Source organism: Anomaloglossus baeobatrachus, chromosome 1 (genome assembly GCF_048569485.1).
Source record: "Anomaloglossus baeobatrachus isolate aAnoBae1 chromosome 1, aAnoBae1.hap1, whole genome shotgun sequence".
NCBI lineage: Eukaryota > Metazoa > Chordata > Amphibia > Anura > Aromobatidae > Anomaloglossus > Anomaloglossus baeobatrachus.
In genome coordinates, this window is record NC_134353.1 from 960,001,704 (window position 1) to 960,145,882 (window position 144,179).

Sequence of the window (144,179 nt, forward strand, 5' to 3'; positions counted from 1 at the left end):
CCAGACAGCCAGAACAGCAGCGAGAGCATTTCAGGCATACTTTTGCCGACCTCACGGTTACCCTGAAAGGGTACTGACTGATCAGGGTCCTGCATTCGAGGCAGAAGTGTTCCAAGAGTTCTGTAACATGTACGGTTGTAAGAAAATCAGAACCACACCGTACCACCCCCAAACCAATGGATTGTGCGAGAAGATGAACCATGTGGTTATTGACATGCTCAAGACTCTACCTTTGGAAGAAAGAAACCAATGGCCAGAAAAGTTACCAGATCTGGTAGACTTATACAATCATATCCCGGTAAATTCGACCAACTGCAGCCCTGCTTACCTGATGCGAGCCAGACCTGGCAAGTTACCTGTAGACTTTGAGATGGGGACTGTGTCACCTGAGGCGGTTCAGGAAATAGAGGATTGGGATACAGAGCGGCAGCAACGGTACCGTAAGGTCCAGGAATGTGTAGAGAGGAGCCTGTCTCAAGCAAGAACGAGACAAGAGCAGCATTACAATCAAACATCCCCAGCAACTCCCTTAGCACCTGGAGAGCAAGTCCTCAAGAAGAAGCGGAGGACGCATAAATTGGATGATCAGTGGGAAAACGAGCCCTACACCATTATCCCCTCCAAGGTATAGAACATAGAAAGTAAAATACCTAACAGAATGTAAATAGTTATGTGAAATGTCTGTAATGTTGTGTATAAAATGCTTTTTTGTCTTAGGCGATTAAGTAAATGGACAATTGGGCCACTGGACTATGGGTGGTCAACACCTAAATTGTTCATAGTTAGCACACGTGTGCTCAACACCACTGAAGAAATACCCGTCCGGCGTGCATAGAGTGGGGTCATCAATGCTCTGACGCACGCCCAGAGCCTACGTTGGGGGTTTGATCGCGGCGGGTCCCCCATGGAGCAGTGTAATGGACACCCGGCAGGGAGCCACACTGGACTCTTATAGTAGTGTTTAAGTTTGTAACGTTTAAGTAATGCGCCTCCCATAATGGGATGAAATGTTGTAACATGTTATGTTTTGTTTCTACAGTCCGGGAGTACTGAATTTAACTAAGGGGGAGTGTGGCGCCGCAGGACCTGGTCGCCACAACAGCATTGCCCTCCCAAAGGGTTAATGCTGAGCCTGGAGGTAATTGGGAGGTCCATTGGCCAGCAAGTTTAACATCCAACGCAGTTCTCCCTCCGGCCAGCAGGGGGAGCTCTGAACCTGGGATTCCAGGGAGTATCCCCTTAAGTCTGATCTGGGGGAGGAAGTAGTGGTCAGTCTGTAGAGAGCAGTAGAAGTGAACAGACGCAGAGTGAGCTGTCCTGTGAATCTGGGGCCTAGAGCTAGAGTAGCTTGGCCCAGAGAAGCAGGAGTAGCTGAGAGGCAGCGGAGAGACTCGGACATCGGAGTCTGTGGCCACCAGGGCTTAAACATACTCCCTGGTAGCCGAATCCGAAGGGCAGGAGAGCTGCAAGCACCTGGCCCAAGAACATCCCAAAAGTACAGCTGTGGCATCAAGGCCCGGTGTGGACTCCAGCAGAGAAGCACCAGAGAGAGGGCCTGCGCAGCCTGCTACAGAGGGAAAGGGACGGACCATCAGTCCCAGCAGCAAAGAGGGCCATTGCTGGATTCAGAGAAGCAGGGTCCTATCATAACAAAGAAAAGTACAGGAGTAGTCCTCATACTCAGCTGGCCAGAAAGATCACCCCAAGTACTTCCAGGCCGACCGGATCCCCATCACCACCTGTAACGGTCTCCCAGGACTGGACTGTTTCCAAAGTAAAGAGAAAAAGGTAAAGAGACTGTTGTTTGTGCTTGGTTCTTTCATTGCCTGTCCGCCCTGCACCGTGTTAGCCACACAACCTCATAGACTTCCACGAGCACTAACCGTGTCCCCGGGGCTCCGCTCCACCTGTGGGGAGCAGTACCACCATTGCTGCTATAACATCACCCCGGAGGCCTCACACAGCAGCGGCGGCTTAATAGCCGCAGACCACAGGTGGCGTCACGAACACAAACTTTATTCACCAAGCCACATATTTTACTGACACCCACCAGGGTCACGGAGCCGGGCCCAGCCACCACTGACTACCTCCGGACTAGTCCGGCCCGGCACAGGGTGTCCCATAGCCCTGGGGTGGGCGAGTCACCCCCGTCGCAGGTGCGATATCATGTGATTGCTGCCGTAGCGAACATTATCGCTACGGCAGCTTCACATGCACTCACCCACCCTGCGACGTCGCACTGGCCAGCGAACCGCCTCCTTCCTAAGGGGGCGGGTCGTGCGGCGTCACTGCGATGTCACACGGCAGGCTACCAATAGGAGCGGAGGGGCGGAGATGAGCGGGACGTAAATAGCAAAATCGGATTGCACTCACACCAGTGTTAATCTATGTGACCATGCCATCCTGACCGTTGTTTCTCCACATGAATCACACTCAGGCCAGAGTCACACTTGTGAGAGACTCGTGCGAGTCTTGCATCACATCACCCGACATGGCCTGCAGCTCTCCGGACAGGAGCATCTCAGCTGCATAGAAATACATGCAGCTGACACGCTCCTGTCAGGAGAGTGAGTGGCCACGCCGGGTGATGCGATGTGAGACTCGTGCGAGTCTCTCGCAAGTGTGACTCTGGCCTAAGGCCCTGTGTGCACTGGAAAATGGAATTTTCTCAAGAAAATTCCGCAGGCTTTGAAAGATTACCGCACCCGCGGTAAAAAAACGCGGCAAACCGCACCCAAATACCGCATGCGGTTTGCCGCGGTTTTACCGCGGTTTTGTCGCATGCGGGTTGGTACATGTGCTTTATTGCATTCAATGCAATAAAGCACATTGAAAAAAAAAGTCATTTCATTCTGAGATAGATAGAGAAATAGACAGAAGAATAGATAGAAGAATAGATAGATAGACAGACAGAGGGATAGATAGAAGGATAGATAGATAGAGTCCCTGTGAGCACTCTCTGCATTTCCCACGGTCGGCAGTGAGTTCACATTACCGGACGTGGGAAATGCCCTGTAGTTACCACTGCTGTCTCGCTGCGAGGCTGTATTCAGCAGTGTCTGTGTCAGTCGCGGCTGGATGAAAGCATCGGAGGACTTGGATTACGCCGGAGCTGTGGATTACGTCGGAGCTTTGTTTCGGGAGGGGTTAATAAAAGGGTGAACAAGGCTTATTTGTGTTTTATTTAAAATAAAGGATTTTTCATGGTGTGTTTTTTCACTTTACTTACGGGTTGATCATGTCAGCTGTCTCAAAGACGCTGCCATGATCAAGCCTGGAGTTAATGGCGGTGATCCGCCGCCATTAACTCCTTACATTACCTTGATTGCCACTGCATCACGGCAACAAGAAGAGCCGGGGACACGCCGGTGCTGCCGCATAATACATGCGACAGTCCCGGGGCAGCTGCGGCTGATATTCTCGGCTGCGGGAGGTGGGAGGGAGGCGGGGGACATTAACCCTGCCCCTCGCCCTCCCCAGCCTGAGAATACCGGGCCGCCGCTGTGTGCTTACCTCGGCTGGATGGTAAATATACAGCGGAGCCCACGTGTTTTTTTTTTCTATATTTCCGTTTGCTTTCTATGTGTGTTCTATGTGTCTGTGATGTCTGTGTGTGTCTGTGTGAGTGTGATGTGTGTGTGTTTACTCTCTGCTCCGCTTCCTCTTCCTGTCATAATGACATCACTTCCCTGCAAACCGCAGACAGCGATGTACATTACCGCAGGTAAACCGCGAAATACCGCAGGGAATAACGCAGGAAAACGCAGTGAACCGCACAGAATTTGCTGCCTGCGTTATTCCCTGCGGGATTTAACGATTACATTGCAGTCAATGGAGTGAAATCCCGCAGCGACGTGCGGAAAAGAATTGACATGCAATTGTTTTTGCTGCGGGAATCCTGCAGCAAAACATGCAGCTGTCAAATTCCGCCCAGTGCGCACAGCATTTTTTTTTCCCCATAGGTTTTGCTGGTGATTCACTGCAGAGATGTTATGAACATTTTCTGCAGCAAAACCGCAGGATATCCGCGGCAAAATCCGGTAAGTGCGCACAGGGCCTTATAGTGAAATCGAAGCATTCTGCGATTGTCAGTGAGACTCAGCTCTCGCACCCCCATGCAACCCTATGGGAACGAGAAAAATATCACAATACGGATGGCATACGCATGTCACACGAATCCTTGGTATGAAAAATCTACAGACTCACATACCACTTGCACAGCACTCACATGTCATACGAATGCTAGGTGAGAAACAAACCGCACACCATACGCATGACACCCCACATTCTGGGCGAGTATCGCAGAGATTATTTAATCGCAGATGGAGACCAGCCCTTCCACTCAGGACGTGTGGAGATATGAGGCTGCTGGTCCTGTATGAGGCGGGCTGGTCCTGTATGAGGCGTGCTGGGTCTGTATGAGGCGTGCTGGGTCTGTATGAGGCGTGCTGGGTCTGTATGAGGCGGGCTGGTCCTGTATGAGGCGGGCTGGTCCTGTATGAGGCGGGCTGGGTCTGTATGAGGCGTCCTGGTCCTGTATGAGGCGTGCTGGGTCTGTATGAGGCGTGCTGGGTCTGTATGAGGCGTGCTGGGTCTGTATGAGGCGTGCTGGTCCTGTATGAGGCGGGCTGGGTCTGTATGAGGCGTGCTGGGTCTGTGTGAGGCGTGCTGGGTCTGTGTGAGGCGTGCTGGGTCTGTGTGAGGCGTGCTGGGTCTGTATGAGGCGTGCTGGGTCTGTATGAGGCGGGCTGGTCCTGTATGAGGCGTCCTGGTCCTGTATGAGGCGTGCTGGGTCTGTATGAGGCGTGCTGGGTCTGTGTGAGGCGTGCTGGGTCTGTATGAGGCGTGATGGGTCTGTATGAGGCGTGCTGGGTCTGTATGAGGCGTGCTGGGTCTGTATGAGGCGGGCTGGTCCTGTATGAGGCGGGCTGGGTCTGTATGAGGCGGGCTGGGTCTGTATGAGGCGGGCTGGGTCTGTATGAGGCGGGCTGGGTCTGTATGAGGCGGGCTGGGTCTGTATGAGGCGGGCTGGGTCTGTATGAGGCGGGCTGGGTCTGTATGAGGCGGGCTGGGTCTGTATGAGGCGGGCTGGGTCTGTATGAGGCGGGCTGGGTCTGTATGAGGCGGGCTGGGTCTGTATGAGGCGGGCTGGGTCTGTATGAGGCGGGCTGGTTCTGTATGAGGCGGGCTGGGTCTGTATGAGGCGGGCTGGGTCTGTATGAGGCGGGCTGGGTCTGTATGAGGCGTGCTGGGTCTGTATGAGGCGTGCTGGTCCTGTATGAGGCGTGCTGGGTCTGTATGAGGCGGGCTGGGTCTGTATGAGGCGGGCTGGGTCTGTATGAGGCGGGCTGGGTCTGTATGAGGCGGGCTGGGTCTGTATGAGGCTATTGGTCCTGTATGAGGCGTGCTGGGTCTGTATGAGGCGTGCTGGGTCTGTATGAGGCGTGCTGGGTCTGTATGAGGCGTGCTGGGTCTGTATGAGGCGTGCTGGGTCTGTATGAGGCTGCTGGCTCTCTATGAGGCGTGCTGGGTCTGTATGAGGCGTGCTGGTCCTGTATGAGGCGGGCTGGGTCTGTATGAGGCGGGCTGGTCCTGTATGAGGCGGGCTGGTCCTGTATGAGGCGTGCTGGTCCTGTATGAGGCGTGCTGGTCCTGGTTGAGGCGTACTGGTCCTGGTTGAGGCGTGCTGGTCCTGGTTGAGGCGTGCTGGTCCTGGTTGAGGCGGGCTAGGTCTGTATGAGGCGTGCTGGTCCTGTATGAGGCGTGCTCGGTCTGTATGAGGCGTGCTGGTTCTGTATGAGGCAGGCTGGGTCTGTATGAGGCGTGCTGGGCCTGTATGAGGCGTGCTGGGCCTGTATGAGGCGGGCTGGGTCTGTATGAGGCGTGCTGGGTCTGTATGAGGCTGCTGGTCCTGGTGCTGGTCCTGGTTGAGGCGGGCTGGGTCTGTATGAGGCGTGCTGGGTCTGTATGAGGCGGGCTAGGTCTGTATGAGGCTGCTGGTCCTGGTGCTGGTCCTGGTTGAGGCGGGCTGGGTCTGTATGAGGCGGGCTGGGTCTGTATGAGGCGGGCTGGTCCTGTATGAGGCTGCTGGTCCTGGTGCTGGTCCTGGTTGAGGCGTGCTGGGTCTGTATGAGGCGGGCTGGGTCTGTATGAGGCGGGCTGGGTCTGTATGAGGCGGGCTGGGTCTGTATGAGGCGTGCTGGGTCTGTATGAAGTGGGCTGGGTCTGTATGAGGCGGGCTGGTTCTGTATGAGGCGTGCTGGGTCTGTATGAGGCGGGCTGGGTCTGTATGAGGCATGCTGGGTCTGTATGAGGCGTGCTGGTCCTGTATGAGGTGTGCTGGGTCTGTATGAGGCGTGCTGGGTCTGTATGAGGCGTGCTGGGTCTGTATGAGGCGTGCTGGGTCTGTATGAGGCGGGCTGGGTCTGTATGAGGCGGGCTGGGTCTGTATGAGACGGGCTGGGTCTGTATGAGGCGGGCTGGGTCTGTATGAGGCTATTGGTCCTGTATGAGGCGTGCTGGGTCTGTATGAGGCGTGCTGGTCCTGTATGAGGCGGGCTGGGTCTGTATGAGGCGGGCTGGTCCTGTATGAGGCGTGCTGGTCCTGTATGAGGCGTGCTGGTCCTGGTTGAGGCGTGCTGGTCCTGGTTGAGGCGTGCTGGTCCTGGTTGAGGCGTGCTGGTCCTGGTTGAGGCGTGCTGGTCCTGGTTGAGGCGGGCTAGGTCTGTATGAGGCGTGCTGGTCCTGTATGAGGCGTGCTCGGTCTGTATGAGGCGTGCTGGTTCTGTATGAGGCGTGCTCGGTCTGTATGAGGCGTGCTGGTTCTGTATGAGGCAGGCTGGGTCTGTATGAGGCGTGCTGGGCCTGTATGAGGCGTGCTGGTCCTGTATGAGGCGGGCTGGGTCTGTGTGAGGCGTGCTGGGTCTGTATGAGGCTGCTGGTCCTGGTGCTGGTCCTGGTTGAGGCGGGCTGGGTCTGTATGAGGCGTGCTCGGTCTGTATGAGGCGTGCTGGTTCTGTATGAGGCAGGCTGGGTCTGTATGAGGCGTGCTGGGCCTGTATGAGGCGTGCTGGGCCTGTATGAGGCGTGCTGGGCCTGTATGAGGCGGGCTGGGTCTGTATGAGGCGTGCTGGGTCTGTATGAGGCGTGCTGGGTCTGTATGAGGCTGCTGGTCCTGGTGCTGGTCCTGGTTGAGGCGGGCTGGGTCTGTATGAGGCGTGCTGGGTCTGTATGAGGCGGGCTAGGTCTGTATGAGGCTGCTGGTCCTGGTGCTGGTCCTGGTTGAGGCGGGCTGGGTCTGTATGAGGCGGGCTGGGTCTGTATGAGGCGGGCTGGGTCTGTATGAGGCGGGCTGGTCCTGTATGAGGCTGCTGGTCCTGGTGCTGGTCCTGGTTGAGGCGTGCTGGGTCTGTATGAGGCGTGCTGGGTCTGTATGAGGCTGCTGGTCCTGGTGCTGGTCCTGGTTGAGGCGGGCTGGGTCTGTATGAGGCTGCTGGTGCTGGTTCTGGTGCTGGTCCTGTATGAGGCTGCTGGTCCTGGTGCTGGTCCTGGTTGAGGCGGGCTGGGTCTGTATGAGGCTGCTGGTCCTGGTGCTGGTCCTGTATGAGGCGGGCTGGGTCTGTATGAGGCTGCTGGTCCTGTATGAGGCTGCTGGTCCTGTATGAGGCTGCTGGTCCTGTATGAGGCGGGCTGGTTCTGGTGCTGGTCCTGTATGAGGCTGCTGCTCCTGGTTGTCAGCTCTCTGTGCTTCAGGGGGAGGCGCTGGATGTAGACACAGACCCTCGGCTGCAGCCCCCCCCTTCTCCTGTATGGCTGAGCTGAGTGGCTCTGCTTTATGTCTCTTCAGCCTCCCCTGTGTAACAAGCGCTGTGTCCCTGCCTCGTGGAGCTCGCGTGTGAGGGACGCTCCTCCTTATCCGGCTGCTGTTCCCACTCCTCACACTGGCTGTGGCTTGTACAGAGTCACCGTCCCCGCTGTCACCGTCCTCCTGCCTTGTGTGGAGCCGTCACTGCCTCTGCGTGGGTGAGTAGTCAGGCTTCTTCCCTGAGCGTCCACTGTTGGCTGGTGAGACTTACCCCTGGTACCTCCGGATCTCGGGAAAGCTGGGTCCCTGCAGCACGACCCTGGTCCCGACCTTATCCCGCTTTCCGGTGATTCACCGACCTTAGTGACCTGGATAGCAGAGTATAGGGCAATCTGCTGTGGGGAGCTCGTCTACAACGCGGCCATCATCAAACTCCACCACCCAGAAGTCGAAGCCCCTTTTTTTTTTTTTGGCCAAAAACTAAAAAAAAAAATATGACGTGGGCTCCGCCATATTTTTGTATGTTAGCCCACTTTTTGTCTCCTGCCAGGTACAACTAGGCAGCTGGGGATTGGAATCGACAGCGCAGGGTGGGCCAAACTTTCTGCCCCCCTCACTGCGAATTGCAGTCCGCAGCCGCCCCAGAAAGTGTCACTTTCATAGAAGTGCCATCTTCTGGCGCTGTATCCAACTCTTCATCGGGCCTGGCACCGGGTGGCCTGCTGGGTATTAAACAGTTAATACCAGCTTTGTTTACTAACTGATATAAAGCCCGAGATTCTTAATGTCAGGCCACGTTTGACCCAACCATTAAGAATCTCCAATAAAGGGTTAAAAAAAAAGACTACACAGAGAAAAAATACTTTATTTGAAATAAATCCACAGACACACTTAGGGCCTCCATGTTTATTACTCCCTCTCACCCCTCCACGATCCTGGTCTTCTGTCTGAGAGAGAGATTTCTGTACTGACCATGCCAGGCTGCTTTCTGGGCATGCTCAATACAGACAACAGGATCCTGTCTATCAGGATCCGGCGACTTCCGGTACAGCACGATCCGGCGCTCATTCAAATACACTGCAATATCACGGATCCATTGACATGCGGTATTATGACAGAGGACAAAAACACTAAGGGGGGGAAGTTGCATTTTTGACAAAAGATAAAATACCGCAAATCAATGGATCCAGTGTGTGACGCACGCAACCGCATGTGACCGGATGTTGCCGCAATTCCATTGGAAATGCATTAAAATGACAACGCAATTGTAAAGGATCCGGTTTTGCGGCAAAAAATCCTTTCATGCCGCAGCTAAAATAACGCTGATGTGAAACCAGCCTTAGGCGGCTTTCACACTACTTTTTTTTTAACATCCGTCATGAACGTTTTTTAACGCAAAAACGGATCCAGTGCAAATGCGTTTTCATTTCAATGCATTTGCAATGGACTCGCGTCAACATACGTTCACCTGCGTTTGCGTGCGTTTTAGTGAGGATCCAGCGACTTGCAGTTTTTTAACATTTTTCAAAAATGCTACTTGTAGCGATTTTGAGCTGCGTCCCAATGCTGCAAATTGCTGGATCCGATTCCTAACTATACTGCATGCAAACACAGGTGAACGCTGGCATGCTGATAGACAGGATCCTGCTTGCTCTACTGAGCATGCACAGAAACCAGCCTCGCGTGATCACTCCCTCTCTCCACCTCCCTCTCTCCCTCCCCCCTCTCTCTCCACCTCCCTCTCTCCCTCCTCTCTCCCTCCCCCCTCTCTCCCCCTCTCTCTCCACCTCCCTCCCTCCCCCTCCCTCTCTCTCCACTCTCCCCCGCCTGAGAGCGGAGGATGCTCGTAACCAAGGTAAACATCGGGTAACCGCGGTCTTAGTTACCTGATATTTATCTTGGTTACGTGTGCAGGGAGCCGGCTCCTAGCAGCTGCAGACGCTCGTAACCAATGTAAATATCGGGTATCCAAGCAAGTTACCCAATGTTTACCTTGGTTATGAGCCTCCACAGCTGTCAGAAGCCGGCTCCCAGTCTTTCACGTTCAGTTCCCCTCACTCCCGATCACATGACTGCAATGCCCGCCCATAAACTTAAAGTGACAGGATCCTGCAAAATAAAACATGTGTTTGCATACATTTTTTTGATGTAAAAGCAGGATCCGCTTTTGCAGCAAAAAAACATTCATGTCGCATTGTAAAAAAACATAGTGTGAAAGCAGCATTAGCAGTGTAGAGCAGCGCGGTCTGTAGAGATGTAATTTTTATGGCTTGAAAAAGGGCCTTTGTCAGCCGAAACGTTTTTGGGTTTTTTTTGCACTTTTTCCTTCTGTATGCTGCAACAAATATGGATTTATAAACGGAGTGGGGCTTCTCTCTGCCTTGTAATTGTTTTGATTCTTTACAAAATTGCAGCTGGTGGAGAGCTGCACCAACCAGCACAAGTGTGGAGCGGTGCATGGGATACTGTTGATTCAAGCCACTCTGTAGAGATGGTTATTTCTGTTGGGGTTGCGCTCTTTCTCGCCATGGCTGGAGCGCAGCCTGCGTCCCCGCCTCCCGCCATGGCTGGAGCGCAGCCTGCGTCCCCGCTTCCCGCCGTGGCTGGAGCGCAGCCTGCGTCCCCGCCTCCCGCCGTGGCTGGAGCACAGCCTGCGTCCCCGGCTCCCGCCGTGGCTGGAGCGCAGCCTGCGTCCCCGACTCCCGCCGTGGCTGGAGCGCAGCCTGCGCTGTGAACAGGAAGAAGGCGCCGGGCCGCTCGGGTGCTGCGTCCATCACTGACGGGTCCCGGAGTGTGTGTGACCTGTGAGGGCAGCATGGCCATCACTGAGGGGTCCCGGAGAGTGTGTTACCAGCGGAGGGCCATCACTGAGGGCTGGAGCGCAGCCTGCGTCCCCGGCTCCCGCCCTTGCTGGAGCACAGCCAGCGTCCCCGGCTCCCGCCGTGGCTGGAGCGCAGCCTGCGCTGTGAACAGGAAGAAGGCGCCGGGTCGCTCGGGTGCTGCGTCCATCACTGACGGGTCCCGGAGTGTGTGTGACCTGTGAGGGGAGCGCGGCCATCACTGAGGGGTTCCGGAGTGTGTGTGACCTGTGAGGGGTGCGCAGCCATCACTGAGGGGTTCCGGAGTGTGTGTGACCTGTGAGGGGTGAGCGGCCATCACTGAGGGGTTCCAGAATGTGTGTGACCTGTGAGGGGAGCGCGGCCATCACTGAGGGGTTCCAGAGTGTGTGTGACCTGTGGGGGGTGCGCGGCCATCACTGAGGGGTTTCGGAGTGTGTGTGACCTGTGGGGGGTGCGCGGCCATCACTCAGGGGTTTCAGAGTGTGTGTGACCTGTGAGGGGTGCGCGGCCATCACTGAGGGGTTTCGGAGTGTGTGTGACCTGTGGGGAGTGCGCGGCCATCACTGAGAGGTTCCGGAGTGTGTGTGACCTGTGAGGGCAGCATGGCCATCACTGAGGGGTCCCGGAGAGTGTGTTACCAGCGGAGGGCCATCACTGAGGGCTGGAGCGCAGCCTGCGTCCCCGGCTCCCGCTCTGGCTGGAGCGCAGCCTGCGTCCCCGGCTCCCGCCGTGGCTGGAGCGCAGCCTGCGTCCCCGGCTCCCGCCGTGGCTGGAGCGCAGCCTGCGTCCCCGGCTCCCGCCGTGGCTGGAACGCAGCCTGCGTCCCCGGCTCCCGCCGTGGCTGGAACGCAGCCTGCGTCCCCGGCTCCCGCCGTGGCTGGAACGCAGCCTGCGTCCCCGGCTCCCGCCGTGGCTGGAGCGCAGCCTGCGTCCCCGGCTCCCGCCGTGGCTGGAGCGCAGCCTGCGTCCCCGGCTCCCGCCGTGGCTGGAGCGCAGCCTGCGTCCCCGGCTCCCGCCGTGGCTGGAGCGCAGCCTGCGTCCCCGGCTCCCGCCGTGGCTGGAGCGCAGCCTGCGTCCCCGACTCCCGCCTTGGCTGGAGCGCAGTCGGTGTCCCCGGCTCTCGCCGTCCTTCCTTCTGCTGTTATTCCTGTTATGTTGTTTGTCCTTGGATTAAGCCGGTGTGAGTCTTCTGCCTCGTCTGCTCTATTGTAGCCCGGTGGTTTCTCACTGGCTTTGAACAGGAAGGGGGCGCCGGGCCGCTCGGGTGCTGCGTCCATCACTGACGGGTCCCGGAGTGTGTGTGACCTGTGAGGGGTGAGCGGCCATCACTGAGGGGTTCCGGAGTGTGTGGGACCTGTGAGGGGTGAGCGGCCATCACTGAGGGGTTCCGGAGTGTGTGTGACCTGTGGGGGGAGCGCGGCCATCACTGAGGGGTTCCGGAGTGTGTGTGATCTGTGGGGGGAGCGCGGCCATCACTGAGGGGTTCCAGAATGTGTGTGACCTGTGAGGGGAGCGCGGCCATCACTGAGGGTTTCCAGAGTGTGTGTGACCTGTGGGGGGTGCGCGGCCATCACTCAGGGGTTTCAGAGTGTGTGTGACCTGTGAGGGGTGCGCGGCCATCACTGAGGGGTTTCGGAGTGTGTGTGACCTTTGGGGGGTGCGCGGCCATCACTCAGGGGTTTCAGAGTGTGTGTGACCTGTGAGGGGTGCGCGGCCATCACTGAGGGGTTTCGGAGTGTGTGTGACCTGTGAGGGGTGTGCGGCCTTCACTGAGGGGTTCCGGAGTGTGTGTGACCTGTGAGGGGTGTGCGGCTCTCACTTCATACTTTGTCACTTTGAAGCTGCTGTGCAGGAATTGTGACACATCGGGGATTTCTTAACAAAACATTTACTCGCAGTCACCAGTTTCATGGCTTTCGGCATTTTCTCCTCCTCGCTAGGATACTCTCTCCACCATAAGCTCCCACAATGGGTGCAGCAATAGACCCTGCACTACACATGGGGGAGAGAGAGAGCGACAGACCCGACACTACACATTGGGGGGAGAGAGAGCGACAGACCCCGCACTACACATGGGGGAGAGAGCGACAGACCCCGCACTACACATGGGGGAGAGAGAGCGACAGACCCCGCACTACACATGGGGGAGAGAGAGCGACAGACCCCGCACTACACATGGGGGAGAGAGCGACAGACCCCGCACTACACATGGGGGAGAGAGAGCGACAGACCCCGCACTACACATGGTGGAGAGAGAGCGACAGACCCCGCACTACACATGGGGGGAGAGCGACAGACCCCGCACTACTCATGAGGGGGAGAAAGAGCGACAGACCCCGCACTACACATGGGGGGGAGAAAGAGCGACAGACCCCGCACTACACGTGGGGGGGAGAGAGCAACAGACCCTGCTCTACACGTGGGGGGAGGAGAGCGACAGACCCCGCTCTACACGTAGGGGGGAGCGACAGACCCCGCACTATACATGAGGGAGAGAGAGCGACAGATCCCGCACTACACATGAGGGAGAGAGAGCAACAGACCCCGCACTACACATGGTGGAGAGAGAGATCGACAGACCCTGCACTACACATGGGGGAGAGAGGGCGACAGACCTCGCACTACACATGAGGGAGAGAGAGCGACAGACCCCTCACTACACATGAGGGAGAGAGCGACAGACCCCGCACTACACATGGGGAGAGAGAGCGACAGACCCTGCACTACACATGGGGGAGAGAGAGCGACAGACCCCGCACTACACATGGGGGAGAGAGAGCGACAGACCCTGGACTACACATGGGGGAGAGAGAGCGACAGACCCCGCACTACACATGGGGGAGAGAGAGCGACAGACCCTGGACTACACATGGGGGAGAGAGAGCGACAGACCCCGCACTACACATGAGGGGGAGAGAGCAACAGACCCCGCACTACACATGGAGGAGAGAGAGCGACAGACCCTGCACTACACATGAGGGGAAGAGCGACAGACCCCGCACTACACGTGGGGGGGGGGAGAGAGACAGACCCCGCACTACACGTGGGGGGAGAGAGCGACAGACCCCGCACTACACGTGGGGGGGGAGAGAGCGACAGACCCCGCTCTACACGTAGGGGGGAGCGACAGACCCCGCACTACACATGAGGGAGAGAGAGCGACAGATCCCGCACTACACATGAGGGAGAGAGAGCGACAGACCCCGCACTACACATGTGCCATGTTGCCCTGCGTTTGAGTTTCACAGAGGTGGGAGTCACCAGGATTATCTGGAACGGGCCTTCGTATCTGGGCTCCAGACAATTCTTCCTGACGTGTTTCTTAACCACAACCCACTCTCCTGGTTTCAATGTGTGGGTGGCTAGATCTGTCTCAGGATCTGGAAGAGAAGAAACAACTGCTGCATGTGTTTTTGATAACTCTCGACTTAGTTCAATAACAAACTGCACAACTGAGTCATGGTGGTCAGACAAATTTTGAGGGAAATAACATCCTAATCTGGGGACGGAACCAAAACGTATTTCAAAGGGGGTCAGGCCATGTTTTGCAACAGGGGTCTTTCTGACAAGGTACAGGACTATAGGGAGAAGTTCTGTCCAGGGCAGTGCACTGTCTTGTGAGGCATTGAGCGGTTTAGTCTTCAGAGTTGAGTTCATCCTTTCCACTTTCCCACTGCTCTGAGGATAAGGAGTATGCAGTCCTAGACTTGCTCCAAGCATATTCCACAGTTCTTGGTAAATGTTAGCTGTGAAGGCTGGTCTTTGATCGCTTTCGATGACTTCTGGTATTCCGAACCTGCACACGGTTTCTGTGATGAGTTTTTTTTAGCTGTGACCCTAGCAGTCATGTTGACTACCGGGTAGGCCTTGGGCCAACTGGTAAAGATATCAACAACTACCAAAACATACTCGTACTTCCCCACTTTAGGTAGCTGGATGTGGTCCACTTGTATCCTTTGGAATGGATAAAGAGGTTTCGCCAGATGTTTTTGTGGTGTCTTCTCTGTTCGTCAGGATTACATGTTATATCATACAATATACACCCAATACAGAAAGAAAGGACACCAAAATACATAAATTAAATAAATTGAATATATGCACACTACTGCAGAGAGTTGCACAGGATGTATTCACAGCATAAGCCCGTATAAGATAAAAATTTGAAGAATGCATTTGGAGATGATGGATGTATACGCAGTAATTAGCAACAAGATGAAAAACTGCTGAATGGTCCAAACCGAATGAGTAGCCACGAGTGAAACAAAAAAAATTAATGAAATACAAATATATTAAAAATATAATTACAATTAAAATACAAAAGGTGCATAAACAAAGTGAAGCATGGAAGGTCAACACAAAAGAGAGAACCAGATCACAAAAAACAGATCACAAAAAAAGGTCAAAACTAAGGGGCACTTTGCACACAACGACATCGCAAGCCGATGCTTGCGATGCCGAGCGCGATAGTCCACGCCCCCGTCGCAGGTGCGATATCATGCGATTGCTGCCGTAGCGAACATTATCGCTACGGCAGCTTCACATGCACTCACCCACCCTGCGACGTCGCACTGGCCAGCGAACCGCCTCCTTCCTAAGGGGGCGGGTCGTGCGGCGTCACTGCGATGTCACACGGCAGGCTACCAATAGGAGCGGAGGGGCGGAGATGAGCGGGACGTAAACAGCAAAATCGGATTGCACTCACACCAGTGTTAATCTGTGTGACCATGCCATCCTGACTGTTGTTTCTCCACATGAATCACACTCAGGCCAGAGTCACACTTGTGAGAGACTCGTGCAAGTCTTGCATCACATCACCCGACATGGCCTGCAGCCCTCCGGACAGGAGCATCTCAGCTGCATAGAAATACATGCAGCTGACCCGCTCCGGTCAGGAGAGTGAGTGGCCACGCCGGGTGATGCGATGTGAGACTCGTGCGAGTCTCTCGCAAGTGTGACTCCAGCCTAAGGCCCTGTGCGCACTGGAAAATGGAATTTTCTCAAGAAAATTCCGCAGCTTTGAAAGATTACCGCACCCGCAGTAAAAAAACGCGGCAAACTGCACCCAAATACCGCATGCGGTTTGCCGCGGTTTTACCTCGGTTTTGTCGCATGCGGGTTGGTACATGTGCTTTATTGCATTCAATGCAATAAAGCACATTGAAAAAAAAAGTCATTTAATTCTGAGATAGATAGAGAAATAGACAGAAGAATAGATAGAAGAATAGATAGACAGACAGAGGGATAGATAGAAGGATAGATAGAAGAATAGATAGATAGACAGACAGAGGGATAGATAGAAGGATAGATAGATAGATAGATAGATAGAGGGATAGATAGAAGGATAGATAGATAGATAGAGTCCCTGTGAGCACACTCTGCATTTCTCACGGTCGGCAGTGAGTTCACATTACCGGACGTGGGAAATGCCCTGTGGTTACCACTGCTGTCTCGCTGCGAGGCTGTATTCAGCAGTGTCTGTGTCAGTCGCAGCTGGATGAAAGCATCGGAGGACGTGGATTACGCCGGAGCTGTGGATTACGTCGGAGCTTTGTTTCGGGAGGGGTTAATAAAAGGGTGAACGAGGCTTATTTGTGTTTTATTTAAAATAAAGGATTTTTCATGGTGTGTTTTTTCACTTTACTTACGGGTTGATCATGTCAGCTGTCTCATAGACGCTGCCATGATCAAGCCTGGAGTTAATGGCGGTGATCTGCCGCCATTAACTCCTTACATTACCTTGATTGCCACTGCATCACGGCAACAGAAGAGCCGGGGACACTCCGGTACTGCCGCATAATGCATGCGACAGTCCCGGGGCAGCTGCGGCTGATATTCTCGGCTGCGGGAGGTGGGAGGGAGGCGGGGGACATTAACCCTGCCCCTTGCCCTCCCCAGCCTGAGAATACCGGGCCACCGCTGTGTGCTTACCTCGGCTGGACGGTAAATATACAGCGGAGCCCACGTGTTTTTTTTCTATATTTCCGTTTGCTTTCTATGTGTGTTCTATGTGTCTGTGTGTGTCTGTGTGAGTGTGATGTGTGTGTGTTTACTCTCTGCTCCGCTTCCTCTTCCTGTCATAATGACATCACTTCCCTGCAAACCGCAGACAGCGATGTACATTACCGCAGGTAAACCGCGAAATACCGCAGGGAATAACGCAGGAAAACGCAGTGAACCGCACAGAATTTGCTGCCTGCGTTATTCCCTGCGGGATTTCACGATTACATTGCAGTCAATGGAGTGGAATCCCGCAGCGACGTGCGGAAAAGAATTGACATGCAATTGTTTTTGCTGCGGGAATCCTGCAGCAAAACATGCAGCTGTCAAATTCCGCCTAGTGCGCACAGCATTTTTTTTTCCCCATAGGTTTTGCTGGTGATTCACTGCAGAGATGTTGTGAACATTTTCTGCAGCAAAACCGCAGGAAATCCGCGGCAAAATCCGGTAAGTGCGCACAGGGCGTTATAGTGAAATCGAAGCATTCTGCGATTGTCAGTGAGACTCAGCTCTCGCACCCCCATGCAACCCTATGGGAACGAGAAAAATATCACAATACGGATGGCATACGCATGTCACACGAATCCTTGGTATGAAATATCTACAGACTCACATACCACTTGCACGGCACTTGCATGACACTCGCATGTCATACGAATGCTAGGTGAGAAACAAACCGCACACCATACGCATGACACCCCACATTCTGGGTGAGTATCGCAGAGATTATTTAATCGCAGATGGAGACCAGCCCTTACACTCAGGACGTGTGGAGATATGAGGCTGCTGGTCCTGTATGAGGCGGGCTGGGTCTGTATGAGGCGTGCTGGGTCTGTATGAGGCGTGCTGGGTCTGTATGAGGCGTGCTGGGTCTGTATGAGGCGGGCTGGTCCTGTATGAGGCGGGCTGGTCCTGTATGAGGCGGGCTGGGTCTGTATGAGGCGGGCTGGTCCTGTATGAGGCTGCTGGGTCTGTATGAGGCGTGCAGGGTCTGTATGAGGCGGGCTGGGTCTGTATGAGGCGGGCTGGTCCTGTATGAGGCGTGCTGGGTCTGTATGAGGCGTGCTGGGTCTGTATGAGGCGTGCTGGGTCTGTATGAGGCGTGCTGGTCCTGGTTGAGGCGTGCTGGGTCTGTATGAGGCGTGCTGGGTCTGTATGAGGCGTGCTGGTCCTGTATGAGGCGTGCTGGGTCTGTATGAGGCGTGCTGGTTCTGTATGAGGCATGCTGCTTCTGTATGAGGCGTGCTGGTTCTGTATGAGGCGTGCTGGTCCTGTATGAGGCGGGCTGGGTCTGTATGAGGCGTGCTGGTCCTGTATGAGGCGTGCTGGTCCTGTATGAGGCAGGCTGGGTCTGTATGAGGCGTGCTGGTCCTGTATGAGGCTGCTGGTCCTGTATGAGGCGTGCTGGGTCTGTATGAGGCGTGCTGGGTCTGTATGAGGGGTGCTGGTTCTGTATGAGGCTGCTGGTCCTGTATGAGGCGTGCTGGGTCTGTATGAGGCGGGCTGGGTCTGTATGAGGCGGGCTGGGTCTGTATGAGGCGGGCTGGTCCTGTATGAGGCGGGCTGGTCCTGTATGAGGCGGCCTGGTCCTGTATGAGGCGGCCTGGTCCTGTATGAGGCGTGCTGGTCCTGTATGAGGCGTGCTGGTTCTGTATGAGGCTGCTGGTCCTGTATGAGGCGTGCTGGTCCTGTATGAGGCGTGCTGGTCCTGTATGAGGCGTGCTGGGTCTGTATGAGGCGTGCTGGTCCTGTATGAGGCGTGCTGGGCTTGTATGAGGCGGGCTGGGTCTGTATGAGGCGTGCTGGTCCTGTATGAAGCGTGCTGGTCCTGTATGAGGCGTGCTGGTCCTGGTTGAGGCGTGCTGGGTCTGTATGAGGCGTGCTGGTCCTGTATGAGGCGTGCTGGGTCTGTATGAGGCGTGCTGGGACTGTATGAGGCGTGCTGGTCCTGTATGAGGCGTGCTGGTCCTGGTTGAGGCGGGCTAGGTCTGTATGAGGCGTGCTGGTCCTGGTTGAGGCGTGCTGGGTCTGTATGAGGTGGGCTGGTCCTGTATGAGGCGTGCTGGGTCTGTATGAGGCGTGCTGGGCCTGATGAGGCGTGCTGAGTGTGTATGAGGCGGGCTGGTCCTGTATGAGGCTGCTGGTCCTGGTGCTGGTCCTGGTTGAGGCGGGCTAGGTCTGTATGAGGCGTGCTGGTCCTGGTTGAGGCGGGCTGGGTCTGTATGAGGCGGGCTGGGTCTGTATGAGGCGGGCTGGTCCTGGTTGAGGCGGGCTAGGTCTGTATGAGGCGTGCTGGTCCTGGTTGAGGCGGGCTGGGTCTGTATGAGGCGTGCTGGTCCTGTATGAGGCGTGCTGGTCCTGTATGAGGCGTGCTGGTCCTGTATGAGGCGTGCTGGGCCTGTATGAGGCGGGCTGGTCCTGTATGAGGCGTGCTGGTCCTGTATGAGGCGTGCTGGTCCTGTATGAGGCGTGCTGGTCCTGTATGAGGCGTGCTGGTCCTGAATGAGGCGTGCTGGGTCTGTATGAGGCGTGCTGGGCCTGTATGAGGCGTGCTTGTCCTGTATGAGGCGTGCTGGTCCTGGTTGAGGCGGGCTAGGTCTGTATGAGGCGTGCTGGTCCTGGTTGAGGCGGGCTAGGTCTGTATTAGGCGGGCTGGTCCTGTATGAGGCGGGCTGGTCCTGTATGAGGCGTGCTGGGTCTGTATGAGGCGTGCTGGTCCTGTATGAGGCGTGCTGGTCCTGGTTGAGGCGGGCTAGGTCTGTATGAGGCGTGCTGGTCCTGTATGAGGCGGGCTGGGTCTGTATGAGGCGGGCTGGTCCTGTATGAGGCGTGCTGGGTCTGTATGAGGCTGCTGGTCCTGGTGCTGGTCCTGGTTGAGGCGGGCTAGGTCTGTATGAGGTGTGCTGGTCCTGGTTGAGGCGGGCTGGGTCTGTATGAGGCTGCTGGTGCTGGGTCTGGTGCTGGTTCTGTATGAGGCTGCTGGTCCTGGTTGTCAGCTCTCTGTGCTTCAGGGGGAGGCGCTGGATGTAGACACAGACCCTCGGCTGCAGCCCCCCCTTCTCCTGTATGGCTGAGCTGAGTGGCTCTGCTTTATGTTTCTTCAGCCTCCCCTGTGTAACAAGCGCTGTGTCCCTGCCTATGAAGCAAGCTCGCGTGTGAGGGACCCTCCTCCTTATCCGGCTGCTGTTCCCACTCCTCACACTGGCTGTGGCTTTGTACAGAGTCACCGTCCCCGCTGTCACCGTCCTCCTGCCTTGTGTGGAGCCGTCACTGCCTCTGCGTGGGTGAGTAGTCAGGCTTCTTCCCTGAGCGTCCACTGTTGGCTGGTGAGACTTACCCCTGGTACCTCCGGATCTCGGGAAAGTTGGGTCCCTGCAGCACGACCCTTGTCCCGACCTTATCCCGCTTTCCGGTGATTCACCGACCTTAGTGACCTGGATAGCAGACTATAGGGCAATATGCTGTGGGGAGCTCGTCTACAACGCGGCCATCATCAAACGCCACCACCCAGAAGTCGAAGCCCTTTTTTTTTTTGGCCAAAAACTAAAAAAAAAAATATGACGTGGGCTCCGCCATATTTTTGTATGTTAGCCCACTTTTTGTCTCCTGCCAGGTACAACTAGGCAGCTGGGGATTGGAATCGACAGCGCAGGGTGGGCCAAACTTTCTGCCCCCCTCACTGCGAATTGCAGTCCGCAGCCACCCCAGAAAGTGTCACTTTCATAGAAGTGCCATCTTCTGGCGCTGTATCCAACTCTTCATTGGGCCTGGCACCGGGTGGCCTGCTGGGTAATAAACAGTTAATACCAGCTTTGTTTACTAACTGATATAAAGCCCGAGATTCTTAATGTCAGGCCACGTTTGACCCAACCATTAAGAATCTCCAATAAAGGGTTAAAAAAAAAGACTACACAGAGAAAAAATACTTTATTTGAAATAAATCCACAGACACACTTAGGGCCTCCATGTTTATTACTCCCTCTCACCCCTCCACGATCCTGGTCTTCTGTCTGAGAGAGAGATTTCTGTACTGACCATGCCAGGCTGCTTTCTGGGCATGCTCAATACAGACAACAGGATCCTGTGTATCAGGATCCGGCGACTTCCGGTACAGCACGATCCGGCGCTCATTCAAATACACTGCAATATCACGGATCCATTGACATGCGGTATTATGACAGAGGACAAAAACACTAAGGGGGGGAAGTTGCATTTTTGACAAAAGATAAAATACCGCAAATCAATGGATCCAGTGTGTGACGCACGCAACCGCATGTGACCGGATGTTGCCGCAATTCCATTGGAAATGCATTAAAATGACAACGCAATTGTAAAGGATCCGGTTTTGCGGCAAAAAATCCTTTCATGCCGCAGCTAAAATAACGCTGATGTGAAACCAGCCTTAGGCTGCTTTCACACTACGTTTTTTTTAACATCCGTCATGAACGTTTTTTAACGCAAAAACGGATCCAGTGCAAATGCGTTTTCATTTCAATGCATTTGCAATGGACTCGCGTCAACATACGTTCACCTGCGTTTGCGTGCGTTTTAGTGAGGATCCAGCAACTTGCAGTTTTTTAACATTTTTCAAAAATGCTACTTGTAGCGATTTTGAGCTGCGTCCCAATGCTGCAAATTGCTGGATCCGATTCCTAACTATACTGCATGCAAACACAGGTGAACGCTGGCATGCTGATAGACAGGATCCTGCTTGCTCTACTGAGCATGCACAGAAACCAGCCTCGCGTGATCACTCCCTCTCTCCACCTCCCTCTCTCCCTCCCCCCTCTCTCTCCACCTCCCTCTCTCCCTCCTCTCTCCCTCCCCCCTCTCTCCCCCTCTCTCTCCACCTCCCTCCCTCCCCCTCCCTCTCTCTCCACTCTCCCCCGCCTGAGAGCGGAGGATGCTCGTAACCAAGGTAAACATCGGGTAACCGCGGTCTTAGTTACCTGATATTTATCTTGGTTACGCGTGCAGGGAGCCGGCTCCTAGCAGCTGCAGACGCTCGTAACCAATGTAAATATCGGGTATCCAAGCAAGTTACCCGATGTTTACCTTGGTTACGAGCCTCGCAGCTGTCAGAAGCCGGCTCCCAGTCTTTCACGTTCAGTTCCCCTCACTCCCGATCACATGACTCCAATGCCCGCCCATAAACTTAAAGTGACAGGATCCTGCAAAATAAAACATGTGTTTGCATACATTTTTTTGCTGTAAAAGCAGGATCCGCTTTTGCAGCAAAAAAACATTCATGTCGCATGGTAAAAAAACATAGTGTGAAAGCAGCCTTAGCAGTGTAGAGCAGCGCGGTCTGTAGAGATGTAATTTTTATGGCTTGAAAAAGGGCCTTTGTCAGCCGAAACGTTTTTGGGTTTTTTTTGCACTTTTTCCTTCTGTATGCTGGAACAAATACGGATTTATAAACGGAGTGGGGCTTCTCTGTGCCTTGGAATTGTTTTGATTCTTTACAAAATTGCAGCTGGTGGAGAGCTGCACCAACCAGCACAAGTGTGGAGCGGTGCATGGGATACTGTTGATTCAAGCCACTCTGTAGAGATGGTTATTTCTGTTGGGGTTGCGCTCTTTCTCGCCATGGCTGGAGTGCAGCCTGTGTCCCCGTCTCCCGCCCTGGCTGGAGCGCAGCCTGCGTCCCCGGCTCCCGCCGTGGCTGGAGCGCAGCCTGCGTCCTTGGCTCCCGCCGTGGCTGGAGCGCAGCCTGCGTCCCCGGCTCCCGCCGTGGCTGGAGCGCAGCCTGCGTCCCCGGCTCCCGCCGTGGCTGGAGCGCAGCCTGCGCTGTGAACAGGAAGAAGGCGCCGGGCCGCTCGGGTGCTGCGTCCATCACTGACGGGTCCCGGAGTGTGTGTGACCTGTGAGGGGAGCGCGCCCATCACTGAGGGGTTCCGGAGTGTGTGTGACCTGTGGGGGGTGCGCGGCCATCACTGAGGGGTTCCGGAGTGTGTGTGACCTGTGAGGGGTGAGCGGCCATCACTGAGGGGTTTCAGAATGTGTGTGACCTGTGAGGGGAGCGCGGCCATCACTGAGGGGTTCCAGAGTGTGTGTGACCTGTGGGGGGTGCGCGGCCATCACTGAGGGGTTTCGGAGTGTGTGTGACCTGTGGGGGGTGCGCGGCCATCACTCAGGGGTTTCGGAGTGTGTGTGACCTGTGAGGGGTGCGCGGCCATCACTGAGGGGTTTCGGAGTGTGTGTGACCTGTGGGGAGTGCGCGGCCATCACTGAGAGGTTCCGGAGTGTGTGTGACCTGTGAGGGCAGCATGGCCATCACTGAGGGGTCCCGGAGAGTGTGTTACCAGCGGAGGGCCATCACTGAGGGCTGGAGCGCAGCCTGCGTCCCCGGCTCCCGCTCTGGCTGGAGCGCAGCCTGCGTCCCCGGCTCCCGCCGTGGCAGGAGCGCAGCCTGCGTCCCCGGCTCCCGCCGTGGCTGGAGCGCAGCCTGCGTCCCCGACTCCCGCCGTGGCTGGAGCGCAGCCTGCGTCCCCGGCTCCCGCCGTGGCTGGAGTGCAGCCTGCGTCCCCGGCTCCCGCCGTGGCCGGAGCGCAGCCTGCGTCCCCGGCTCCCGCCGTGGCTGGAGCGCAGCCTGCGTCCCCGGCTCCCGCCGTGGCTGGAGCGCAGCCTGCGTCCCCGACTCCCGCCATGGCTGGAGCGCAGCCGGTGTCCCCGGCTCTCGCCGTCCTTCCTTCTGCTGTTATTCCTGTTATGTTGTTTGTCCTTGGATTAAGCCGGTGTGAGTCTTCTGCCTCGTCTGCTCTATTGTAGCCCGGTGGTTTCTCACTGGCTTTGAACAGGAAGGGGGCGCCGGGCCGCTCGGGTGCTGCGTCCATCACTGACGGGTCCCAGAGTGTGTGTGACCTGTGAGGGGAGCGCGGCCATCACTGATGGGTTCCGGAGTGTGTGTGACCTGTGGGGGGTGCGCGGCCATCACTGAGGGGTTCCGGAGTGTGTGTGTGACCTGTGAGGGGTGAGCGGCCATCACTGAGGGGTTCCAGAGTGTGTGTGATCTGTGGGGGTGCGCGGCCATCACTGAGGGGTTCCGGAGTGTGTGTGTGACCTGTGAGGGGAGCGCGGCCATCACTGAGGGTTTCCAGAGTGTGTGTGATCTGTGGGGGGTGCGCGGCCATCGCTGAGGGGTTTCGGAGTGTGTGTGACCTGTGGGGGGTGCGCGGCCATCACTCAGGGGTTTCGGAGTGTGTGTGACCTGTGAGGGGTGCGCGGCCATCACTGAGGGGTTCCGGAGTGTGTGTGACCTGTGAGGGGTGTGCGGCCTTCACTGAGGGGTTCCGGAGTGTGTGTGACCTGTGAGGGGTGTGCGGCTCTCACTTCATACTTTGTCACTTTGAAGCTGCTGTGCAGGAATTGTGACACATCGGGGATTTCTTAACAAAACATTTACTCGCAGTCACCAGTTTCATGGCTTTCGGCATTTTCTCCTCCTCGCTAGGATACTCTCTCCACCATAAGCTCCCACAATGGGTGCAGCAATAGACCCTGCACTACACATGGGGGAGAGAGAGAGCGACAGACCCGACACTACACATTGGGGGGAGAGAGAGCGACAGACCCCGCACTACACATGGGGGAGAGAGTTCGACAGACCCCGCACTACACATGGGGGAGAGAGAGCGACAGACCCCGCACTACACATGGGGGAGAGAGAGCGACAGACCCCGCACTACACATGGGGGAGAGAGCGACAGACCCCGCACTACACATGGGGGAGAGAGAGCGACAGACCCCGCACTACACATGGGGGAGAGAGAGCGACAGACCCCGCACTACACATGGTGGAGAGAGAGAGTGACCGACCCCGCACTACACATGAGGGAGAGAGAGCGACAGACCCCACACTACACATGGAGGAGAGAGAGCGACAGACCCCGCACTACACATGGGGGGAGAGCGACAGACCCCGCACTACACATGAGGGGGAGAAAGAGCGACAGACCCCGCACTACACATGGGGGGGAGAAAGAGCGATAGACCCCGCACTACACGTGGGGGGGGAGAGAGCAACAGACCCTGCTCTACACGTGGGGGGGAGAGAGCGACAGACCCTGCTCTACACGTGGGGGGGGAGAGAGCGACAGACCCCGCTCTACACGTAGGGGGGAGCGACAGACCCCGCACTATACATGAGGGAGAGAGAGCGACAGATCCCGCACTACACATGAGGGAGAGAGAGCGACAGACCCCGCACTACACATGGTGGAGAGAGATATCGACAGACCCTGCACTACACATGGGGGAGAGAGAGCGACAGACCTCGCACTAGACATGAGGGAGAGAGAGCGACAGACCCCGCACTGCACATGAGGGAGAGAGCGACAGACCCCGCACTACACATGAGGGAGAGAGAGCGACAGACCCCGCACTACACATGAGGGAGAGAGAGCGACAGACCCCGCACTACACATGGGGGAGAGAGAGCGACAGACCCTGCACTACACATGGGGGAGAGAGAGCGACAGACCCTGCACTACACATGGGGGAGAGAGAGCGACAGACCCTGGACTACACATGGGGGAGAGAGAGCGACAGACCGCGCACTACACATGGGGGAGAGAGAGCGACAGAGCCCACACTACACATGGGGGAGAGAGCGACACACCCCGCACTACACATGGGGGAGAGAGAGCGACAGACCCCGCACTACACATGGGGGAGAGAGAGCAACAGACCCCGCACTACACATGGGGGAGAGAGAGCGACAGACCCCGCACTACACATGAGGGGGAGAAAGAGCGACAGACCCCGCACTACACATGAAGGGGAGAAAGAGCGACAGACCCCGCACTACACATGGGGGGGAGAGCGACAGACCCCGCACAACACTTGAAGGGGAGAGAGAGCGACAGACCCCGCACTACACATGAGGGGGAGAGAGCAACAGACCCCGCACTACACATGGAGGAGAGAGAGCGACAGACCCCGCACTACACATGAGGGGAAGAGCGACAGACCCCGCACTACACGTGGGGGGGGGGGAGAGAGACAGACCCCGCACTACACGTGGGGGGGAGAGAGCGACAGACCCTGCACTACACGTGGGGGGGGGGAGAGAGCGACAGACCCCGCTCTACACGTAGGGGGGAGCGACAGACCCCGCACTACACATGAGGGAGAGAGAGCGACAGATCCCGCACTACACATGAGGGAGAGAGAGCGACAGACCCCGCACTACACATGGTGGAGAGAGAGATCGACAGACCCTGCACTACACATGGGGGAGAGAGAGCCACAGACCCCGCACTACACATGAGGGAGAGAGAGCCACAGACCCCGCACTACACATGAGGGAGAGAGCGACAGACCCCGCACTACACATGGGGGAGAGAGAGCGACAGACCCCGCACTACACATGGTGGAGAGAGAGATCGACAGACCCTGCACTACACATGGGGGAGAGAGAGCGACAGACCCCGCACTACACATGAGGGAGAGAGAGCCACAGACCCCGCACTACACATGAGGGAGAGAGCGACAGACCCCGCACTACACATGGGGGAGAGAGAGCGACAGATCCCGCACTACACATGGGGGAGAGAGAGCAACAGACCCTGCACTACACATGGGGGAGAGAGATCGACAGAGCCCGCACTACACATGGGGGGGGAGAGAGAACGACAGAGCCCGCACTACACATGGGGGGGAGAGAGAGCGACAGAGCCCGCACTACACATGAGGGAGAGAGAGCAACAGATCCCGCACTACACATGGTGGAGAGAGAGAGCGACAGACCCCGCACTACACATGGTGGAGAGAAAGATCGACAGACCCCGCAGTACACATGGGGGGGGAGAGAGAGCGACAGACCCCGCACCACACATGAGGGAGAGAGACAGCGACAGACCCCGCACTACACATGTAGCGCCCTGGACAAGCCAGGTCGTCACAGGTACTACAACAACACACCCCACACCCCGGCTAGGCACACCGAAGTCAGACAAAAACCCTTGTTGCCTCCCTCCAGGGGCTGATGTCCACACCAGGGGGTGGAGCCAGGTGGTTGGCCCCACCCACCGAGGAGTTCACAGTCCTGGAGGCGGGAAAAAGAAAGTCAGATCAGTTTTGAGGGTGAAAGAGTGAAGTAGTAGAGGAGCAGACTGACCGTGTCCGGGTACGTGGCCCGGGCACATACAGCAAGGTTGGCAGACGGTGGTGACCGTCTGCAGGAGAGGCCGATTGGAGTGAACCGTAAGGACCGGGGATGGGCGGTGGCCCGCCGGTACCAGACCGGGGAACGAAGAGAAGCCAGCACCGTTCGGCAGGGCCTACGGACCCCGACCAGGCTTGGAGTCGCCGTAAAACCGGTCAAATCCGTTAGCGAAGGGAACCTCCTGGGTTTCCCAGCAGTCAAGACCCGATAGAAGGCAACAGCTCACACCGTGAAGGGAAATACAGTCACCGCCAAGGCTACAGTTCCCAGGGCCAGAGCCTGCGGGCAAAAGGGGCTCCCTCAGCATCCATCTAAGCTGGGGAGCGGGTTACCGGTGGGAAGCCATCAGTACCAAAAACATACTAAAGGTGCAGGGAAAGACAGTTACCATGAACCTACCGGGAGCAGAAACCACCGCAGCCGTCAGTGGGACCCGTCCATCCAGCCGTGTGTTTTACCAAGGACTTTGCATTCGTCATTGGCTGAGTGAGTACCACTGCGCCGTGCGGCACCGCGCTGCCCCTGCGACCCTGCACCTCGCCAGGTCCCGTAACCCACCTGCCACATCCCTCCCTCCCTGGGCCCCGGGACAGCCAACCCCCTACCCACGGAGGGGAAAACAACAACTACGCTGCTCCCTGTCATCGCTCCCTGGATCCCTGTCCAGAGCAGCGGTGGTGTCACAACCTCACCACAACCGTGGGTGGCGTCACGGACAATAAATCCCCAAAACCATTCCCCTTTTCACTCACGGGCGAGGAGCGCCGCTCGAGTCCCCGGGATCCGGCCCACCGCTCGAGCCACCGAGCAGCAAGCGAAGCAGCAGCAATGCCGGACCCGAGCGTGGTGAGCGCAGCGTCCTCCTCCCCGCCCGCGACAACTTGGTGTCACTAACAGGATCTTACCGCTCTGCCGTCTGGTAGAGGTGCTCCTTGTGACCGCCGGAGGTGTCCGGCCGAAAATTTTGCAAAGCCGCCATTTTGGGCGCGAAAAGTCCCCGCTCGAGCGTCTCCTCGAGCAGTGGAGGCGCGAAAGCCGAAACCTCGCCCCTGTAGAGGAGGAGCCGGAAAAAGACTAAGGGGGACGGATGGCGCCTGGCCGCATGTAGCTCGTGGCTATAAAAGCAGGGACGCCGGGACTCTGCAGCGATCTTCTGGTTCCTGGAAAATACCGCTACCAACATGTCTGCCCTGTCCAACTACGCAGAGGTTACGGAACCGGTGCCTGGAACAGCGGAATGGCTCCGGGCCCGAACGGCGGGGATCTGCCGGTGCTACCGGAGTCAGATATGTCTCCTGATGAAGCAGTGGGCCGAGGAGGTGGAGAAGGTAGCTGCGGTCGCCCGGGTGTACGGAATGGAGGCCATGATGGAGGAGCTGGTGAGTGACCCACGCCCCTGTGTCCCCGAGGGACCGGCCACTGCGTCTGAGGGACCCGGTCTACCTCTGGCCCCCATGCCGCCTCCGTCTTCCCTGCCCGTGCGTCCCGCTGCTGCTGGTCCATCTGGCACACACCCCCTCATAGCGGTAGCCGAAAGAGTGGCGAGCCCGGAGACTGCGGCAGCTGGCGGCAACCCGCCTGGCGCAGGGACGGATGATAGTGACTCCGGGCCTGACACAGAGCCGGTTTCGGAGGAGGACGAAGGAGTCGTCTCCCTGTATGGCATGGAGGCCACTTACATCCCCCGGAGCGGAAACAACGGATACCGGGCAGCCCTTCCTCGTCGCGCCTGCTATGCGCTGGAGGGGCTGGTGCCCGTGATCTTCCACCCAGGGCCGGGGGAGGAGGACGAGAATGAGCAGTGATGGCAGCGGAGCCCCGCTGCAAGTTGTCCCCGTTGGGACCACCAGTTTAAAAGTTTGAATGATAAGCAAAGAATGAATCAACCGAAGAAGTTACCTGATTGGCACCGTGATTGAACCGGCCGTTGCCGGCAACTAGTCCCCGTAGGGACTTTCTGCAACCGTTTGCATAGGAACTGCTACGGACAAGCCCGAGAACTTGCAGGGCAACCACAAACTTGTGGCATGTAAATAAAAATGTCTGGCTTATACCGTTACCGCCTCCGGAGAGGCAGATTTGGAGGAAGGGTGTTGTGAATGTTAGTTATGTTTTGGCTGCTGGGAGGCTCCCTCTGGTGGCCAGGAATGGTTTGGACTTGGACCAGGTGTGTTGTGCAGTGGGTGTTTCCTTTGCTAACTCTCTGCTTATTTAATCCTGGTCTGATTGCAGGCTGTTGCCGGATGTCAGTTGTTCTTTGTATCTCCAGCCTGCTTTATCCTGCTCTACACCACATCCTCCCCAGAAAAGTGCTTGCTCTTTATTTATTGTCTGGTTCTTTTGCTTATCTGGGTTTGTCATTTGCTGTGGTTGGTTTCAGGTTATTTGCTTGTAGGGATTTTCACCCTCAGTGGATTGTTGGGGAACTCCCTGCAGTCCTGTGTGGAGTATAGCTCCTTTGGGTCCATGTGTTTGTGGCTTGTTGACTTTGTTATGATTCTTGTTTTCTGTTCATTGGTATGACAAGGGCACCTGGTATAGGACGGAGTTCAGATCTAGTGATCTGAGGGCCTTTTTGTACTATCAGGAAGTTGGTATTTTACAGGGTTTTTCTCTGGCCACCATCAGTCCCTTTCCTGTCCTTTCCTATTTTAGTCAGCGGGGGCCTCACATTTTGCTAATCCTGTCATCTACCTGTGTATTGTGTTTTTCCTATATCACCGCAGTCTTTCAATGTGGGGGGCTAGCTATTCTTGTCTAGTTTCTGAGGCAGAGAGTTATTCATCTTTCTTTCCTTTAGGATAGTTAGTTCTCCGGCTGGGTTCGCGGTGCACAGGATGTTAGTTCACTCCTCGGCTACTTCTAGTTGTGATGGTTAGTAAGGGGATGGCGGCCAGATTAGTTGAAAATGCTCTTGTCACCTTTTGCCAATGATTTGTGGTGGTCTTCCATGGTTCCGGATCATAACAATACATCCGGCCCACAAATTTAAAGGGTACTCTTAAGAAGGAAAAAAAAAAAAATCTGCTGAGAAAATTTTTTTTTTTTGGTGTTTTTCCTCTTCTTCTTTGGGTTCTGTGGAAGATTTCTTTTTTCTAGCATGGATGAATTAGATGAGCGTGTTGCTCATCTTGATGCTAAGGTTCGTCGTATAGAGTCTTATCTTGCACAGACTCCCCTTGCAGAGCCTAAGATTCCTGTTCCTGAATTTTTTTTGGGAGATAGGTCGAGATTTTTGAGCTTCAAAAATAATTGTAAATTATTTTTTGACCTGCGCCCTAAGTCCTCAGGGAATCCCGTACAGCAGGTTAAGATTGTCATCTCCTTGCTGCGTGGTGACCCTCAGGACTGGGCCTTCTCTTTAGCGTCTGATGATCCGATTCTCAGTGATGTGGACTCCTTTTTTCAGGCCTTGGGTTTATTATATGACGAACCCAATATTGTGGACCAAGCAGAAAAGGTCTTGTTGTCCTTAACTCAGGGTTTGGATTCTGCAGAAACGTTTTGTCAGAAATTTCGAAAGTGGGCGGTCCTTACCAAATGGAATGATGATGCGCTTGCGGCTCTTTTTCGGAAGGGTATTGCCGATGCTGTGAAGGATGTAATGGTAGGATTTCCCGTCCCTTCTGGTCTTGATGCCACTATGACCTTGGCCATTCAGATTGATAGGCGTTTACGTGAGCGCAGGAAGATACCTGCTGGTTTTGTGCCTGTGGAACAGCCTTTGGAGCCTATGGAGTGTGATAGGGTCCTTTCTAATGCTAGTCGGCAGGGGTTCAGAGGGAAGAATAGACTGTGCTTCTATTGTGGAGACTCTTCTCATAAGATCTCTGTCTGCCCTAAACGTGAAAGGAGATTGGCTACTTCTGTTACTGTGGGTTCTGTGCAACCAAAGTTTCTTTTGTCTGTCACATTGATTTGCTCATTGTCTTCCTTTTCTGCATTTGCCTTTGTGGACTCAGGGGCAGCGCTCAATTTGATGGATTTTGGGTTTGCTAGGGATTGTGGTTTCCCCATGGTTCCTTTGCAAACTCCTATTCATTTAAGGGGCATTGATGCTACCCCTTTGGCAGAACATAAACCCCAATTTTGGACCCAGGTGCCTATGAGAGTTGCACCAGCGCATCAGGAAACTTGTACATTTTTAGTATTGCATAATCTACAAGATACCTTGGTACTGGGATTTCCGTGGTTGCAGACCCATAATCCGGTTCTTGACTGGAGATCCTTGTCGGTAGCTAGTTGGGGTTGTCAAGGTGTGGATCAGGACCTTTCCGTGTCATCCACGTCTGCTCAGGCAGTTGATGTTTCGGCTTTCTTGTCTGATTTCTGGGATGTATTTAATGACCAGGAATCTGATTCTCTGCCCCCACACCGGGACTGTGACAGTGCCATTGAGTTGGTGCCCGGTTGTAAATTTCCCAAGGGGCGGATTTTCAACTTGTCTGTGCCCGAACATGATGCCATGCGGTCATACATCAGGGAATCCTTGGAGAAGGGGCACATTCGGCCCTCATCTTCTCCTTTGGGTGCCGGCTTCTTCTTTGTTGCTAAGAAAGATGGTTCGTTGAGGCCTTGCATTGATTACCGTCGTCTTAATAAAATTACGGTCAAATATCAGTACCCTTTGCCTCTGATGTCTGATCGGTTCTCTAGAGTGAAGAGAGCCAAATGGTTTACGAAACTGGATCTCAAGGGTGCGTATAATCTCATCCGTATTAAGGAGGGTGATGAATGGAAGACGGCTTTTAATACTCCTGAGGGGCATTTTGAGTACCTAGTGATGCCTTTTGGGCTCACTAATGCACCCTCCGTCTTCCAGGCCTTCATGAATGATATTTTTCGGGACCTTATTGGTAAATTTTTGATTGTGTATTTGGATGACATCTTGATTTTTTCTGATGATTGGGACTGTCATGTTGGGCAAGTATGGGATGTTTTTCAGATACTTAAGGATAATGCACTGTACGTTAAGGGGTCAAAGTGCCTCTTTGGGGTGCAAAGGATTTCCTTTTTGGGCTTCATCCTGTCTCCCTCCGCTATCGAAATGGACCCGGTTAAGGTTCAGGCTATTTACGACTGGGTGCAACCGACTTCTCTAAAATCCCTGCAGCGGTTTTTGGGGTTTGCTAATTTTTACCGTAAATTTCTAGCCAATTTTTCTGCCATTGTCAAACCTCTGACAGATTTGACACAGAAGGGAGCTGATGCTGAGCATTGGAACCCTGAGGCAATTGTGGCCTTCCAGGAGCTTAAAAGGCGATTCACTTCTGCCCCAGTTTTGCAGCAACCTGATGTGTCTCACCCATTTCAAGTTGAGATCGATGCCTCAGAGATCGGAGCAGGTGCTGTTCTGTCTCAACGAGACGCTACTTCGGGTAAACGTAAGCCCTGTGCCTTTTTCTCTCGAAGTTTGCTCCTTCTGAACGGAATTATGATGTGGGGAACCGGGAATTATTGGCTATGAAGTGGGCATTTGAAGAGTGGAGGCATTGGATGGAGGGGGCTAGGCATCAAGTTGTGGTGCTTACGGACCACAAGAATCTCATCTATCTGGAATCGGCCAAGAGGTTGAATCCTCGGCAGGCCAGGTGGGCTTTGTTTTTTACCCGGTTTAATTTTGTGGCCTCTTTTTTGCCGGGCACCAAGAATGTTAAGGCCGATGCCCTTTCCAGGAGTTTCTGCGCGGACTCTTTGGAGGTTGTCGAACCGTCTACTATCCTGAATGATGGTGTAGTTTTCTCGGCTATTTCGCCTGATCTGCGGTTGGCACTGGCGGAATTTCAGGGGGATAAACCTGAGAGATGTCCTACAGGGAAACTGTTTGTCCCAGACCAATGGAGAGACCGAGTTGTCTCTGAGGTTCATTGCTCTGTTTTGGCGGGTCATCCTGGCATTTTTGGTACTCGGGATCTTGTGAGACGCTCTTTTTGGTGGCCTTCCCTGTCCCGAGATGTCCGTCGTTTTGTGCAGTCGTGTGGAGTTTGTTCTAGGTCCAAGCCCTGTTGTTCACGTTCTAGTGGGCTATTATTGCCTTTGCCTGTACCGAAGAAACCTTGGACGCACATCTCTATGGATTTTATTTCAGAGCTTCCCGTCTCTCAGAAAATGACTGTGATTTGGGTGATCTGTGACAGATTCTCCAAGATGGTCCACTTGGTTCCCCTATCTAAGTTGCCGTCTTCATCAGAGTTGGTGCCTTTGTTTTTCCAACATGTTGTTCGTTTGCATGGTATTCCCGAAAACATTGTTTCTGACAGAGGGGTGCAGTTTGTATCCAGGTTTTGGAGGATTTTTTGCACCAAATTGGGTGTTTAGCTGTCTTTCTCCTCGGCGTTTCATCCTCAGACCAACGGTCAGACTGACAGGGCTAACCAGACCCTGGAGACCTATTTACGGTGTTTTGTTTCTGCGGATCAGGATGACTGGGTTTCGTTTTTGCCTTTGGCTGAATTTGCCCTTAACAATAGAGCTAGCTCTACCACGTTAGTGTCCCCCTTTTTCTGCAATTTTGGGTATCACCCTAGATTCCTCTCAGGGCAGCTTGAGGCATCTGACTGTCTGGGGGTGGATTCGGTGGTCAACAGAATGCAGCAGATATGGGGGCAGGTAGTGGATAAATTGTTTCAGTCCCAAGAAACTGCCCAAAAGTTTGCCAACCGGCGTCGGACTGTTGGACCCCGGTTTAAAGTAGGGGACATGGTGTGGTTGTCCTCTAAAAATATTCCTATGAGAGCTCCATCTCCTAAATTTAAGCCCAGATTTATTGGACCTTATAAGATTTCGGAGATTATTATCCCTGTATCTTTCCGTTTGACTCTGCCTGCGTCATTTAAGATTCATAATGTCTTCCATAAGTCCTTGTTGAAGAAACATGTGGAGCCAGCAGTTCCTGCAGCAGCGCCTCCTGACCCTGTTTTGGTACAAGGGAATCTGGAGTATGAGGTTGAAAAAATTCTGGATTCCCGTCGCAGTAGGCGTCAGCTTCAGTACCTTGTGAAATGGAAGGGTTATGGGCAGGAGGATAACTCTTGGGTTGTGGCTTCTGACATTCATGCGGACAGGTTGGTTCGCGCCTTCCATCATGCTCATCCCGAGCGACCCGGTGGCGTGGGTGAGGGTTCGGTGACTCCTCCTCAAGGGGGGGGCACTGTTGTGAATGTTAGTTATGTTTTGGCTGCTGGGAGGCTCCCTCTGGTGGCCAGGAATAGTTTGGACTTGGACCAGGTGTGTTGTGCAGTGGGTGTTTCCTTTGCTAACTCTCTGCTTATTTAATCCTGGTCTGATTGCAGGCTGTTGCCGGATGTCAGTTGTTCTTTGTATCTCCAGCCTGCTTTATCCTGCTCTACACCACATCCTCCCCAGAAAAGTGCTTGCTCTTTATTTATTGTCTGGTTCTTCTGTTTATCTGGGTTTGTCATTTGCTGTGGTTGGTTTCAGGTTATTTGCTTGTAGGGATTTTTCCCCTCAGTGGATTGTTAGGGAACTCCCTGCAGTCCTGTGTGGAGTATAGCTCCTTTGGGTTCATGTGTTTGTGGCTTGTTGACTTTGTTATGATTCTTGTTTTCTGTTCATTGGTATGACAAGGGCACCTGGTATAGGACGGAGTTCAGATCTAGTGATCTGAGGGCCTTTTTGTACTATCAGGAAGTTGGTATTTTGCAGGGTTTTTCTCTGGCCACCATCAGTCCCTTTCCTGTCCTTTCCTATTTTAGTCAGCGGGGGCCTCACATTTTGCTATTCCTGTCATCTACCTGTGTGTTGTGTTTTTCCTATATCACCGCAGTCTTTGAATGTGGGGGGCTTGCTATTCTTGTCTAGTTTCTGAGGCAGAGAGTTATTCATCTTTCCTACCTTTAGGATAGTTAGTTCTCCGGCTGGGTTCGCGGTGCACAGGATGTTAGTTCACCCCTCGGCTACTTCTAGTTGTGATGGTTAGTAAGGGGATGGCGGCCAGATTAATTGCCAATGCTCTTGTCACCTTTTGCCAATGATTTGTGGTGGTCTTCCATGGTTCCGGATCATAAAAGATGGGCCTGGAGGAAAGGGATGGCCCAGGCCCGCCACTACCGTAACCGGTGGCGATCCTCCGGGGGTTCAGGGGTCCCCATGGACGCGGGTCCCCTGAAAGAGACCGTACCCACTCGGGCAACTTGGTTTAGGACTGGGGTCAAGGGGTGTTGCCCACTTCTTAGGGGCAGCATCAGGGCCAGGTTGTTTGGGTGGGAGAAGAGCGGAAGCCGTAACCGTTTTAATAAAAATAGACAACCGTTAAGTAACGTTTAAGAATGTGCCTCCCGTTGTGGGATGATTGATGAAAAATGCTTGTTGTTACACATGTTTTACTCTTTTACAGTTAAGAAAAATAAAACCGGTGATGGACGGGCAGCCCGCGGACGGTCTGCATTTTACTAAGGGGGAATGTGGCGCCCTGGACAAGCCAGGTCGTCACAGGTACAACAACAACACACCCCACACCCCGGCTAGGCACACTGAAGTCAGACAAAAACCCTTGTTGCCTCCCTCCAGGGGCTGATGTCCACACCAGGGGGTGGAGCCAGGCGTTTGGCCCCACCCGCCGAGGAGTTCACAGTCCTGGAGGCGGGAAAAGGAAAGTCAGATCAGTTTTGAGGGTGAAAGAGTGAAGTAGTAGAGGAGCAGACTGACTATGTCCGGGTACGTGGCCCGGGCACATACAGCAAGGTTGGCAGACGGTGGTGACAGTCTGCAGGAGAGGCCAATTGGAGTGAACCGTAAGGACCAAGGACGGGCGGTGGCCCTCCGGTACCGGACCAGGGAACGAAGAGAAGCCAGCACCGTTCGGCAGGGCCTACGGACCCCGACCAGGCTTGGAGTCGCCGTAAAACCGCTCAAATCCGTTAGCGAAGTGAACCTCCTGGGTTTCCCAGCAGTCAAGCCCCGATAGAAGGCAACAGCTCACACCGTGAAGGGAAATACAGTCACCGCCAAGGCTACAGTTCCCAGGGCCAGAGCCTGCGGGCAAAAGGGGCTCCCTCAGCATCCATCTAAGCTGGGGAGCGGGTTAACGGTGGGAAGCCATCAGTACCAAGAACATACTAAAGATGCAGGGAAAGACAGGTACCATCAACCTACCTACTAGCAGAAACCAGCGCAGCCGTCAGTGGGACCCGTCCATCCAGCCGTGTGTTTTACCAAGGACTTTGCATTCGTCATTGGCTGAGTGAGTACCACTGCGCCCCTGCGACCCTGCACCTAGCCAGGTCCCGTAACCCACCTGCCACATCCCTCCCTCACCGGGCCCACCAACCCCCTACCCACGGAGGGGAAAACAACAACTACGCTGCTCCCTGTCATCGCTCCCGGGATCCCCGTCCAGAGCAGCGGTGGTGTCACAACCTCGTCACAACCGTGGGTGGCGTCACGGACAATAAATCCCCAAAACCATTCCCCTTTTCACTCACGGGCGAGGAGCGCCGCTCGAGTCCCCGGGATCCGGCCCACCACTCGAGCCACCGAGCAGCAAGCGAAGCAGCAGCAGTGCCGGACCCGAGCGTGGTGAGCGCAGCGTCCTCCTCCCCGCCCGCGACACACATGGGGGAGAGAGAGCGACAGACCCCGCACTACACATGGGGGAGAGAGAGCGACAGACCCTGCACTACCCATGGGGGAGAGAGAGCGACAGACACCGCACTACACGTGGGGGGGAGAGAGAGTGACAGACCCCGCACTACACGTGGGGGGGAGAGAGTGACAGACCCCGCCCTACACGTGGGGGGGGGGAAGAGCGACAGACCCTGCACTACACGTGGGGGGGGGAGAGAGCGACAGACCCCGCACTACACGTGGGGGGGGAGGGCGACAGATCTTGCACTACACGTGGGGGAGAGAGAGCAACAGACTCCGCACTACACGTGGGGGAGTTAGCGACAGACTCCGCACTACTCATGAGGGAGAGAGAGCGACAGACACCGCACTACACGTGGGGGGAGAGAGTGCGACAGACACCGCACTACACGTGGGGGGGAGCGACAGACCCCGCACTATACGTGGGGGAGAGAGAGCGACAGATGCCGCACTACACGTGGGGGGGGAGAGAGACAGACCTTGCACTACACGTGGGGGAGAGAGAGCAACAGACCCCGCACTACACGTGGGGGGAGAGAGAGCGACAGACTCTGCACGACACATGGGGGGAAAGAGCGACACCCCTCGCACTACACGTACACGTGGGGGAGAGAGCGACAGACCCCGCACTACACGAGGAGGAGAGAGAGCGACAGACCCCACACTACACATGGGGGAGAGAGAGCGACAGACCCCGCACTACCCATGAGGGAGAGAGAGCGACAGACCCCGCACTACCCATGAGGGAGCGATTGCGACAGACACCGCACTACCCATGAGGGAGAGAGAGCGACAGACCCCGCACTACACATGGGGGAGAGGATGAGCGACAGACCCCGCACTACACATGGAGGAAATCATCTCATCCTCTTCACAATAAAGGATATTCTGTTGTTTTCTTTTCTAAATATTTTCTAATAACTAAAGAAATTAAACCTGAGTCTGGAAATAATCTTCCATCTTACTGCAGATGTGAGAGGTTCTGATGTCATCACATGACATCATTATCTATGGGGATAAAAGAGGATATGACCGGGGAGGTGAGAGGCTCTGATGTCATCACATTACATCATTATCTATGTGAATAACAGAGGATATGACCGGGGAGGTGAGAGGCTCTGATGTCATCACATTACATCATTATCTATGGGAATAACAGAGGATATGACCGGGGAGGTGAGAGGCTCTGATGTCATCACATTACATCATTATCTATGGGGATAACAGAGGATATGACCGGGGAGGTGAGAGGCTCTGATGTCATCACATTACATCATTATCTATGGGAATAACAGAGGATATGACCGGGGAGGTGAGAGGCTCTGATGTCATCACATTACATCATTATCTATGGGGATAACAGAGGATATGACCGGGGAGGTGACAGGCTCTGATGTCACCACATTACATCATTATCTATGTGAATAACAGAGGATATGACCGGGGAGGTGAGAGGTTCTGATGTCATCACATTACATTATTATCTATGGGAATAACAGAGGATATGACCGGGGAGGTGAGAGGCTCTGATGTCATCACATTACATCATTATCTATGGGGATAACAGAGGATATGACCGGGGAGGTGAGAGGTTCTAATGTCATCACATTACATCATTATCTATGGGAATAACAGAGGATATGACCGGGGAGGTGATGGACTCTGGAAATGTCTGTAGTGATATTATTAATGTCTCCACACTCAGGATTACACAGTAGTGAAGACCTCTAGTGATCGCTGTCAGGCCCCTCTGTCTGAAGGACGGGGAGGAACCCTGAGCCCAATCCCGGGGCCTCCACCTCACCCCCGGATACATGAGGACATCAGTGACCAGAAGATCCTAGAACTCATCAACAAGATCATTGAGCTGCTGACTGGAGAGGTGACACTGCTGGGAATGCTGGGACATTATACAGGACGGCACTGGAGGATTCTGGGTGATGATGGTATCATTGTGTTGTCAGGTTCCTATAAGGTGTCAGGACGTCACCGTCTATTTCTCCATGGAGGAGTGGGAGTATCTAGAAGGACACAAGGAGCGGTACAAGGAGGTGATGATGGAGGAGCCCCAGCCCCGCACATCACCAGGTAATAGACAGGACTGAATACACCCGGCCTATAATTATCTGTATGTAATAATGATGTCCGTCCTGTCTGTGTCTCCTGCAGGTCTCTCCAGTACGAGGACGACCCCAGAGAGATGTCCCGCTCCTCCTCCTCCTCCACAGGATCCTCAGGTAGATGGAGATCTCCCCTATGAGGTGTAGACAGACGGCTGTGACCTCCTTGTGTTCAGTCTTGTTTTCTCCTCCAGTATTAGATGTTTTATACTTGTGTAATGAGAGCGGTGGAGACGGCAGGATCACAGCTGACCACAGACCTCACATGTCCGGATCTTATCTCCATTATTCCCGGGGACTTTTACAATATTTTGTTTTGCAGCTTTTGGACCCGGATAAAGATCTGAACAATATTAATTCTCCAGAGAGAAATGTGAGGGGCGATCAGTGGAGTAACGAGGAGATTCCTACAGATCACCGCCCCGGTGAGTACAGACCACCCAATAACGCACACAAGTCACACATTCCTATTTTCCGCTCTTTGTTGTGTCAGTTTCTCCAGCGGTATATTAACCCTTCATGTAAAATACACATGAAATGTGAATGAATGTGTGATCCCGGTGCAGGGGATAACACGGGATGTGCAGTTGTTATAGAGGAGAAATACAGCTGGACATGAATTCTGCCGATGTGAGCGAGGACCAGCTCCAGCTCTTTCCTATTATCCGCTGTCAGGGCTGATGAGGGGTTTCTCCAGTTTAGGGACTAAGAATCTGTCGCGGGCGGGGAGGGGACGCTGCGCTCACCACGCTCGGGTCCGGCTCGGGGCTGCTTTGCTTGCTGCTCGGTGGCTCAAACGGTGGGCCGGATCCGGGGACTCGAGCGGCGCTCCTCGCCCGTGAGTGAAAGGGGAAGGTTTTGGGGGGGTTTGGAGGGTATTGTCCGTGACGCCACCCACGGTTGTGGTGAGGTTGTGACACCACCGCTGCTCTGGACGGAGATCCCGGGAGCGATGACAGGGAGCAGCTTGGATGTTGTTTTCACCCTCCGTGGGTAGGGGTTGGTTGTCCCGGAGCCCGGTGAGGGTGAATGGAAGGTGGATGTCGGGGCTTGGTGAGGTGCAGGGTCGCGGGGGCAGCGCGGTGCCGCACGGCACAGTGGTACTCACTCAGCCAATGACGAATGCAAAGTCTCCGGTAAAACAAACGGCTGCATGGATGGGTCCCACAGACGGCTGCAGTGGCTTTTCTCCCGGTAGGTTGGCGGTGACTGCCTTTCCCTGCACCTGTAGTATGTTTCTGGTTCTGATGGCTTCCCACCGGTAATCCGCTCCCCAGCTTGGATGGATGCTGAGGGAGCCCCTTTTGCCCGCAGGCTCTGGCGCTGGGAACTGTAGCCTTGGCGGTGACTGTATTTCCCTTCACGGTTTGAGCGGTTGCCTTCAATCGGGTCTTTGCTGCTGGGAAACCCCGGAGGTTCCCTTCGCTAACGGATTTGACCGGTTTTACGGCGACTCCAAGCCTGGTCAGGGTCCGTAGGCCCTGCCGAATGGTGCTGGCTTCTCTTCGCTCCCCGGTCCGGTACCGGCAGGCCACCGCCCGTCCCCGGTCCTTACGGTTTGCGTAAATCGGCCTCTCCTGCAGACGGTCACCACCGTCTGCCAACCTTGCTGTATGTGCCCGGGCCACGTACCCGGACACGGTCAGTCTGCTCCACTGCTACTTCACTCTCTCCACTCCAGAACTGATCTCATCTCACTCCTTTCCCGCCTCCAGGACTGTGAACTCCTCGGTGGGCGAGGCCAACCGCCTGGCTCCACCCCTGGTGTGGACATCAGCATCTAGAGGGAGGCAACAAGGATTTTTGTCTGACTTTGATGTGCCTAGCCGGGGTGTGGGGTGTGTTGTTGCAGTACCTGTGACGACCTGGCTTGTCCAGGGCGCCACAAATCCATTTCTCCTATTACACTCATGTCCGTGTGTGACAGATACAGAACATGGAGACATAAATCCAAATAACAGGAGCGGATGGAGATTTCTGCTCTGAGGGTCGGTAATGCTGCTCACCAGGGAGGAGGAAGAGACAGAGATGGCAGAGCGTTATTATCACATAACAAATATCATGGTTACATGAAAGACGAGCGTCACCTCTTATATATAACCCATTGTGTCCTGATAGGATGTCCGGGGTCCGGCAATTTAATCCTGATATTGGGGGGGGGATTCTTGAGCGATGCTTCTATTGACGTAATTTTGTCAGTGAATGTGCAGGAGACGAATTTAGGATAAAAGGATAAAACATTTCTAGATTCTGATTTTCTTCTAGGAGAGAAAATATTCAGATTTATTTCCTTTTTAATCACAAGATGCTGAAATGTAACAAATATAGTGGAACTTTGGATTATGAGCATAATTCATTTCGGGGCTGTGCTCTTAAACAAAGTTACTCTTATATCAATGCGAATTTTCCCATAGAAAATAATTGAAACGCAGACAATTCATTCCACAACCCAAATGTAATTAGTATTTATATTAACTTATTACAGCAATACAAAATACTGTACATTATAAAACAAATTATACTGCTTTTTAGCTTAAATAGAATTATTGGTGAACTCGAGGTGCACTATAGAGAGAAAACATTATGTATAAACATGATAATCTTTATTCTAGTACAATACACACAAAAAAATACACCCCGAATCTATTCTTCCCAAAATAAGGACAGAAGTAAGCCTAGTGGGGGTAGGAATAGTGCCCAAGCAAGTAATTACATTACAAGCTATGTGCTGTACTGGTTAGCAGAAAAGAAGTACAGTTCTGTATCCACAAATGCAAATTAATAGACATGCTATATAGTATGTTCTGTACAATGGTATACTGTATATAGTACTTATATACAGAAAGTTAACTGCAGAGCGGGTCAGAGCGCAGTGAAAGGATGGAACCGGAAGTGTGTGCAGTGAGTATTTGCTCTTATTGCAAATCATTGTTTTTAAATCAAGTTATGCATTTTTAAAAAGCTTTGCTTGTTTTGCAAAACGCTGTCAAACCAAGTTACAATTAGGGTATGTGTGCATGTTGCGTTCTTCCGTGACACACATTCTGCAGCGGTTTTTCACTGCATGTGCATTTTAAAACGCAGCCAAAATGCTGCATTTTGGATGTATTTTGAATGCAGAATGGATGCATTCTGGATGCTTGCACTCCCATAGACAGAGTGGGAAAAGCATCCAAAACGGACAAAAGAAGTGACATGTTGCTTTTTAGAATGCATCGATTTTGTAAAAAGTTTGGCATGCAAAACGCTGCACTTTAAAACGCAACGTGCGCATGGAATTTTCTAAATTCTCATAGACTTTGCTGTGAACACAGAACGCATGTACGCTGCAGTTTAAAACACTGCGTAAGCGCATGAAAAAACACAACGTGCCCACATGGACTTGAGGGGGCTTTACACGCTGCGATATCATTAGCGATCTCGAGCGTGAAAGCACCCGCCCCCCATCGCACATGCGATATCGTGTGATCACTGCCACAGCGAACATTATGGCTACGGCAGCGTCACACGCACTTACCTGGTCGGCAACGTCGCTGTGACTGCTGAACAATCCCTCCCTCAAGGGGGAGGTGTGTTTGGCATCACAGTGACGTCACCGCGCCGTCACTAAGCGGCCAGCCAATCAAAGCGGAGGGGCGGAGATGAGCGGGACGTAACATCCCGCCCACCTCCTTCCTTCCGCATTGCCGGTGTAGGCAGTTAAGGAGATGTTCGTTGCTCCTGTGGTGTCACACATAGCGATGTGTGCTGCCGCAGGAGCGACGAACAACATCAATAATAAACAATTAACGATTTTTGCTTTTAGGACGACCTCTCCATGGTGAACGATTTTCACCACTTTTGAGGTTAGTAAAGGTCGCACGTAAGTATCACACGCTGCGATATCGTTAATGACGCCGGATGTGCGTCACAATCAACGTGACCCTGACAATTCATTAACGATATTGTAGCGTGTAAAGTGACCTTTAATCCAAGATTCCACTGTATCTCCTTGGTTGCTCATGTCTATTGCTGACTCTTCCATCTTATAGAGGATTTATGGAAGGAAAGGGGCTGCAGAGCGGTATTCTGTAAGAATTGATTTCTCTTGCACTGGCTCGTCTTCTCTTTTTGCAGCGCCCGGATCCTCCCGCTCTGCAGCCCCTTTCCTTCCATGATCAACTCCCTGCCTTGGGCAGTCGGCGCAGCAGCTTCTGGAGGATTTTCTTGGGCTGTTCCCAGTGTTGTACCTGCTAGTACAATTTGTGGGGTGAGCGCTGTAGACAATATTTTGGTTGCTGTGCTCGGCCGATTCACACATGGAGCGCCGCTGTCCTCTGTCCTTTTCTTTTTATAGAATATTTAGACACTCAGTTTTATGGCATCATAAAGTATAATTCCTCTTATGTCGCGTTATATAAGGCAGCCATGGACACTGTGCATGTGGTGCCAGGTATGACATTCAGGATATAATTATTACCTAGTTTGCTATGTCATTTCTTTTTGGACATGTTGTAGAGTTGTCTTGGTAATAAAACAATCATTATCTGGGCAGCACAATGATACTTCAGTCAGGGTGTAATGCTGCCACCGGGGGGAGCCTGAGCTCTGCAACAGACGACACTACACAGAGCAATGAGAACCAGGAAGGAAATGCACAGCGTTCTCATGCACTGCCTAATCAGCACAGCTGAGAGGCAGAACTGCAGGGTATGTGAGGAATAGTGAGACAGGCTGGGTCAAACACAGTACGGGCAGAAGCAGGACCGGAGGAGCGAGCAGAAGCGAAGTCAAAGTCAGGCTAAGGTCAGTACCGGAGGAAGCAACCGAGTGGGGAAATAGGAGGGAGGACACAGGACAGGAGGGATGACTAGGGGACAGAACACAGACAAGGGCACGGGGGCACAGGAACAGACAGATCAGGATATCACTCACAGGACCAGCAATCACAGGCAAAGCAGAGCCAAGCTTATAGCCGGCGCCGCAGGTTCACTGGAAGTGTCAGCTTTTAAGGCATCCAGGGGCAGGAAGTGAGGCCCGAGATAAGGCTTCGCCCCCTAGCCATGTGTATTGGGAGGCGAATCATGACAGTACCCCTTCCTCAAGGGGGGGCCACCGGACCCCCAGACTTCCCAGGATACTTCCGGTGGAAATCCACAATTAACCGATCGGCCCGCACGGATCGAGCCGGCACCCAGGACCGGTCCTCCGGACCGTAACCCTTCCAATGAATCAGATACTGGAGGGAACTACGAACTCAACGAGAGTCGATAATACGCTGAATTTCGTACTCCTCCTCACCGTCCACCAGTATCGGAGCCGGAAGGGTCTGAGAATCCACCACCGAAGGAACAAATGGCTTAAGCAAGGAGGTATGAAACACATTGGGAATACGCAAGGTCTGGGGCAGTTGCAACCGAAAGGCCACCGGGTAGATCACTTCGATGATCTCATAGGGCCCTATAAACTTAGGACCCAACTTGGCAGACGGAACCCTGAGCCTGATATTCTGAGTGGACAACCACACTTTGTCCCCCACCTGAAAGGGAGGTCCCAAAGAACGGCGTTTGTCCGCTTGGCGTTTCTGGGACTGTTGAGCCGTCACGATGTACCGCCGTACCTCCTTCCACACCTCCCCCAGATGCTGAATGATGGAGTCAGCCCCTGGACACCCCGAATCCACTCTAGAGAAGGTCCCAAAGTGAGGGTGAAACCCATAATTACAGAAGAAGGGAGAAGTACCCGTAGACTGATGGACTCTGCTATTGAATGTAAACTCCGCAAGGGGCAAAAACGTACACCAATCCTCCTGCTGAGCAGAAACCAAGCACCGCAGGATTTGCTCAAGGGTCTGATTCGTCCTTTCCGTCTGCCCATTGGACACGGGATGATAGGCGGACGAGAAGGACAACTCAATTCCCAACCGCCTGCACAAGGCCCTCCAAAACCGAGAAATGAATTGTACCCCCCTGTCAGACACAATATTCAGGGGCAACCCATGTAACCGAACCACCTGGTCAATAAAGTGGTTGGCAAGGGCCGCAGCAGAAGGTAGACCGGAGAGGGGAACAAAATGTGCCTGTTTACTAAAACGATCCACCACCACCCAGATCAGTCATACCATTTGAGACAGGGAGGTCCATAATGAAATCCATGGACAAGTGGGTCCATGGTCTTTCAGGAACAGGTAATGGAACCAGTTCCCCGGCCGGCCGGTTACGACATACCTTAGCACGGGCACATGTAGCACAGTCAGACACAAACCGAGCAACATCTGAGTGAAGAGATGGCCACCAAAACAGTCGAGCAACAGCCCTGCGAGTGCCTGTAACTCCAGGATGGCCACTAAGTACGGACTCATGGAACTCTTGAAGTACCCGTAACCGGAGGTGCAAAGGGACAAACAGTTTAGTGTCTGGAGCGGAAGATGGCGCTGAGGACTGGGCCTCCCTGACCTCAGCCTCTAACTCGGACGACAAGGCAGCGACCACCACCCCTCGTGGAAGAATGGAGGAAGGATGCTCTGGAGGTGACACCGGGTCCAAACTACGAGACAGTGCATCTGCCCTCACGTTTTTAGACCCTGGCCGAAAAGTAATACAAAAATGAAATCTAGAAAAGAAAAGAGCCCACCTCGCTTGTCGAGGCGTCTATCTCTTGGCGGACTCGATATACGCAAGGTTTTTATGATCAGTGATGACAGTAATACGGTGAACAGCACCCTCCAAAAAATGCCTCCATTCTTCGAATGCCAACTGTACCGCCAATAATTCACGGTTACCCACATCATAGTTCCCCTCAGCCGGAGTGAATTTCTTGGAGAAGAACGCACATGGTCGCAGATTAGTCAGAGTAGCAGGGCCCTGAGAGAGAACAGCTCCCACCCCCACCTCTGAGGCGTCCACCTCCACAACAAACTGTGCCTCGAGGTCAGGCTGTACCAGGACTGGGGCGGACATGAACCAGTCCTTTATCTCAAGAAAGGCCTGGACAGCCGTTTGCGACCAGTTCTGCAGATCCGCCCCTTTCCGTGTAAGGTCAGTCAATGGTTTGGCAATTTGAGAGAATCCCTTAATGAACCTTCGATAATAATTTACGAAACCCAAAAAGCATTGTAGCGCCTTGATATCCCTGGGTTGCACCCAATCCACGATAGCCTGCACCTTTCCTGGGTCCATTTTAAACCCATCACGAGAAAGGAGTAACCCAAGAAAGGCTATTTCCTGAACAGAGAAAACACATTTTTCAAGCTTGGCAAACAGATGGTTATCACGCAATCTCTGTAATACTGAGCGAACATGCATAATATGCGTATCTCTGTGGGCAGAATAAATGATAATGTCATCGAGATAGATGACCACAAAACGACCAAGAAAATCAGAGAAGATATCGTTGATGAAATTTTGAAACACCGCAGGGGCATTTGTTAGATCAAAAGGCATCACCAAATTCTCGAATAACCCCTCTGACGTCAGAAAGGCCGTTTTCCACTCATCCCCTTCTCTAATACGGATAAGATTATAGGCCCCCCTGAGATCTAGTTTGGTAAACCACCGGGCTTCAGAGAGTTGGTTGTAGAGATCAGGGATGAGTGGAAGCGGATACGTGTTTTTCACAGTAATTTTGTTTAATTCTCGGAAATCGAGACATGGCCTTAATCCTCCGTCCTTCTTCTTTACAAAAAAGAACCCAGCAGCCACAGGGGAAGAAGAAGGACGGATATGCCCTTTACGTATACTATCAGATATGTATGATTTCATAGCAGCCCTTTCTGGACCCGAAAGGTAATATAAACGGGCCTTGGGCAATTTGGTATTGGGAAGTAAATCGATGGCACAGTCATATGGGCGATGAGGCGGCAAAACCTCGGCCTCGGTTTCCGAGAATACGTCTCCGTAGTCCCTCAGGTATTCCGGAAGACCCTCAGGACTTACGGAGAACACAGGTACAGATTGTAAACCCCTTTTATGACAAGCAGGACTCCATTTGACTATGGTACGACACTCCCAATCAATAACGGGATTATGTAACCTTAACCATGGATACCCCAACACTAATCCAGCAGGGAGATTGGCCATTACAAAACAAGAAATCGTTTCAGAATGCAGAGACCCGATCACCAGAGTAAATTTTTCTGTAGCAAACCGAATGAGGTTTTGAGGCAGCGGTGTTTTATCAATTGCCAGGAGTTGAATGGGTCCTTCTAACCTCACTGTCCCTAACTCTAATCTTTGGACCAACTCAGAGTCAATGAAGTTCATAGCGGACCCACAGTCAATAAAGGCAGTAGCAGACCAGACCAACTCCTTGACCCGGAGGTCGACATTCAGAAGTATCTTATTGGAGGATAGGAAAGGTAGCTGATAGTCTGGGCAACCTCCTCGACCGTTACCCAGACTTAGAAGTTTCCCGACAACTGTTTAGCGGAGGGGCAAGCCGGGCAGTATTTCCTCCAATATCCATGGTGTCCACAATAGAAGCACAGCTTGAGATCTCGGCGTCTTCTCCTCTCCTTCTCATCCGGACTGATGGCTCCAACTTCCATCCGTTCCATAGCTGGCAAAGAAGGTGCCCTAGGTAGAGGGGGCAGAATCTCACGCATGGTTCCCCTTCTTTCCCGTAATCTGCGGTCCATACGAACTGCCTCCGTCATCGCATCATCCAAGGTGCTGGGAGGAGGGTGCAGAGCCAATGCGTCTTTCAGGGACTCCGAAAGACCTCTCCAGAATTGGCACCTGAGTGCAGAATCATTCCACCGTACCTCAGTGGACCACTGCGGAAACTCAGAACAATATAGCTCAGCAGTGTGGTTTCCCTGAGTGAGACACATGATCCTGTCCTCAGCCACCCGTACACGGTCTGGTTTGTCATATATCACCCCGAGGGAGTCAAAGAAGAGGTCAACCGAATGCCGTTCCGGGGCCGAAGGGGGTAGGGAAAATGCCCAGGTCAAGGGACCCCCTCTAAGTAACGACATGATGATCCCCACCCGCTGGATCTCATTCCCTGAGGACCGAAGCCGGAGAGTGAAATGAAGCTTGCAACTCTCCCTAAATGTCCGAATAGGTTTTTTCTCCCCCGAGAATTTATCGGGGAGCATCACCGTGGGTTCAAGGGAGGTCAGTTGGACATCAGTGGGACTATGCTGTCCTACGGTTTGTGAGGTAACTGCCACTGAGGTGACCCTCGCAGAAGCAGAAACCTCACTCTGCAGAATGTTGCGTGAAGCTACCAGGGTGCGATGCTCTGCAGCCAAATCCTGCACCAGCTGCGTAAGGTTGGCTACTTGCTCGCACAAAGTACTGAGTGGATCCATTACAGTCTGGTATCCTGCAAAGTTGGATCCCACTACCAAGAATTAAATGGCTTTTTTCTTTTCTTCCTCCCTATGGGAGATAAAGCCTATTGGGGCCGGCTATACTGTAATGCTGCCACCAGGGGGAGCCAGAGCTCTGCAGCAGACGACACTACACAGAGCAATGAGAACCAGGAAGGAAATGCACAGCGTTCTCATGCACTGCCTAATCAGCACAGCTGAGAGGCAGAACTGCAGGGTATGTGAGGAATAGTGAGTCAGGCTGGGTCAAACACCGTACGGGCAGAAGCAGGACCGGAGGAGCGAGCAGAAGCGAAGTCAAAGTCAGGCTATGGTCAGTACCGGAGGAAGCAACCGATGGGGAAATAGGAGGGAGGACACAGGACAGGAGGGACGACCAGGGGACAGAACACAGACAAGGGCACAGGGGCACAGGAACAGACAGATCAGGATATCACTCACAGGACCAGCAATCACAGGCAAAGCAGAGCTAAGCTTATAGCCGGCGCTGGTTCACTGGAAGTATCAGCTTTTAAGGCATGCAGGGGCCGGAAGTGAGGCCCGAGAGAAGGCTTCGCCCCCTAGCCATGTGTATAGGGAGGCGAATCATGACACAGGGGCCTAAGATTATCAGTGAAAACCAAGTTTTAGGATTCTATTTTTTAAAATGACAAAATCTGTTTTATTCTTTTGACAGAAGATTTTGGCATTCTACAGAATATAAATGAAGAGCAAGTCATTATCCCAGATAAACCCTCAGCTCTTCACACCCAAGATCCGTCAGCTGATGTGTCTAAACCATCTCCCGATTCACCACAGATTATTCAGCAAAATAAGAGCCACATGAGGGGTGGTCAACAACAAAGAGCTCACACAGGGGAGAAGTTGTATTCATGTAATCAATGTGGAAAGTGTTTTACTCAAAAGTCTGCTCTAATTTTACATGAAATAATTCACAAAGGAAACCCATTTTCGTGCTCAGAATGTGGAAAATGTTTTAGTTATAAATCACATCTTGTTGTACATCTAAATACTCACATGGGGGAGAAATCATATTCATGTCCAATATGTAAGAAACATTTTATTCAGAACGCAGATTTTTATGACCATATAAAAACTCACAAAAGAGAGAAGTCATTTTCATGTTCAGAATGTGGGAAATGTTTTATTCAGAAATCACAGCTTAATATGCATATAAAAACTCACACGGGGGAAAAGCCATTTTCTTGTTCAGAATGTGGGAAATGTTTTATTAGAAAATCACAGCTTGATATGCATATAAAAACTCACACGGGGGAGAAGCCATTTTCTTGTTCAGAATGTGGGAAATGTTTTATTCAGAAATTACAGCTTAATATGCATATAAAAACTCACACGGGGGAAAAGCCATTTTCTTGTTCAGAATGTGGGAAATGTTTTATTGGAAAATCACAGCTTGATATGCATGTAAAAACTCACACGGGTGAGAAGCCATTTTCATGTTCAGAATGTGGGAAATGTTTTATTGGAAAATCAAACCTTAATATGCATATAAAAACTCACACGGGGGAGAAGCCATTTTCTTGTTCAGAACGTGGGAAATGTTTTATTAGAAAATCAGAGCTTGACATGCATATAAAAACTCACATGGGGGAGAAGCCATTTTCTTGTTCAGAATGTGGGAAATGTTTTATTGGAAAATCACAGCTTGATATGCATGTTAAAACTCGCACTGGGGAGAAGCCATTTTCTTGTTCAGAATGTGGGAAATGTTTTATTGGAAAATCAAACCTTAATATGCATATAAAAACTCACACGGGGGAGAAGCCATTTTCTTGTTCAGAATGTGGGAAATGTTTTATTGGAAAATCACAGCTTGATATGCATGTAAAAACTCACACAGGGGAGAAGCCATTTTCTTGTCCAGAATGTGGGAAATATTTTATTGGAAAATCACAGCTTGATATGCATGTAAAAACTCACACGGGTGAGAAGCCATTTTCATGTTCAGAATGTGGGAAATGTTTTATTGGAAAATCAAACCTTAATATGCATATAAAAACTCACACGGGGGAGAAGCCATTTTCTTGTTCAGAATGTGGGAAATGTTTTATTAGAAAATCACAGCTTGATCTGCATATAAAAACTCACACGGGGGAGAAGCCATTTTCATGTTCAGAATGTGGGAAATGTTTTATTGGAAAATCACAGCTTGACATGCATATAAAAACTCACACGGGGGAGAAGCCATTTTCATGTTCAGAATGTGGGAAATGTTTTATTGGAAAATCACAGCTTGATATGCATATAAAAACTCACACAGGGGAGAAGCCATTTTCTTGTTCAGAATGTGGGAAATGTTTTATTAAAAAATCACAGCTTGATATGCATATAAAAAATCACATGGGGGAGAAGCCATTTTCTTGTTCAGAATGTGGGAATTGTTTTATTGGAAAATCACAGCTTGATATGCATGTAAAAACTCACACAGGGGAGAAGCCATTTTCCTGTCCAGAATGTGGGAAATATTTTATTGGAAAATCACAGCTTGATATGCATGTAAAAACTCACACGGGTGAGAAGCCATTTTCATGTTCAGAATGTGGGAAATGTTTTATTGGAAAATCAAACCTTAATATGCATATAAAAACTCACACGGGGGAGAAGCCATTTTCTTGTTCAGAATGTGGGAAATGTTTTATTAGAAAATCACAGCTTGATCTGCATATAAAAACTCACACGGGGGAGAAGCCATTTTCATGTTCAGAATGTGGGAAATGTTTTATTGGAAAATCACAGCTTGACATGCATATAAAAACTCACACGGGGGAGAAGCCATTTTCATGTTCAGAATGTGGGAAATGTTTTATTGGAAAATCACAGCTTGATATGCATATAAAAACTCACACAGGGGAGAAGCCATTTTCTTGTTCAGAATGTGGGAAATGTTTTATTAAAAAATCACAGCTTGATATGCATATAAAAAATCACATGGGGGAGAAGCCATTTTCTTGTTCAGAATGTGGGAATTGTTTTATTAGAAAATCACAGCTTGATGGGCATATAAAAACTCACACAGGGGAGAAGCCATATTCTTGTCCAGAATGTGAGAAATGCTTTGTTCACAAATCCGCTTTTGTTAGACACATGACAGTTCACACAAGGTAGAAGACATTTTTTTTTTTTTTTAGAAACTGGTAAATGTTATAGCAGTAAATGAACTCTTAGGCTGGAAACACATCTATGCGAGTAAAATCGGTCCGACTGAGCTGAAAAAAACTCGTCTGATTTTAGTTCAGATTAGGTCCAAGTGCAACGCAAAGTGCGATGCTTTTTCTGAATAAATTAATGATTTTACTAGCGTGTGTAATGCGTATTTTTTACTATGTTATCTGCCATTCAGCTCTGCTACAAGGCCGCTGACAGCAGACACAGACAGCCATGTAGCAGAGCTGAATGGCAGATGACAGCAGACACAGACAGAGCCGCACGATCAGAATGAACTCGGGTGAACTTCACCCGACTTCATTGTAATGCTGCAGCTCTGTCTGTGCCGCGTCCTGATTAACGGTCACCTGTGAAGGGCTCACCGGTGACCGCTAATCCCCTGAGTGACTGAAGTTAGCAGCCCTCTCTCATACTCACCGATCCCCGGAGCGGTGCTGCACGGCATTCACACTGCTCCGGCGGCTTTTACTATTTTGAAAAAGCCGGCCGCTCATTAAACAATCTCGTATTCCCTGCTTTCCCCGCCCACAGGCGCCTATGATTGGTTGCAGTGAGACACGCCCCCACGCTGAGTGACAGGTGTCTCACTGCACCCAATCACAGCAGCCGGTGGGCGTGTCTTTACTGTGCAGTGAAATAAATAATTAAAAAAAAACGGCGTGCGGTTCCCCCCCCCAATTTTAATACCAGCCAGATAAAGCCATACGGCTGAAGGCTGGTATTCTCAGGATGGGGAGCTCCACGTTATGGGGAGCCCACCAGCCTAACAATATCAGCCAGCAGCCGCCCAAAAGTGCCGCATACACTGTACCCGGTTCTTCCCGATTTGCCCTGGTGCGTTGGCAAATCGGGGTAATAAGGAGTTAATGGCAGCCCATAGCTGCCACTAAATCCTAGATTAATCATGTCAGGCATCTCCCCGAGATACCTTCCATGATTAATCTGTAAGTTACACTAAATAAACACACACACCTGAAAAAGTCATTTATTAGAAATAAAAAACATAAACAAATTCTCTGGTTCACCAATTTAATAAGCCCCAAAAAGCCCTCCATGTCCGGCGTAATCCAGGATGGTCCAGCGTCGCTTCCAGTTCTGCTGCATGAAGGTGACCGGGGCTGCAGAAGACACCGCCGCTCCTGTCAGCTCCATGCAGCAACTGAGGTGAGTAGCGCGATCAGCTGAGGTGTCACTGAGGTTACCCGCTGTCACTGGATACAGCGGTGGCCGCGGGTGACCTCAGTGACAGCTCAGCTGATCGATGATCCGGCTGTGCGCGCTGGACCGCATGCATGGAGCGCACATAGATCCATTCGGCACAGAGTTAGAAAATTGAGAGGCATTGAACCACGCATGCATTGAGCCTGTCAAAGATATCTATACATAGCTAGTGCATATTCAGTCAGCTTACAGGCATTTTTCATTTATACTGGTATATATTAATTAATCACGCTTAATGCATAATGATAAATTGTATGAAGTTATATCTTATAGCATCAAATAAATATTGATAATAAATATTAATATACAGCGTGTGTACACACCAATTTTGACGTGATCAGCAGACACCAATATATATACAATTTAAGCACTGAATAAATATAATTTCATTCTCTTTTATTCTTTTTCTCTTCTATTCAATGGTCATCCATGGTCCAAAGTAAAAAAAAGTGAAGTCTTGAGGAAACCTTCTTTACATCATAATGACAATGAATCATTCTGGGGGCCCAAATTGCAGCAGGACAAAAATATAAATTATCTAGAAATAGAATTGTATATATTAGAAACCTAAAACCAAAACATCTAAAAACATAACCCCCCATAAAAAAAACCTCATCCCGAAAGGTCGTCATAAACAAGGAATAAATGCATTTTGATAACCTATGCTGCGGAAAAGGACATTGTACCCATAATAAACATTCTTTTTTATATATATATATATATATATATATATATATATATATATATATATATATATATATATATATATATATATATATATATATATCATAGTATCATAGTTTTTAAGGTTGAAGGGAGACTCTAAGTCCATCTAGTTCAACCTGTAGCCTAACATGTTGATCCAGAGGAAGGCAAAAAAAACCCCAATGTGGCAAACAAGTTCCAATGGGGAAAAAATTTCCTTCCTGACTCTACATCCGGCAATCAGACTAGTTCCCTGGATCAATACCCTGTCATAAAATCTAATATACATAACTGGTAATATTACATTTTTCAAGAAAGGCGTCCAGGCTCTGCTTAAATGTTAGTAGTGAATCACTCATTACAACATCATGCGGCAGAGAGTTCCATAGTCTCACTGCTCGTACAGTAAAGAATCCTCGTTTGTGATTATGATTAAACCTTCTTTCCTCAAGACGTAGTGGATGCCCCCGTGTTCCAGTCGCAGGCCTTGGTGTAAAAAGATCTTTGGAAAGGTCTCTGTACTGTCCCCTCATATATTTATACATTGTGATTAGATCCCCCCTAAGCCTTCGTTTTTCCAAACTAAATAACCCCAAGTTTAATAACCTGTCTTGGTATTGCAGCCCACCCATTCCTCTAATAATCTTGGTGGCTCTTCTCTGCACCCTCTCCAGTTCAGCTATGTCCTTCTTATATATCGGTGACCAGAATTGTACACAGTATTCTAAGTGTGGTCGCACTAGTGACTTGTACAGAGGTAGAACTATATTTTTTTCATGAACACTTATACCTCTTTTAATACATCCCATTATTTTATTAGCCCTGGCAGAAGCTGCCTGACACTGTCCACTAAAGTGAAGTTTACCATCCACCAATACACCCAAGTCTTTTTCTGTGTCTGTTTTACCCAGTGTTCTACGATTAAGTACATAATCATAAATGTTATTTCCTCTACCCAAGTGCATGACCTTACATTTATCTACATTAAACTTCAATTGCCACTTCTCAGCCCAATCCTCCAATTTACATAAATCTCCCTGTAATATAAAATTATCCTCCTCTGTATTGATTACCCTGCAGAGTTTAGTATCATCTGCAAATATTGAAATTCTACTCCGCATGCCCCCAACAAGGTCATTTATAAATATGTTGAAAAGAAGTGGGCCCAATACTGACCCCTGTGGTACCCCACTATGAACTGAGACCCAGTCCGAGTACGTACCATTAATAACCACCCTTTGTTTCCTATCACTTAGCCAGTTTTTAACCCAGTTACACATATTTTCCCCTATCCCCATTATTCTCATTTTATGTACCAACCTTTTGTGTGGCACCGTATCAAAAGCTTTTGAAAAGTCCATATACACAACATCCACTGCATTTCCCTGGTCCAGACTTGAACTTACCTCTTCATAGAAGCTGATCAAATTAGTTTGACAGGATCGATCCCTCATAAACCCATGTTGATACTCTGTCATAAGGTTATTTTTCTTGAGATACTCCAATATAGCATCTCTCAAGAAACCCTCAAGGATTTTACCAACCGTAGAGGTTAAACTTACCGGCCTATAATTTCCCGGCTCAGTTTTTGTCCCCTTTTTGAATATTGGCACCACATTTGCTATGCGCCAGTCCTGCGGTACCGACCCTGTTATTAAGGAATCTGAGAAGATTAAAAATAATGGTCTATCTATCACAGAACTCAATTCCTGTAGTATTCTGGGGTGTATGCCATCCGGGCCCGGAGATTTGTCAACCTTAGTGATTTCGAGGCGGCGGCGTACTTCCTGCTGGGTTAAGCAGGTAATATTCAAGTGTGAATTTATAGTATCACTGGTCATGTCATCTGCCATGGCATTTTCTTGTATAAAAACCGTAGAAAAAAAGTCATTCAGCAGGTTGGCTTTACCCTCATCCCCTTCCACCATTTCACCAAGACTATTTTTAAGGGGGCCAACACTATCGCTTTTCAGTTTTTTACTGTTTATGTAGTTAAAGAATATTTTAGGATTATTTTTACTTTCTCTCGCAATGAGTCTCTCTGTCTCAAACATAGCTAACTTAATTTGCTTTTTACATATTTTATTTAATTTTCTATAATTATATAATGCCTCATCACTACCTACCCTCTTTAATTCTTTTAAGGCTTTCTGTTTTTCTTTTATTGCTTCCCTTATAGCTCTATTTAGCCATAGGGGTTTCCTCCTATTTCTAGCATGTTTGTTCCCATAGGGTATATTTTCTGCACAAGCCCTATTCAGGATGCTCATAAAAGTCTCCCATTTGCTTTGTGTACTTTTATTACTTAGTACATCATCCCAGTTTATTGCACTAAGATCATCTCTCAACCGTTTAAAATTTGCTTTCCTGAAGTTTAGTGTCCTTGTAGCCCCTCTACTAGACATCTTACTAAAGAATACATGAAAACTTATTATTTTGTGATCACTATTCCCCAAGTAACCCCCAACTTGTATATTTGATATGCGGTCTGGCCTATTGGTTAGTACAAGGTCTAGTAGTGCTCCCCCTCTTGTGGGGTCCTGTACCATTTGTGAAAGGTAATTATCTTTCATTGTTATCAAAAATCTATTTCCTTTGCTGGAACTGCAAGTTTCTGTTCCCCAATTTATATCAGGATAGTTAAAGTCCCCCATAATAATTACCTCTCCGAGACTCGCTGCTTTATCAATTTGCTTTATGAGGAGATTCTCTACCTCTTCCATAATATTCGGCGTCTTATAACACACCCCTATCAGTATTTTATTATTCATTCTCCCCCCCCTTATCTCCACCCATAGGGACTCTACATTCTCAGTACCCTCACATATGTTGTCACGCAGGATGGGTTTTAAGGATGATTTTACATATAGACACACACCTCCCCCTCGCTTATTTGTACGGTCATTCCTGAATAGGCTATAACCCTGTAAATTAACAGCCCAGTCATAGCTCTCATCCAGCCATGTCTCTGATATCCCCACTATATCATAATTTTCTTCCAACAATATTAATTCTAATTCCTCCACCTTATTTGTGAGGCTTCGGGCATTAGTGTACATGCACGTTACGTATGACTCTGTACCTGTATTCCTGCTTACTGTATTAACTGTCCTAACCCTTCCCCCCGTACCACCCCCAATTTCATTACTTGTGCCCTGGTCACTATCTGCACTACATTCCCCTTCTATAAAGTGAATACCCTCGCCCCCCATTCCTAGTTTAAACACTCCTCCAACCTTCTAGCCATTTTCTGCCCCAGCAGAAGCATATATATATATATATATATATATATATATATATATATATATACTGAATTGAATGTCCAATAGGACAGTAACCTTAATTTAGTCATTCAGGAAAGACATAAACCCATTACTCTCATTCAAGCCCTGAGGGGTCATGGAACCAAGGCGATAAATCTATTTGCATTCAACCTTGGCCAATAGATGACCCAAATTGCCCCCTCTTGGGCCCAAGCTTAATGGGGGCTTGAATGAGAGTAATGGGTTTGGGTCTTTCCTCTGACTAAATTAAGGTTACTGTCCTATTGGACATTCAATTCAGTATATATATATATATATATATATATATATATATATATATATATATATATATATATATATGCTTCTGCTGGGGCAGAAAATGGCTAGAAGGTATATATATATGAAAGAATGTTTATTATGGGTACGGTGTCCTTTTCCGCAGCATAGGTCTATCAAAATGCATTTATTCCTTGTTTATGACGTCCTTTCGGGATGAGGTTTTTTATGGGGGGTTATGTTTTTAGCTGTTTTGGTTTTAGGTTTCTAATATATACAATTCTATTTCTAGATAATTTATATATTTGTCAACAGATGTGTCATTTGGGTTGGAGATATTGTGTGCTACTATAGACAAGCGGGATCTGACCAATACAAACTGGTCCATATGATGCATGGAACAATATGCCCGTCTTTTATATGGGTATGTTTAGTTAAAACCAATATTATACACTTGCGGTATTATACCGGTAGTTTTCTGTGTATATTGTGGGATATGCACTAGCCGTAGTGATATTTTCTATTTAGATTACACCAGCGGTACTGCATCTATAAAAGATTTTCTATATTCTATCCAACGTATGAGGAACATTTTTAGATCCTTGCATTACCGCTTATGCTAACCACCTATACAAATAGTTTTAACAAGAGACATAGTGTCTATCGGATATGCACTAGTTGTATTTACTTAATAGCGGTACTGTGCCTATAAGGAGATTTTTCTGCATCTTACTGACGAGCATTTTTTGATCCATGCATCTCCCGTTTTTGAGAAGTATTTGTATAAACAGCCTTAGGCTTGTTTCACACGTCAGTGAAAAACAGTGACGTTTTTCACTGGCGTGTAAAACACGCACATGTCCCTGCATGTGCCGAAAATCACGGCACACGTGGGTTGTCTAAGTGCAATCCGGGCTCCGTTCTCCGTGGCCCGTGATTGCACTTAGATATTCACTCACCTGTGCCCGCTCCCGCTGTCCATGGTGCTGATCGCTCCCGCGACGCAGCATCCGGCCGGCGGTGACCCCTGCAGCAGCTGCTTCCGGGTCGGCTGTGTCGCGCATAATGAATATGCGCGACAGTAATCAGCCGGCACAGAAGGAGCAAGCTGCACGGGCTGCCGAGGACATCGCTGGACGCCGGGTGAGTTAAAATGTTTTTTATTTTAAAAGTACGTTTTTTTCTGGCACGTGTTTCACGGACCACACCACTGCGTGGTCCGTGGAACATCAGTGATGCCAGAAAAAAATGGACATGTCTCCGTGCAGCAAACACGCACACGCGGGTACGCTGCACGGAGACACGTGCAGTGAAAAATCACTGACGTGTGAGCAGACCCATTCATTATAATGCGTCTGGGTATGTCAGTGATTCTGGTACGTTTAAAAAAAAGCACAAACGTCCCAGAATCACTGACGTGTGAAAGGGGCCTTATTCAGTGACTGAGTGAACTTGCAATCTAGGTGCGTTAGTTTCGCCAGCTTGCCGGTTATCTGAACCTTCTCACATCAATATTTTAGTGACAGACTATAATCTGAGAAATAACACTGATTTACATTTGGATGATGGTCTGATTTTGGAATTGATGTATTTCCGACACTATAGACTTTACGAATCAGGAGATCTGCAACAGTGATTGAACAGACTGGATAATTACTAAATATTTTGATACCTATATCATTGTTGCAAACTTCTTCAAAAAAACCTTTCATATAATAAATAGTCAGTCTGTCATTTAGTGACTATTAGTGATGAGCGAGTATGCTTGTTACTACTCGGTACTTGCACGAGTATCCCTGTACTCGGGCTACTCGGCGGGTACCGAGTAATTTCGCGATACTCGTGCTGTACTCGTGGTCTTCATCCCTGCATGTTGGCGCTCTTTTGAGAGCCAGCCCTCATGCAGGGATTGGCTGGCAGACCACTGCAATGCCACAGCCCTGTTAGTTGTGGAATTGCAGTGATTAGCCGGCCCGCACAGCGTGACCGAGCCTTTATACCGGCGGGCGCGCTGTGCTCTGCACACAGCCATCTCATATTCCCTGCTTTCCCCGCCCACAGGCGCCTATGATTGGTTGCAGTGAGACACGACCCCACACTGAGTGACAGGTGTCTCACTGCACCCAATCACAGCAGCCGGTGAGCGTGTCTATACTGTGCAGTAAAATAAATAAATTAATAATAATAAATAATAATAATAAAATAAATAATTAAAAAAAACGGCGTGCGGTCCCCCCAATTTTAATACCAGCCAGATGAAGCCATACAGCTGAAGGCTGGTATTCTCAGGATGGGGAGCCCCATGTTATGGGGAGCCCCCCAGCCTAACAATATCAGTCAGCAGCCGGCCAGAATTGCCGCATACATTATATGCGACAGTTCTGGGACTGTACCCGGCTCTTCCCGATTTACCCTAGTGCGTTGGCAAATCGGGGTAATAAGGAGTTAATGGCAGCCCATAGCTGCCACTAAATCCTAGATTAATCATGTCAAGCGTCTCCCCGAGATTCCTCCCGAGATTCCTGTCGCCTGACATGATTAATCTAGGATTTAGTGGCAGCTATGGGCTGCCATTAACTCCTTATTACCCCGATTTGCCAACGCACTAGGGTAAATCGGGAAGAGCCGGGTACAGTCCCAGAACTGTCGCATATAATGTATGCGGCAATTCTGGCCGGCTGCTGACTGATATTGTTAGGCTGGGGGGCTCCCCATAACGTGGAGCTCCCCATCCTGAGAATACCAGCCTTCAGCCGTATGGCTTTATCTGGCTGGTATTAAAATTGGGGGGACCGCAAGCCGTTTTTTTAAATTATTTAATTATTTATTTCACTGCACAGTATACACACACCCACCGGCTGCTGTGATTGGTTGCAGTGAGACACCTGTCACTCAGCGTGGGGGCATGTCTCACTGCAACCAATCATAAGCGCCGAAAAGCAGGAAAGCAGGGAATACGAGATTGTTTAATGAGCGGCCGGCTTTTTCAAAAGAGGAAAAGCCGCTGGAGTTTAGTGAACAGCTGTGCAGCGCCGCGGCAGTGATCGGGGAACGGTAAGTAAGAGAGAGGGGGGAGACTGACCGACAGACTGTGAGAGGGGGACAGACAAGACAGAGAGAGACCGACAGAGCGAGACCGACCGACAGGAGATAGAATGAAAAAAAAAATGACCGACATCGCTAGTAAAAAGCACAAAACATGCGTTTTGGACATCGGAGTGCCACACAATGTTTTACGTAAAATCTTTCATGTATTAATCTCAAAAAGTAACATACACCAGCTCTATCTCACTATTGGGTATGTGCCCTTAACATTTCCGCCATGAAAATTCATTTTGGTGTCATTTTGGAAGGTTTTCTGGTGAGTCCGTAAAAATGGCGTAAAACTCGGACAAAATTGTTCACAGCTGTGACTTTTGAGTGATAAATGCTTCAAGGGGTCTTCCCCATGCTGTTGCCATGTCATTTGAGCACTCTTTTGAGACTTTTGTGACATTTTTAGGGTTTCTACATGCTGCGGGGGTCATTTCAGAAAAATACTCGGGTCTCCCATAGGATAACATTGGGCTCGGTGCTCGGGCCGAGTACACTACCGTGTTTCCCCGAAAGTAAGACCCTGTCTTACATTAATTTTACCCCAAAAAGTCCCACCCTGTCTTACTTTCGGGGGAGGTCTTACATTAGCTGGGCCAATCAGCGCTCGAGCCGGGGGCCGGCGGTGACGTGGGGAGCAGGGGCGGCCAATTACAGCCCGAGCTGCTGGGCCAATCAGCGCTCGAGCCGGGGGCCAGCGGTGACGTGGGGAGCAGGGGCGGCCAATTACAGCCCGAGCTGCTGGGCCAATCAGCGCTCGAGCCGGGGGCCGGCGGTGACGTGGGGAGCAGGGGCGGCCAATGAGCTGTTGAGCTGGGCGGATTGCGGGGTTAACACGGCGAGTTAACCCCATGAGCGCTGGACCCGCCCAGCTGCACCTGAGGACACCTCTGGAGCCTGGGGACCCAATGGGGGACAGCGGCGGCCCAAAGGTAAGGGCCTTACATTTCACAGCGGCCCTCCAACACTGCCTTACATTCGGGGGAGGCCTTACATTGAAGGACCCCCCCGTAACCCCCACCCTGTCTTACTTTCGGGGGGGTCCTACTTTCAAGCACCCGAGCTTTTTGGTACTCGCTCATCACTAGTGACTATATTTTTATTAGAATAGATTTATATGCATATTGCACGTAGTGATTGTATGTAAAGGAGTATAATCTGACAATATACCTTGTGCTCTTTTGATAAGGGGCATATTATCCGTCCCTCTGTGGTGTGCTCCTCTGTTTATTTTTAGCATATTTGTAATTAATTATTCAATAAAGTTTTGGGTTTTATCCTAAGAAAAGTTTACTGAATTTTCTATCTGCATCTTTATACTCTGGGTATCTTATGATTAAAATCATGAGATAGTGTTGAAAGTTGTTTATTTGGAGTGATCCTCTATAATTAATATTTGGACAAATTTGTTAATAAATCTCCTCGTCTCTTGTCCACCTCTCCCTGAACAGTTTACTCTGTCTTCATTTCAAAAATGTGTGTCTTATATTACCGTACAGTGAGGAAATGCTCACCATCTGGGTACATTGGCCAATACTTCTGTCTACGGCATGAGAGCGAGCTTCCTTTTCTAACTGTCTGAGTCTGGATTGACAGAAACACCGGAGCTGCAGGACCTGCATGAAATGCTTACTATGTATCTGGAATTTGACCATGATTTCTTGTGGAGACATCCATTTTTTATCTTCTAAGCTCATAATACTCCCCGCCTTCCGTAAATGGTCACTTGTCTGTCCAATTACCGTCCTGATCTCTGCTCCCTGGGGGAATTCGGGGTGGCCAAATATTGGCATATGTTTAGAGATCAAGAAGGCGAGTTGGACAGTTTCCCTTAGGCTATGTGTGCACTAGAAAAAGGAATTTTCTTAAGAAAATACTGAACCCTCTGAAAGATTACCGTACCTGCGGTAAAAAAACGCAGCAAACCACACCCGAAAACTGCATACGGTTTTCCGCGGGTTGTTCCCTACGGTTTTTACAATTATTAATCGGAAAAATCGCAGGTAATCAAACCAGTATCATTCGTATCTAGAATAGAGGATCAACTACCATATGACCATGAAAAAAACCTCTAAAACATCAATTTTATTAAATATTCATTAAAAATACTCCTAATCTAAAAACCTTGGGGTCATACCCAATAGTTCAACACTAGACAAAAAGTCGTGAATTGTGAATAGTGTGTAAAGTCCTGAAATAGGGCAGTGGGCCATGGGCGTGCACCCCCCGTTCGTGGTTTAAGGATATCACGATATGGGATAAAGGGACCTATTATTCCCTGGTGTTTACCCTACCTGGCAACAGAGGTAGATACACCTTAAAGTTTTTGGGTGTCCCCGTTCCTCGGTGGCTAGCCCTATATGCCCCTGTCACTATTTCTGACCTAAATACGACCCTTAGGTCAGAAATAGTGACAGGGGCAAATAGGGCTAGCCACCGAGGAACGGGGACACCCAAAAACTTTAAGGTGTATCTACCTCTGTTGCCAGGTAGGGTAAACACCAGGGAATAATAGGTCCCTTTATCCCATTACGTGATATCCTTAAACCACGAACGGGGGGTGCACGCCCTTGGCCCACTACCCTATCTCAGGACTTTACACACTATTCACAATTCATGACTTTTTGTCTAGTGTTGAACTATTGGGTATGACTCCAAGGTTTTTAGATTAGGAGTATTTTTAATGAATATTTAATAAAATTGATGTTTTAGAGGTTTTTTCATGGTCATATGACAAAAACCGCAGGTATCTGCGGAAAAGAAGGGACATGCACATTCTTTTTCTCAAGAAATTCTGCAGAAAGAATTTTCTTGAGAAAAAAACGCATTGTGCACGCGGCTATTTTTTTTTTCCCCATAGGTTTTGCTGGGGAATGTCTGCAGAAAGGGTACAACCATTTTCTACAGAAATTTCGCAAAAATAACGCAGGTAAAAATCGCAGTGTGTGAACAAGGCCTTACTATTTTCCAGCACATTCTAGTGTCCCTTAGTAGAAAGGAGGATTTTACCGACTGTGGCAGTTTGGCTTGTTTAGTGTGGATAAGAGCGGTTAGGTCCCAGGGGGCGGCTAACTGTCGTTCTAGATGTTTGGGTAGCAGCTAGTGGCATGTATCCAATCCACCACATGCCTGAACAAATAGGCGATATTGTAAGTCCGTATGTTTGGGAAATTAACCCCTCCTTCATTTCTTAATAGCATCAATATTTTTACAGCAATTCTGGTTCTTTTCCTGTCCAAATAAAGTGTGTAAAGGCCTTCTTTAGTTTGTTTATGTCCGAGTTTTTTAAAAACCGAGGCAGGGTTTGCAAGAGATATAGAAGTCTGGCAAAGCTAATCATTGTGATCAGATGACATCTACCCAGAAGGGATATTGGTAAGTGATGCCAGCTTTGCAATTCCTCCAATATTTAACCTATCGGGGGGGTATAGTTTAATGAGCATAGTTGATCTGGTCGCCTCCTATCTTTACCCCAAATACGTTATATGTGACTTTGAGATACGGAGGTGCAAACCCAGCTTCCTCCAGTGCTCCAGGGGTGTTTTTTCTCCTAATTGTAAAACTTTGCTTTTGTTAATATTGATCTTGTAGCCCGAGTATTCTCCAAATTTCTGAATAAAATAAAAAATATCTCCTAACTGTGCTAGTGGTCGTGACAGGAACAATATGAGGTCATCTGCAAAAAGAGCAATTTTGACTATATCCTTGCCTACTTTAATTCCGTCAAATAGATCAGTCTCCTCCACATATCTAGCAAAGGGTTCCATGGCCAGGTTAAATAGCAATGGTGACATTGGGCAGCCCTGTCTGGTCCCTTTGTGTAGATGAAAAGGAGCAGAGAGGAATCCAGGAGTATGTATTCTGGCTGTATGGCTGTTGTATACTCCATCCAAGTATGTTCTAAATTTGCCTTTTAAATTGAAAGTGTCCAGTGTCGCCCCCAACCATTCGCAACTGACATTATCAAATGCTTTCTCTGCATCTAGAGTTAGGAGAGCTGGTCTGTCACCTGAGTGTTGCGGTCATCCTACCTCGTCCAACACTGTCAAAACCTTCCTTATGTTCTTAACTGCAGCCCTCCCTTTAGCAAACCGCCCCCCGCACATTACACACGCAGCTCCTCCCCCCCAAAGAATTCCACACGCGGCTCCACCCCCCGCACATTACACACGAGGCTCCGCCCCCCGCACATTACACACGAGGCTCCGCCCCCCGCACATTACACACGAGGCTCCGCCCCCCGCACATTACACACACGGCTCCACCCCCCGCACATTACACACGAGGCTCCGCCCCCGCACATTACACACGCCCCCCGCACATTACACACGCGGCTCCACCCCCCCCGCACATTACACACGCGGCTCCACCCCCCGCACATTACACACGCGGCTCCGCCCCCGCACATTACACACGCGGCTCCGCCCCCCCCGCACATTACACACGCGGCTCCGCCCCCGCACATTACACACGCGGCTCCGCCCCCCCGCACATTACACACGCGGCTCCGCCCCCGCACATTACACACGCGGCTCCGCCCCCCGCACATTACACACGCGGCTCCACCCCCCGCACATTACACACGAGGCTCCGCCCCTGCACATTACACACGCGGCTCCGCCCCCCGCACATTACACAGGCGGCTCCGCCCCCCCATATTACACACGCGCCTCCGCCCCCCGCACATTACACACGCGCCTCCGCCCCCCCCACATTACACACGCAGCTCCTCCCCCCCAAAGAATTCCACACACGGCTCCACCCCCCGCACATTACACACGCAGCTCCTCCCCCCCGAAGAATTCCACACGCGGCTCCACCCCCGCACATTACACACGCAGCTCCTCCCCCCCAAAGAATTCCACACGCGGCTCCACCCCCCACACATTACACACGCGGCTCCGCCCCCCGCACATTACACACAAGGCTCCTCCCCCCGAACATTACACACGCGCATCCTCCCCCCCATATTACACACGAGGCTCCTCCCCCCACACATTACACACCCGGCTCCGCCCCGCCAAAGAATTACACACGCGGCTCCTCTCCCCCAAAGAATTACACAATTACCCACGCGGCTCCACCCCCCCCAAAGAATTACACATGCGGCTCCGCCCCCCCGAGAATTACACACGCGGCTCAGCCCCCCGCACATTACACACCCGGCTCCGATCCCGCACATTACACACGCGGCTCCGCCCCCCGCACATTACACACGCGGCTCCGCCCCCGCACATTACACATGCGGCTCCTCCCCCCAAAGAATTACACACGCGGCTCCACCCCCCGCACCTTACACATGCGGCTCCGCCCCCCGCACATTACACATGCGGCGCCAGGCTCCACCCCCCGCACATTACACACGCGGCTCTCCCCCCCCAAAGAATTACACACGCGGCTCCGCCCCCCGCATATTACACACGCGCTTCCGCCCCCCGCACATTACACACGCAGCTCCTCCCCCCTCAAAGAATTCCACACGCGGCTCCACCCCCCGCACATTACACACGCGGCTCCGCCCCCCGCACATTACACACGCGGCTCCGCCCCCGCACATTACACACGCGGCTCCGCCCCCCGCACATTACACACGCGGCTCCGCCCCCCGCACATTACACACGCGGCTCCGCCCCCCGCACATTACACGCGGCTCCGCCCCCCCGCACATTACACACGCGGCTCCACCCCCCGCACATTACACACGAGGCTCCGCCCCCGCACATTACACACGCGGCTCCGCCCCCCGCACATTACACAGGCGGCTCCGCCCCCCCCATATTACACACGCGCCTCCGCCCCCCGCACATTACACACGCACCTCCGCCCCCCACACATTACACACGCAGCTCCTCCCCCCCCAAAGAATTCCACACGCGGCTCCACCCCCCGCACATTACACACGCAGCTCCTCCCCCCGAAGAATTCCACACGCGGCTCCACCCCCCGCACATTACACACGCAGCTCCTCCCCCCCAAAGAATTCCACACGCGGCTCCACCCCCCACACATTACACACGCAGCTCCGCCCCCCGCACATTACACACGAGGCTCCTCCCCCCGAACATTACACACGCGCATCCTCCCCCCCATATTACACACGAGGCTCCTCCCCCCACACATTACACACCCGGCTCCGCCCCGCCAAAGAATTACACACGCGGCTCTGCCCCCCAAAGAATTACACACGCGGCTCCACCCCCCCCAAAGAATTACACATGCGGCTCCGCCCCTCGAGAATTACACACGCGGCTCAGCCCCCCGCACATTACACACCCGGCTCCGATCCCGCACATTACACACGCGGCTCCGCCCCCCGCACATTACACACGCGGCTCCGCCCCCGCACATTACACATGCGGCTCCTCCCCCCCAAAGAATTACACACGCGGCTCCACCCCCCGCACCTTACACACGCGGCTCCGCCCCCCGCACATTACACACGCGGCTCCCCCCCAAAGAATTACACACGCGGCTCCGCCCCCCGCACATTACACACGCGGCTCCTCCCCCCGCATATTACACACGCGCTTCCGCCCCCCGCACATTACACACGCAGCTCCTCCCCCCTCAAAGAATTCCACACGCGGCTCCACCCCCCGCACATTACACACGCGGCTCCGCCCCACGCACATTACACACGCGGCTCCACCCCCGCACATTACACACGAGGCTCCGCCCCCCGCACATTACACACGCGGCTCCACCCCCGCACATTACACGCAGCTCCTCCCCCCCAAAGAATTACACACGCGGCTCCACCCCCCGCACATTACACATGCGGCTCCACCCCCGCACATTACACACGAGGCTCCGCCCCCCGCACATTACACACGCGGCTCCACCCCCGCACATTACACGCAGGTCCTTCCCCCCAAAGAATTACACACGCGGCTCCACCCCCCGCACATTACACATGCGGCTCCGCCCCCCGCACATTACACACCCGGCTCCGATCCCGCACATTACACACGCGGCTCCGCCCCCCGCACATTACACACGCGGCTCCGCCCCCGCACATTACACATGCGGCTCCTCCCCCCAAAGAATTACACACGCGGCTCCACCCCCCGCACCTTACACACGTGGCTCCGCCCCCTGCACATTACACATGCGGCGCCAGGCTCCACCCCCCGCACATTACACACGCGGCTCTCCCCCCCAAAGAATTACACACGCGGCTCCGCCCCCCGCACATTACACACGCGGCTCCGCCCCCCGCACATTACACACGCGGCTCCGCCCCCCGCACATTACACACGCGGCTCCACCCCCCGCACATTACACACGAGGCTCCGCCCCCGCACATTACACACGCGGCTCCGCCCCCCGCACATTACACAGGCGGCTCCGCCCCCCCATATTACACACGCGCCTCCGCCCCCCGCACATTACACACGCACCTCCGCCCCCCACACATTACACACGCAGCTCCTCCCCCCCAAAGAATTCCACACGCGGCTCCACCCCCGCACATTACACACGCAGCTCCTCCCCCCCGAAGAATTCCACACGCGGCTCCACCCCCCGCACATTACACACGCAGCTCCTCCCCCCCAAAGAATTCCACACGCGGCTCCACCCCCCACACATTACACACGCAGCTCCGCCCCCCGCACATTACACACGCAGCTCCTCCCCCCCAAAGAATTCCACACGCAGCTCCGCCCCCCGCACATTACACACGAGGCTCCTCCCCCCGAACATTACACACGCGCATCCTCCCCCCCATATTACACACGAGGCTCCTCCCCCCACACATTACACACCCGGCTCCGCCCCGCCAAAGAATTACACACGCGGCTCTGCCCCCCAAAGAATTACACACGCGGCTCCACCCCCCCCAAAGAATTACACATGCGGCTCCGCCCCTCGAGAATTACACACGCGGCTCAGCCCCCCGCACATTACACACCCGGCTCCGATCCCGCACATTACACACGCGGCTCCGCCCCCCGCACATTACACACGCGGCTCCGCCCCCGCACATTACACATGCGGCTCCTCCCCCCCAAAGAATTACACACGCGGCTCCGCCCCCCGCACCTTACACACGCGGCTCCGCCCCCCGCACATTACACACGCGGGTCCACCCCCCGCACATTACACACGCGGCTCCCCCCCCAAAGAATTACACACGCGGCTCCGCCCCCCGCACATTACACACGCGGCTCCTCCCCCCGCATATTACACACGCGCTTCCGCCCCCCGCACATTACACACGCAGCTCCTCCCCCCTCAAAGAATTCCACACGCGGCTCCACCCCCCGCACATTACACACGCGGCTCCGCCCCACGCACATTACACACGCGGCTCCACCCCCGCACATTACACACGAGGCTCCGCCCCCCGCACATTACACACGCGGCTCCACCCCCGCACATTACACGCAGCTCCTCCCCCCCAAAGAATTACACACGCGGCTCCACCCCCCGCACATTACACATGCGGCTCCACCCCCGCACATTACACACGAGGCTCCTCCGCCCCCCGCACATTACACACGCGGCTCCGCCCCTCGCACATTACACACGTGGCTCCGCCCCCGCACATTACACATGCGGCTCCTCCCCCCAAAGAATTACACACCCGGCTCCACCCCCCGCAACTTACACACGCGGCTCCGCCCCCGCACATTACACATGCGGCTCCTCCCCCCAAAGAATTACACACGCGGCTCCACCCCCCGCAACTTACACACGCGGCTCCGCCCCCCGCACATTACACACGCGGCTCCACCTCCCGCACATTACACACGCGGCTCCCCCCCAAAGAATTACACACGCGGCTCCCCCCCCAAAGAATTACACACGCAGCTCCGCCCCCCGCACATTACACACGCGGCTCCGCCCCCCCGCACATTACACACGCGGCTCCGCCCCCGCACATTACACACGCGGCTCCGCCCCCCGCATATTACACACGCAGCTCCTCCCCCCCAAAGAATTCCACACGCGGCTCCGCCCCCGCACATTACACACACAGCTCCTCCCCCGCACATTACACACGCGGCTCCACCCCCCGCACATTACACACGCGGCTCCAACCCCCGCACATTACACACGCGGCTCCAACCCCCGCCCATTACACACCCGGCTCCGCCCCCCGCACATTACACACGTGGCTCGTCCCCCCCAAAGAATTCCACACGCGGCTCCCCCCCCAAAGAATTACACACGCGGCTCCGCCCCCCGCACATTACACACGCGGCTCCACCCCCCGCACATTACACACGCGCCTCCGCACATTACACACGCAGCTCCTCCCCCCCAAAGAATTCCACACGCGGCTCCGCCCCTGCACATTACACACGCGGCTCCACCCCCCGCACATTACACACGCGGCTCCAACCCCCGCCCATTACACACCCGGCTCCGCCCCCCGCACATTACACACGCGGCTCCTCCCCCCCAAAGAATTCCACACGCGGCTCCACCCCCCACACATTACACACGAGGCTCCTCCCCCCACACATTACACACCCGGCTCCACCCCGCCAAAGAATTACACACGCGGCTCCGCCCCCGGCACATTCCACACGCGGCTCCTCTCCCCCAAAGAATTACACAATTACCCACGCGGCTCCACCCCCCCCAAAGAATTACACACCCGGCTCCTCCCCCGCACATTACACGCGCGGCTCCGCCCCTCGCACATTACACACGCGGCTCCGCCCCCGCACATTACACATGCGGCTCCTCCCCCCAAAGAATTACACACCCGGCTCCACCCCCCGCAACTTACACACGCGGCTCCGCCCCCGCACATTACACATGCGGCTCCTCCCCCCAAAGAATTACACACGCGGCTCCGCCCCCCGCACATTACACACGCGGCTCCGCCCCCCGCACATTACACACGCGGCTCCACCCCCCGCACATTACACACGCGGCTCCCCCCCAAAGAATTACACACGCGGCTCCCCCCCCAAAGAATTACACACGCAGCTCCACCCCCCGCACATTACACACGTGGCTCCGCCCCCCCGCACATTACACACGCGGCTCCACCCCCCGCACATTACACACGCGGCTCCGCCCCCCGCATATTACACACGCAGCTCCTCCCCCCCAAAGAATTCCACAAGCGGCTCCACCCCCCGCACATTACACACGCGGCTCCGCCCCCCACACATTACACACGCGGCTCCACCCCCCGCACATTACACGCTCCAACCCCCGCACATTACGCACGCGTCTCCAACCCCCGCACATTACACGCTCCAACCCCCGCACATTACACACGCGGCTCCGCCCCCCGCACATTACACACGCGGCTCCGTCCCCCACACATTACACACGCGGCTCCGCCCCCCGCACATTACACACGCGCCTCCGCCCCCCGCACATTACACACGCGGCTCCGCCCCCCGCACATTACACACGCGGCTCCGCCCCCCGCACATTACACACGCGCCTCCGCCCCCCGCACATTACACACGCGCCTCCGCCCCCCGCACATTACACACGCAGCTCCTCCCCCCCAAAGAATTCCACACGCGGCTCCGCCCCACACACATTACACACGCGGCTCCGCCCCCCGCACATTACACGCGGCTCCTCCCCCCCAAAGAATTCCACACGCGGCTCCACTCCCCGCACATTACACACGCGGCTCCACTCCCCGCACATTACACACGCGCCTCCGCCCCCCGCACATTACACACGCGCCTCCGCCCCCCGCACATTACACACGCGCCTCCGCCCCCCGCACATTACACACGCAGCTCCTCCCCCCCAAAGAATTCCACACGCGGCTCCGCCCCACACACTTTACACACGCGGCTCCGCCCCCCCCACATTACACGCGGCTCCTCCCCCCCAAAGAATTCCACACGCGGCTCCACTCCCCGCACATTACACACGCGGCTCCACTCCCCGCACATTACACACGCGGCTCCACCCCCCGCACATTACACACGCGGCTCCTCCCCCGGACATTACACAAGCAGCTCCTCCCCCGCACATTACACACGCGGCTCCTCCCCAGCACATTACACACGCGGCTCCTCCCCCGCACATTACACACGCGGCTCCTCCCCCGCACATTACACACGCGGCTCCTCCCCCCGCACATTACACGCGGCTCCTCCCCCCCAAAGAATTCCACACGCGGCTCCACTCCCCGCACATTACACACGCGGCTCCACTCCCCGCACATTACACACGCGGCTCCGCCCCCCCAAAGAATTACACACGCGGCTCCACCCCCCCAAGAAGTACACACGCGGCTCCGTCCCCCCGCGCATTACACACCCGGCTCCGCCCACCCACACATTACACACCCGGCTCCGCTTCCGGCACATTCTACACACGGCTCCTCCCCCCCAAAGAAGTACACACGCGGCTCCGGCCCCCCTCGCATTACACACCCAGCTCCTCCCCCGCACATTACACACCCGGCTCCCCCCCCCCGCACATTACACGCGCGGCTCCAACCCCCGCACATTACACACCCGGCTCTGCCCACCAAGGAATACACACCCGTCTCCCCCCCGCACATTACACCTGCAGCTCCCCCCCCGCACATTACACACGCGGCTCCTCCCCCCCCAAAGAATTTCACATACGGCTCCGCCCCCCCGAGAATTACACACGAGGCTCTTCCCCCCGCACATTACACATGCGGCTCCCCCCCCGCACATTACACATGCGGCTCCCCCCCCCCGCACATTACACATGCGGCTCCTCCCCCCCGCACATAGCACACCCGGCCCACCCCCCACCCCTGCACAATACACAACCAGCTCCGCCCACCAAGCAATACACACCCGTCTCCCCCGCGCACATTACACACGCGGCTCCACCCCCCGCACATTACACACGCGGCTCCACCCCCCGCACATTACACACGCGGCTCCACCCCCCGCACATTACACACGCGGCTCCACCCCCCGCACATTACACACGCGGCTTCTCCCCCCAAAGAATTACACACGCGGCTCCGCCCCCGCACATTACACACCCGACTCACCCCCCCCCGCACTTTACACATGTGGCTCCGCCCCCCGCACAGTACACACGCGGCTCCGCCCCCCGCACAGTACACATGCGGCTCCGCCCCCCCAAAGAATTCCACACGCGGCTCCGCCCCCGCACATTACACACGCGGCTCCACCCCCCGCACATTACACACGCGGCTCCAACCCCCGCCCATTACACACCCGGCTCCGCCCCCCGCACATTACACACGCGGCTCCTCCCCCAAAGAATTCCACACGCGGCTCCACCCCCCACACATTACACACGAGGCTCCTCCCCCCACACATTACACACCCGGCTCCGCCCCGCCAAAGAATTACACACGCGGCTCCGCCCCCGGCACATTCCACACGCGGCTCCTCTCCCCCAAAGAATTACACAATTACCCACGCGGCTCCACCCCCCCAAAAGAATTACACACCCGGCTCCTCCCCCGCACATTACACGCGCGGCTCCGCCCCTCGCACATTACACACGCGGCTCCGCCCCCGCACATTACACATGCGGCTCCTCCCCCCAAAGAATTACACACCCGGCTCCACCCCCCGCAACTTACACACGCGGCTCCGCCCCCGCACATTACACATGCAGCTCCTCCCCCCAAAGAATTACACACGCGGCTCCACCCCCCGCAACTTACACACGCGGCTCCCGCCCCCCCGCACATTACACACGCGGCTCCCCCCCAAAGAATTACACACGCGGCTCCCCCCCCCAAAGAATTACACACGCAGCTCCACCCCCCGCACATTACACACGCGGCTCCGCCCCCCCCGCACATTACACACGTGGCTCCGCCCCCGCACATTACACACGCGGCTCCACCCCCCGCACATTACACACGCGGCTCCACCCCCCGCACATTACACACGCGGCTCCGAACTTCGCACATTACACACGTGGCTCCGCCCCCGCACATTACACATGCGGCTCCTCCCCCCAAAGAATTACACACCCGGCTCCACCCCCCCGCAACTTACACACGCGGCTCCGCCCCCGCACATTACACATGCGGCTCCTCCCCCCAAAGAATTACACACGCGGCTCCACCCCCCGCAACTTACACACGCGGCTCCACCCCCCGCACATTACACACGCGGCTCCACCCCCCCGCACATTACACACGCGGCTCCCCCCCAAAGAATTACACACGCGGCTCCCCCCCCCAAAGAATTACACACGCAGCTCCGCCCCCCGCACATTACACACGCGGCTCCGCCCCCCCGCACATTACACACGCGGCTCCGCCCACACACATTACACACGCGGCTCCGCCCCCCGCATATTACACACGCAGCTCCCCCCCCCAAAGAATTCCACACGCGGCTCCGCCCCCGCACATTACACACACAGCTCCTCCCCCGCACATTACACACGCGGCTCCACCCCCCGCACATTACACACGCGGCTCCAACCCCCGCACATTACACACGCGGCTCCAACCCCCGCACATTACACACGCGGCTCCAACCCCCGCCCATTACACACCCGGCTCCGCCCCCCGCACATTACACACGCGGCTCGTCCCCCCCAAAGAATTCCACACGCGGCTCCACCCCCCACACATTACAAACGCGGCTCCGCCCCCCGCACATTACACACGCGGCTCCGCCCCCCGCACATTACACACGCGCCTCCGCACATTACACACGCAGCTCCTCCCCCCCAAAGAATTCCACACGCGGCTCCGCCCCCGCACATTACACACGCGGCTCCACCCCCCGCACATTACACACGCGGCTCCAACCCCCGCCCATTACACACCCGGCTCCGCCCCCCGCACATTACACACGCGGCTTCTCCCCCCCAAAGAATTACACACTCGGCTCCGCCCCGCCAAAGAATTACACACGCGGCTCCGCCCCCGGCACATTCCACACGCGGCTCCTCTCCCCCAAAGAATTACACAATTACCCACGCGGCTCCACCCCCCCCAAAGAATTACACACCCGGCTCCTCCCCCGCACATTACACGCGCGGCTCCGCCCCTCGCACATTACACACGCGGCTCCGCCCCCGCACATTACACACGCGGCTCCCCCCCAAAGAATTACACACGCAGCTCCACCCCCCGCACATTACACACGCGGCTCCGCCCCCCCGCACATTACACACGCGGCTCCGCCCCCGCACATTACACATGCGGCTCCTCCCCCCAAAGAATTACACACGCGGCTCCACCCCCCGCAACTTACACACGCGGCTCCGCCCCCGCACATTACACATGCGGCTCCTCCCCCCAAAGAATTACACACGCGGCTCCACCCCCCGCAAACTTACACACGCGGCTCCGCCCCCCGCACATTACACACGCGGCTCCACCCCCCGCACATTACACACGCGGCTCCCCCCCAAAGAATTACACACGCGGCTCCCCCCCAAAGAATTACACACGCAGCTCCACCCCCCACACATTACACACGCGGCTCCGCCCCCCCGCACATTACACACGCGGCTCCGCCCCCCGCATATTACACACGCAGCTCCTCCCCCCCAAAGAATTCCACAAGCGGCTCCACCCCCCGCACATTACACACGCGGCTCCTCCCCCCCAAAGAATTACACACGCGGCTCCACCCCCCGCACATTACACACGCGGCTCCGCCCCCCGCACATTACACACGCGGCTCCTCCCCCCCAAAGAATTACACACGCGGCTCCACCCCCCGCACATTACACACGCGGCTCCGCCCCCCGCACATTACACACGCGGCTCCTCCCCCCAAAGAATTACACACGCAGCTCCACCCCCCGCACATTACACACGCGGCTCCACCCCCCGCATATTACACACGCAGCTCCTCCCCCCCAAAGAATTACACACGCGGCTCCACCCCCCGCACATTACACACGCGGCTCCTCCCCCCCAAAGAATTACACCTGCGGCTCCACCCCCCGCACATTACACATGCGGCTCCGCCCCCCGCACATTACACACGCGGCTCCGCCCCCCACACATTACACACGCGGCTCCACCCCCCGCACATTACACGCTCCAACCCCCGCACATTACGCACGCGTCTCCAACCCCCGCACATTACACGCTCCAAACCCCGCACATTACACACGCGGCTCCGCCCCCCGCACATTACACGCTCCAACCCCCGCACATTACGCACGCGGCTCCAACCCCCGCACATTACGCACGCGGCTCCAACCCCCGCACATTACGCACGCGGCTCCGCCCCCCGCACATTACACACGCGGCTCCGCCCCCCGCACATTACACACGCGGCTCCGCCCCCCGCACATTACACACGCGGCTCCGCCCCCCCGCACATTACACACGCGGCTCCGTCCCCCACACATTACACACGCGGCTCCGCCCCCCGCACATTACACACGCGCCTCCGCCCCCCGCACATTACACACACGCCTCCGCCCCCCGCACATTACACACGCAGCTCCGCCCCACACACATTACACACGCGGCTCCACCCCCCGCACATTACACACACGCCTCCGCCCCCCGCACATTACACACGCGGCTCCGCCCCCCGCACATTACACACGCGGCTCCGTCCCCCGCACATTACACACGCGGCTCCGTCCCCCACACATTACACACGCGGCTCCGCCCCCCGCACATTACACACGCGCCTCCGCCCCCCGCACATTACACACACGCCTCCGCCCCCCGCACATTACACACGCGCCTCCCCCCCAAAGAATTCCACACGCGGCTCCACTCCCCGCACATTACACACGCGGCTCCACTCCCCGCACATTACACACGCGCCACCGCCCCCCGCACATTACACACGCGCCTCCGCCCCCCGCACATTACACACGCGCCTCCGCCCCCCGCACATTACACACGCGCCTCCGCCCCCCGCACATTACACACGAGGCTCCACCCCCCGCACATTACACACGCGGCTCCTCCCCCGCACATTACACACGCAGCTCCTCCACCCCAAAGAATTCCACACGCGGCTCCGCCCCACACACTTTACACACGCGGCTCCGCCCCCCGCACATTACACGCGGCTCCTCCCCCCCAAAGAATTCCACACACGGCTCCACTCCCCGCACATTACACACGCGGCTCCACTCCCCGCACATTACACACGCGGCTCCTCCCCCGGATATTACACAAGCAGCTCCACCCCCCGCACATTACACACGCGGCTCCACCCCCCGCACATTACACACGCGGCTCCTCCCCAGCACATTACACACGCGGCTCCTCCCCCGCACATTACACAAGCAGCTCCTCCCCCGCACATTACACACGCGGCTCCTCCCCAGCACATTACACACGCGGCTCCTCCCCAGCACATTACACACGCGGCTCCTCCCCCCCCAAAGAATTCCACACGCGGCTCCACTCCCCGCACATTACACACGCGGCTCCACTCCCCGCACATTACACACGCGGCTCCGCCCCCCCAAAGAATTACACACGCGGCTCCACCCCCCCAAGAAGTACACACGCGGCTCCGTCCCCCCGCGCATTACACACCCGGCTCCGCCCACCCACACATTACACACCCGGCTCCGCTTCCGGCACATTCTACACACGGCTCCTCCCCCCCAAAGAAGTACACACGCGGCTCCGGCCCCCCTCGCATTACACACCCAGCTCCTCCCCCGCACATTACACACCCGGCTCCCCCCCCCGCACATTACACGCGCGGCTCCAACCCCCGCACATTACACACCCAGCTCCCCCCCGCACATTACACCTGCAGCTCCCCCCCCCCGCACATTACACACGCGGCTCCTCCCCCCCCCAAAGAATTTCACATACGGCTCCGCCCCCCCGAGAATTACACACGAGGCTCTTCCCCCCGCACATTACACACGCGGCACCGCCCCCCGCACATTACACATGCGGCTCCCCCCCCCCCGCACATTACACATGCGGCTCCCCCCCCCCCCGCACATTACACATGCGGCTCCTCCCCCCCGCACATAGCACACCCGGCCCACCCCCCACCCCTGCACAATACACAACCGGCTCCGCCCACCAAGCAATACACACCCGTCTCCCCCGCGCACATTACACCTGCGGCTCCGCCCCCCGCACATTACACACGCAGCTCCTCCCCCCCAAAGAATTCTACACGCGGCTCCGCCCCACACACATTACACACGCCGCTCCGCCCCCTGCACATTACACACGCGGCTCCTCCCCCGCACATTACACACGCGGCTCCTCCCCCGCACATTACACACGCGGCTCCACCCCCCGCACATTACACACGCGGCTCCACCCCCCGCACATTACACACGCGGCTCCACCCCCCGCACATTACACACGCGGCTCCACCCTCCGCACATTACACACGCGGCTCCACCCCCGCACATTACACACGCGGACTTCTCCCCCCAAAGAATTACACACGCGGCTCCGCCCCCGCACATTACACACCCGACTCACCCCCCCCCCCCCGCACTTTACACACGTGGCTCCGCCCCCCGCACAGTACACATGCGGCTCCGCCCCCCCAAAGAATTACACACGCGGCTCCGCCCCCCGCACAGTACACATGCGGCTCCGCCCCCCCAAAGAATTACACACGCGGCTCCGCCCCCCCAAGAAGTACACACGCGGCTCCGTCCCCCCGCGCATTACACACCCGGCTCCGCTTCCGGCACATTCCACACACGGCTCCTCCCCCCCAAAGAAGTACACATGCGGCTCCCCACCCCCGCCCGCACATTACACATGCGGCTCCTCCCCCCCGCACATTCCACACACGGCTCCTCCCCCCCAAAGAATTACACAATTACCCACGCGGCTCCACCCCCCCCCAAAGAATTACACACCCGGCTCCTCCCCCGCACATTACACGCGTGGCTCCGCCCCTCGCACATTACACACGCGGCTCCGCCCCCGCACATTACACATGCGGCTCCTCCCCCCAAAGAATTACACACCCGGCTCCACCCCCCGCAACTTACACACGCGGCTCCGCCCCCGCACATTACACATGCGGCTCCTCCCCCCAAAGAATTACACACGCGGCTCCACCCCCCGCAACTTACACACACGGCTCCGCCCCCCGCACATTACACACGCGGCTCCACCCCCCGCACATGACACACGCGGCTCCCCCCCAAAGAATTACACACGCGGCTCCCCCCCCAAAGAATTACACACGCAGTTCCACCCCCCGCACATTACACACGCGGCTCCGCCCCTCGCACATTACACACGCGGCTCCGCCCCCGCACATTACACACGCGGCTCCGCCCCCCGCATATTACACACGCAGCTCCTCCCCCCCAAAGAATTCCACAAGCGGCTCCACCCCCCGCACATTACACACGCGGCTCCGCCCCCCGCACATTACACACGCGGCTCCTCCCCCCCAAAGAATTACACACGCGGCTCCACCCCCCGCACATTACACATGCGGCTCCGCCCCCCGCACATTACACACGCGGCTCCGCCCCCCACACATTACACACGCGGCTCCACCCCCCGCACATTACACGCTCCAACCCCCGTAGATTACGCACGCGTCTCCAACCCCCGCACATTACACGCTCCAACCCCCGCACATTACGCACGCGGCTCCAACCCCCGCACATTACGCACGCGGCTCCAACCCCCGCACATTACGCACGCGGCTCCAACCCCCGCACATTACGCACGCGGCTCCGCCCCACGCACATTACACACGCGGCTCCGCCCCCCGCACATTACACACGCAGCTCCTCCCCCCCAAAGAATTCCACACGCGGCTCCGCCCCACACACTTTACACACGCGGCTCCGCCCCCCGCACATTACACACGAGGCTCCTCCCCCGGACATTACACAAGCAGCTCCTCCCCCGCACATTACACACGCGGCTCCTCCCCCCGCACATTACACACGAGGCTCCGCCCCCCAGCACATTACACACGCGGCTCCTCCCCCGCACATTACACACGCGGCTCCTCCCCCCGCACATTACACGCGGCTCCTCCCCCCCAAAGAATTCCACACGCGGCTCCACTCCCCGCACATTACACACGCGGCTCCACCCCCCGCACATTACACACGCGGCTCCACCCCCCGCACATTACACACGCGGCTCCACCCCCCGCACATTACACACGCGGCTCCACCCCCCGCACATTACACACGCGGCTCCACCCCCCGCACATTACACACGCGGCTCCGCCCCCCGCACATTACACACGCGGCTCCAACCCCCGCACATTACGCACGCGGCTCCAACCCCCGCACATTACGCACGCGGCTCCGCCCCACGCACATTACACACGCGGCTCCGCCCCCCGCACATTACACACGCAGCTCCTCCCCCCCAAAGAATTCCACACGCGGCTCCGCCCCACACACTTTACACACGCGGCTCCGCCCCCCGCACATTACACACGAGGCTCCTCCCCCGGACATTACACAAGCAGCTCCTCCCCCGCACATTACACACGCGGCTCCTCCCCCCGCACATTACACACGAGGCTCCGCCCCCCAGCACATTACACACGCGGCTCCTCCCCCGCACATTACACACGCGGCTCCTCCCCCCGCACATTACACGCGGCTCCTCCCCCCCAAAGAATTCCACACGCGGCTCCACTCCCCGCACATTACACACGCGGCTCCACCCCCCGCACATTACACACGCGGCTCCACCCCCCGCACATTACACACGCGGCTCCACCCCCCGCACATTACACACGCGGCTCCACCCCCCGCACATTACACACGCGGCTCCACCCCCCGCACATTACACACGCGGCTCCACCCCCCGCACATTACACACGCGGCTCCTCCCCCGCACATTACACACGCGGCTCCACCCCCCGCACATTACACACGCGGCTCCGCCCCCCGCACATTACACACGAGGCTCCGCCCCCCGCACATTACACACGCGGCTCCACCCCCCGCACATTACACACGCGGCTCCGCCCCCCGCACATTACACACGAGGCTCCGCCCCCCGCACATTACACACGCGGATCCTCCCCCGCACATTACACACGCGGATCCTCCCCCGCACATTACACACGAGGCTCCACCCCCCGCACATTACACACGCGGCTCCACCCCCCGCACATTACACACGCGGCTCCGCCCCCCGCACATTACACACGCGGATCCTCCCCCGCACATTACACACGCGGCTCCACCCCCCGCACATTACACACGAGGCTCCGCCCCCCGCACATTACACACGCGGCTCCACCCCCCGCACATTACACACGCGGCTCCACCCCCCGCACATTACACACGCGGCTCCACCCCCCGCACATTACACACGCGGCTCCTCCCCCGCACATTACACACGCGGCTCCACCCCCCGCACATTACACACGCGGCTCCACCCCCCCCGCACATTACACACGCGGCTCCACCCCCCGCACATTACACACGCGGCTCCGCCCCCCGCACATTACACACGAGGCTCCACCCCCCGCACATTACACACGAGGCTCCACCCCCCGCACATTACACACGAGGCTCCACCCCCCGCACATTACACACGAGGCTCCACCCCCCGCACATTACGCACGCGGCTCCACCCCCCGCACATTACACGCTCCAACCCCCGCACATTACGCACGCGGCTCCAACCCCCGCACATTACACGCTCCAACCCCCGCACATTACGCACGCGGCTCCAACCCCCGCACATTACGCACGCGGCTCCAACCCCCGCACATTACACACGCGGCTCCGCCCCCCGCACATTACACACGCGGCTCCGCCCCACGCACATTACACACGCGGCTCCGCCCCCCGCACATTACACACGCGCCTCCGCCCCCCGCACATTACACACGCGCCTCCGCCCCCCGCACATTACACACGCAGCTCCTCCCCCCCAAAGAATTCCACACGCGGCTCCGCCCCCCGCACATTACACGCGGCTCCTCCCCCCGCACATTACACACGCGCCTCCGCCCCCCGCACATTACACGCGGCTCCTCCCCACGCACATTACACACGCGGCTCCGCCCCACGCACATTACACACGCGGCTCCGCCCCCCGCACATTACACACGCGCCTCCGCCCCCCGCACATTACACACGCGCCTCCGCCCCCCGCACATTACACACGAGGCTCCACCCCCCGCACATTACACACGCGGCTCCACCCCCCGCACATTACACACGCGGCTCCGCCCCCCGCACATTACACACGAGGCTCCGCCCCCCGCACATTACACACGAGGCTCCGCCCCCCGCACATTACACACGCGGCTCCACCCCCGCACATTACACACGAGGCTCCACCCCCCGCACATTACACACGCGGCTCCGCCCCCCGCACATTACACACGCGGCTCCTCCCCTCGCACATTACACACGAGGCTCCACCCCCCGCACATTACACACGCGGCTCCGCCCCCCGCACATTACACACGCGGCTCCTCCCCTCGCACATTACACACGCGGCTCCTCCCCCCGCACATTACACACGCGGCTCCGCTCCCCGCACATTACACACGCGGATCCTCCCCCGCACATTACACACGAGGCTCCACCCCCCGCACATTACACACGCGGCTCCGCCCCCCGCACATTACACACGCGGCTCCTCCCCTCGCACATTACACACGCGGCTCCTCCCCCCGCACATTACACACGCGGCTCCGCTCCCCGCACATTACACACGCGGATCCTCCCCCGCACATTACACACGAGGCTCCACCCCCCGCACATTACACACGCGGCTCCACCCCCCGCACATTACACACGCGGCTCCGCCCCCCGCACATTACACACGCGGATCCTCCCCCGCACATTACACACGCGGCTCCACCCCCCGCACATTACACACGCGGCTCCGCCCCCCGCACATTACACACGAGGCTCCGCCCCCCGCACATTACACACGAGGCTCCGCCCCCCGCACATTACACACGCGGCTCCACCCCCCGCACATTACACACGCGGCTCCACCCCCCGCACATTACACACGCGGCTCCACCCCCCGCACATTACACACGCGGCTCCGCCCCCCGCACATTACACACGAGGCTCCACCCCCCGCACATTACACACGAGGCTCCACCCCCCGCACATTACACACGAGGCTCCACCCCCCGCACATTACACACGAGGCTCCACCCCCCGCACATTACACACGAGGCTCCACCCCCCGCACATTACACACGAGGCTCCACCCCCCGCACATTACGCACGCGGCTCCACCCCCCGCACATTACACGCTCCAACCCCCGCACATTACGCACGCGGCTCCAACCCCCGCACATTACACGCTCCAACCCCCGCACATTACGCACGCGGCTCCAACCCCCGCACATTACGCACGCGGCTCCAACCCCCGCACATTACGCACGCGGCTCCGCCCCACGCACATTACACACGCGGCTCCGCCCCCCGCACATTACACACGCGCCTCCGCCCCCCGCACATTACACACGCAGCTCCTCCCCCCCAAAGAATTCCACACGCGGCTCCGCCCCCCGCACATTACACGCGGCTCCTCCCCCCGCACATTACACACGCGCCTCCGCCCCCCGCACATTACACGCGGCTCCTCCCCACGCACATTACACACGCGGCTCCGCCCCACGCACATTACACACGCGGCTCCGCCCCCCGCACATTACACACGCGCCTCCGCCCCCCGCACATTACACACGCGGCTCCACCCCCCGCACATTACACACGAGGCTCCGCCCCCCGCACTTTAGATACGAGCCTCGGCCGTCCGCAAATTGCACACGCGGCTCCGCCCCATCCTTCCGCACAGCAGCCCCTGACCATGTGACTGATCACATGATGGTGACATCACACAGGTCCTGTGAGCACAGGCTGCATCTGGATTGTAGCTGATTGTTGCAGGAGGTAACCGCAGCCTCCGCTCTGCACAGTTCAGCTGCTGGAGACACAGTGACGTCAGAGGGGTATCGGGGGCGGGGCATGTGCCCGGGAGCAACTGCTGCTTCCTGGCAATAAATCTGCACTGAGGAGGCCACGCCCTTTCCGGTGACGTTTGTACCTCAAGAAATCAACTCCAATTTCCATACGACGACCTTGAAACAGATACAGAAGCAACACCGGCTCTGAGGAGGTGAGAGGAAACCCCGCACTACACATGAGGGAGAGAGACCCCGCACTACACATGAGGGAGAGAGACCCCGCACTACACATGAGGGAGAGAGACCCCGCACTACACATGAGGGAGACAGACTCGCACTACACATGAGGGAGACAGACCCCGCACTACACATGAGGGAGACAGACTCGCACTACACATGAGGGAGACAGACCCCGCACTACACATGAGGGAGACAGACCCTGCACTACACATGGGGGAGACAGACCCTGCACTACACATGAGGGAGAGAGACCCCGCACTACACATGGGGGAGACAGACCCTGCACTACACATGAGGGAGAGAGACCCCGCACTACACATGAGGGAGACAGACCCCGCACTACACATGGGGGAGACAGACCCCGCACTACACATGAGGGAGACAGACCCCGCACTACACATGGGGGAGACAGACCCTGCACTACACATGAGGGAGAGAGACCCCGCACTACACATGAGGGAGACAGACCCCGCACTACACATGAGGGAGAGAGACCCCGCACTACACATGAGGGAGAGACAGACCCCGCACTACACATGGGGGAGAGAGAGACCCCGCACTACACATGAGGGAGTGAGACCCCGCACTACACATGAGGGAGAGAGAGCGACAGACCCCGCACTACACATGAGGGAGAGAGAGCGACAGACCCCGCACTACACATGAGGGAGAGAGACCCCGCACTACACATGAGGGAGAGAGACCCCGCACTACACATGAGGGAGAGAGACCCCGCACTACACATGAGGGAGAGAGAGCGACAGACCCCGCACTACACATGAGGGAGAGAGAGCGACAGACCCCGCACTACACATGAGGGAGAGAGAGCGACAGACCCCGCACTACACATGAGGGAGAGAGCGACAGACCCCGCACTACACATGGGGGAGAGAGAGCGACAGACCCCGCACTACACATGAGGGAGAGAGACCCCGCACTACACATGAGGGAGAAAGCGACAGACCCCGCACCACACATGAGGGAGAGAGAGAGCGACAGACCCCGCACTACACATGAGTGAGAGAGAGCGACAGACCCCGCACTACACATGAGGGGGAGAGAGCGACAGACCCCGCACTACACATGGGGGAGAGAGAGCGACAGATCCCGCACTACACATGAGGGAGAGAGAGCGACAGACCCCGCACTACACATAAGAGAGCGACAGACCCCGCACTACACATGAGGGAGAGAGAGCGACAGACCCCGCACTACACATGAGGGAGAGAGACCCCGCACTACACATGAGGGAGAAAGCGACAGACCCCGCACTACACATGAGGGAGAGAGAGCGACAGACCCCGCACTACACATGAGGGAGAGAGAGCGACAGACCCCGCACTACACATGAGGGAGAGAGAGCGACAGACCCCGCACTACACATGGGAAAGAGAGCGACAGACCCCGCACTACACATGGGGGAGAGAGAGAGCGACAGACCCCGCACTACACATGAGGGAGAGAGAGCGACAGACCCCGCACTACACATGAGGGAGAGAGAGACAGACCCCGCACTACACATGAGGGAGAGAGAGCGACAGACCCCGCACTACACATGAGGGAGAGAGAGCGACAGACCCCGCACTACACATGAGGGAGAGAGAGCGACAGACCCCGCACTACACATGGGGAAGAGAGAGCGACAGACCCCGCACTACACATGGGGGAGAGAGCGACAGACCCCGCACCACACATGAGGGAGAGAGAGCGACAGACCCCGCACTACACATGAGGGAGAGAGACAGACCCCGCACTACACATGAGGGAGAGAGCGACAGACCCCGCACTACACATGAGGGAGAGAGAGCGACAGACCCCGCACTACACATGAGAGAGAGAGCGACAGACCCCGCACTACACATGAGAGAGAGAGAGAGCGACAGACCCCGCACTACACATGAGGGAGAGAGAGCGACAGACCCCGCACTACACATGAGGGAGAGAGAGCAACAGACCCCGCACTACACAGGGAGAGAGCGACAGACCCCGCACTACACATGAGGGAGAGAGCGACAGACCCCGCACTACACATGGGGGAGAGAGAGCGACAGACCCCACACTACACATGGGGGAGAGAGAGCGACAGACCCCACACTACACATGAGGGAGAGAGAGCGACAGACCCCGCACTACACATGAGGGAGAGAGAGCGACAGACCCCGCACTACACATGGGAAAGAGAGCGACAGACCCCGCACTACACATGGGGGAGAGAGAGAGCGACAGACCCAGCACTACACATGAGGGAGAGAGAGCGACAGACCCCGCACTACACATGAGGGAGAGAGAGACAGACCCCGCACTACACATGAGGGAGAGAGAGCGACAGACCCCGCACTACACATGAGGGAGAGAGAGAGACAGACCCCGCACTACACATGAGGGAGAGAGAGCGACAGACCCCGCACTACACATGGGGAAGAGAGAGCGACAGACCCCGCACTACACATGGGGGAGAGAGCGACAGACCCCGCACCACACATGAGGGAGAGAGAGCGACAGACCCCGCACTACACATGAGGGAGAGAGAGACAGACCCCGCACTACACATGAGGGAGAGAGCGACAGACCCCGCACTACACATGAGGGAGAGAGAGCGACAGACCCCGCACTACACATGAGGGAGAGAGAGCGACAGACCCCGCACTACACATGAGAGAGAGAGAGCGACAGACCCCGCACTACACATGAGGGAGAGAGAGCGACAGACCCCGCACTACACATGAGAGAGAGAGAGCGACAGACCCCGCACTACACATGAGAGAGAGAGAGCGACAGACCCCGCACTACACATGAGGGAGAGAGAGCGACAGACCCCGCACTACACATGAGGGAGAGAGAGCAACAGACCCCGCACTACACAGGGAGAGAGCGACAGACCCCGCACTACACATGAGGGAGAGAGCGACAGACCCCGCACTACACATGGGGGAGAGAGAGCGACAGACCCCACACTACACATGGGGGAGAGAGAGCGACAGACCCCACACTACACATGGGGGAGAGAGAGCGACAGACCCCACACTACACATGGGGGAGAGAGAGCGACAGACCCCACACTACACATGAGGGAGAGAGAGAGCGACAGACCCCGCACTACACATGAGGGAGAGAGAGCGACAGACCCCACACTACACATGAGAGAGAGAGAGAGCGACAGACCCCGCACTACACATGGGGGAGAGAGAGCGACAGACCCCGCACTACACATGGGGGAGAGAGAGCGACAGACCCCGCACTACACATGGGGGAGAGAGAGCGACAGACCCCGCACTACACATGGGGGAGAGAGAGCGACAGACCCCGCACTACACATGGGGGAGAGAGAGCGACAGACCCCGCACTACACATGGGGGAGAGAGAGCGACAGACCCCGCACTACACATGGGGGAGAGAGAGCGACAGACCCCGCACTACACATGAGGGAGAGAGAGCGACAGACCCCGCACTACACATGAGGGAGAGAGAGCGACAGACCCCGCACTACACATGGGGGAGAGAGAGCGACAGACCCCGCCCTACACATGGGGGAGAGAGAGCGACAGACCCCGCACTACACATGGGGGAGAGAGAGCGACAGACCCCGCACTACACATGGGGGAGAGAGAGCGACAGACCCCGCACTACACATGAGGGAGAGAGAGCGACAGACCCCGCACTACACATGAGGAAGAGAGAGCGACAGACCCCGCACTACACATGGGGGAGAGAGAGCGACAGACCCCGCACTACACATGGGGGAGAGAGAGCGACAGACCCCGCACTACACATGGGGGAGAGAGAGCGACAGACCCCGCACTACACATGGGGGAGAGAGAGCGACAGACCCCGCACTACACATGAGGGAGAGAGAGCGACAGACCCCGCACTACACATGAGGGAGAGAGAGCGACAGACCCCGCACTACACATGAGGGAGAGAGAGCGACAGACCCCGCACTACACATGAGGGAGAGAGAGCGACAGACCCCGCACTACACATGAGGGAGAGAGAGCGACAGACCCCGCACTACACATGAGGGAGAGAGAGCGACAGACCCCGCACTACACATGAGGGAGAGAGAGCGACAGACCCCGCACTACACATGAGGGAGAGAGAGCGACAGACCCCGCACTACACATGAGGGAGAGAGAGCGACAGACCCCGCACTACACATGAGGGAGAGAGAGCGACAGACCCCGCACTACACATGAGGGAGAGAGAGCGACAGACCCCGCACTACACATGAGGGAGAGAGAGTGACAGACCCCGCACTACACATGAGGGAGAGAGAGCGACAGACCCCGCACTACACATGGGGGAGAGAGAGCGACAGACTCCGCACTACACATGAGGGAGAGAGAGCGACAGACCCCGCACTACATATGAGGGAGAGAGAGCGACAGACCCCGCACTACATATGAGGGGGAGAGAGCGACAGACCCCGCACTACACATGAGGGAGAGAGAGCGACAGACCCCGCACTACACATGAGGGAGAGAGACCCCGCACTACACATGAGGGAGAGAGACCCCGCACTACACATGAGGGAGAGAGACCCCGCACTACACATGAGGGAGAGAGAGCGACAGACCCCGCACTACACATGAGGGAGAGAGAGCGACAGACCCTGCACTACACATGAGGGAGAGAGAGCGACAGACCCTGCACTACACATGAGGGAGAGAGAGCGACAGACCCCGCACTACACATGAGGGAGAGAGAGAGCGACAGACCCCGCACTACACATGAGGGAGAGAGCGACAGACCCTGCACTACACATGAGGGAGAGAGCGACAGACCCCGCACTACACATGAGGGAGAGAGAGAGCGACAGACCCCGCACTGCACATGAGGGAGAGAGAGCGACAGACCCCGCACTACACATGAGGGAGAGAGAGACAGACCCCGCACTACACATGAGGGAGAGAGAGCGACAGACCCCGCACTACACATGAGGGAGAGAGAGACAGACCCCGCACTACACATGAGGGAGAGAGAGCGACAGACCCCGCACTACACATGAGGGAGAGAGCGACAGACCCCGCACTACACATGGGGGAGAGAGAGCGACAGACCCCACACTACACATGGGGGGGAGAGAGCGACAGACCCCACACTACACATGAGGGAGAGAGAGAGCGACAGACCCCGCACTACACATGGGGGAGAGAGAGCGACAGACCCCCCCACTACACATGAGGGGGAGAGAGCAACAGACCCCGCACTACACATGAGGGAGAGAGAGAGCGACAGACCTCGCACTACACATGGGGGAGAGAGGGCGAAAGACCCCGCACTACACATGGAGAGAGAGAGAGCGACAGACCCCGCACTACACATGAGGGAGAGAGTGCGACAGACCCCGCACTACACATGAGGGAGAGAGAGCGACAGACCCCCCCCACTACACATGAGAGAGAGCGACAGACCCCGCACTACACATGAGGGAGAGAGAGCGACAGACCCCGCACTACACATGAGGGAGAGAGAGCGACAGACCCCCCCACTACACATGAGGGAGAGAGTGCGACAGACCCCCCACTACACATGAGGGAGAGAGCGACAGACCCTGCACTACACATGGGGGAGAGAGCGACAGACCCTGCACTACACATGGGGGAGAGAGCGCGACAGACCCTGCACTACACATGAGGGAGAGAGCGACAGACCCCCCACTACACATGAGGGAGAGAGAGCAACAGACCCCCCACTACACATGAGGGAGAGAGAGCGACAGACCCCGCACTACACATGAGGGAGAGAGAGCGACAGACCCCCCCACTACACATGTGGGAGAGAGAGCGACAGACCCCCCCCCCCCCACTACACATGTGGGAGAGAGAGCGACAGACCCCCCCACTACACGTGGGAGAGAGAGCGACAGACCCCCCCCACTACACATGAGGGAGAGAGAGCGACAGACCCCCCCACTACACATGGGGGAGAGAGCGACAGACCCCGCACTACACATGGGGGAGAGAGCGACAGACCCCGCACTACACATGGGGGAGAGAGAGCGACAGACCCCGCACTACACATGGGGGAGAGAGAGCGACAGTCCCTGCACTACAAATGAGGGAGAGAGAGCGACAGACCCCCCCACTACACATGGGGGAGAGAGAGCGACAGACCCCCCACTACACATGAGGGAGAGAGCGACAGACCCCCCCACTACACATGAGGGAGAGAGCGACAGACCCCGCACTACACATGAGGGAGAGAGCGACAGACCCCGCACTACACATGAGGGAGAGAGTGACAGACCCCGCACTACACATGAGGGAGAGAGCGACAGACCCCGCACTACACATGAGGGAGAGAGCGACAGACCCCGCACTACACATGAGGGAGAGAGCGACAGACCCCGCACTACACATGGGGGGGAGACAGCGACAGACCCCGCACTACACATGAGGGAGAGAGCGACAGACCCCGCAGTACACATGAGGGAGAGAGCGACAGACCCCGCACTACACATGGGGGAGAGAGCGACAGACCTCGCACTACACATGGGGGAGAGAGCGACAGACCCCGCACTACACATGAGGGAGAGAGAGCGACAGACCCCGCACTACACATGAGGGAGAGAGAGCGACAGACCCCGCACTACACATGAGGGAGAGAGCGACAGACCCCGCACTACACATGAGGGAGAGAGAGCGACAGACCCCGCACTACACATGAGGGAGAGAGAGCGACAGACCCCGCACTACACATGAGGGAGAGAGAGCGACAGACCCCGCACTACACATGAGGGAGAGAGAGCGACAGACCCCCCACTACACATTAGAGAGAGCGACAGACCCCGCACTACACATGAGGGAGAGAGAGCGACAGACCCCCCCACTACACATGAGGGAGAGAGAGCGACAGACCCCGCACTACACATGGAGGAGAGAGAGAGAGCGACAGACCCCGCACTACACATGAGGGAGAGAGTGCGACAGACCCCGCACTATACATGAGGGAGAGAGAGCGACAGACCCCGCACTACACATGAGGGAGAGAGAGCGACAGACCCCGCACTACACATGAGGGAGAGAGAGCGACAGACCCCGCACTACACATGAGGGAGAGAGAGCGACAGACCCCGCACTACACATGAGGGAGAGAGAGCGACAGACCCCGCACTACACATAAGGGAGAGAGAGCGACAGACCCCGCACTACACATGAGGGAGAGAGAGCGACAGACCCCCCACTACACATTAGAGAGAGCGACAGACCCCGCACTACACATGAGGGAGAGAGAGCGACAGACCCCCCCCACTACACATGAGGGAGAGAGAGCGACAGACCCCGCACTACACATGGAGGAGAGAGAGAGAGCGACAGACCCCGCACTACACATGAGGGAGAGAGTGCGACAGACCCCGCACTACACATGAGGGAGAGAGAGCGACAGACCCCCCACTACACATGAGAGAGAGCGACAGACCCCGCACTACACATGAGGGAGAGAGAGCGACAGACCCCACACTACACATGGGGGAGAGAGCGACAGACCCCCCCACTACATATGAGGGGGAGAGAGCAACAGACCCCGCACTACACATGAGGGAGAGAGAGAGCGACAGACCTCGCACTACACATGGGGGAGAGAGGGCGAAAGACCCCGCACTACACATGGAGAGAGAGAGAGCGACAGACCCCGCACTACACATGAGGAAGAGAGTGCGACAGACCCCGCACTACACATGAGGGAGAGAGAGCGACAGACCCCCCCACTACACATGAGAGAGAGCGACAGACCCCGCACTACACATGAGGGAGAGAGAGCGACAGACCCCGCACTACACATGAGGGAGAGAGAGCGACAGACCCCCCCACTACACATGAGGGAGAGAGTGCGACAGACCCCCCACTACACATGAGGGAGAGAGCGACAGACCCTGCACTACACATGGGGGAGAGAGCGACAGACCCTGCACTACACATGAGGGAGAGAGCGACAGACCCCCCACTACACATGAGGGAGAGAGAGCAACAGACCCCCCACTACACATGAGGGAGAGAGAGCGACAGACCCCGCACTACACATGAGGGAGAGAGAGCGACAGACCCCCCCACTACACATGTGGGAGAGAGAGCGACAGACCCCCCCCCACTACACATGTGGGAGAGAGAGCGACAGACCCCCCCACTACACATGTGGGAGAGAGAGCGACAGACCCCCCCACTACACATGAGGGAGAGAGAGCGACAGACCCCCCACTACACATGGGGGAGAGAGCGACAGACCCCGCACTACACATGGGGGAGAGAGCGACAGACCCTGCACTACACATGAGGGAGAGAGAGCGACAGACCCCGCACTACACATGGGGGAGAGAGAGCGACAGACCCCCCCCACTACACATGAGGGAGAGAGAGCGACAGACCCCGCACTACACATGGAGGAGAGAGAGAGAGCGACAGACCCCGCACTACACATGAGGGAGAGAGTGCGACAGACCCCGCACTACACATGAGGGAGAGAGAGCGACAGACCCCCCACTACACATGAGAGAGAGCGACAGACCCCGCACTACACATGAGGGAGAGAGAGCGACAGACCCCCCCACTACACATGAGGGAGAGAGAGAGCGACAGACCCCGCACTACACATGAGGGAGAGAGAGCGACAGACCCCACACTACACATGGGGGAGAGAGAGCGACAGACCCCCCCACTACACATGAGGGAGAGAGAGCAACAGACCCCCCCACTACATATGAGGGGGAGAGAGCAACAGACCCCGCACTACACATGAGGGAGAGAGAGAGCGACAGACCTCGCACTACACATGGGGGAGAGAGGGCGAAAGACCCCGCACTACACATGGAGAGAGAGAGAGCGACAGACCCCGCACTACACATGAGGGAGAGAGTGCGACAGACCCCGCACTACACATGAGGGAGAGAGAGCGACAGACCCCCCCACTACACATGAGAGAGAGCGACAGACCCCGCACTACACATGAGGGAGAGAGAGCGACAGACCCCGCACTACACATGAGGGAGAGAGAGCGACAGACCCCCCCACTACACATGAGGGAGAGAGTGCGACAGACCCCCCACTACACATGAGGGAGAGAGCGACAGACCCTGCACTACACATGGGGGAGAGAGCGACAGACCCTGCACTACACATGGGGGAGAGAGCGCGACAGACCCTGCACTACACATGAGGGAGAGAGCGACAGACCCCCCACTACACATGAGGGAGAGAGAGCGACAGACCCCCCACTACACATGAGGGAGAGAGAGCGACAGACCCCGCACTACACATGAGGGAGAGAGAGCGACAGACCCCCCCACTACACATGTGGGAGAGAGAGCGACAGACCCCCCCCACTACACATGTGGGAGAGAGAGCGACAGACCCCCCCACTACACATGTGGGAGAGAGAGCGACAGACCCCCCCACTACACATGAGGGAGAGAGAGCGACAGACCCCCCACTACACATGGGGGAGAGAGCGACAGACCCCGCACTACACATGGGGGAGAGAGCGACAGACCCTGCACTACACATGAGGGAGAGAGAGCGACAGACCCCGCACTACACATGGGGGAGAGAGAGCGACAGACCCCCCACTACACATGAGGGAGAGAGCGACAGACCCCCCACTACACATGAGGGAGAGAGCGACAGACCCCCCACTACACATGAGGGAGAGAGCGACAGACCCCCCACTACACATGAGGGAGAGAGCGACAGACCCCGCACTACACATGAGGGAGAGAGCGACAGACCCCGCACTACACATGAGGGAGAGAGCGACAGACCCCGCACTACACATGGGGGAGAGACAGCGACAGACCCCGCACTACACATGAGGGAGAGAGCGACAGACCCCGCAGTACACATGAGGGAGAGAGCGACAGACCCCGCACTACACATGGGGGAGAGAGCGACAGACCTCGCACTACACATGGGGGAGAAAGCGACAGACCCCGCACTACACATGAGGGAGAGAGAGCGACAGACCCCGCACTACACATGAGGGAAAGAGAGCGACAGACCCCGCACTACACATGAGGGAGAGAGAGCGACAGACCCCGCACTACACATGAGGGAGAGAGAGCGACAGACCCCGCACTACACATGAGGGAGAGAGAGCGACAGACCCCGCACTACACATGAGGGAGAGAGAGCGACACACCCCGCACTACACATGAGGGAGAGAGAGCGACAGACCCCGCACTACACATGAGGGAGAGAGCGACAGTCCCTGCACTACAAATGAGGGAGAGAGAGCGACAGACCCCCCCACTACACATGGGGGAGAGAGAGCGACAGACCCCCCACTACACATGAGGGAGAGAGCGACAGACCCCCCACTACACATGAGGGAGAGAGCGACAGACCCCCCACTACACATGAGGGAGAGAGCGACAGACCCCGCACTACACATGAGGGAGAGAGCGACAGACCCCGCACTACACATGAGGGAGAGAGCGACAGACCCCGCACTACACATGAGGGAGAGAGCGACAGACCCCGCACTACACATGAGGGAGAGAGCGACAGACCCCGCACTACACATGAGGGAGAGAGCGACAGACCCCGCACTACACATGAGGGAGAGAGCGACAGACCCCGCACTACACATGAGGGAGAGAGCGACAGACCCCGCACTACACATGAGGGAGAGAGCGACAGACCCCGCACTACACATGAGGGAGAGAGCGACAGACCCCGCACTACACATGAGGGAGAGAGCGACAGACCCCGCACTACACATGGGGGAGAGAGCGACAGACCTCGCACTACACATGGGGGAGAGAGAGCGACAGACCCCGCACTACACATGAGGGAGAGAGAGCGACAGACCCCGCACTACACATGAGGGAGAGAGAGCGACAGACCCCGCACTACACATGAGGGAGAGAGAGCGACAGACCCCGCACTACACATGAGGGAGAGAGAGCGACAGACCCCGCACTACACATGAGGGAGAGAGAGCGACAGACCCCGCACTACACATGAGGGAGAGAGAGCGACAGGACCCGCACTACACATGAGGGAGAGAGAGCGACAGACCCCCCACTACACATTAGAGAGAGCGACAGACCCCGCACTACACATGAGGGAGAGAGAGCGACAGACCCCCCCACTACACATGCAGGAGAGAGAGCGACAGACCCCGCACTACACATGGAGGAGAGAGAGAGAGCGACAGACCCCGCACTACACATGAGGGAGAGAGTGCGACAGACCCCCCACTACACATGAGAGAGAGCGACAGACCCCGCACTACACATGAGGGAGAGAGAGCGACAGACCCCCCCACTACACATGAGGGAGAGAGAGCGACAGACCCCGCACTACACATGAGGGAGAGAGTGCGACAGACCCTGCACTACACATGGGTGAGAGAGCGACAGACCCTGCACTACACATGGGGGAGAGAGCGACAGACCCTGCACTACACATGAGGGAGAGAGAGCGACAGACCCCGCACTACACATGAGGGAGAGAGAGCGACGGACCCCCCACTACACATGAGGGAGAGAGAGCGACGGACCCCGCACTACACATGAGGGAGAGAGAGCGACAGACCCCCCCACTACACATGTGGGAGAGAGAGCGACAGACCCCCCCACTACACATGTGGGAGAGAGAGCGACAGACCCCCCCCAAAACACATGTGGGAGAGAGAGCGACAGACCCCGCACTACACATGAGGGAGAGAGAGCGAAAGACCCCGCACTACACATGAGGGAGAGAGAGCGACAGACCCCGCACTACACATGAGGGAGAGAGAGCGACAGACCCCGCACTACACATGAGGGAGAGAGAGCGACAGACCCCGCACTACACATGGGGGAGAGAGCGACAGATCTCGCACTACACATGAGGGAGAGAGAGCGCGACAGACCCCGCACTAGACATGGGGGAGAGAGAGCGACAGACCCCGCACTAGACATGGGGGAGAGAGAGCGACAGACCCCGCACTAGACATGGGGGAGAGAGCGCGACAGACCCCGCACTAGACATGGGGGAGAGAGCGCGAGAGACCCCGCACTAGACATGGGGGAGAGAGAGCGACAGACCCCGCACTAGACATGGGGGAGAGAGAGCGCGACAGACCCCGCACTAGACATGGGGGAGAGAGAGCGACAGACCCCGCACTAGACATGGGGGAGAGAGAGCGACAGACCCCGCACTACACATGGGGGAGAGAGAGCGACAGACCCCGCATTACACATGGGGGAGAGACAGCGACAGACCCCGCACTACACATGAGGGAGAGAGCGACAGACCCCGCACTACACATGAGGGAGACAGCGACAGACCCCGCACTACACATGAGGGAGAGAGCGACAGACCCCGCACTACACATGAGGGAGAGAGCGACAGACCCCACACTACACATGAGGGAGAGAGAGAGTGACAGACCCCGCACTACACATGGGTGAGAGAGAGAGCGACAGACCCCGCACTACACATGAGGGAGAGAGAGCGACAGATCTCGCACTACACATGAGGGAGAGAGAGCGACAGATCTCGCACTACACATGGGGGAGAGAGAGCGACAGACCCCGCACTACACATGGGGGAGAGAGCGACAGACCCCGCACTACACATGGGGGAGAGAGCGACAGACCTCGCACTACACATGGGGGAGAAAGCGACAGACCCCGCACTACACATGAGGGAGAGAGAGCGACAGACCCCGCACTACACATGAGGGAGAGAGAGCGACAGACCCTGCACTACACATGAGGGAGAGAGAGCGACAGACCCTGCACTACACATGAGGGAGAGAGAGCGACAGACCCCGCACTACACATGAGGGAGAGAGAGCGACAGACCCCGCACTACACATGAGGGAGAGAGAGCGACAGACCCCGCACTACACATGAGGGAGAGAGAGCGACAGACCCCGCACTACACATGAGGGAGAGAGAGCGACAGACCCCCCACTACACATTAGAGAGAGCGACAGACCCCGCACTACACATTAGAGAGAGCGACAGACCCCGCACTACACATGAGGGAGAGAGAGCGACAGACCCCCCACTACACATGAGAGAGAGCGACAGACCCCGCACTACACATGAGGGAGAGAGAGCGACAGACCCCCCCACTACACATGAGGGGGAGAGAGCGACAGACCCCGCACTACACATGGAGGAGAGAGAGAGAGCGACAGACCCCGCACTACACATGAGGGAGAGAGTGCGACAGACCCCGCACTACACATGAGGGAGAGAGAGCGACAGACCCCCCACTACACATGAGGGAGAGAGAGCGACAGACCCCGCACTACACATGAGGGAGAGAGTGCGACAGACCCTGCACTACACATGGGTGAGAGAGCGACAGGCCCTGCACTACACATGGGGGAGAGAGCGACAGACCCTGCACTACCCATGAGGGAGAGAGAGCGACAGACCCCCCACTACACATGAGGGAGAGAGAGCGACAGACCCCTCACTACACATGAGGGAGAGAGAGCGACGGACCCCGCACTACACATGAGGGAGAGAGAGCGACAGACCCCCCCCACTACACATGTGGGAGAGAGAGCGACAGACCCCCCCACTACACATGTGGGAGAGAGAGCGACAGACCCCCCCAAAACACATGTGGGAGAGAGAGCGACAGACCCCCCCACTACACATGAGGGAGAGAGAGCGACAGACCCCGCACTACACATGAGGGAGAGAGAGCGACAGACCCCGCACTACACATGGGGGAGAGAGCGACAGATCTCGCACTAGCCATGGGGGAGAGAGCGCGAGAGACCCCGCACTAGACATGGGGGAGAGAGCGCGAGAGACCCCGCACTAGACATGGGGGAGAGAGCGCGAGAGACCCCGCACTAGACATGGGGGAGAGAGAGCGACAGACCCCGCACTAGACATGGGGGAGAGAGAGCGACAGACCCCGCACTAGACATGGGGGAGAGAGAGCGACAGACCCCGCACTAGACATGGGGGAGAGAGAGCGACAGACCCCGCACTAGACATGGGGGAGAGAGAGCGACAGACCCCGCACTAGACATGGGGGAGAGAGAGCGACAGACCCCGCACTAGACATGGGGGGGAGAGAGCGACAGACCCCGCACTAGACATGGGGGAGAGAGAGCGACAGACCCCGCACTAGACATGGGGGAGAGAGAGCGACAGACCCCGCATTACACATGGGGGAGAGAGAGCGACAGACCCCGCATTACACATGGGGGAGAGAGAGCGACAGACCCCGCATTACACATGGGGAGAGAGAGCGACAGACCCCGCACTACGCATGGGGGGAGAGAGAGCGACAGACCCCGCACTACACATGGGGGGAGAGAGAGCGACAGACCCCGCACTACACATGGGGGGAGAGAGAGCGACAGACCCCGCACTACACATGGGGGGGAGAGAGAGCGACAGACCCCGCACTACACATGGGGGAGAGAGAGAGCGACAGACACCGCACTACACATGGGGGAGAGAGAGCGACAGACACCGCACTACACATGGGGGAGAGATAGCGACAGACCCCGTACTACACGTGGAGGAGAGAGAGCGACAGACCCTGCACTACAGATGAGGGAGAGAGAGTGACAGACCTTACACTACACATGAGGGAGAGAGAGTGACAGATCCCGCACTACACATGAGGGAGAGAGAGCGACAGACCCCGCACTACACATGAGGGGGAGAGAGAGCGACAAACCCCGCACTACACATGAGGGAGAGAGAGCGACAGACCCCGCACTACACATGGGGGAGAGAGAGCGACAGATCCCGCTGTACACACGGGGGAGAGAGAGCGACAGACCCCGCACTACACATGGCGGGGGGGGCGAGAGCGACAGACCCCGCACTACACACGGGGGGGGGGAGAGAGCGACAGACCCCGCACTACACACGGGGGGGAGAGAGCGTGACAGACCCTGCACTACACATGGGGGGGGAGAGAGAGCGCGACAGACCCTGCACTACACATGGGGGGGAGAGAGAGCGACAGACCCCGCACTACACATGGGGGGTGGTGAGAGCGACAGACACTGCACTACACATGGGGGAGAGAGAGCGACAGACCCCGCCCTGCAAAGAATGAGGGAGAGAGAGTGACAGACCCTGCACTACACATGAGGGAGAGAGAGCGACAAACCCCGCACTACACATGAGGGAGAGCGATAGACCCCGCACTACACATAGGGGAGAGAGAGAGCGACAGACCCCGCACTGCACATGGGGGAGGGAGAGGGATAGACCCCGCACTGCACATGGGGGAGAGAGAGAGCGGCAGACCCCGCACTACACATGGGGGAGAGAGAGAGCGACAGACCCCGCACTATACTTGGGGGAGAGAGAGAGCGACAGACCCCGCATTACACATGGGGGAGAATGTGGGAGAGAGAGTGACAGACCCCGCACGACACGTGGAGGAGAGAGAGCGACAGACCCCGCACGACACGTGGAGGAGAGAGAACGACAGACCCCGCACGACACGTGGAGGAGAGAGAGCGACAGACCCCGCACGACACGTGGAGGAGAGAGAGAGCCACAGACCCTGCACGACACGTGGAGGAGAGAGAGCGACAGACCCCGCACGACACATGGGGGAGAATGAGGGAGCGAGAGCGACAGACCCCGCACTACACGTGAGGGAGAGAGAGCGATAGACCCCGCACGACACGTGGGGGACAGAGAGCGACAGACCCCGCACGACACGTGGAGGAGAGAGAGAGCGACAGACCCCGCACGACACGTGGAGGAGAGAGAGCGACAGTCCCCGCACGACACGTGGGGGGGAGAGAGCGACAGAGCCTGCACCACACGTGGGGGAGAGAGAGCGACAGACCCCGCAATACACACGGGGGGAGAGAGAGAGCGACAGACCCCGCACTACACACGGGGGAGAGAGAGCGACAGACGCCACACTACACACGGGGAAGAGAGAGCGACAGACCCCGCACGACACGTGGATGAGAGAGAGAGCGACAGATCCCGCTCGACACGTGGAGGAGAGAAAGAGCGACAGACCCCGCACGACACGTGGAGGAGAGAGAGCGACAGACCCCACACGACACATGGGGGAGAATGAGGGAGAGAGAGTGACAGACCCCGCACTACACATGAGGGAGAGAGAGCGACAGACCCCGCACTACACATGAGGGAGAGAGAGCGACAGTCCCCGCACTACACATGAGGGAGAGAGAGCGACAGACCCCGCACTACACGTGGGGGAGAGAGAGCGACAGACCCCGCACTACACGTGGGGGAAAGAGAGCGACAGACCCCGCACTACACGTGGGGGGGAGAGAGCGACAGACCCCGCACTACACGTGGGGGAGAGAGAGCAACAGACCCCGCACTACACGTGGGGGAGAGAGAGCGACAGACCCCGCACGACACGTGGAGGAGAGAGAGTGACAGACCCCGCACGACACGTGGAGGAAAGAGAGAGCGACCGACCCCGCACGACACGTGGAGGAGAGAGAGAGCGACAGACCCCGCACGACACGTGGAGGAGAGAGAGAGCGACAGTCCCCGCACAACACGTGGAGAGAGAGAGCGACAGACCCCGCACGACACTTGGGGTAGCGAGAGCGACAGTCCCCGCACGACACGTGGGGGGGAGAGAGCGACAGAGCCCGCAGCACACGTGGGGGAGAGAGAGCGACAGACCCCGCAATACACACGGGGGGTAGAGAGAGAGCGACAGACCCCGCACTACACACGGGGGGGGGGAGAGAGAGCGACAGACCCCGCACTACACATGAGGGAGAGAGAGCGACAGACCCCACACTACACACGGAGGAGAGAGAGCGACAGACTCCGCACTACACATGGGGTGAGAGAGCGATAGACACCGCACTACACATGGGGGAGAGAGAGAGCGACAGACCCCGCACTACACATGGGGGAGAGAGAGAGCGACAGACCCCGCACTACACATGGGGGAGAATGAGGGAGAGAGAGCGACAGACCCCGCACTACACATGGGGGAAAGAGAGCGACAGACCCCGCACTACACATGAGGGAGAGAGAGCGACAGACCCCGCACTACACATGAGGGAGAGAGAGCGACAGACCCCGCACTACACATGAGGGAGAGAGAGCGACAGACCCTGCACTACACATGAGGGAGAGAGAGCGACAGACCCCGCACTACACATGGGGGGGAGAGAGAGCGACAGACCCCGCACTACATATGGGGGAGAGAGAGCGACAGACACCGCACTACACATGGGGGAGAGAGAGCGACAGACCCCGCACTACACGTGGAGGGGAGAGAGCGACAGACCCCGCACGACACGTGGAGGAGAGAGAGCGACAGACCCCGCACTACACGTGGAGGAGAGAGAGAGCGACAGACCCCGCACTACACGTGGAGGAGAGAGAGCGATAGACCCCGCATTACACGTGGAGGAGAGAGAAAGCGACAGACCCCGCACGACACGTGGGGTAGCGAGAGCGACAGACCCCGCACTACACATGGGGGGAGAGAGAGCGACAGACCCCGCACTACACACGGGGGAGAGAGAGAGCGACAGACCCCGCACTACACACGGGGGAGAGAGAGCGACAGACGCCGCACTACACTTGAGGGGGAGAGAGTGCGACAGACGCTGCACTACACATGAGGGAGAGAGAGCGACAGACCCCGCACTACACTTGAGGGGGAGAGAGTGCGACAGACCCCGCACTACATTTGAGGGGGAGAGAGTGCGACAGACCCCGCACTACACGTGGTAGAGGGAGAGCGACAGACCCCGCACTACACATGGAGGAAATCATCTCATCCTCTTCACAATAAAGGATATTCTGTTGTTTTGTTTTTTAAATATTTTCTAATAACTAAAGATATTAAACCGGAGTCTGGAGATAATCTTCCATCTTACTGGAGATGTGAGAGGTTCTGATGTCATCACATTACATCATTATCTATTGGAATAACAGAGGATATGACCGGGGAGGTGAGAGGTTCTGATGTCATCACATTACATCATTATCTTTGGGAATAACAGAGGATATGACCGGGGAGGTGAGAGGTTCTGATGTCATCACATTACATCATTATCTTTGGGAATAACAGAGGATATGACCGGGGAGGTGAGAGGCTCTGATGTCATCACATTACATCATTATCTATGGGAATAACAGAGGATATGACCGGGGAGGTGAGAGGCTCTGATGTCATCAAATTACATCATTATCTATGGGAATAACAGAGGATATGACCGGGGAGGTGAGAGGTTCTGATGTCATCACATTACATCATTATCTATGGGAATAACAGAGGATATGACCGGGGAGGTGAGAGGTTCTCATGTCATCACATTACATCATTATCTATGGGAATAACAGAGGATATGACCGGGGAGGTGAGAGGTTCTGATGTCATCACATTACATCATTATCTATGGGGAAAAAAGAGGATATGACCGGGGAGGTGAGAGGTTCTGATGTCATCACATTACATCATTATCTATGGGAATAACAGAGGATATATGACCGGGGAGATGATGGACTCTGGAAATGTCTGTAGTGATATTATTAATGTCTCCACACTCAGGATTACACAGTAGTGAAGACCTCTAGTGATCGCTGTCAGGCCCCTGTGTCTGAAGGACGGGGAGGAACCCTGAGCCCAATCCCGGAGCCTCCACCTCACCCCCGGATACATTAGGACATCAATGACCAGAAGATCCTTGATCTCACCAACAAGATCATTGAGTTGCTGACTGGAGAGGTGACACTGCTGGGAATGCTGGGACATTATACAGGACGGCACTGGAGGATTCTGGGTGATGACGGTATCATTGTGTTGTCCGGTTCCTATAAGGTGTCAGGACGTCACCGTCTATTTCTCCATGGAGGAGTGGGAGTATCTAGAAGGACACAAGGAGCGGTACAAGGAGGTGATGATGGAGGAGCCCCAGCCCCGCACATCACCAGGTAATAGACAGGACTGAATACACCCGGCCTATAATTATCTGTATGTAATCATGATGTCCGTCCTGTCTGTGTCTCCTGCAGGTCTCTCCAGTACGAGGACGACCCCAGAGAGATGTCCCGCTCCTCCTCCTCCACAGGATCCTCAGGTAGATGGAGATCTCCCCTATGAGGTGTAGACGGCTGTGACCTCCTTGTGTTCAGTCTTGTTTTCTCCTCCAGTATTAGATGTTTTATACTTGTGTAATGAGAGCGGTGGAGACGGCAGGATCACAGCTGACCACAGACCTCACATGTCCGGATCTTATCTCCATTATTCCCGGGGACTTTTACAATATTTTGTTTTGCAGCTTTTGGATCTGGATAAAGATCTGAACAATATTAATTCTCCAGAGAGAAATGTGAGGAGCGATCAGCGGAGTAACGAGGAGATTCCTACAGATCACCGCCCCGGTGAGTACAGACCACCCAATAACGCACACAAGTCACACATTCCTATTTTTCCGCTCTTTGCTGTGTCAGTTTCTCCAGCGGTATATTAACCCTTCATGTAAAATACACATGAAATGTGAATGAATCTGTGATCCCGGTGCAGGTGATAACACGGGATGTGTAGTTATGTTATACACCGTGTGCAGAATTATTAGGCAAGTTGTATGTTTTTTGTATTAATGATCAACAACTATGTTCTCAAAAGACTCATAAATATCAAAGCTTTATATTTTTGGAAGTTGGAGTGGTTTTTTTTTTTTTTTAGATTTGTCTATCTTAGGAGGATATCTGTTTGTGCAGGTAACTATTACTGTGGAGAATTATTAGGCAAGTTTGGCAATTTCAAGACCGCTGCATCCCTCTGCAAGACGTCTCACAATTTTGGACTTTTCAGAGTCTGTCAAATTTCTCTTCTGACCCACTTTTCCAAAGGAAAGGAAGTTGCCTAATAATTAAGCACCCCTTATATAGGGTGTTGATGTCATTACACCACACCCTCCTCATTACAGATATGCACATCACCTGATTTACTTAATTGGTAGTTGGCTCTCAAGCCTATACAGCTTGGAGTGGGACATGTATAAAAATTATCATGTGATGAAAATACTCATTTGCCTAATAATTCTGCACACAGTGTAGAGGAGAAATACAGCTGGACATGAATTCTGCCGATGTGAGCGAGGACGAGCTCCAGCTCTTTCCTATTATCCGCTGTCAGTGCTGATGAGGGGTTTTTCCAGTATAGGGACTAAAGGTACCGTCACACTAAGCAACATCGCTGCTGAGGCACGACTTGCTAGTGATGTTGCTGTGTGTGACATCCAGCAACAACCTGGCCCCTGCTGTGAGGTCGCTGGTTGTTGCTGAATGTCCTGGACCATTTTTTAGTTGTTGCTCTCCCGCTGTGAAGCGCACATCGCTGTGTGTGACAGCGAGAGAGCAACAACTGAATGTGCAGTGAGAAGGGAGCCGGCTTCTGCGGACGCTGGTAACCAATGTAAATATCGGGTAACTAAGAAGCCCTTTCCTTGGTTACCCGATATTTACCTTCGTTACCAGCGTCCGCCGCTCTCACGCGGTCAGTGCCGGCTCCCTGCTCCCTGCACACATAGTCAGACTACAAATCGGGTAATTAACCCGATGTGTATTCTGGCTAGAAGTGCAGGGAGCCAGCGCTAAGCGGTGTGCGCTGGTAACCAAGGTAAATATCGGGTTGGTTACCCGATATTTACCTTAGTTACCAAGCGCAGCATCGCTTCCACGCGTCGCTGGTTACTGGTCGCTGGTGAAATCTGCCTGTGTGACAGCTCACCAGCAACCCGTGTAGCGACGCTCCAGCGATCCCTGCCAGGTCAGGTTGCTGGTGGGATCGCTGGAGCATCGCTTAGTGTGACGGTACCTTAAGAATCCATTATCTCCTATTACACTCATGTCAGTGTGACAGATACAGAACATGGAGACATAAACCCAAATAACAGGAGTGGATGGAGATTACTGCTCTGAGGGTCGGTAATGCTGCTCACCAGGGAAGAGACGGAGATGGCCGAGCATTATTATCACATAACAAATATCATGGTTACATGAAAGACGAGCGTCACCTCTTATATATAACCCATTGTGTGCGGATAGGATTTCCGGGGTCCAGCAATTTAATCTTAATATTGGGGGTGGGATTCTTGAGCGATTCTTCTACTGACGTAATTTTATCAGTACATGTGCAAGAGACGAGTTTACTAATAGGAAAAAGGATAAAGTATTTCTAGATTCTGATTTTCTTCTAGGAGAGAAAATGTTGAGATATATTTTCTTTTTAATGACAAGATGCTGAAATGTAACAAATATAGTGGAACTTTGGACTATGAGCATAATTAATTTCGGGGTTGTTTTCTTAAATCAAGTTACTCTTATATCAATGCAAATTTTCCCATAGAAAATCATTGAAATGCAGACAATTCGTTCCACAACCCAAATATAATTAGTTTTTATTTTAACTTATTACAGTAATACAAAATACTGTACATTAAACAAACATAAAACAAATTAAACTGCTTTTTAGCTTACAATAGAATTATTGGTGAACTCGAGGTGCACTATAGAGAGAAAACATTATGTATAAATATGATAATCTTTATTCTAGTACAATACACACAAAAAAATACACCCCGAATCTATTCTTCCCAAAATAAGGACAGGACTAAGCCTAGTGGGGGTAGGAATAGTGCCCAAGCAAGTAATTACATTACAAGCTATGTGCTGTACTGGTTAGCAGAAAGAAAGTACAGTTCTATATCCACAAATGCAAATTAATAGACATGCTATATAGTATGTTCTGTACAATGGTATACTGTATATAGTACTTATATACAGAAAGTTAACTGAAGAGCAGGTCAGAGCGCAGTGAAAGGATGGAACCGGAAGTGTGTGCAGTGAGTATTTGCTCTTATTGCAAATCATTGTTCTTAAATCAAGTTATGCATTTTTAAAAAGCTTTGCTTGTTTTGCAAAACTCTGTCAAACCAAGTTACTATTAGGGTATGTGTGCATGTTGCGTTCTTCCGTGACACACATTCTGCAGCGGTTTTTCACTGCATGTGCATTTTAAAACGCAGCCAAAATGCTGCGTTTTGGATTTATTTTGAATGCAGAATGGATGCATTCTGGATGCTTGCACTCCCATAGACAGAGTGGGAAAAGCATCCAAAACGGACAAAAGAAGTGACATGTTGCTTTTTAGAATGCATCGATTTTGTAAAAAATTTGGCATGCAAAACGCTGCACTTTAAAACGCAACGTGCGCATGGAATTTTCTAAATTCTCATAGACTTTGCTGTGGACACAGAATGCATGTACGCTGCAGTTTAAAACACTGCGTAAGCGCATGAAAAAACACAACGTGTGCACATAGACTTGAGGGGGCTTTACACGCTGCGATATCACTAGCGATCTCGAGCGTGAAAGCGAACATTATCGCTACGGCAGCGTCACACGCACTTACCTGGTCGGCGACGTCGCTGTGACTGCCGAACAATCCCTCCCTCAAGGGGGAGGCGACGTCGCTGTGATTGCCGAACAATCCCTCCCTCAAGGGGGAGGTGTGTTCGGCATCACAGCGACGTCACCGCGCTGTCACTAAGCGGCCGGCCAATCAAAGCGAAGGGGCGGAGATGAGCGGGACGTAACATCCCGGCCACCTCCTTCCTTCCGCATTGCCGGTGGAGGCAGGTAAGGAGATGTTCGTCGCTCCTGCGGTGTCACACATAGCGATGTGTGCTGCCGTAGGAGCGACGAACAACATAGATAATAAACAATTACTGATTTTTGCTTTTAGGACGACCTCTCCATGGTGAAAAATTTTCACCACTTTTGAGGTCGGTATAGGTCGCAGGTAAGTATCACACGCTGCGATATCGTTAATGATGCCGGATGTGCGTCACCAACAACGTGACCCCGACAATAATTCATTAACGATATCGTAGCGTGTAAAGCCTCCTTTAATCCTAGGTTCCACTGTATCTCCTTGGTTGCTCATGTCTATTGCTGACTCTTCCATCTTATAGAGGATTTATGGAAGGAAAGGGGCTGCAGAGCGGTATTCTGTAAGAATTGATTTCTCTTGCACTGGCTCGTCTTCTCTTTTTGCAGCTCCCGGATCCTCCCGCTCTGCAGCCCCTTTCCTTCCATGATCAGCTCCCTGCCTTGGGCAGTCGGCGCAGCAGCTTCTGGAAGATTTTCTTGGGCTGTTCCCAGTGTTGTACCTGCTAGCACAATTTGTGGGGTGAGCGCTGTAGACCATATTTTGGTTGCTGTGCTCGGCCGATTCACACATGGAGCCCTGTCCTCTGTCCTTTTTCTTTTTATAGAATATTTAGACACTCAGTTTTATGGCATCATAAAGTATAATTCCTCTTATGTCGCGTTATCTAAGGCAGCCATGGACACTGTGCTTGTGGTGCCAGGTATGACATTCAGGATATAATTATTACCTAGTTTGCTATGTGATTTCTTTTTGGACATGTTGTAGAGTTGTCTTGGTAATAAAACAATCATTATCTGGGCAGCACAATGATACTTCAGTCAGGGGCCTAAGATTATCAGTGAAAACCAAGTTTTAGGATTCTATTTTTTTAAAATGACAAAATCTGTTTTATTCTTTTGACAGAAGATTTTGGCATTATACAGAATATAAATGAAGAGCAAGTCATTATCCAAGATAAACCCTCAGCCCTTCACACCCAAGATCCGTCAGCTGATGTGTCTAAACCATCTCCCGATTCACTACAGATTTTTCAGCAAAATAAGAGCCACATGAGGGATGGTCAACAACAAAGAGCTCACACAGGGGAGAAGTTATATTCATGTAATCAATGTGGAAAGTGTTTTACTCAAAAGTCTGCTCTAATTTCACATGAAATAATTCACAAAGGAAACTCATTTTCATGCTCAGAATGTGGAAAATATTTTAGTTATAAATCACATCTTGTTGTACATCTAAATACTCACATGGGGGAGAAATCATATTCATGTCCAATATGTAAAAAACATTTTATTCAGAATGCAGACCTTTATGACCATATAAAAACTCACATAAGAGAGAAGTCATTTTCATGTTCAGAATGTGGGAAATGTTTTATTCAGAAAAGCGATCTTGGTAAGCATATAAAAACTCACACTGGGGAGAAGCCATTTTCTTGTTCAGTATGTGGGAAATGTTTTTTTGGAAAATCACAGCTTGATCAGCATATAAAAACTCATACGGGGGAGAAGCCATTTTCATGTTCAGAATGTGGGAAATGTTTTATTCAAAAATCACAGCTTGATATGCATATAAAAACTCACACGGGGGAGAAGCCATTTTCATGTTCACAATGTGGGAAATGTTTTATTGGAAAATCACAGCTTGATAGGCATATAAAAACTCACACAGGGGAGAAGCCATATTCTTGTTCAGAATGTGGGAAATGCTTTATTTTAAAATCACAGCTTGATATGCATATAAAAACTCACACGGGGGAGAAGCCATTTTCTTGTTCAGAATGTGGGAAATGTTTTATTGGAAAATCACAGCTTAATATGCATATAAAAACTCACACGGGGGAGAAGCCATTTTCTTGTTCAGAATGTGGGAAATGTTTTATTGGAAAATCACAGCTTGATAGGCATATAAAAACTCACACAGGGGAGAAGCCATTTTCTTGTTCAGAATGTGGGAAGTGTTTTATTAAAAAATCACAGCTTGATATGCATATAAAAACTCACATGGGGGAGAAGCCATTTTCTTGTTCAGAATGTGAGAAATGTTTTATTGGAAAATCACAGCTTGATATGCATGTAAAAACACACACGGGGGAAAAGCCATTTTCTTGTTCAGAATGTGGGAAATGTTTTATTGGAAAATCACAGCTTGATAGGCATATAAAAACTCACACAGGGGAGAAGTCATTTTCATGTTCAGAATGTGGGAAATGTTTTATTCAGAAAAGCGACCTTGGTAGGCATATAAAAACTCACACTGGGGAGAAGCCATTTTCTTGTTCAGAATGTGGGAAATGTTTTATTGGAAAATCACAGCTTGATAGGCATACAAAAACTCACACAGGGGAGAAGCCATTTTCTTGTTCAGAATGTGGGAAATGCTTTATTTTAAAATCACAGCTTGATATGCATATAAAAACTCACACGGGGGAGAAGCCATTTTCTTGTTCAGAATGTGGGAAATGTTTTATTGGAAAATCACATCTTGATATGCATGTAAAAACTCACATGGGGGAGAAGCCATTTTCTTGTTCAGAATGTGGGAAATGTTTTATTGGAAAATCACAGCTTAATATGCATATAAAAACTCACACGGGGGAGAAGCCATTTTCTTGTTCAGAATGTGGGAAATGTTTTATTAGAAAATCACAGCTTGATATGCATATAAAAACTCACATGGGGGAGAAGCCATTTTCTTGTTCAGAATGTGGGAAATGTTTTATTGGAAAATCACAACTTGATATGCATGTTAAAACTCACATGGGGGAGAAGCCATTTTCTTGTTCAGAATGTGGGAAATGTTTTATTGGAAAATCACAGCTTAATATGCATATAAAAACTCACACGGGGGAGAAGCCATTTTCTTGTTCAGAATGTGGGAAATGTTTTATTAGAAAATCACAGCTTGATATGCATATAAAAACTCACATGGGGGAGAAGCCATTTTCTTGTTCAGAATGTGGGAAATGTTTTATTGGAAAATCACAACTTGATATGCATGTTAAAACTCACACGGGGGAGAAGCCATTTTCTTGTTCAGAATGTGGGAAATGTTTTATTGGAAAATCACAGCTTGATATGCATGTAAAAACTCACACGGGGGAGAAGCCATTTTCTTGTTCAGAATGTGGGAAATATTTTATTAGAAAATCACAGTTTGATATGCATATAAAAACTCACACGGGTGAGAAGCCATTTTCTTGTTCAGAATGTGGGAATTGTTTTATTGGAAAATCACAGCTTGATATGCATGTAAAAACTCACACGGGGAGAAACTATTTTCTTGTTCAGAATGTGGGAAATGTTTTATTGGAAAATCACAGCTTGATATGCATATAAAAACTCACACGGGGGAGAAGCCATTTTCTTGTTCAGAATGTGGGAAATGTTTTATTAGAAAATCACAGCTTGATATGCATATAAAAACTCACACAGGGGAGAAGCCATTTTCTTGTCCAGAATGTGGGAAATGTTTTATTAGAAAATCACAGCTTGATGAGCATATAAAAACTCACACAGGGGAGAAGCCATATTCTTGTCCAGAATGTGAGAAATGCTTTGTTCACAAATCCGCTTTTGTTAGACACATGACAATTCACACGGTAGAAGACATTTTTTTTTTTTTTAGAAACTGGGAAATGTTATAGCAGTAAATGAACTCTTACTAAACATCTAAACTCACACAGGGGAGAAACCATATTCATGTTCAGAGCATAGGAAATGTTTTATTCAGAAATGAATCTTGTCAGACATTAAAGAATTCACAAAGAGAAGCCATTTCTATGTTCTGTATGTTGAAAGTGTTATCCGCAAAAGAAACATCTGATTTCACATCAAAAACTCACAGAAAAAAAGGGAAATCATGACTTAAATCTTTTTAGACACCACGAAACTCGAACATAAGGAAGTAGACTTTTTTTTTTATTTTAAAAAATCAGCTTTTAAGTATAACAGAAAGGGAAGCAATAACTTGTTCAAAGAATTAAACTGTCCCTAAAGCCCCTAATGTCCCCTGCAGGTCTCCCAGACAGTACCATTCCGTGTGGCGAAAAGGACTGACTATTTTCAGAATTTCCTGAGGACTATAGTGGAACCCTATAAACTGTTTCCAAAGCGGAAAAACTTTCCCTTCTGATTTATCTTTGCTCTTTTCAGCTCCAATCAATTTGAGTCCTAATAATTGTTTCATTTGAGATATTATCGATACCATTGATGGAATATTTGGTTTAAGCCACTCGCTAAAAAGATTTCGTAAAGCCACAACTAAAAACGTGTGATTATTTCAAGGGGTCTTCACTTTGTCTATCCCAAGTTGAGATTCATATTCAGGGGAACGAAGCTGATGAAAAAGTAAAGCCTGTGGCGTTTGTGGAAGTTTTGTTCCCCAACATGCTTGGATCTGGTCTTTTACTTGCATCCAGTATGTTACTACTTCTGTGCATTTCCACACCCCATGCCAAAGGTTTGTAAAGGGCACCCTACATTTAGGACACGCTGTAATCCTGTCAGGGCAACTAAGGGAAGGTGGGATGTTAAATCCATACAGCGTTGTGTGCATGAGTTTAAAATAAGTCTCCTTCCATCTCTCACACAAGATGGATTTTCTCACCAGCCTTGTAGTATTGTCTCAGCTATCTCCTCGTCTCTTTCAACACTATCTAATGATTTTAATTATAAGATACCCAGAGTATAAAGATGCAGATAGAAAATTCAGTAAACTTTTCTTAGGATAAAACCCAAAACTTTATTGAATAATTACAAATATGCTAAAAATAAACAGAGGAGCACACCACAGAGGGACAGATAATATGCCCCTTATCAAAAGAGCACAAGGTATATTGTAAGATTATTCTCCTTTAAATACAATCACTACGTGCAATATGCATATAAATCTATTCTAATAAAAATATAGTCACTAAATGACAGACTGGCTATTTATTATATGAAAGGTTTTTTTGAGGAAGTTTGCAACAATGATATAGGTATCAAAATATTTAGTAATTATCCAGTCTGTTCAATCACTGTTGCAGATCTCCTGATTCCGACACTATAGACTTTACGAAATACATCAATTCCAAAATCAGACCATCAACCAAATATAAATCAGTGTTCTTTCTCAGATTATAGTCTGTCACTAAAATATTGATGTGAGAATGTTCAGATAACCGGCAAGCTGGCGAAACTAACGCACCTAGATTGAAAGTTCACTCAGTCACTGAATAAGGCTGTTTATACAAATACTTATCAAAAACGGGAGATGCATGGATCAAAAAATGCTCGTCAGTAAGATGCAGAAAAATCTCCTTATAGGCACAGTACCGCCATTAAATAAATACAACTAGTGCATATCCGATAGACACTATGTCTCTTGTTAAAACTATTTGTATAGGTGGTTAGAATAAGCGGTAATGCAAGGATCTAAAAATGTTCCTCATAGATTCGATAGAATATAGAAAATCTTTTATAGATGCAGTACCGCTGGTGTAATCTAAATAGAAAATATCACTACGGCTAGTGCATATCCCACAATATACACAGAAAACTACCGGTATAATACCGCAAGTGTATAATACTAGAAGGTGGCCCGATTCTACGCATCGGGTATTCTAGAATTTACGTATTGTGTAGTTAATGTATGATTTTTGTTTTATTTATATATATATATATATATATATATATATATATATGTTGTGTGTAGTTGCCAAGTGTTTGTGTAGGGCACTGTAAATGTTCTGGGTGTGGGGGTGTGTGAGAGCGGTGTTGTATGTGTGTTGCGTTGTGTGTGTTGCGTTGTTTGTGGAGCACTGTGTGTCTGCAGCGTTCTGTGTGTGTGGTGCTGTGTGTGTTACGCGGTTTGTGGGTGTGGAGTGCGTATGTGTGTTTTGGGGGGAGGTATGTTTTGTGCAGTGTGTGTGTTGCGCGGTATGTGTGTATATGTCACGCTCCCAGTGTCCCAGCAGCGCTCCTTACCTACTGAGCCGGTCTCACCATCCAGGCACCGCTCCGTAACCACTGAGCCAGTCATACCTGCGTCACGCCACCGCTCTGTACCCACTGATCCAGCCTCGCCTGCGTACCACCGCTCCTTCCTCACTGGTCCAGTCCATGCGTCCACCGGTCACGCCTGCCACTCTTGCTCCCCAAAGTCCTGTTCCTGGTCTCAGGAGTCTGATTCTGACTAATGTTCTGTATAGGACCGGGCCGCACCCACTCTCCTGGTCTTGTAGCCCCAGCACTGCTGCAACAGGAAATGACCTGAGGCTGTGCTGAGTATATAAGACTGGCCTCTCCATGTGTGCTGCGCCTGATCATCGCTTGTGTTTCTATGCCTTGTCTTGTGAGTTAAGTGCGCAGGTCTTTGTTCCTGTTTCCTATTACTGCCTTAAAGTACGCTGTGACCTTAGTGACCTGGTCCTGTCTTTGCTTCCTGATACCTGCACCCGTTCCTGCCACGTTAGTGCTCCGGCTACCGTGTACCTTGCCCTCCAGGTGGGGTGCTCGGTCCAGTGGATCCACCTCCTGGGCCTACCAGTCCTCCCCGGCCCTCACAGTATGATCAGGCCATGGATCCCGCTGGAGCACAGGCCATGGATCCCGCTGAGACACAGAATTCAGAGCTGGCTGAGCTGCGCCAGGAGCTGGCACGACAGCGTGAAACCCTGAACCGGATGCTGAAATTCTTGGCATCCGTGGACCACCGGTTATATACGCTGCAGACCGCCGCCTCGTCCACGCAGCAACCAGTCTCCAGGTCTGAACCAGCTTCCTCCACAGCCTCGCAACTTCGCCTTGCTGCTCCGCCTCACTATGCAGGGGATGCCAAGTCCTGCCACGGTTTCCTGCTCCCTGCACTTCCAGTTGCTCCCGCACTTGTTTGCCTCAGACCAGGCCAAGGTGGCGTTCCTGATGTCACACCTGGAAGGCGAAGCCCTGGCCTGGATTAACCCCCTGTGGGAAAATGAGGACCCGATGATCACCGACATCCAGGAGTTCCTGCAAGCTTTCCGAAGTACCTTCGATGAGCCCGGACGAACTACCGCAGTGATCTCTTCGCTTCTCCGGCTACGCCAAGGGACCCTGACCGTTGGCCAAAACGCCATCCAGTTCCGCACGCTCGCCTCTGAGCTGGGCTGGAACAATGAGGCCTTGATGGCGGCCTTTTGGGAAGGTCTCTCTGGCCGCATCAAAGACGAACTAGCCGGCCGTGACGTTCCACTAACCTTGGATGCTTTGATTTCCCTGGCCTCCCGGATTGACCTCAGTTTTCAGGAGCGTACCAAAGAGATAGTCCGGGAGAAGCGACCACCTCGCCACATCTTGCCCCCACAGAGATCTACCGCTCCCTCGTCCCTGCCTTTCCGCGACTTATCGCCAGAACTCATGCAAGTGGACCGTCTGACCCAAGCCAAGCAACGCCGTACAGAACGGCTCACCCGGGGCCTGTGCTTCTATTGCGGAGACGGTTCACATATGCTTCGAACATGCCCTAAGAAACCTGGTAGACCCCAGGTCCAAGGGATGGTGGGAACCGCCACCATTGCCGCCGAAATCCCTTTGGTTCCAGTTAAACAGACTGTCCGGGTGACGACAGAGGGGACCCAGTTTTCAGCTGAGGCCCACATCGATTCTGGGGCAGCAGGCAACTTTATCCACCAGGCCACGGTAGACAAATACCAGGTCCCTGTCACCCCGCTGAAGAAGCCTCTCTGGTTCGCCTCTGTAGACGGCAAACCGCTCTACGAACCTGTCCGGTATACCACCGAGCTCGTGAACCTCCAGGTTGGCACTTCGCATACAGAGACCATCGCCTTCTATGTGATCCCGAGGATGGCCCCTGAGCTCCTGTTGGGCCTGCCCTGGCTGAAACTCCATGACCCTGTTATTAGTTGGCGCTCTGGCGCGATTACCCGCTGGAGTCCCTTGTGCCACGAAACCTGCTTGCAGCCTGTTCCTCAGCCCCGGGCACTTGACTCAGTCAAGCTGCAGGATCCTGAAGGATCGAGGATCCTTGTTTTTCATGATTCCATAATTTCCTTATAATTGAGAGATTCCATAATTTTTTCCCCTGTTTGGTCTTGAAAAGTAACTGTTACTGGCTGCACATTATGTTTTCATGATTTTTTTTGTGTTTCTTAGGCCCGTTTCACACGTCAGTGAAAAACACTGACGTTCTTCACTGACATGTAAAACACGCCCATGTCCCTCCGTGTGCCATGATTCACGGCACACATGGGTTGTCTAAGTGCAATCCGGGCTCCGTTCTCCGTGGCCCGTGATTGCACTTAGAAATCAACTCACCTGTGCTCGCTCCCACTCTCCTTGGTGCTGAATGCTCCCACGGTGCAGCATCCGGCCGGCGCTGACCCCCGCAGCAGCTGCTTCCTGGTTGGCTGTGAAGTGCATCATGAATATGCACGACAGTAATGAGCCGGCTCAGAAGCAGCAGACTGCACAGAGAGCACAGAGCGTCGCTGGAGCCAGGTGAGTAAAAATGCTTTTTATTTTAGAAGCACGTTTTTTTCTGGCACGTGTTTCACGGATCACACCATAGTGTTGTCCGTGGGACATCCGTGATGCCTGAAAAAAACTGGACATGTCTCCGTGCGGCAATCACGGACACGCGTGTACGCCGCACGGAGACACGTTCAGTGAAAAATCACTGATGTGTGAGCAGACCCATTGATTATAATGGGTCTGCGTATGTCAGTGATTCTGGTACGTATAAAAAAAAAAGCACAAACGTACCAGAATCACTGACGCGTGAAAGGGGCCTAAAGCCAGAAAGTTGGCATTTGAAATTACTTTAGTTTTGTGCCATCTGTCATCTGCTTTTTATAAACAAAGCTAAACAACTGAATGAACATCCTCAGAGCCAGGTGATTCCATAATTTTTGCCAGGGGTTGTATAAATTAGATCTCTGAGACGTCTTTTTTTCTAAGCTAAATCAATCTAACTTTATCAACCTGTCATCATATGGGAGGCCTTCCATTCCTTGTAGTAGTCTAGTTAACTGCCTTTAAACTGGCTGTAACTTCTGAATGTCCTTTTTAAAATGTGGAGCCCAAAACTCGATCCCATATTCTAGATGTGGCCTTACAAGTGATTTATAGAGGGGTAACAATACGTTGGGATCACAGGATCTAATCTCTCTTTTTATACACCCTAGAATCTTGTTTGCTTTTGCAGCTGCTGCCTGACATTGAGTGCTGCTGCTCAGCTTATTTGTAATCAGAATACCAAAGTCCTTCTCCTGTTCTGTAGTCCCGAGTTTACATCTCTTATTGTCTTTACCTTTGTGTGTGCATGCTTGGAGACAGTTGTAGTTTTGTCTTGTCTGACTTTATCTGTGGGTTTCATCACTCTCATGTGCCGGGGGAGGGGGAATCGGATCAGAAATGGTCAGGAGCAGAGACAGGAAGGAGACTCATGCCTCTCTACCATCAGGCGTATGCCTGAGATTAGGTGTTGAGGAGGATCTTTCCATCAAATACTTAATTAACCTCTTGATAAGGGATTGTGGGAAATATGTTGATTTGCCTTACATAATTCAGGTTTCAGATCATATACATGACACAGATTTAAAGATGGCTGCCATTTCCTGTTCTCCACACCTAGCCTGGAATGCGAGGAATGTCCAGATATAAGAAGACCACCATATAAGGGAAGATCCCTGGTCAAGCTAGAAGACCAACCCAAAGATCAGATGACACCATGGATTCCTGCACTGAAGTTAGACCCACCCATCAACAGCAACACGGATCTCCCCATTGGTTAGCTGCACAACCACAAGAATCACTCTCAGCACCAACCCTTTCCACTGTCACCTTTGAGGTCAATCCAGTCACACACTCACGTGAGCCAATCCAATCAGTGGCCTTTCCTCCCAACACTTCTGATGCAACAGCACTCTCACGCTCACGCAATCTCTCTAATACTACTCCCGGCACCTCGAGGGCCCTTTCACAACCAAGTGCACATCTATATGGGACGGTAGCCACTGTATGAGAGGAAGGCACAATTTGGGAAAGGAACACTAATACCACAGTGAGCATAGGGGGAAGGAAATACTGGCAACCAGTTCTTGAAAAAGAGGTTCCAGAGGGACCTTTATTGGTGGTGGGTAAGGGTGACATAACAACAATGGAGACAGACGCTATTGTCAATGCTGCAAATACTCACAGCACAATGGAGGTATAGCTAGAGCTATAGTGGAGGCAGGAGGGGTGACTATCCAAGCTGACAGTCGAGTCATTGTTGACTCACGTGGGCAGATACCTATTGAGGACATAGCAGTGACTAAACCTGGCAGTCTTCCCTGCAGATTAATTATACACGCTGTGACCTCTACTTTTGACCCCATACATCCAGATGTTAGTACACAACAACTTCGCACAGCAATAACTCGCATTTTAGAATATGCGAATACTAGTCAACAGGTTGAAACCCTGACAATTCCCGCTATTGGTTCTGGCATTTTTGGCTATCCCATTCATGCATGCGCAAGAGAGATAGTAGGCGTTATAATGAACAAATGCAGCCCCCCAAACATTTGCTGTCTCTCTGAAATCAGGCTGATTAGTAATGAACACAGGATTGTAAAGGCTCTCAAGACTGCCTGCCTCACCTGGACTCCACCTCATGATATAGGAGCTGTTCTGTCAGAAACTCTCCTTCCAGGCTTACCACCTCCTCCTGCTCCTCTCATACAAGTGTCGATGCCCATACCCCCGCTGCCACCTCCAATCCCACCGCTAGTGTCACTACCAATAGCGGAAAAGCTCACTTCTGGGGACCCTACTCTCTATGTCAAGTTTACACCACAGCAAGCTGCTACTCTATTGAACCAGCTTCCAGATCCAGAAAAACAGCCGATGCCTTTTTACAGAAGCATGCTTCAAATCCAGAGAAATTACTCCGCAACGTGGCAAGATCTAATTTCCCAGGCAAATCTTAAAGCGGGCGATGCATATTGGCCTGTTATGGAAACCACATTCAATGACGCCACACTTGTCAGTGACACCACGTGGGACTCCGGTGTTTAGTTCTGTCAACAACTAAAGACATGGGCCTCAGATAAGCTGGCTGATCAATCAACATCGCTCAAGGATGTCACACAAGAATCAGGAGAATCAGTGGAGAGATATCATGCTCGTTTAACTCAAATGTTTAGTGACCTCGGTTTCAGTATCCAGATCAAGGTTCAACGAACACTGCTCGTCTCCTCTTTTGTTGAAGGCCTTCGAGAAGCCCTGAGGAAGCAATTCCAAGCAATCAGACCTGAGTATGCCACATTGGATCCTAAGGATGTCTTAACGATAGCTAAGGGGTTTGAAAAAACACTCCCTGAAAAAAATACAACAATTTTGAACAAGAAGACCAATATCCTATGGACTGATGTGCGACATCAAAACCAGGAATCTCCATTAGCCCCTATCAAAGATGTCTGCTTCAATTGTGGTAACCCAGGTCACTACAGACGAGATTGTAGGATTCTTCCTCAAGGATGCGTATTCGGGCACCATAGGGGGAACAATCGCAGACTTAGCTATCCCCGTCGCAATGATCAATATTACGGACGACCATCACAAGCTCAGACTCATCCAGATGCTAGCCATACCGCTGCTCTAATGGATCTCAGCCTCCGATAGGACAGGGGCAAGCCTGTGTCCACTACTTTGGCTTCTATGTCTGGTCTAATAGCCAAAGTAACTATAAACGTTCAAGGCAAACCCTTACCGTTCCTTGTGGATACAGGTGCAGCCAGAAGTGTTATCAGACTACAGGACCTGCCTTTTCCCGATCTGATATCCTCTGAAGCTGTGACATGTGTGGGAGTAGATGGCAAGCCTGCTTCTAACAAGCTCACCCAAAAAGTACAGGTTGGACCATACGAAGATGTATTTATGCGCCTAGTGGTGTCCCCCACTTGTCCCACTAACCTTCTGGAAACAGACCTTCTCCAAAGATTGAGAGCGACTATCAACTATTCATCTAATGGTCTTACCATCACGATTACTGATCCGCTCGATCCGAGTGAAGAGTGTCAACTTCAAGCAGCACCTTTGCTTATGATGATGGACGAAGCCGTTAATGCTGCCTTGGGTATTCCACCAGAAGTGATGTCGCAAGTCCCATCTACTCTATGGTCCACTGGTCCTGAAGATATTGGACGTCTTGCTGTACCTCCGGTACGGGGCATTCTTAAACCTGGAGCTCAACTCCCCAGAGTGCCTCAGTACCCACTCAAGTCTGCCCAGGAAGAGTCTTTAGGCACTCAAATTAAGACTCTCCTGGATAACGGGGCATTAGTCAAGTGTACCTCTCTCTGTAATACGCCTTTGTTCCCAGTCAAAAAGAGAACATTGAAGGGAGAAGCCCCAAAGTACCGTATGGTTCAAGATCTTTGGGCTGTTAACGCAGCAAATGTATTGGAAAGTGTATTGGATCATTTGTGGTAAAAAATGACATGAGTATAAGCAATGGTACGTTATCTCACTATTTTTCCTCTAAAATTGTAAAGTTTCTAAGATAGATTGTGGAGGGCGGTTCCCTGTGATAACTATCTTTGAGACAACTAGGGAATATTGGCAACAAGCCTGACCTAGAGAGGAAGTTGTTTGATTGCGTTGTACCTGATTCCGTGGTCCATTTGAGCTTGGTGACCTGGGGATTAGGTATTTCATTTTATATCCACGTTTTTATTATGATGGTTATCATTTTTTAACAAGCATTATTAAAAGTTATATTTTAATATTTTTTCATGCTGTAATATGAATGGTCCACTCTTGCTATAGAGATTATTGACGCTTTGAGGGGTGTTTTTTGGAGTATTGTGCTATATAGTAGCGAAAACACTCTACATACAAAATGCTGTGAATCCTGATCATGGTCACGTACCCTTACATACACACATCATACACACATACATAGAACCCCACAAACACGGACATGCAAACATACAGTACAGACACGTACACCCACACAGCGTACAGACACATACACAGATTTATTCACATTAAGCAGATATGTCGCGGGCGGCAGGGCGATGCGCTCGTTAACGCTCGGGTCCGGTGCTGCTGCTGCTCGGTGGCTCGAGCGGTGGGCCGGATCCGGGGACTCGAACGGCGCTCCTCGCCCGTGAGTGAAAGGGGGATGATTGGCTTGGGGAGATTGTCCGTGACGCCACCCACGGTTTGTGGTGATGGTGGCACCACCGCAGCCGGTGACGGGGATCCCGGGAGAGATGACAGGAGGCAGCAAGGATGTTATCCCCTCCGTGGGTAGGGGGTTGGTGCTCCCGGGGCCCGATGGTGTACTCACTCAGACAACTGATAACAAAGTCTTTGGTAAACCAAACGGCCGGATGGACGGGTCCCGCAGCCGGCTGCAGTGCTGATGTTGTGCTTTCCCCGCACGGCTGATGGTGGCTGTCTTTCCCTGCACCTGTGTAGTGTTCTGGCTCTGATGGCTTCCCAAAGGTAGCCCGCTCCCCGGCGTATAGGTGCCAGAGGAGCCCGGTTTTCCCGCAGGTGCTGGCCCTCGGATCTCTAGCCTGTGGCGGTGACTGTATATCCTCTGGTGCAGACGGTTGCCTTCTAACGGGACTTTGGTTGTTAGGAAACCCCTGGGGTTCCGGTCACTAACGGATTTGACCTTTGTCGGCAGCTCCAAGCCTGGTCGGGGTCCGCAGGCCCTGCCTGTGTGTGCTGGCTTCACTTCGCTCCCCGGTTTGGTACCGGCGGGCCACCGCCCGACCCCGGTCCTACGGTTCCGCGTCACTTCACCACTCCTGCAGACGGCCACCACCGTCTGCCGACCTTGCTGTATGTGTCTGGGCTCCGACTCAGACACAGCAATTGTTTACTCCTCTCACTTCAAACTCTCCACACTAACTGCACTCTTCCTTTTCCCGCCTCCAGGACTGTGAACTCCTCGGTGGGCGGGGCCAACCGCCTGGCTCCGCCCCACCTGGTGTGGACATCAGCCCCTGGAGGGAGGCAACAAGGATTTTGTGTTTGGCTAGTGTTACTGTCTGAGGGTGGGGGTGTGTGAGGTGTAATGTCTGTGACGACCTGGCTAGTCCAGGGCGCCACATTCCCCCTTGGTAAAGTGCAGACCGTCCGCGGGCTGCCCATACATCACCGGTTTTATTTTTCTTTTCCAACTGCAAAAAGGGGTAAAACATTTAAACCTACGCATACTTTTGGTCACTTGAACGTTACACATTTAAACACATTTTTAATAACAGACGGACGGACGGATGTCTTCAGCTCTCCCACCCAAGCAACCTAGCCCTGATGCTGCCCCTAAGAAGTGGGCAGCACGCCTTTACCCCAGTCCAGGTCCAGGTCACCCGAGCGGGAACGGGTACGGTATCTCGCACCCGGCTGTCACTTCAAGGGACCCCACGTCCAAGGGGGACTCCTGACCCCCGGAGGAAGGCCACCGGTCCAGGTGGTGGCCGGGCCCCAGCCTGCTCTGCTGCAGGCCCTTCCTCCAATCTGCCTCTCCGGAGGCGGCAATGGTATCCATCCCACAACATTATTTACAAGCCCACAAGTTCGTGGGTGCCCTGCAAGTTCTCAGACCTGTTCATGAGTAGTTCCTCATGTGGGTATGGGAGTTAACTGGACAACAACAGGAACTACTCCAGTCCCAACGGGGATGGTTCTTTTCGGACGGCAAATCAGGTTAGTTTTTCGGTTGGATTAGCTTTTATTCATTCACACAACGGAAACACAGTGCTGGGGGTCCCAACGGGGACTTTAACACTGTAGCCAGGAACCGCTACCGCTCTCTCACCACCATCTGCCAACCTTGCTGTATGTGTCTGGGCTCCAACCCAGACACAGCAGTTGTTTACTCCTCTCACTTCAAACTCTCCACACTAACTGCACTCTTCCTTTTCCCGCCTCCAGGACTGTGAACTCCTCGGTGGGCGGGGCCAACCACCTGGCTCCGCCCCACCTGGTGTGGACATCAGCCCCTGGAGGGAGGCAACAAGGATTTTGTGTTTGGCTAATGTTACTCTCTGAGGGTGGGGGGGTGTGAGGTGTAATGTCTGTGACGACCTGGCTAGTCCAGGGCGCCACAGATACATATTTAAAGACAATCACAAACATATATACATACACACATAAATAGACACAATCCTATACACACAGACATGCACATACTGGGGGGCTTTTACTTTTGATGATTGAGGACTACACTTCTCTTGCCTCCTGTGTGGCCCACAGACTTGTTTGATGCCCATCTTCGGTGGGGAGGCAGCGCACACAGTGTGACGCAGGACTAGGATTTTCAGGGCCCCATACTGGCAAAATTTTCAGGCCCCTTGAGACTCTGCCCAGGCTCCACCCCAGCTCCGCCTCCACCATTCAAGCCTTCCATAGTACCACCACCATTCTTGGCAAAACTCAACTTCTGCAAACCATCCTCACAAACCAAACATTAACCGCTGTTCGGCTCTGCTATGCAGCGCAGTCGTCATTTTGACAGCCTGAAAAAAACTGCATGCACCATGTTTTTGGGTGATCAAAATGACAAGCCCCAGATGGAATCATCAGCCACATGTGTGTATATCTAATATATAAAGCTCAGTGTATGTACGTGTGTATGTATGTCCACTAAAGGAATTCACACCGTCGCATTGACAATCACAAAATTTTGCACAGAAACCCCATGTGACTCAGGGAACGTCATAGACTGTGTTTTGACGGGAAAATTTAACCCCACGCTTTACAGTTACTGTCCAAAATCCTGCCTCCATTAAACTGAATGGAGGTGGGAGCTACAGACTATTAATAGCAACTGTCAGTGGTTGCTATAGGAACAAAATAAACTGTTAGTATAAGAAGCTTATGTGTGAGGTAATAAGATGTCGGTGGTGAGACGGATAGAGAGAGACAGAAAGAGACAGGCAGACAGAAAGAGACAGACGGGCAAAGAGACAGACGGGCAAAGAGACAGACGGGCAAAGAGACAGACGGGCAAAGAGACAGACGGGCAAAGAGACAGACGGGGAAAGAGACAGACGGGGAAAGAGACAGACGGGGAAAGAGACAGACAAAGACAGACAGGGAAAGAGAGAGAAAGACAGACAGGGAAAGAGAGAGAAAGACAGACACACATATAGAGACAGAGATGGAGAGAGACAGACACAGATGGAGACAGATAGACTGATACAAATACAGACAGAGAGATAGAAACAAACAGACAGACAGAGACAAAGAGACAGACAGAGCGAGACAGAGAGACAGTTACTATCCCGTGCAACGCCCGGGTACTACAGCTAGTAATATATATATATATATATATATATATATAATATATATATATATATATATATATATATATATATATATAAATTGAGGATGCAGGCTGCTGGCTGTGTGTAAAACTTTCTAAATTTCTGGGGGGGTTTCTAACAAGATGGGGGATGGGTGCAGAGTGCACATTAATGAGAAAAAAAAATAACTTTTTTGAATTTACCAAATGGCTGCAATGAAGCAAAGAGTGAAAGTTTAAAGGGGTCTGAATACTTTCCGTACCCACTGTGTATAATATAGAGGCTGGGGGCTGTATATAGTGCATACACAGCACTATACTGTACACACACATCCACACTATATATATATAGTATATACAGACATAATGCAGACTGTAGTGTGCTCCTGTATATACAGTATGGTGCTGTGTATGAGCCGAGAGACGGACAGGCCCACAGACGCACAGGGCTCCGCTCCATGCCCACAGGCGCACACGGCTCCGCTCCATGACCACAGGCGCACACGGCTCCGCTCCACGCCCACAGATGCACACGGCTCCGCTCCATGCTCACAGACGCACAATGCTCCGCTTCATGCCCACAGACGCACACGGCTCCGCTCCATGCCCACAGACGCACACGGCTCTGCTTCATTCAAATATAGACACTCACACAGCTCACATGCACATATACAAACACATTGCCCTACTGCATGCATCTACTGTACATACACAGCTCTAATACATGCACCTATTAACAAACAGAACTCTGTTAAATACTGCACATACACACACAGCCTTACAACAAGCACATTTCCTTACACACACACACACACACACACACACACACACACACACACACAGGAGAGGAGACGCTGGGAGCTGCATGGAGGCTGCAGCAGCTACAGGACCTGCCGGGTCACCGGTCATGTGATCAGGCACATGACCTGATCGATCCTGAAATTACTTCACCTGCTGAGCTCCAACAGCCTCCGTTCATCTCCCGGTAGCTTCCTCCCATGCACTGATCACATAGATTAGTGCAGAGCAGCAGGGGGAGGGCAGCTTTCGGTGAGCGGCCTGTTCTCCCTCCTTGCTTCTGGGCCCCATACACCAGTACGGTGATGGCGGCCCTGACATCACGTCATTATAATACACGGCCGCGCGCAGTGAGCTGCGTGCGGCCGTGTCTCCTGTACTATAATGCCGCGCGGCTGACACTGTATGCACCTTTAAATGTGTCAGTGCCGGCCCCGCGGCACCACGGTACCAGAGACACGGCCGTGCGCAGTGAACTGTGCATGGCCATGTGTGCGGCGCGGCAATTTTTAGGCCACGCCCCTAACCACACCCATTTTACAAACGGCCACACCCATATCCACTCCCCATCTACACCCATCCAGCAAACTGAAACTGCAGAAGCTGTCCGTGATCGCTCTGAGCCGCCACAGATCAGCAATGTGCAGAACAGGCAGGGAGTTAACTACAGGGTGTGCAGGCGGCTAGGACCCAGGAGGAGAGCTGAACAGGGTGTGCAGGCAGCTAGGACCCAGGAGGAGAGCTGAACAGGGTGTGCAGGCAGCTAGGACCCAGGAGGAGGGCTGAACAGGGTGTGCAGGCAGCTAGGACCCAGGAGGAGGGCTGAACAGGGTGTGCAGGCAGCTAGGACCCAGGAGGAGGGCTGAACAGGGTGTGCAGGCAGCTAGGACCTAGGAGGAGGGCTGAACAGGGTTGCAGGCAGCTAGGACCCAGGAGGAGAGCTGAACAGGGTGTGCAGGCAGCTAGGACCCAGGAGGAGGGCTGAACAGGGTGTGCAGGCAGCTAGGACCTAGGAGGAGGGCTGAACAGGGTGTGCAGGCAGCTAGGACCTAGGAGGAGGGCTGAACAGGGTGTGCAGGCAGCTAGGACCCAGGAGGAGGGCTGAACAGGGTGTGAAGGCAGCTAGGACCCAGGAGGAGGGCTGAACAGAGTGTGCAGGCAGCTAGGACCCAGGAGGAGAGCTGAACAGGATGTGCAGGCAGCTAGGACCCAGGAGGAGGGCTGAACAGGGTGTGCAGGCAGCTAGGACCCAGGAGGAGGGCTGAACAGGGTGTGCAGGCAGCTAGGACCCAGGAGGAGGGCTGAACAGGGTGTGCAGCTAAGGGTATGTTCACACATCAGGTTTTTGCTGTGCGGCACAATCCGGCGCCTTGCGGGAAAAACGCATCTGGTTTTTTTTTTGCCGCCGGGTGTGGTTTTTCCTCATAGACTTTTATTAGCGCCGGATTGTGCCGCATGTACTTGCGTTTGATCAGGTTATTGCCTGATGCGGCAAAAAACGTCACTCCGGCGGCCGCACTGGACGCAGAGAGGAACATTTTTTTTTCCCAGCGGCAAAAAAATGCATAGCTCCGGGTGCGGCGCTGTGCGGCATGGTGCATAATGAAAGTCTATGCGAGCCGGATTCGGTGTCATGCTTCAAACGCCGGAATCATGTACCGTATCCGGTTTTTACTTCTGAGCATGCCCAGAAGTGATATAAATTCATTGCTTGTCAGAAAATCAATCACTCACTCTCTCTCAAACTCACTCACTCACTGACTCACTCACTGACTCATTCACTCACTCTCACCCACTCACCGATCACCGGCACAGGGCTGCACGGCTGTCACACTGCTCCGGCGGCTTCTCCTGATTTCAAAATGCCGGCCGCCCATTATTCAATCTCGTATTCCCTGCTTTCCCCGCACACCGGCGCCTATGATTAGTTGCAGGCAGACACGCCCCCACGCTGAGTGACAGCTGCCTCACTGCAACCAATCACAGCAGCCGGTGGGTGGGTCTATATTGTGCAGTAAAATAAATAAATAATTAAAAGAAAAACGGCGTGCGGTTCCCCGCCAATTTTGATATCAGCTAAGATAAAGCCACACGGCTGAAGGCTGGTATTCTCAGGATGGGGAGCTCTACGTTATGGGGAGCCCCCCAGCCTAAAAATATCAGCCAGCAGCCGCCCGGAATTGCCGCATCCATTAGATGCGACAGTCCAGGGACTCTACCCGGCTCTTCCTGAATTGCCCTGGTGCGGTGGCAATCGGGGTAATAAGGGGTTAATCATGGCAGGCGTCTATGAGACACTCCCATTGATTAACCTGTAAGTGAAAGTAAATAAACACATACACTCAAAAAAATCCTTTATTTGGAATAAAAGGCAAAAAAACACCCTCTTTCACCATTTTATTAAAATCCCCAAATACCCCTCCAGGTCCGACGTAATCCACAGAGGTCCCACGACGATTTCAGCTCTGCTACATGAAGCTGACAGCAAAGGCAGTAGAACACCGCCTCTCTCTATCAGCTCCACACAGCAACTGAAGAGAGTCGCGCTGTCAGCGGTGACGTCACTGAGGTAATGCCGGGTTGTGTGCGGTGATGATGCGTGCTGGGTAGTGCCGGCGTGTGCGGTGATGATGCGTGCGGTAGTGCAGGGGTGTGCGGTGATGATGCGTGCTGGGTAGTGCCTGCGTGTGTGGTGATGATGTGTGCTGGGTAGTGCCTGCGTGTGCGGTGATGATGCGTGCTGGGTAGTGCCGGCGTGTGCGGTGATGATGCGTGCGGTAGTGCAGGGGTGTGCGGTGATGATGCGTGCTGGGTAGTGCCTGCGTGTGTGGTGATTATGTGTGCTGGGTAGTGCCGGCGTGTGCGGTGATGATGCGTGCGGTAGTGCAGGGGTGTGCAGTGATGATGCATGCTGGGTAGTGCCTGCGTGTGTTGTGATAATGTGTGCTGGGTAGTGCCTGCGTGTGCGGTGATAATGCGTGCTGGGTAGTGCCGGCGTGTGCGGTGATGATGCGTGCGGTAGTGCAGGGGTGTGCGGTGATGATGCGTGCTGGGTAGTGCCTGCGTGTGGTGATGATGTGTGCTGGGTAGTGCCTGTGTGTGCGGTGATGATGCGTGCTGGGTAGTGCCGGCGTGTGCGGTGATGATGCGTGTGGTAGTGCAGGGGTGTGCGGTGATGATGCGTGCTGGGTAGTGCCTGCGTGTGCGGTGATGATGTGTGCTGGGTAGTGCCGGATCATGCACTGATGTGTGACAGCAGCTCTGCCAGGCAGGAGATCATGCACTGATGTGTGACAGCAGCTCTGCCAGGCAGGAGATCATGCACTGATATGTGACAGCAGCTCTGCCAGGCAGGGGATCAGTGGTCGGTAGCTGATAGAAGCATTGCCAATGCTTCTATCTGTGCATATTACCGGCCAGTGCTGTGCACCTGCAGGAGAGGACACAAGTGGTAAGTACACTGTTGTTATGGTTAATATTTTATATTAACTTAGATTATCATTTAAGCAATTTATATATCTATATATCTTTGATAATTTTGTACTTTTATATTAGCTTCATAAGTGTTATTCATAAAAGCAATAACACAGGGTGTACTCTTTGTTATAAAGATGCTTTTGTCTCAAATGTCTTTGTTAATGAATGTCCAGAAAACTGGACAGAACTAGACTTTTAGGAATGCAGCAGGATCCATAATTTACGATCTTGTTATTGTCAACCTATATACCCATTTAAGGTAATCTATTAGGTCATGCCCCTTTCTTTGTGACAGTAATAAAACTAGTGTCTTGGGCATCTGAGATTCAGACAAGCCTGGTACACGGACATTGGCTGTGTGTTCTTGTGTTTGTCTCCGATGCATCGCTATTATTTGGACCAACATTGGCAGATCTGGAGATCACTTTGCATCTCACCCTAAATTAGCTCTCCCAGGACAGTGGTTTCCACGACAGAACATGGTGCAGAAACCCGGGATGGTTAACTGGACCTCTCTGTGACCCGACTACAAAGACCTTCCCAGGAACCACTGAACAAAATCCGCGGTGAGTAACCCATTGTGTTACAAATATTTCAGTGCTTTCTGGAGGTCCGAGACGGGTACGTAGTGGTCCAACAAGACCATTCTTATCAAACCTCTGCCAGTGTTTGGATTTTGTGTGTATGATTGAAATAATAGAGATATGCCATCTGTGATCTGTTATATGTATCAATGTGTTTTTAAATGTGCGAATGATTGTTGAAGGAAATTGAATGAAGACTATATCATCTCAGCAGTTGAAAGATTATATGTTGTCCTGTGTTTTCTATATGACTGTTATGTCTGGAATTATATTTTAAGCTATGAGGATCCTTTAATGTGGGACTGATTGATCTTTGAGTGACGGATGTATTGTAAAAAAATCTGATAAACCATTGTACTGGCGTTTATGTTCTCTTGCATTTGCATTTAAGATAGGAATTGGCTTAATAGGAGTTGTAGTTTTTAATCATCCAGTTTATCCAGACAAAGAAACATATAGCCAGAGAGGGAAAACTTATTGAAGATTTTATTTTTGGAGCTGCGCCCTCTACAGGACAAGAAAGGGAACTTGTTTGAGTAGTTGAAATCTGATATGCTCTGGTCTGGATACACTGTCTCTTTTGTGTTTGATGTAATCTGTTTGAGTCAGAGGTAGATGGAGATTTTGTAGGAAATTAGCTTAGTCTCCCATAATATATTATATTGAGAAGTAGAAGTAATCCCAATAACTGTTGGTAGTAGAGTTTATGAATTGTTATTTGTTTGGTTCTGTATCAGAATTGTACGGGTACAAAGGGCTGGTAACCTGATGCTTCTTAGAAATTCTTCTCTTGCGAGAACAGTGGTTCTGGGAGTAGAAATCCTTCTCTTGCGAGAACAGTGGTTCTGGGAGTAGAAATCCTTCTCTTGCGAGCAAATTGGTGCTGGGAGAAGAGTAGAGTCTTCTGCGGTTAAGACTCTATGGCCCATTTCAGTTCTACGGTTAACTGTGGGCATTGAAGTGGCAGTCAGAGGACTGGCAGCTATAGGAAGTAATCAACCTCAGAGGTACCACCCATATCCCTACAAAGGATATAGAAGAAAGACGAAAAGGGAATGAAGCAATGGATTGATGCAAAATGTTATTGGAATTTTTTTGTTTTGGGAGATGTTTTTTTTTTTTCTGCAAATGTGAAGACTGTTTGAAAGATAAAAACAAACAGGTTAAAATGTGGTAAAGTATCCAAGCGTCTCTCACTGAGTGACCATAAATCAGATTAAACCATTCATGGTGGTGTATATGTAATCTGTGATAGTATAAAGGCCCAGGGAACCCTGCAGTCTCTATAACTGATGTAAACCCTGCGCTGCCTCCCCCCTTCAGCTCCCCTGCCATATGCAGGATCATTGGGATAGACCTGCAGACACTGTGGCCAACACAGTCCCTCTGGAGCTAATATTGCGTGTCCTGTGTTTCCCTATGCCCAGGCATCTTGTCCTTGCTACCTAGATCCTGAATCTCCTGTAAAATTACCCTTACATTTAGAACATATCTCCAGGGTATTCAGGAGGTATATCTGGCCACATAGGAAAACCTAATCTTGGTAACTTTCCAGAGAATGGAGTTTAACAGAGGATTAGACACTGGTTTTAGGCAGAATAAGCGACAAGATCTGTTGCAGATTGTAGCATAGGACCATACTCAGTTTTGGGTATGAACATAATGATAAGATTCATGGACTATTGCTGCGGTGTGTTCTAAATGCCCATAGACCTACAGTCCAGGGCGCTGTACCAGTCTCCCAAAGTGGAGCAATATGAAATGGATGTATTTGAGGGAAATATCCCCTGGGGAGCTGAACTAGAAAGGAAAGCGTTAATTTGGCCCCCCTGCAGCCAAATAGAAGAAAAGGGAGGGGTAGAGGGGGAATCCACCACAAGAAGGAGATAAGAGACTAAACTACAGGAATACACAAAAGAGTGAGGAGAAAAAAAATAGCCTATATGTAACCATTATAGAGGAGAAATAACACAATAATGTTTATTGATAACAAGTAAAATGGTGCAGTGGGTACAACCGAGAAAGGGCAGCATCACAACAATCAAAATACGTAAAAGGAATATTTATAATGTTGGATTATAAAGGAATGTTTATAATGATGACCACAAGCAGCAATGTGAATAGACCCGTATTGACCTATAATGATACAAAAAGCAGCATGAGTTATAAAAAGTAACATGCTGCGTGTGTATGTAAGGCAATGAGTTTATAGAACAGGATGGAATGATGGTGAAGTATATTACAGCAGCAATGTATGAAGAACCATACAAAAGTAACATGCTGCGTGTGTATGTAAGGCAATGAGTCTATAGAACAGAATGGAATGATGGTGAAGTATATTACAGCAGCAATGTATGAAGAACCATACAAAAGTAACATGCTGCGTGTGTATGTAAGGCAATGAGCTTATAGAACAGGATGGAATGATGGTGAAGTATATTACAGCAGCAATGTATGAAGAACCATACAAAAGTAACATGCTGCATGTGTATGTAAGGCAATGAGCTTATAGAACAGAATGGAATGATGGTGAAGTATATTACAGCAGCAATGTATGAAGAACCATACAAAAGTAACATGCTGCGTGTGTATGTAAGGCAATGAGCTTATAGAACAGAATGGAATGATGGTGAAGTATATTACAGCAGCAATGTATGAAGAACCATACAAAAGTAACATGCTGCGTGTGTATGTAAGGCAAAGAGCTTATAGAACAGGATGGAATGATGGTGAAGTATATTACAGCAGCAATGTATGAAGAACCATACAAAAGTAACATGCTGCGTGTGTATGTAAGGCAATGAGTCTATAGAACAGAATGGAATGATGGTGAAGTATATTACAGCAGCAATGTATGAAGAACCATACAAAAGTAACATGCTGCGTGTGTATGTAAGGCAAAGAGCTTATAGAACAGGATGGAATGATGGTGAAGTATATTACAGCAGCAATGTATGAAGAACCATACAAAAGTAACATGCTGCGTGTGTATGTAAGGCAATGAGCTTATAGAACAGAATGGAATGATGGTGAAGTATATTACAGCAGCAATGTATGAAGAACCATACAAAAGTAAATGGTGTAAATGTAAGGTGCTAAAAAAAAAAAAATGAGAAAATGTGCAAGCAGTAGCAATGGTAAATGTGTCAGATAAAAAGACTGAAGGTATGTCAGCCATGCTGCATAGGAAGATAGCACAATGTGTGAGAGGATGGTACCTCGCTACGGACATCTTGTTGGTGTGTGATGTCCAGAACCAATGTGTGGTTTTGTGATTAGTGGCACCTTCATCAGGGTGTGGGGTTATCGCAGCCCTAGAAGCTTTAAAGGCTTAGACTACAGCAATGTAAAAGGTTGGGCTTGTGGGCAAAACGTTTTTTTGTTTTTTTTGAGGGGACAAATGTCCCAAAAAGGCAACAACTACTATCGTGACCCCCACCACCATAGGAAACTGACAATTCAGATGTCTCCCACAACCCCATTGTCATCCCCCGGGGACTACATTCACTGTTCCTATTTTGTGACCCAGGTTTTAGTTTTCTCATATTCACTTATTAATTTAAGGACAGACGTGTTGCAGAAAATTGGGACCTGCATAGAATTTACCCTAATTGGGCCCAAGGTGACCACCCCCCTTAAAAGAAGGCGCCCTGTGTAGTCTCCGAATCCTGACTGACCATTCCCAAAGCTAGTTGTTTGACTTGAGAATAAACCCAGAGAGTTGTGGTCACATAAGCAAAATAGACGTGGGAAAAACCTTTAACCCTTTACCGCCACAAGCAGGTTGGACATATAGCCGGCGTCCTCACCCAAGAACACGGTGGCAGACAGCACCCTCCAGAGTATTACTCTGGGATACTACATTCAGTTATTACAGTGACCCCTGCTTGTGTAAGAGCTGGGCAGCTGTTTCAGGACTCTAGAAAGACAGAGGACATAGTGTTAAGCTGCCCCCTCACTCCAAGCTCCTCATGCTGTATCTGAAAGACTCCAACAGGCTCAGACCCACCATCTTTCAGTATAAAGGCCGAACAAATATTAAGTTTTTCCCTCTTTACATTCCCCCATAATGCTCTCAAACTGTAATGGTCTAAATCCAGCTGCATGATTAACAGTGGATTGTAGAAAAGGGAGGAGAATATTTGGATGGGGAAGTGGGAGGGACCGTGAGCCAAGACCTGCCCCTGAGGGAGGGACCATGAGACAAGACTTGCCCCTGTTTTTCAAACTAGCAGATGAAGAAGTTCAGTTTGATATGACACATGACTGTCAGGCATTGGTGGAGGCAGAAACAAAGGACTTGGTAAATATCACTGATGTACCACTCACTAACCCCTCTGCTGAGTATTTTATAGATGGTTCCATAGCTTTGGACAATGATAAAGGACTGTTCATCACCGGGTATGCAGTAGTCCACAATGGTAAGGCAGTAAGAACCACTCCCCTCGAGCTACTCTGCGCAAGAGGTTGAGCTGAAGGCATTCGCTGTAATGTGCAGTCTGGGAAAAGGTAAGAAGAGTAATGTATTTTCTGACTCACAATATGCTTTTGGGGTAGCACACGACTTTGGCGCCATTTGGCGAAGCCGTAATTTCCTGACCTCTGCTGGCAAACCCATAAAGAATGTGCAGGCGGTAGAGCAGCTACTGACAGCACTCACCCTTCCCCGAAGGGCAGCCATAGTCAAAGTATCGGCACACACACGGGAACAAACTCCCCTTGCAGTAGGGAATGCACTGGCCGACAAGGCGGCTAAAGAAGCAGCAAGACTACCTCTGACAGACATACTGGCCATAACAGACATAGCCCTCTCAGGGAGCTTAGTGACCGAGAGTGCGGGGTGCCCCCTTACAGCAAAGGAGGCTGGCACCGTACTGGCCCCAGTGGCCGTTGATCGTGAACTGTTGCAGGTCTTCCAGACCCAGGCCCCCTCAAACGAACAGAATGCGTGGGTCAAAGTGGGCGCTGTACGGTCAGAGTCAGGGGTATGGCAGGTAAACACCCGGATTTGCCTCCCACGCTGCCTGTTCCCCATGATGGCTGCCCTTGCACATTCCCCGGTGCATAATTCAAAGGGTGTGATGTGTGCAGTAGTGTTACAAAACTGGTGTGCCCCAGGGTTCCCGAATGCGGCTGCAAAGTATGTTCAGGGATGTCTTGTTTGTGCAAAACATAACCCCGGTAGGCCTATTCGAGTCCCACAGAAATGCACACCAAAACCAGATTACTCATTTCAGAGACTGCAGGTGGACTACATACTGCTGCCTAAGGTGGGTACTTATGAATATGTCCTGGTATGTCTGAAGCTTAGACCGTGATGAAAGATAATACAAAGACCACAATTACCATCAAGAAAGTAATAAGTAAGGTGGTTTGCAGATATGGGTTTCCCAAAACTATAGAAAGTAACAGAGGTGCTTACTTCAATGGAGAATTAAATGAAACAGATCATGGCTACTTTGGGATTAGAACATGCTTTCCACGTTCCCTATGACCCACAAAGTAGTGGGAAGGTGGAACGCTTTAACGGTACTCTTAAATTAAAGTGCATGGAGGAAACACACTTGCCCTGGGTAGATTGCTTGCCCATTGCATTGCTTTCAGTGAGAACTGCCCGAAGAGGTATAAAGAAGCTGTCCCCGTATGAATTAATGTTTGGTAGTGTTCCTGAGACAGAATTATATTTCCCACAGCAATTGCAGGCCTCGTATGCTTTTCTCACTGAATATGTCGCTGAGTTGCACAAACGTCTGACTGTTACTCATAACTGTGTTCTTTCCTCCATCCCAGACCCCAAGTTTATAAGCCGCACACACACACCGGCACCAGGCGACTGGGTCGTGGTCAAGAGACACATAAGGAGACCATTGGAGCCTAGATCCAGGGAACTATTCTAAGTGATGCTAACCACTGCCACTTCTGTCAAGATCCAAGGCAAAGATACAAAGATAACCACTCTGCCTTTTGGATTATGCTGATGGCAACTGTACCTCTTGTCCTATCAATGAGGCACTAAAGCTGGTGTCACACTAAACGACAGCGACAACGACGTCGCTGTTACGTCACCATTTTCGGTGACGTAACAGCGACCTTGTAAGTCGCTGTTATGATCGCTGCTTAGCTGTCAAACACAGCAGAAGCAGCGATCATAAGGTCGCTGTGCTACATGTTCAGAGAGCAGGGAGCCGCGCTTAGCGCTGGCTCCTTGCTCTCCTGCAGCACACATCGGGTTAATTAACCCGATGTGTGCTGCAGCTACATGTCACAGTTCAGAGAGCAGGGAGCCGCGCTTAGCGCTGGCTCCTTGCTCTCCTGCAGCACACATCGGGTTAATTAACCCGATGTGTGCTGCAGCTACATGTCACAGTGCAGGAGCCGGCACTGGCAGCAAGAGCGGAGGCTGGTAACCAGCGTAAACATCGGGTAACCAGGGAAAGGTCTTCCCTTGGTTACCCGATGTTTACGCTGGTTACAGCTTACCGCAGCTGCCAGTGCCGGCTCCTGATCGCTTCATTTCGTCGCTCTCTCGCTGTCACACACAGCGATGTGTGTGTCACAGCGGGAGAGTGACGACCAAAAAATGAAGCTGGACATTCAGCAACGACCGGCGACCTCACAGCAGGGGCCAGGTCGTTGCTGGATGTCACACACAGCGACAGCGACGGGACGTCGCTGCAACGTCACAGAAAATGGTGACGTAGCAGCGACGTCGTTGTCGTCGTCGTTATGTGTGACACCAGCTTAAAAGAGGACTGTGATAAGAAACTGATAAAGCATCACCAAGTTCTGTTCCAAGATATGGACTCTAAAGCACTAAGAACTGTTGGATATGCACTCCGAGCCCAATATCTTCTAATTCTACGCCATATCTTGCAGATCCCCGGACCCTATATGAGGACTATAAGTTACGCCTGTGATGCTCACACTCTTAAGGCCCCGTCACACTAAGCAACATCGCTAGCAACATCGCTGCTAACGAACAACTTTTGTGACGTTGCTAGCGATGTTGCTGTGTGTGACATCCAGCAACAACCTGGCCCCTGCTGTGAGGTCGTTGGTTGTTGCTGAATGTCCTGGGCCATTTTTTAGTTGTTGCTGTCCTGCTGTGAAGCACAGATCGCTGTGTGTGACAGCGAGACAGCAACAACTAAATGTGCAGGCAGCAGGAGCCGGCTTCTGCGGAGGCTGGTAACCAATGTAAACATCGGGTAACCAAGAAGCCCTGTCCTTGGTTACCCGATATTTACCTTTGATACCAGCCTCAGCTGCTCTCACTGTCAGCGCCGGCTCCTGCTGTGTGCACATGTAGCTACAGCACACATCGGGAAATTAACCCCATGTGTGCTGTAACTAGGAGAGCAGGGAGCCAGCGCTAAGCATTGTGCGCTGCTCCCTGCTCTGTGCACATGTAGCTACAGCACACATCGGGAAATTAACCCGATGTGTGCTGTAACTAGGAGAGCAAGGAGCCAGCGCTCAGTGTGCGCTGCTCCCTGCTCTGTGCACATTTAGCTGCAGCACACATCGGGTTAATTAAACCCATGTGTGCTGTAACTAGGAGAGCAGGGAGCCAGCGCTAAGCAGTGTGCGCTGCTCCCTGCTCTGTGCACATGTAGCTGCAGCACACATCCTGTAATTAACCTGATGTGTGCTGTAACTAGGAGAGCAGGGAGCCAGCGCTCAGTGTTCGCTGCTCCCTGCTCTCTGCACGTGTAGCTCCGTGCAGTGGTAACCAAGGTAAATATCGGGTTGGTTACCCGATATTTACCTTAGTTACCAAGCGCAGCATCTTCCACGCTGCGCTGGGGGCTTGTCACTGGTTGCTGGTGAGCTCACCAGCAACTTGTGTAGCCACGCTCCAGCGATCCCTGCCAGGTCAGGTTGCTGGTGGGATCGCTGGAGCGTTGCAGTGTGACATCTCACCAGCAACCTCCTAGCAACTTACCAGCGATCCCTATCGTTGTTGGGATCGCTGGTAAGTTGCTTAGTGTGACTGGACCTTTAGGACTGGAAAAACTGTGAGAGTACTTCAATTACTCGTGATTATTTGTAATGATAGTTGTTTCCAGAAAAGTGACCAAGGATGTTTTGAGCAATAGTGAACAGTGGTTTACACATTCTGTGTAGACTTGTGAACAACTTTACCAATTTAACTAACATTTTGAGTCTAAAACATTCTGAAGGAATAAGGTCTGTCTCAAAAACTGCTGAAATTGGTGTGCCAAACCTTCGAGGCAAAGGACGTTTGACTTATATACGTTGTCTTGGGAGACCCACCGACATCATACCCTGTTTACTGCCTAAGGATTTATATCTAGTATGTGGTCACCAGGCCTATAAATGACTTCCCCGGGGCGCAGAGGGGATCGACACCTCTGCACACCTTATACCGTTACCTTTATATTTCCTCATGGTGTTCTAGATATAAGTGCTTTACCCAAACATTCCCTATATAACCGAGCTGCAGACAAATGTATCCGACAATTTGGTTCTCAGGTATCACTGGGTGGCTGATGGGCATTCTACACATGGGAGTGTTGGTACAATTAGTGTATGTAGCTGCTAGAATTGGTATATTTGTAATGACAACACTATGAAAAGAGACATGTAAGATCAAGTATCACAGGCCGTCAGTTACCACATCTGCAAAACATCAAAGTGCTCCCTTGGTAAACATATATGATGAAGTTTACAAACAAGATATCTATGGGTGAACGGGGTTGGCCCCTCCATGCTGTCACAGCATGGGGATATAGCTGATGGATAAATTGTCTGTAAATAATAAAAAGGGAGGAATTGTTATGGTTAATATTTTATATTAACTTAGATTATCATTTAAGAAATTTATATATCTATATATCTTTGATAATTTTGTACTTTTATATTAGCTTCATAAGTGTTATTCATAAAAGCAATAACACAGGGTGTACTCTTTGTTATAAAGATGCTTTTGTCTCAAATGTCTTTGTTAATGAATGTCCAGAAAACTGGACAGAACTAGACTTTTAGGAATGCAGCAGGATCCATAATTTACGATCTTGTTATTGTCAACCTATATACCCATTTAAGGTAATCTATTAGGTCATGCCCCTTTCTTTGTGACAGTAATAAAACTAGTGTCTTGGGCATCTGAGATTCAGACAAGCCTGGTACACGGACATTGGCTGTGTGTTCTTGTGTTTGTCTCCGATGCAACGCTATTATTTGGACCAACATTGGCAGATCTGGAGATCACTTTGCATCTCACCCTAAATTAGCTCTCCCAGGACAGTGGTTTCCACGACACTGTCCTCTCCCCAATGTCCTGATCTACCTTTGTGTGCCTGCAGCATTGAGAAGCAAACACTGTTTATTCTCAATGCTGCAGGGCAGGCACACACGATAGATAAGGACACACGATAGATAAGGACACACGATAGATAAGGACACACAATAGATAAGGACACACGATAGATAAGGACACACTATAGATAAGGACACACAATAGATAAGGACACAGGGAGTCAGAGAAACAAAGGATCTCATGCTCCGGCCGGGGGGGGGGGATCAGCGTTGGGGAGATTCAGTTTACTTACCTTAGCAGCAGCACAGAGCAGACAGAGACTAGTTTCGGGCAGCGCGCTCCTCTCTGTTATGCCACGTCACGTGTTAGGATGGTAGGAGGGAAAAGCAGGGAGGCGGGGAGAGAGTGGGTGGGCGGAGCCCGGGATACGGCCGTCCCGCCCGTGGCAACGGGACAAAAAATGCAAAGCGTGATAGTCCCGCTGTATCCGGGACGGTTGGGAGGTATGCTGAAGATATCAGATATACGGGCTCCTTTCTGGTAATGACTGCAGCCCATACATTGTAACACACTCACTACTAAAGACACTAGAATATACTGGCTCCTTCCAGGTGTATATTACTGAGGATTTCAGATATACTGGCTATATCGAGGTCCTGACTGCAGCCCTTACATTGTAACACACTCACTACTAAAGACACTAGAATGTACAGGCTCCTTCCAGGTGTATATTACTGAAGATATCAGATATACTGGCTATATCGAGGTCCTGACTGCAGCCCATACATTGTAACACACTCACTACTAAAGACACTAGAATGTACAGGCTCCTTCCAGGTGTATATTACTGAAGATATCAGATATACTGGCTATATCGAGGTCCTGACTGCAGCCCATACATTGTAACACACTCACTACTAAAGACACTAGAATGTACTGGCTCCTTCCAGGTGTATATTACTGAAGATATCAGATATACTGGCTATATCGAGGTCCTGACTGCAGCCCGTACATTGTAACACACTCACTACTAAAGACACTAGAATGTACAGGCTCCTTCCAGGTGTATATTACTGAAGATATCAGATATACTGGCTATATCGAGGTCCTGACTGCAGCCCATACATTGTAACACACTCACTACTAAAGACACTAGAATGTACTGGCTCCTTCCAGGTGTATATTACTGAAGATATCAGATATACTGGCTATATCGAGGTCCTGACTGCAGCCCATACATTGTAACACACTCACTACTAAAGACACTAGAATGTACAGGCTCCTTCCAGGTGTATATTACTGAAGATATCAGATATACTGGCTATATCGAGGTCCTGACTGCAGCCCATACATTGTAACACACTCACTACTGAAGATAATAGGATATACGGAGTCCTTTCAGTTTTATATTACTGAGGATTTAAGATATATGGGCTCGGGGGGCGTGTCCTGGCTATGAAGGAGTGAGGACGTGACTTGTCTTAGCTCCTGCCACTGGACTTTATAACTGATGATCCACGCAACTGAGGACTCTGTAACACAGGCTATGCAGCGGAGGAGACGAGGGAGATCCCAGGGGTGCAGCAGCAGAGCTTCACAATCGGAGGAGAGAGGGATCAAGCACTTTTTATCCAGGCCGGGGAAGAGAGAAGCTTCACAGGTGGCACCCAAGATGGCTGCTAAGGCTACACACGAGGTGAGCTCAGCATGCAGCAGTGAGATGGCAGCTATGGAGATGCAGGGAAAGGCTCAGCAGCTGACGGGACTGAGAGGAGAGACCACCCGGAGTGAAGAGGAGATACAGAAGATAAGGCCAGACAGCCCAAGATTACAGGTACAGGGGAAACCCGGAGTGAGAAGCACGGGGGAAGTGCCTGCTGATACAAACAGTAGCCCTGAAGCCTGGAGGCCTCTGGAGGGGGAAGTAACGTCCTCTCTTATAACACACATGCAGGAGTGTGAGGAATTTCAGGAGGGGGGACACTGCACTGCAAATGAGTTACAGGTCCCTGACAGAAGTGAGACCATACCCAGGGAGAAGCACAACATAAATCTAAAGTTACCAGATGCAGACAAGCATGCAGGGTCTGGGCCAGCCATAACAACAACACAAGAGTCAGGAGTTCTGACAGAGCTTAATGAGATGCGGGCACGTTTCTCAGCTATACCCACCAGGGAAGATATGGAGGCATATATAACCAGGCTGGAGCAGGCGTACCGCACAGAGCTGTCAGCCCTGAAGGGGGAGGTGGAGAGAGTGGACACCCAGAGTCAAGTGCAGGCAGCTAAAATTCAGAATATGGAGGACACTTCACAGGCCCACGGGGCACTATTAGAACAACACTCCCGCCAAATACAATACGTGGTTGAAGCAATGGATGATGCTGAAAATAGGGGCCGAAGAAACAATCTCAGAGTGCGCGGCCTGCCTGAGTCTGTCGAGTCCAAGGACTTACATGGTACCCTTCAAGTGATCTTCAATAATATTCTGGGTGAACCATCAAGCCAACCCCTGGAATTGGATAGAGCGCATAGAGCGTTGGGCCCCAAACCAGCCCAGAACGACCGACCTCGGGATGTGATCTGTAGGGTCCACCGCTATGTTATTAAGGAGGCCATTCTGTTTAAGCTCCGCAGTGGAGTATCACCATCGTATGAGGGGAGCCAAATCCAGATTCTACAAGATCTATCCCGTTTTACCTTACAAAGGAGAAGAGCTCTTAAACCTCTGCTGGACATTCTCCGCTCATACGAGTTTCCATATAGCTGGGGGTTCCCCTTCCGCCTGCAGGTTCGGCACGCGGGACGAATGCATGTTCTTCGGTCTCCGGCGGATTTACCCTCGTTCACCGCGGCCTTGGACATTCCATTAGTGCCTATAGAGGACTGGCCGGACTTTCCAATGGGGGGGGGAGTCACTGTCCCAGCCGGTGATCGGATGCGTGGCTCTCATAGAGAAAGAGGAGGGAGGCCGGTCTGATGTATAAGAGAATGGTGGATTAAATTGTTCTAGTATGTTTTTGGTTATAGGATCACAGTACGATGGAGTCTATCCTCTGGTCCTGATGGGAATTTCGCGTTGTGGGGTTATTGTATCGCCCTGGACAGGGGGGTGGGGGGTTCCCTCCTTCCATCCTGGGTGTAATGGGGGGCGCCCCTCAACATTATAAGGTACAATACCCTCTCAAAGCCCCTTCTCCCTTCTTTATACAGAGCTTTAGTTGCAAATCAAAATATATATAGTTAAAAGCTGTTTTTTAGTCCAGGGCAGGGGGCTCCTTTGTGGAAAGTTCCCTCCCTGATTGGGATAACACGCCACAGGGTAGTGGCGTAGGATTAACATCCCTGGTATATAGAGATTCTTATTTTTCTGCATTTACCTCTAGTCTATTTGACCAAGTATAAGGGTCACGTTACGACCCTACAGGCAAGAGGTGCTTTGACCTTTTTGCCTACGGTACTCTCTCTTTGTTCGTAGTTTCCTTCATATACTTAATCCTTCTACCCCCCTCCTCCTTTTTTTTTTTTTTTTTTTTTTCTCTCCCCCTCTCCTAACCTTCTCTATTCTCTCCACCCACACCTCTCTTCCCATCCCCATCTTCCCGGTTCCTCACCGTTCCTCCTCCTCAGAATGACGCAGATTACCTTTGGCTCATTGAATGTGAGAGGCCTCAATGTCCCGCAAAAACGGTCTCAGGTATTCTTTGACATGCATAAGAAACGAGTCCATATATTATTGATTCAGGAAACACATTTCAAAACTGGTCACCTCCCTAACTTTAAAGACAGATATTACACCAAATGGGTCCATAGCACCAACCCAGAGTCAAAATCAAAAGGGGTGTCTATAGGCATCCATAAAGCCCTGGTGCACACGGTTCTGGACACGAGAGTGGACACTGAGGGAAGATTCATTTTTCTGAAAATTAATGTTAATTCATCTATCTTTACCATTGTCAATTGGTATTTACCAAACAGAGATCCGGCGACGTCCTGCTCCTCTCTCCTGTCATCATTGGATGAATTCGCAGAAGGGACCGTGATCGTGGGTGGCGATTTAAACTTCACTTTGGACCCTAAGGTAGATACAACTTCGGGACACAATTTTCTCTCTCTCAGAAAGCTAACAAAAGTTAAACGCTCAATACAAGAGCTTCGATTGGTAGATGTGTGGAGAACGTTACACCCAGTGGAGCGTGACTACACATACTTCTCCCCGGCTCACTCCTCGTACAGCCGCATACACCTGTTTCTTGTGAGCCAAAAGGCTCTGACTTGGCAGATACAGGCCTCTATAGGCAGTATATCCTGGTCTGACCACGCTCCTATATTCCTGAGCCTTACTATCCCAGATGGGGCAGGGAGGCCGTGGTCTTGGCGGCTGAACGATAGTCTGCTTGGGGATCAGGGGTGCAAGAAGGATCTACAGAACACGATTGATGAATTTTTAGAAATACACTCAGAAGACCCCACAGCCCTTCCCGTGCAGTGGGAGGCACTTAAATGTGTGTTGAGAGGGGTTTTGATCAAACATGGGGCTAGGCTTAAGAGAGAGAGAGCCCAAACCATTTTGTCCCTATTTCAGAATATTTCAGATCTGGAAAGGGCCCATAAGAAGACATTATCACCTTTGACACTGGCGGAGCTAGTCAAAAATAGAGAGGAGCTTTAATCGATTCTCGACCGACAGTATGAGCGACATAGGACTAGAATAAAAAGATTCCTCTATGAGTATGCAGATAAATGTGGTAGACCACTAGCTAGGATTCTACACCCTAGGGGAGACCCCAGCCACATTCCCATGATTAAACAAGCAGACGGCTCTTCGACTCAGAACCCAACTCTCATCGCGGAACAGTTCCAAAAGTATTATAGAGACCTATATAACATAAAGGGCAAATTTGGAGACATGCCACATGACGCATTAGAAAATAAAATAAACGACTACGTATCCAGAACGGCCCTACCGGTTATACCCAGTGCTGAGGTTGAAAATTTAGAGACGGACTTTACAGAAGCAGAAGTGGCATCTATCATTAAAGAATCTCCCTCAGGCAAAAGTCCGGGTCCAGATGGGTTCACCCCTAAATTTTATAAAATATTCCAAACTCAGCTATCCCCGTTCTTGACTAAAGTATTTAATTCCATCTCAGAAAATTCCCAATGGGTGGCGCAATCTCTCGAAGCCCATATATGTGTTATCCCCAAACCGGGGAAGGATCACATGTTAGTTACAAATTACAGACCCATTTCACTGATCAATCTAGACCTAAAACTTTTTTCCAAAGCCTTAGCCAACAGACTTGCTCCTTCCTTGCCCGGGATAATACACACAGATCAAGTGGGGTTCGTACAAGGTCGGGAGGCGCGTGACAATACCAACAAACTGTTCCTCCTGATGACCCGGTCGAGGGCTCATTCTCTTCCCATGTGTTTACTCTCAGTGGATGCGGAGAAGGCCTTTGACCGGGTCAGTTGGAATTTCATGATGGCCGCTCTAAAGCAGGTGGGTTTGGGCAAAAAATTTTTAGATAGGATTGCGTCCCTTTATTCGAGACCCTCAGCAAAAGTTAGGACGAATGGGTTTCTGTCGTCATCGTTTCAGGTCCACAATGGAACAAGGCAAGGATGTCCATTGTCACCTCTGCTCTACGTCATTGTCATGGAGCATCTAGCGGTCGCCATAAGAAATAATGCTAGTATCCATGGGATAGAGGCCGGGGGAGGGAATCGCAAGTTAGCTTTATTTGCTGACGACCTTCTCATGTTTATTTCCCAGCCACACATATCCTTCCCGTATTTGCTCAAAGAGTTCGAGGAGTTTGGTAACTTAAGTAATTTTAAAGTGAACTTCTCTAAATCAGAGGCTATGAATGTGACCCTGTCGGCGGAAGATCTAGCCCGTACAACCCAAAATTTTCCCTTTAAGTGGCAACCGTCAGCTATAAAATATCTGGGGGTAGTTGTACCTCGGGATCCAACAAAAATTATGCATCATAATTTTCTACCCCTGTTAGAGAGGACAATTAGGGATTTAAAGAAGTACGACAAAAAAAGACTATCGTGGTTTGGGCGTATCAACGCTATTAAAATGGATGTTCTTCCTAGGTTTCTTTTCTTGTTCCAAACGGTACCTATTCAGCTGCCGGGGAGTTACTTTTCCAAAATTCGGACGGCTTTGTCAAGGTTCGTTTGGGGGAATAGGAGACCTCGGACAAGCATAAAAACTCTTACCAGACACAAAAATAATGGAGGGGCAGGGCTCCCAAATTTCCAGTTATACTACAGGGCAACTATTCTAACGAGGATAATGGATTGGCACTTCCATAGGAACTCGAAACAATGGGTCGCGATCGAACAGGACGGATTGGGAGTCCCTTTGCACTTCCTCTCATGGATGGGAAAGGAGAGTAGGTCACAGATAGAGAAGGGAATGGAGTTTATTTGGACAGTGATGGGGACGTGGGACGGTGAGGTTAAGAGGGGTTCTCTCTCACAGGGGAGGGGTCCACTTACCCCCCTCTTTGGCAACCAGGAGTTCCCTCCGGGGCTTCATTCCAATAAATTTCTGGGATATACTCGGGTGGAGGAAACTCGTTTTTTTCATGTGCTCCAGGGAAATACCCTGCCCCCTTATGCATCTCTACGGGCCACAGGGAGAGAGGTTTCCTGGATAGAATATATGCAGCTGAAATCGTTTCTATCCAACCAGGACAGGGAGAGGAAGTTGAGGACCCCCCCTACTCCATTTGAGAAATTGTTCTTGCAGGGTTCGTCACCTGGGCATGTCATCTCTCTTATTTATAAAATGCTGAACCAGAGAGACATGTCGGACAAACCCAAATTTGTCTATAGATGGGGAGAGGAACTGGGAGAGGACATTTCGGAGGACAGATGGAGCAGGGCGTTTCTGTGGACCCACAAACTTTCTCTGGCTTGTGCCGCCCAAGAGAAAAACTATAAAATTCTCACAAGGTGGTACCAATACCCGACCAAATTGCATGCTATCTTTCCCTCAGTGTCCGACATGTGCTGGAGATGTGGTACAGAAAAAGGGTCTATGTTACATATATGGTGGAGCTGTGCTAAATTGCAACCATTCTGGGACTCAGTGTTTTCTCTGTATAAAAAGATGAGTGGGGGTGAGGTGGAGAGATCTCCCCAGGTGGCCCTCCTCTCTATCCTCCCAGGTTCATTCAAGTCACAAAAGAGGGACCTGCTGCGATTTTGTTTAGCAGCAGCCCGTATAATTATTCCCAGATACTGGAAACAGACTAGATGCCCCACGTTAGCTGACTGGGTAGAGGAGATGGCAAACCTCCAGAGAATGGAGGAACTCACAGCTGAACTTAATGGGCTCACGGAAAAATGTATCACAGTGTGGGGACCGTGGATTACGTTCATGGAGTCTCCTGAGTTCACGGTGAGTCTGGCAGGTTATTTGGGATGAGAAATGGTGACATACCTTGTCTTCCCCTCTCCCCACACACTTTTTTCCCCCACCCCCTCTTTACCCTACTTTCTTCACTCTATTTGATTCCTTCTTTTCTAAGCTTATATCTGTTCTTTTTTTTTTTTTTCTAGTTTTCTACTTTTTCTTAAATTTTTATTCAATAACTTAAAAGGGGATTGTTTTATGCTGAGAGTGGTCTTGTCAATTATCAGGAAGACATGTTTAGCTGGAACTCTGATTTCTAGTGTATGGTTTGCCATGGAGTGTTAGCATAAGGATAGCTTATAGAGTTCCAATGAAATCTACAATGTGATGTTATTTTTGTCATTCCGAAACTGAGAGATCACTGTTTATGTATTATAATCTTTATAAATGTTCAAGATGTATGCTTGATTTATAAACTTAATAATAAAACAGATTTGAAATAAGATATATGGGCTCGTCCTGGTACTGACTGCAGCCCGTGCATTGTAACACACTCACTACTAAACAAACCAAAATGTACTGGCTCCTTCCAAGTGTTTATTACTGAGGATTTCAGGTATACGGTCTCCTTCCAGATCCAAACTGCAGCATGTATATTGTAACAGACTCAGTACTGAAGATACTAGGATGTATGGGGTCCTTCAAGGTCTATATTACTGAGGATTTCAAACATACAGGCTCCTTCCAGGTACTGACTGCAGCCGTACATTTAAATTGGTTAACGTGATTTATTTAATTTCTTCAGACACGGTGATACCGTCTTGTGAACCTGGGATGATTTCCACAGTCTGTCCCCTTTTTTCTTTTCTTCTCTGAATCCAAATGGTAAGATAAGATATCACTAATAATACAATTCAGACCCCCCTTCCCAGGAGAATCATACTTACCAGACCCAGGACATTTGCGTCGCTCCCAGGTTCTCCAGCGATCGATCTTCGGTGGGCACTCCCAGCAGGTATGCTCAAGGCGGTCTTCCCCTGCTTAGGACAAACACTCATATACATCAGATTGCACACACACTCATCAGATCTCACACACAATCGCCACATCCAAAGAGGAACCTAGAACACAGTGCAGTGG

At 52.6% G+C, this 144,179-nt stretch overlaps 1 protein-coding gene across 1 annotated transcript; it reads left to right on the forward strand.

The window, feature by feature from the left end:
* Positions 1 to 19,733: 19,733 nt before the first annotated feature.
* LOC142262054 (uncharacterized) lies at positions 19,734 to 110,050 on the forward strand. Its single transcript, XM_075332153.1, is given in 7 exon segments — positions 19,734 to 19,925; positions 38,121 to 38,297; positions 38,380 to 38,503; positions 38,585 to 38,652; positions 38,858 to 38,960; positions 48,528 to 50,831; positions 106,589 to 110,050. Coding segments are annotated over 7 exon segments (4,947 nt in total). The 3' UTR covers positions 108,568 to 110,050.
* Positions 110,051 to 144,179: the final 34,129 nt, after the last annotated feature.